The 141,796-nt window shown below is 39.3% G+C and overlaps 10 protein-coding genes and 2 long non-coding RNA genes across 18 annotated transcripts in view; 6 read left to right on the plus strand and 6 right to left on the minus strand.

Annotated features, from left to right (window-relative positions):
* Positions 1-3,432: 3,432 nt before the first annotated feature.
* Positions 3,433-6,622, minus strand: fbxo5 (F-box protein 5). The gene is made up of 6 exons (XM_004570027.6): positions 6,449-6,622; positions 5,345-5,916; positions 5,083-5,253; positions 4,833-4,923; positions 4,274-4,495; positions 3,433-4,109 (listed from the first exon to the last, which is right to left on the minus strand). The coding sequence occupies exons 2-6, from the start codon at positions 5,899-5,901 to the stop codon at positions 3,864-3,866; spliced, it is 1,287 nt and encodes a 428-aa protein (XP_004570084.1). The 5' UTR covers positions 5,902-5,916; positions 6,449-6,622; the 3' UTR covers positions 3,433-3,863.
* A 3,857-nt stretch (positions 6,623-10,479) lies between these two features.
* Positions 10,480-17,183, plus strand: mtrf1l (mitochondrial translational release factor 1-like). Of its 3 annotated transcripts, XM_076891499.1 has the most exons (9): positions 10,480-11,311; positions 11,934-12,164; positions 12,278-12,357; positions 12,531-12,635; positions 12,822-12,900; positions 13,975-14,138; positions 14,324-14,441; positions 14,820-14,956; positions 15,185-17,183. In XM_076891499.1, coding segments are annotated over exons 1-9 (1,128 nt in total). In that variant the 5' UTR covers positions 10,480-11,310; the 3' UTR covers positions 15,398-17,183. The 3 variants fall into 3 exon arrangements, with proteins under 3 accessions (XP_076747614.1, XP_004570085.2, XP_012779811.1); XM_004570028.3 differs by having other exon boundaries at positions 10,480-12,164; XM_012924357.5 differs by lacking the exon at positions 10,480-11,311 and having other exon boundaries at positions 12,127-12,164; positions 12,553-12,635.
* A 2,505-nt stretch (positions 17,184-19,688) lies between these two features.
* On the plus strand, positions 19,689-45,288 carry desi2 (desumoylating isopeptidase 2). Its single transcript, XM_004570029.3, has 5 exons — positions 19,689-20,275; positions 34,534-34,606; positions 34,832-34,925; positions 37,303-37,444; positions 42,224-45,288. The coding sequence occupies exons 1-5, from the start codon at positions 20,237-20,239 to the stop codon at positions 42,497-42,499; spliced, it is 624 nt and encodes a 207-aa protein (XP_004570086.1). The 5' UTR covers positions 19,689-20,236; the 3' UTR covers positions 42,500-45,288.
* Positions 45,289-46,036: 748 nt separating this feature from the next.
* LOC101476506 (cytochrome P450 3A40) lies at positions 46,037-53,996 on the plus strand. Its single transcript, XM_004570030.4, has 13 exons — positions 46,037-46,286; positions 46,400-46,493; positions 46,666-46,718; positions 48,127-48,226; positions 48,652-48,768; positions 49,546-49,631; positions 49,723-49,865; positions 49,946-50,070; positions 50,177-50,261; positions 51,709-51,869; positions 51,968-52,194; positions 52,373-52,535; positions 52,617-53,996. Exons 1-13 carry the CDS (start codon positions 46,237-46,239, stop codon positions 52,689-52,691), a joined length of 1,479 nt encoding a protein of 492 aa, XP_004570087.3. The 5' UTR covers positions 46,037-46,236; the 3' UTR covers positions 52,692-53,996.
* A 1,194-nt stretch (positions 53,997-55,190) lies between these two features.
* LOC101477343 (cytochrome P450 3A27) lies at positions 55,191-63,310 on the minus strand. The gene is made up of 14 exons (XM_014411581.4): positions 61,709-63,310; positions 61,297-61,422; positions 61,050-61,143; positions 60,826-60,878; positions 60,341-60,440; positions 59,440-59,556; positions 59,125-59,210; positions 58,890-59,032; positions 58,683-58,807; positions 57,800-57,884; positions 56,509-56,669; positions 56,180-56,406; positions 55,626-55,788; positions 55,191-55,541 (listed from the first exon to the last, which is right to left on the minus strand). The coding sequence occupies exons 2-14, from the start codon at positions 61,362-61,364 to the stop codon at positions 55,467-55,469; spliced, it is 1,497 nt and encodes a 498-aa protein (XP_014267067.2). The 5' UTR covers positions 61,365-61,422; positions 61,709-63,310; the 3' UTR covers positions 55,191-55,466.
* Positions 63,311-63,593: 283 nt separating this feature from the next.
* On the minus strand, positions 63,594-83,791 carry LOC101477063 (cytochrome P450 3A56). 2 transcript variants are annotated; one of them, XM_024799370.2, is made up of 14 exons: positions 83,554-83,791; positions 82,585-82,744; positions 82,337-82,430; positions 82,086-82,138; positions 81,752-81,851; positions 68,706-68,822; positions 68,191-68,276; positions 67,956-68,098; positions 67,710-67,834; positions 67,328-67,412; positions 64,774-64,934; positions 64,445-64,671; positions 63,954-64,116; positions 63,594-63,864 (listed from the first exon to the last, which is right to left on the minus strand). In XM_024799370.2, exons 2-14 carry the CDS (start codon positions 82,650-82,652, stop codon positions 63,790-63,792), a joined length of 1,497 nt encoding a protein of 498 aa, XP_024655138.1. In that variant the 5' UTR covers positions 82,653-82,744; positions 83,554-83,791; the 3' UTR covers positions 63,594-63,789. The 2 variants fall into 2 exon arrangements, with proteins under 2 accessions (XP_024655138.1, XP_024655139.1); XM_024799371.2 differs by lacking the exons at positions 67,956-68,098; positions 68,191-68,276 and having other exon boundaries at positions 67,710-67,850; positions 83,554-83,789.
* On the plus strand, positions 81,312-86,932 carry LOC143421775 (uncharacterized). Its single transcript, XR_013101345.1, has 2 exons — positions 81,312-81,393; positions 85,153-86,932. It is a non-coding gene; the product is annotated as an uncharacterized LOC143421775 (long non-coding RNA).
* Positions 86,933-89,020: 2,088 nt separating this feature from the next.
* Positions 89,021-91,386, minus strand: LOC143421776 (uncharacterized). The gene is made up of 3 exons (XR_013101346.1): positions 90,908-91,386; positions 90,723-90,755; positions 89,021-90,621 (listed from the first exon to the last, which is right to left on the minus strand). It is a non-coding gene; the product is annotated as an uncharacterized LOC143421776 (long non-coding RNA).
* A 10,041-nt stretch (positions 91,387-101,427) lies between these two features.
* Positions 101,428-107,925, minus strand: LOC101476786 (cytochrome P450 3A40). Its single transcript, XM_004570031.6, has 13 exons — positions 107,769-107,925; positions 107,522-107,615; positions 107,269-107,321; positions 106,915-107,014; positions 105,777-105,893; positions 105,223-105,308; positions 104,988-105,130; positions 104,742-104,866; positions 104,183-104,267; positions 102,858-103,018; positions 102,528-102,754; positions 101,832-101,994; positions 101,428-101,745 (listed from the first exon to the last, which is right to left on the minus strand). The coding sequence occupies exons 1-13, from the start codon at positions 107,834-107,836 to the stop codon at positions 101,671-101,673; spliced, it is 1,497 nt and encodes a 498-aa protein (XP_004570088.3). The 5' UTR covers positions 107,837-107,925; the 3' UTR covers positions 101,428-101,670.
* Positions 107,926-111,687: 3,762 nt separating this feature from the next.
* LOC101478178 (cytochrome P450 3A30) lies at positions 111,688-117,946 on the minus strand. The gene is made up of 14 exons (XM_004570037.4): positions 117,900-117,946; positions 116,833-117,009; positions 116,619-116,712; positions 116,417-116,469; positions 116,080-116,179; positions 115,405-115,521; positions 115,094-115,179; positions 114,862-115,004; positions 114,640-114,764; positions 114,131-114,215; positions 113,744-113,904; positions 113,420-113,646; positions 112,281-112,443; positions 111,688-112,191 (listed from the first exon to the last, which is right to left on the minus strand). Exons 1-14 carry the CDS (start codon positions 117,929-117,931, stop codon positions 112,117-112,119), a joined length of 1,638 nt encoding a protein of 545 aa, XP_004570094.3. The 5' UTR covers positions 117,932-117,946; the 3' UTR covers positions 111,688-112,116.
* mrpl57 (mitochondrial ribosomal protein L57) lies at positions 117,374-119,653 on the plus strand. Its single transcript, XM_004570038.4, has 2 exons — positions 117,374-117,537; positions 119,067-119,653. The coding sequence occupies exon 2, from the start codon at positions 119,082-119,084 to the stop codon at positions 119,391-119,393; it is 312 nt and encodes a 103-aa protein (XP_004570095.1). The 5' UTR covers positions 117,374-117,537; positions 119,067-119,081; the 3' UTR covers positions 119,394-119,653.
* A 2,329-nt stretch (positions 119,654-121,982) lies between these two features.
* The window catches only part of kcnh1a (potassium voltage-gated channel, subfamily H (eag-related), member 1a), a 57,974-nt gene continuing 38,160 nt past the window's right edge, over positions 121,983-141,796 (plus strand). For 2 of the 4 annotated variants that reach the window (XM_076891502.1, XM_076891503.1), the window contains exons 1-6: positions 121,983-122,216; positions 127,121-127,244; positions 133,116-133,222; positions 133,551-133,679; positions 136,460-136,578; positions 136,912-137,304. In XM_076891502.1, the coding sequence (XP_076747617.1) occupies positions 122,144-122,216; positions 127,121-127,244; positions 133,116-133,222; positions 133,551-133,679; positions 136,460-136,578; positions 136,912-137,304 (945 nt within the window). In that variant the 5' untranslated portion in view covers positions 121,983-122,143. Of the gene's footprint in view, positions 122,217-125,529; positions 125,557-127,120; positions 127,245-133,115; positions 133,223-133,550; positions 133,680-136,459; positions 136,579-136,911; positions 137,305-141,796 lie in introns of all 4 variants that reach the window. The other 2 variants (XM_076891501.1, XM_076891504.1) reach the window with 2 other exon arrangements.

Below are 141,796 nucleotides of genomic sequence, written 5' to 3' on the forward strand. Positions count from 1 at the left end.
CAGAAAAATAGTCATAAAATGCAACAATCGCCTTTGCTTTTGATTTAAAAGCGCCAATGTTTTTGTCTCCACTGACAGCGTTCGGGCCTGGTGGCTCATCTTAAATTTGGACACAATAACAGGCTTCAGGCGTAACTAATAAAATCAATAAGGATGATTTTGTTGAGTCCTAAACACTGGAAAGACAGCAAATGCAAAACTTCTAGGTACTCTCGTTGGCCTATCCTCCCGAGAACCGAGGGAAAAAGAATCTTCGCATTGAACGTTTTTTGTGATTTCGTTCCTCTTTGGAGCTAAAAGAGGCTACCCAAACACATGCGATATCAATGGAAAACCCCGGATGTCCTCTATTTAATACATCAGGACTTAGTAGGATAGCTCAAATAAGTCTCCTGGTTCTCAGGAGGCTATTGTTAAGATTACTGTTATGTTGTTTTTTTATTTTCTCTTAGGTTTCTCACATAACATGTCCACCTGGATAGAGGAAACCATTTCTAATAAGATGTTTTTTTACGAGGCCAAAATCAAAGAAACTTAACTGTAAACCTCAAATGTACACCAGCTATTTCACAGTGACCTCTGACAAGTGCACACCTGTGGTGCACCGAGGCTTTTCTGAGAACCACGTCACAGCTCCATCTTGCTAAACAGAAATCATTTCCATGCAAGAGCTAAATGAATGCTGGCTTGTGTTTTTATGCGTCATCCCAACAAACCACACACACACACACACACACACACACAGCAAGTCAGCGAAAAGCGAGCGAGGTATAGATAAAGAGAGGGAGAGAGAGAAAGAGGTGAGAGACAAATGGGCTGTTCTCCAAATGTCAGAGGCAATCATGTAATGTCAGTGATGCTATTTGCGGCTTCATAACTCTTCTAAACAAACGATGACTGATGCAAGCAAAGATTTTTAAGAGGAAACTGAAGACAGATATTTTCATTCCAGGAGGAACTTTTCAAATGCTTGTGAGGGTTTATTTTAAAAGCGGATTTTCCAAGAGCACAAGGTCAGACTCACAGGGATAAAAAATAAAATGCATTTAAATGCTAACGTTAAAAAGGCACTTCAGGTTTTGCAGGCACTTTATCAAAAAGCAGAACTGAGTTTATGATGGGTATTGGAAAATTATTAATATAATAACTTTGATAAATGTAACACACTTCTAAAACTTCTGTCCAGAATCTCCAATCTTTTTGTAAAACATTAAAAACTGGGGTGTTCACGAGATACCCAAGAATGCTACAGCAAGGGCTTCTTCAGGTTCACTGTGGTGTTATTAAGACCTCATTGAACATCATGTAACACTCCTACATGAGCACGCAACCCCAAATTATTATAGTGGAACACCGCTGAGGAAAATGTAGTCAAGGATCTTCCCCAGCGTAACAACATGTAGCAGAAAATGTATGGATGCTTGAAAGCACCACCTCCCTCACTAACTACATGTTAATCCCTTCAGCAAAGAAAGGTGCACATTAATCTTCAGTGGTGATTCACCACTGAAGATTAATGTGCACACGAGAGTCGCATGACAGTCGCATCTTTGCTGAAGCTTGGAGGAAATGCGCCTCCAAGGCAGCTCCTTTATGAGGTGATCAAGGAGCCAGGTGGGGCCTTGAGTTTCACAGGACTGTGGCTACATGATGATTGTACAGCAAGATAAAGAAGATTAAGACTGGCGAACAAAAATAATTTATTTTGAATCTTCACTGTAATAAAAGGATGTTGGACCATGAAATTTTGAGGAAAATTATGTAAATATGTGATTAATGTCAACACTCCCCTCTGGCCTGAATTTGCAAGACTGGGCCCAGTGCTGTACTCATGAGTATAAAGGCAAAAGAGGAAGTGAAAACTATACTTTTTCATGTTTGTCCTAAGCATGAGTCACCATGCTAGCCTGCCACAATGAATTGTGAACTATTTTTTTAGTTTTTTTCCCCAAAACTGACCCCTGTGTAAGAAGATGTACATGGTAGGTATATACACTGCAGGTACACCTCATGAAACATGAGACCGGATTATACATTTTCTGGGCTTAAATGTGTTTTTTTCTTTTAATACTCTGTAAAATGGGCTCTCCATAATTCATCTGTTTTATTTAAAGTGTTAACATAAATCTGTACAAGCATACATGACCAGTTATCCTATAATCCACAGTATCTTGCAGAAAGATACTGCAAGATCACTTCAGTTCATTTAAATGTCCTGTATTTTCCATGTGAAGAGCAAAATAACAGTCAAGTTTCATAAGTTGACAAATGGTCAAAAAAATACAGAAAAGCTGAATTGTCCTTGTGAATTAGTCTGTGTGTCTGTATATGGGATTTTTATCTTTTAGGTAAAATTGCCTGTTTATGTGATTTCCCGGACCTTTCCTCATAGTTTGTTGCTGTTTATACAGCTTGAAATGCTTTTACAATCAGGCTTTAATTCGTCGTATTAAAAGAATTTAAATATTTCACAAGAGAGCTTTGGCACTGAGAGGTTTTTTTCATTTAAGTCATAGTCGCAGTTATAGATTACTTCAGTGGACAGGAGATGGAGAGGCAGCAAGCAACACTGCCCTCTGCTGTAATAAAAGCTGGCAGATAGAATTGAAAAGAAATTGTTCACATCTAATGCCAATGATGCCACTGGGGCTGCATGTTGACTACAGCGGCTCTGTGGGAAATTATTAAAAAGAAATACTTTGGAGCTTTAAATGCAGTAGTTGGTGTTATACTCAAAGTTTTTCTGAGGTTTCTGCAGTCCAGCCTGAAAGTAGTCATCAAGCATTAAAGTTTAATAGTCATATTATTTAGTATTACATATTTAAAAAAAATCTTGTATAGTATTAACCCAATAAGGTGCTTTGTTTACAGGCTGCATGTTTGTCATTTCAGAGTTTGAGAAAGCAGAAAAGGAGAAAGAGCCTTCAGCTATCAAACCACTTGCGTAGAACCAGCTCCCAGTTTTGATCAGGGAACAGACCATCTGCACTTTTAAGTGAATGCTTCACTTTCCTTTTTGATAAAAGCAGGATCAGGAGACCTTAAATCCTTTAGTTATGTTGCCGTAGGATTTCCCATGAAGCAGAGCTTTTCCTTTCATGCTTGCCATTAATTTAAATGCCACTACGGTCTTCTATAGGTAATGAACCAGGCTTAGCTGAATTGGTACCATATAAATAAAACCGACTTAAGCATCATTTAAACTAAACTGCGAAAATTTAAATTGTTTGTGATTTAGCAGTTTAAATATACAGAATTCAAACTTCAAAGCAGTGTTAAACTGATGGCAAAGGCACATCACTTCTTATTGCAAACTAAACTGATGAGCGCAGAAGCTTTACTCAGCTTCCCTGAGATAAATGTTGTGTTTTTAAAAATAAGTAGAATAACACAAGGTAAGGTTTTAAAGAAACAATGTATTTACAGGAAATACCATACCATACAGTACAATACAATAAACTTTAATACTTATTCATATTTCCTGAGTATCAAAAATTTATTTAAAACTACTAAACAATTTACATTATCTAAAAGTTACATTACAATATATTTACATACATTTCATTTAAAATAAAATAAAAGCCTTTATTTTGGGTTTTTTGGCATCGTCTTCTCACAATCAGGATATATTTTTTGTTCGATTGTGTCAGTTTTCTTTGAGTGTTTCACTCAGTGTTGACTTCCGCATACAGGTTTTGGGAAAAGTACGTGCAGTGAAGCCTTGCATTTTCAGGTCGAGCTTATATAAAAACTTCCACTCTTGTCCGAGGTTTGGACAGTGCTAGTGGAAACACTGCTGGCTCAGAGGTTAGCTGCTTTAAAAATAAAAAAAAAAATCTGAATAAAATTCCACAAAGCTTCCATCACAGTCGCCTGATGTTCTTCTTGCTGCGAGCGCTCCCCGGTGACGTCTTAGAGAAGTTGGCTCGGGGAGTCACGGTTCTGCAGGGGGTCGAGCCGTGGAAAGACTCCTGACAGCGAGTGCAGAAGGTGAAGAGACAACTAAGGCGAGTGCACGTAGCTTTCTGAACCTCATTCAGATGTGTCGCTGGTGAGCCGCAGCGTTTGCAGGCACGAAGAGACTCGTGTTGCTTCAGAGTGCTGGCAGCCTGGAGATAGAAAGAATGAAACATGGAGGTTTGTTAAAAACAAGGCTATACGGAACATTTATGCATTTCCTACAGTGAAAACATCATTTGGAAAATTAATCTTGGCCATGAGGTTGTTTTTCAGTTCTGTTGCATCAGAGTGAATTGTTGAAAACGATGCTCACCTGGATGTACTCGTTGAAGCGTGAGCATCGGGAGGTGGGTGTGCTGCCTCTCTGAGAGGAAGCAGCCCGTCTGGTGGTCATGCAGCTGGGGGTGGACGAGGAGGATGATGAAGATGGAGTCTTTGAGGAAGCCGTGGTCTGCATGCAGGACAGCACCATCCTGGAGACGGCCACATCTCTTGTCAAACCAATACCCCTCTGTCTCAGAGAGTTTCTTGACTCCTAAAAATGAATTAATCAAATGATTAGAACATTTGCAGCTTTAGCAGTATACTGTTATTCATATTGTTGCAAGAAAAAACAAAATAAAGACTCAAAACTAAATATTCTTATTCAGGTTGCCTTATAGAAAGAATGACATGAATTGTGAATGCGTCATCCTTTCTTATAGCTCTAACAACCACCCGTTGCATGTTTTCCTTACATGTGCAACTGTTCTTTTAAATAACTTGTAAGAAGACCTGTACGGTAAGTTGTGGTCTTTCTTACTATGTAACTACTTGATAAGAATCACAAAAGCATTGTCTGAATCAGTGTCATGTTGTGCGAGTTTCCTCACCCTGAGTTCCTGCTCAGCTCGCTGACACCGCCTCAGAGCTGCTGCATCTTCACAGATGATTTTCCTCCAAGTCCTGCTCACTTTCTTACAACTGTGAAGTTGAAAAAGGAAATGTAACATGCGATTAATAAGAGCACAAAATTAACAGTTACAAAGATTCAAAAATTAATTCTGATATCACCTAAATTCAAATTTCCTTACTGCCAAATACATTTATCCAGATAGGACAAAGTGAAGGTTTGTAGCTTACCTAATGAGGTCCAAGTCTTCCAGAAAGGCCAGGATCTTTGTCAGGATACATCTCATGTTTCTGGCCAGCAGAGACTGAAAGATATCGCTGTACTCCAAGCCCATCTGACGTCCAATCACCCGATCCAAAAGAAAATTCTCTGCAACTTTTGTGACAATGCTCCAGTCGTACCTAACACACATAGAAAGACAACATTTTATAGCTGCCCAAGCGTAAACCAATCTAGATGAACACCCAGTCAAACAAGATGTCAAAATCTTACCTCTTATTCTTCTCATAGCTCTTAGCAAGTTCTTCACACACAACCCGCTGGAAGTTCAGTATAGGCAGGTGGCTGTCGCTGTGATGGCCGGATGGGGTGGACGACGAGTATGCCGCAGTTCTCCTCTGGGGACGAACCACAGGAGTGCAGACTGCCTCCAGTTGAATAGGGGTGCTCCTTACTTGACATTTGGAAGGAGAATTATGTGGCATTCCTTGATTTGTAGCAGTAGACGACACTACTGTGGACTTTCCCAGGATGTGGACATCCTCTTCGTTCTCATGGTGATATTCAATCTGACTGTTTTGCAGAGAGAGATAACCACTATCCTCAAACTCCAGAGTCCTGTCATGCGCCATGCCAGTGCTGTTTTCCTTGTCGTGGATTGCACTGGTGTTGTTTTTGGAAGAGAACAACACCGTGGTCACCTTTACAGGGGAACACTGAGGTTTGATGGGGATGGGCTCTTTTACTGGGGAAGCTTTGGCCTCCACGGCAGAGGCTCTTGGAGATTCGCACGCGGCAAACTTCATGATGATTCCGTTAGAATGAGACATTCACTTTGCAGATTTCTAAGTACAGGAGAGAAATAACAAGATTGTGTTAGGTTAGGTTTTACGGAGTGTACGGGACTGAACGCAACACAGCTTCCCAAATGCAAGCTAACCAGGCCACATTAAACATCAAATGTAAGCTATGAGTGGCTAGACAGGGAATAAAGCTATAATATAAACACTGTTGTTTAAAAGGGGAAATAAGGTTGGAAACTTTTCAATAGTTAGTTTTCCAAAGTCTTGATTTTGGCGCGATGCAAATTTGGCGGAAATGTAGCGATGACGTGAAGCTACTCGGTTTTCGCCCATTTATGCTGTCTTTGGTCAAACGTATGTCAAATAACATGAACTGGACATTAATGAGAGTGATGGGCGTTAAATAAAATCCTGTTATAATACCGAGCTACATTTGCGTGGTCTTAGATGATAATATGGTAAGTAGTTTGCAACTAAGAAGCGACTTATGACAAACTCCTCATACCGCGAACAGAATAACATTCCGCTAAAGAGAACTCTTAAAAGTTTAGAAAAGGTACGTAACTCCTCTTACCTTACTGTTGTTATATCGTTATCCACAGAAGAGTCCTAGTAGCTGGTCAAGTATCTTCTCGACTGTCGCCCGCTCTTCCCAGATTAAATACTCCTCAACTGAAAATCCGCCAGTTGCAGCCACTCTTTTGAAATCGGTGCGCAAATGGCGCAAACCAATCACAGTACAAGGGGAGGTTGTCTCTTTAAAACGTCAACAAATGAAAGCTGGCTTCAGTTTCGGTGACGTCACCGCGCAGTGAACGTGTTCCCACTGCAAAACTGTCGTGAAAAAAACATGGCCTTTCTGAGCGCCATTCAGCGTTTGAAGCTAATGTAAACAGATATATCTCACGCACTTAAACGTAAGAAGTTTCTAAACGTTAGCCGATTTGAAAATCGTGGCATCCTCCGGAACTTAGCATATTTTGCAGACCGCAAATATGCAAAAAACAAAATAATATTTCCAAATCCTATATTTTGAATATGGCACTTCATAGGCGAAATAAGCCTTTTAACCTCCTAGGACCTGGCGTCCACATATGTGGACATCACATTTTGGGTTATTTAGACCAAAATACTCAATTTTGCTCTACGAGGGCCTGATATCCACTTACGAGGACATTATACTGCTACAGTTTTATCAAAGTTTTAAACGAATATCCTCGTATGTGGCGCTTATTTTTCTTAAAAACAAAAATAAGGTTTAAAAAAAATCTGGTACTTATTTGTTTTTACATTCATCGGGCCCCAATGTGACCAAATATCAAAGAGAAATTAAAAATGCATGCCGTGAAAGAGTTTGGGTCTTAGAGGAGGTTAAAGTCTTTTTTTAAAGTTGGTATGTTCGGAATCTTTAATGCAGCTTGAAATTAGAGTTACTATTGAATAATTCTGTGTTGTTAACACTAGAAAAAATAAAATTATGCATGCACTAATTAGGATATTTTGGGTGAAAATCGATACTACTGTTTAAATGGAATTTATTATTAAAAATCTTTAGCACACAACCTTTAACCAATTAGGCATACGATAAACATCAGCCATTGCTTGGTAAATACTGGTAAATTCAATTACCAATTAATTATTTGCAGGGTTTCTGAAAAGTTTGAAAGGCCCACGGATGTTTAATCAGTGTACCTGATTAATATTTATGACTGTAACTAACACTCCCGTTTCAGGATGCTTCAAACATTTAAACATTTAAACAACAATTTTCATCACTGGGTTTTATTGAGCCTGTTCTTACATGGAAAACATGAATAAGAGACTCTTTCCTGCCATGATTCCCACTGCTTGACAAACAAAAGCTCTACAATGCAGATAATGTACAGGATGGTTAAGTTCACACCCTGCCTGGAATGTGTTAAGTAGCTCTTTCACTGAAACCAGTGGGGGAAGCTGGGGGATGTAATGTAGGTTTATTTCCAGACACTGTCTCAGCTTTTTTCTCTAACACTTTTCTGTTATTTAAGTCATAAAAAACATAATCAGGATCTCTGTATAATTTAATATTTACAGGACAGTGAAATGGGAATTGTTGATCAACTGGGAGAAAACATGAGAGAGGGTCACTGAAGATGTATGTGACGGCTCATTTTGCATACTGGAGTCCACCCTGATAAGTTTAGTCTCTTGATCCTGTTGTCAAACTCTAATTTACAAGTTTAGTCGTTCTGGTTGAAAGCTGTCCCAGATACATTTCAAAGCAGCTTAAAGTCAATAAAATGCTCAGGTGACCAAATCGTTTTTGTAAAAGCCACAAAGGCCATTCTTTGCTATTTAGCTTACAGTTTCTGCAAGCTAAAGGTGTATATGCAATAATGTTATTTAACAGTCTGTTGTATACGACTTTAAACTTTAACAGTTTAAAGTGGGGAAACTGTGTGCTATTTTTCCTGGTGTCTATTTTGAGCGCTGAACAATCTACTGTGGGCCAGAGCAAGCAGTAAAGTATGCAAAGTATGTACCAAGCAAAATTATGTGTTTGTATTGATGTGTTGATGCTGATATTAGAGAGTTTTGTTCATGCATGTGTGCCAATGAATTATTGTTTCCAGATTTAAGACAGAACACAGTGAAATACCTGCACCCCAGACCACATATGGTCCCTGCTCATCCTCTTGATTGCCAATTACTTCCAGTATAATATGGGTTTCAGCGATATATTCAAGTGGCCTGTTAATTAATCCTAATGATTCACACCATGCCCAAGCAGTGGGGGGTCTACAATTCACATGCAATATCATTGACTCCAAATGCCATGAGAGGCCACTCGAAACCCCCCACCCCACAGTTAATTAAAAACAAAGCAGCCTTGTTAATTAGTAGCAGCAAGATTGTGCAAGACTGATTAGTATAATTATATATGGAAGGATATGTTTATCTTGGGGGTCAGGGATTTATTAACATTACACATTTGCACATCCAATAGGCTAAATTCATTCAAATGTATTTCTAAAATATAATTTATGACAGTATATCTGATATTTGTCTTTTCCTTGTCTGTTCAAGTAGCATTTACAGTGTGGATTTTGTTGACAAGTTCATCAAGGATGGGAAGCTTACTGAATTTAGTATTCATTTATATCATTAGCTCAAAGAAGAAGGTGTGCTCATATCTAAGGTTAGTTTCAATAAGTTTGGTCAAAGAATAACATGGGGGTCATTCCATCTTAAATTCTTTTTTTAGAAGTCTAGGGAGATTGGAAAGAAACAAATTGGACTTCTATAAGTTATATGAAGACGGTTCACCTCTCATCTGAGAGGCTTCTTCAGTTGTGACAGTTTCTGAAGGGTAAATAGTTATATCCTTCAGAAATGGGTAATAAACATGTTGAATGACATGAAATTCTTAGTCACAAATATGAAGAAAATGCCATTTTTATTCAACTTTCATGCCGGTTTGAGAATATATGATAAATTATACCATAAAAAACAAAAACATCAGTATGTAGTCTAATTTCAATTAGACTATCTCTTCCAAGTTAACAAATTGGTAGTCAGAAATTAGAAGTAAATATGAAATTACAGTCAAACTGAAGCTGGAAGCCTCCGTTCTTCGTACCTCGCTAAGTAAGTTAGCTGGATTTGATTGTTGACGATTTCGCGTGATCTTGGATCGTTCGGTTCTCCGAAGCTCATCCGGGACTTGCTGTCATAGCAACAGATCCGTAAGCGTAAACCTGCTCGGGAGCAGGCTTACTTTATGTAAACAAGATTAGATCACGGCCACTCAGGTATGTCCGAAAGCAACAGCGATATTTTACCACTGTTTTACCATAAATAAATATTATCAATGTAACTAAAGTTAATGCAGTACTTGATCCTTTTATTGATTCCATACAGATACATACAGGTCATTTCCTAAAAAAAAGGGAAATGTACTATTAATCATTCTATTTCATGTATTTGATTATTTCCGATGTAATTCATATTGTAGAGTAGTAATAGTAAATTACTTCGTGTAATCAAGATGAGAGACCACGGCTATAAAAGCGAAGGTGGATTTGGGAAGTCTGTCGCAGCCATGTCCTGTCCGTATACGCGAGCCACCCATTGCGGAAGGTGCAAGATTGATAAGGAGAGTTTTCAGAACTCAGCGTATATTGCGGGATAGACAGGATCCTTTAGCTCAGCGCGACAGTGTGCTCATAGAGAGATATCGATTTTCCCGTGAGGGTATTATTTACTTAACCAACTTGTTGACGAGGGGGTGCAGGACCACCACCTGTCTTTTTTTGCTCTGCCCTTTTCTTGGTTGCTGTTATAAACAAACAAACAGATTATTTCAGGGTCTCTTTCTTAGAGAATAAAAGCAATATAAGTGATAAATATTACCATTCTGTAGGATATTCTTATATTTCACTTTTACTTGTTCCCATGTTCTAGTGGGTCCTGTTGTGGCTCTAATGTGAAAGAGGATATAATGTAATATAATATAATATGATATAATGTAATATAATATAATAAATTTACCCTACCGCCTACTGGTGTTGGCCAGAGGGGCCGATGGCGCGATATGGCAGCCTGGCTTCTGTCAGACTGCCCAAGGGCAGCTGTGGCTACAACTGTAGCTTGCCTCCACCAGTGTGTGAATGTGAGAGTGAATGAATAGTGGTATTGTAAAGCGCTTTGGGTGCCTTGAAAAGCGCTATATAAATCCAATCCATTATTATTATTATTATTAAATTACTTACGAGTTTAATTTGTCAGCAACTTTCTGCCAGCCCTCTCTCCTTGCTTTTGCAGCCTTTGCAGTGTTCCCTTGCGTTTTAATTAAACTCTGAAACTCCTGAAATCCCTCAATCAAGAGTTCTTGCTCTGCTGCCGAAAAATACCGAGCGCGCTCCTTCGACATTTTCGCCGACCAATCAAAGGGTTGCCGATCAATGTTTCTACTATCGATGCGTAGCCCCTGTTAAGCCACCCAGTGATCTCACATTACTTCATCCAGCTATACTAATCGTCAACAACAGGTGTGTTCGGAGAACCGGAATAGCGATGATTTGATCTTGGATGTAGTAAGCGAGGTACGAAGAACGGACCCATGTGTGGTAACCCATTCTTTAGTTTCTCATTGTGGCCAGGTGCAGTACACAGCACCATCCAGGAGGTGGCAGCAGTGAACTGTAAAGCTGTTTCCCAACCGCAAGAAATGTGAAAAAAAGAAGAAAAGGTTCAATATGTCTGCGCCCTTTAGCAAGGTGGTAACGACGCAAGCTGTTTGTAAATGATGTTAATTGGACGTTTCTAGACAATGTTTAAAGAATTAATGACTGGAGCCTGTTCCGATATAGACACCGCTAACTGGAAAAATCGAGTAAAGCATTCGGCAGCTTGACATTTGATTTCATGATCACGTTGAGCTAGCAGGGAACCTTCAGTGAGTTGTTTACCTCCTCAGATATTCATATCATGTTTTTGTAGATTAGTTCAGGCTTAATAGTAAAAACCCCGCCCATCAGCCATGTTTTGTCAAAGATTTTTTAAATCCAAAAGAATAATCTGTTGTTGGTTGTAGTATTCCGCATTATAGCTGCTCACCACTGACTTGAACCTGTTACAAATTTTAAAAAAAAGTAAAATTATCACTACCGTGTTATATTTACGCCGAGTTGAAGAATTTTTCTTCACTATATAGGCTGTATCGTAACCCTTGTGTTGTCCTCGGGTCAAAAATGGTCCCTAGTATCTGGGAGTAATTTATTTGTGTTAAAACATAAATAAATACCAACTTTTGTATTTTTGAATGAGATTTGGCTAAATGGACTAGAGACCGGCAAAAATCAAGTCTGTTTACTACGCAGTGAATATTTCAGCCACATCTACATGTAAAATGGCTTACAGAAGACTTGTAAACCTTCTGCCCAGAGTAAAAGAGTCTGCCTATAACCTATGGATACCTCACTTTCAAAAACCACCATATGTCTTAAACCAAAGTGTTGAAAATAGAGCTAAAAGAACTCTTTACACCAGCACACCACTGATGGTGAAGTTGCTGTCAGTGGATGAGATTTTTGCCAGGAAGTCTCTGCAGGAGCACCTGAGGAAGACTGAGGCACAGTACAGCGAATGTTTACAAGCCATCAGTGGTAATTTGGGAGAGGAGCAGTGCAGTGAGGATGAACTGAAGGCCAAGAGGACCAAAGTGTCCCTTCTGGCTCCTCTTATCCAGACCATCAGAGAGCTGGACACCAAGCAAAAAGAGATTGCAGAGACTGAGACGCTTCTGAAAGGTTTGTGGAGAAAGATCTCTAATTAATAAGCCACAGTTGGCTCTCACTTTGTGAGAGTAGAATCACTCTCAGATTATGGTAAAAATTGTATTTGTGTCTGTTTTTCCTCAAAGATGAAGACCCATCTTTGCGGGAACTGGCAGAGGTGGAGAGAGCAGGCTGTTTGGAAGATATTCAAACTCTTAGACAAAAGGTAGAAACTTGATTTTTTCACTTTGTGATATCAAGGTCTCAACCGAGCTGTTGGTAAATCTTATTGAGCGCGCTGACAGCGTTTCTCTTTGCATTTTCAGTGTTGTTATACTTGTCGCACAGCTGACACATTATCACATTTCTCTTGTTAATCAACATGCATCATCAAATCAGATTCTGGATCTATTGATTCCAGAGGAGGAGACTGATCTGAGTGACCTCGTCCTGGAGGTCACCGCTGGCGTTGGTGGTCAAGAAGCCATGCTGTTCACTGCTGAGGTCAGGAAGTACATATGTGTATTAGTTATTTTAAATTGAATATTGCTATTGCAGCAGGCCAAAAACGGGATGCTCACAGACACAATTGCCATCTGCAATAAAGAATAAAGAAAGAATAAAAAAAATAAAGAATTAAGCGAAAGGTTTTTTTTCTGTATTTACATGCCAACTTCCTCTCCCCTTAAGGTGTTTGACATGTACCAGGGCTTTGCTCATCACCACAGCTGGTCCTTTGACATCCTGGAGCACACAACCAGTGAGCTAGGTCAGTCGACACATACATTTCTATTACAAAATCTTCCACAAATGTATTTTTGCCATCATATCATTGTTACACCTTTTAAGAAAACTATCATTACAGTTGTTTTTTTTTTAAAAAATAGATTCCCTTAATTTATTTATTGGATTTCCAAATGAAGGAAAGAAATTAAAATAGATCTGTTCAGTTAAAGACACAAGCTCAGCATCATATATATGAAATCATGTAGTTTACAGAAGCCAAATTTCGAATTACTATATTTAGTCATAGCAAAGTAATAATCCTAAAAGACAAAAGAAAGCACAAACAAAAATAATGCCATGCACTAAGAAAACTTCACAGAAAACAGAAATGCTTGTTTAACAAATTTGAGAGAAGAATCAAATTGGTCTCAGTCACGTGGTTACTCTTACGCTTTTACGGATTTTCTCGTTTAGTATCTGTCAGAATCAGAGTGAACTCAATTTTATGTGTCCTTTCCACATGGAAAAGACAGTGTTTGGCAATTTTTCAGCTAGTGACTGAAATTTAGGTTATGAGGTGATGTCTAATTAAAAAAAAGAAGAAAAAGTAGATTCGTAAAATATGTGTTTACAAAAAACAGCAAAGGCCTGAAGCTTTGATTTGGTAAAATTGTAATAACTTATATCAAGCACAAGAGGGAGCCCTTGTGTCACAGAAATGCCGAATGTTTGGCAGCATGGATTCAAATAGTGCCAGTAAACAGTGGGCAAAGGTTCATTTTTAAACTTGTAATCTAAAAACATGCACCAAAACAAATACTTTATTCATGGTCACATTAAAAGACTCAATTCATACCTAATTTTTTCCATCTGTTTTTGTATTAGAGTAGTGACATTTTAGCGGTTGTTATAATAAAACAACATCAGGGAAATCAGCTTTTTTATGCTACAGTGCTTAACAAATTCCTTAGACCACCTATTGTAAAAAAACAAAAACAAAACAAAACCCCAAAAATAAGAATACACAAATATTAAATTTATTTATGTTAATCTATGTTAATTATTTGCCAAATAAAAAACTGAATTCACATTTTTTTCACTGCTCACATATGAACAGGTGGACTACGTCACGCCTCAGCTAGTATCAGCGGCCCTCAGAGCTACAAAAGGATGAAGTTTGAGGCAGGAGTTCATCGCGTTCAGAGGGTTCCCAAGACTGAAAAACAGGGCCGGATGCACACCAGCACCATGACTGTGGCTGTGCTGCCCCAGCCCACTGAGGTACAGCTGCACACGATAGATGGATGTATCCAAATAACAAGGATGCTGTTAAAACAGCTCAGTTTGCTTAAATGAATCCTCAATAAACTTACAAAGTTTCCAGAGTGTTTTGTTCTGTTTAGCTGCTGCTTATCTAAATATATGTAGTATGTGTAATTTGTAGTGTTTGTGTGTGTTCTTGTCAGATCTCTTTCACAATAAACCCAAAGGATCTCAGGATAGACACTAAGAGGGCGAGTGGAGCTGGAGGTCAACATGTCAACACCACAGACAGCGCTGTCAGGATAGTTCATCTTCCTACAGGTAAAAACTGTACAAACTGAATGCAATACATGGCAAACAAGTTTCGGGCATCTTTTATTCTTTCCACTAATGGGGAAAATGGACTGTTTTTCATAGATTATTAATGAAAGGAGATGACAGTGCTGTTTAAAGTGGTTGAAAAGAGCTAGGTTAATTGGTGATTGTAAGCTGACTGTAGGTGTGATAGTGAGCGTGAATGGTTGTTTGTGCATATGTATTAGCACTGCAACAGACTGGCAACCTATCCAGGCTGTACCCTGTATCTTATCCAGTAGATAGCCTCCAGATCCCCCACGACCCTGAATTAGATAAGGGGAAGAAAATGTAAGGATGGATAAATGCAGTAAAGTAGATCTTTATTGTGTGTTTGTTGGGCAGGTGTGGTCGCGGAATGCCAGCAGGAGCGATCCCAACTGAAGAACAGGGAGAAAGCCATGAAGTCCCTGAGAGCAAAACTGTACAGCATGAAGCTGGAAGAGGAGACCAGCAAACGCTACAACCAGCGGAAAATACAGGTGGGACACAGTGAGATACAAAGGACAGTTAAAGGTAAACCACAGGTGGAAACCATAAAATACAACATAAAATACAGATGTGATGCTTTGTCTCTAAAACTCTGACATGATGTTGAATTTGACTGGTGTGAAAATATAATGAAAACACAGGTAAGATATTAGTGGTTTTGTTGCTAGAAGTAACAAACATTGCTAAATTCAGTGCTTCTCCTCTTCCTTGTCCTCCAGATCGGCACTAAAGGACGATCAGAGAAGATTCGGACCTACAACTTTTCCCAAGATCGCATAACAGACCACCGGATCAGCTTGACTCTGCACGATTTAAAAAGCTTCCTGCTGGGAGAGGATCTTCTGGATGAAATGAACTCTTCACTTAAGGAGTTTTCCAACCAGGAGATTCTCATGGAACTGCTGGGAGAAAACAGTCAGGACAGCTCATGACTTTGTCTCTTACAGAATGTGCATTTATTTCAAATAGTAATGTAATGCTGGTCATTCCTAGACTGTAAAAACTGTGTGGGGAAGAAGAAGATGATGCATTGAAAGTGGGCACAAATCTCAGCAGTGCCTGATACGAGATGCGTATCTGAAGGTGATAAGCAGCGTCACAACAAACAAAAAAAAGTGGTAAATAAAATGTATGAGCTGCACAGTGATCACAAAGTTGTATGTTTTGGTAACTCGTGAGTTGAAGAAAGAGAAATTCAAAAATTTGATTCTAACACGTTTCATGCAACAGAAATGAAAATGAACACAGCAGATTCTTCATCTGTTTTCATTATAATAGCAGATGGATTCTCCAGTGATTGTCTCATGCTGGGCAGCCTTCAAAAAATGCTGCCAGATGTGTAACAAGTATTAACTGGACAGGACAAGGCAGGAATCTGCTGCCAGGAAAGTCTGAGCTTTTCTGCAGGGGGTGTGTTGAGATGGAGGGCAAAGTGGCCCTAGCCTCTCCTGATCTATTACCCAACCCCAATAAGCCAAATCACCGAATCACACATGTGAAGCTACCCACTCACTGTGGTGACTCACTGTGACCAAGGGAGGAGCTGAAAAAAACTTTAGGTGATTTTTTTTTATGTTAAATGTTCATACTGCTTAAGCAGGATTATAAATTTTCTCTGCTTCCTTACTACCCAAGAGGTCATCACAGCAGATGGATCTATATATTTGATTTGGCACAGATGTGACACCAGATGCCTTTCTACAACCCTCCTGTTTATTCAGGGTTATAACCTCTGGTCTCAAACTAGGGATGTTTTTAGGCAAACATGTTAACCACTAGACTATGGAAACACTTCAGTAAAAACTTTAAAAACTTGTTCCACCAAAATGGAAAACAGTTATTCAGTACAACATGCTATTTAATCTCTTGCACAGTGCTATTAATCATATACTGTCATCTATATTGGAGCATGGGGGTGGGAAAAAAAAAGTCTGAAAATCAAGCCCAGTGATTTACAGTGCTTAATAAATTTATCAGACCATCTGTCCTAAAACCAAGGAAACACGAATATTTTAGAAATCTTTTAAAAACTTGTTTAAAAGTTATATTTTTATTTATTATTTAAATAGCAAACTGAATTCACGTTTGTATACCTCAATTTGAGGTCACTCACTGGTTACAAATGAATCAAGCATAACTAATTTTTCTGCTCAGGAATGCAAGTGGATTACTTTAATTTGGCATCTTAATAAAAAAATAACATGCTTTACTGTTTTACAAAAAAACAGAAAAAATAGTAGATTCGTGGACCAGAACAATAATTAGATTTTAGCATTAAAAATACAATTTTGATTAAAGAGCTTGCACATACTGGTGAATTAACCATTACAGAAGCACATAAAATAATTTTGGTAACTACCAATACTGGTAATTTAAGGCAGCTGTGGCATAAACTTTAGATTGAATGGTAGTATAATACATTTGTTAAGAACTGTACCGGTATATACCATTCTTGTTGAACTGAATCTGATCAGATATTCTGAATTTAAATTTCCAGTGGACCCCCTTAGCAACCTAATTTTATTTATTTATTTTTAAGTCTTTGAGTCACCCTGTTTCTTGTGGGATCTTGCTCTAATTCAACCAAAATGACCTAATTACTGTTCTCTCTCTGTCTCTCTTTGTTTTTAAGATATGGGGTATTGTGCTTTATTTTTATATGGATGGAAAATACATTAAAAGAACCACCCTAAACCACATTTGCACTTTCTGTATTAAATAGTGTAAACTCTACTTTGTTTATTTAGAAGATACACTGCTCAAAAAGAAAATACAGGGAACACAAAAATAAGACATCCCAGATCTGAATGAATGAAATATTCTTATTAAATACTTTGTTTTTTACATAGATGAATGTACTGAAAATAACATTACACAAAAATTATTAATAGAAATCAAATTTAGCAACCATGAAGATCTGGATTTGGAGTCACACTCAAAATTAAAGTGGAAAAACACACTACAGGCTGATTGAGCGAGACAAGATGTTCCAGATGTGCTCAATTGGATTTCAGGTCTGGGGAATCTTGCAGGAACTGCTGATAAACTCCAGCAATATGAGGTCTAGCATTGTCTTGCATTAGGAGGAATCCAGGGCCAACCGCATCAGCATATGGTCTCACAAGGGGTCTGAGGATCTCATCTCGGTACCTAATGGCAGTCAGGCTACCTCTGGCAAGCACATGTGGCTGTGCAGCCCCGAAAGAAATGCCACCCCACACCATTACTGACCCACTGCCAAACCGGTCATGCTGGAGGATGTTGCAGGCAGCAGTCTCCACGGCATCTCCAGACTCTGTCACGTCTGTCACATGTGCTCAGTGTCAACCTGCTTTCATCTGTGAAGAGCACAGGGCACCAGTGGCGAAGTTGCCAATCTTGGTGTTATCTGGCAAATGCCAAACGTCCTGCACGATGTTGGGCTGTAAGCACAACCCCCACCTGTAGATGTCGGGCTCTCGTGCCACCCTCATGGAGTCTGTTTCTGACCGTTTGAGCAGACACATGCACATTTATGGCCTGCTGGAGGTCATTTTGCAGGGCTCTGGCAGTGCTCCTCCTGTTCCTCCTTGCACAAAGGCGGAGGTAGCGGTCCTGCTGCTTGGTTGTTGCCCTCCTATGGCCTCCTCCACGTCTCCTGATGTACTGACCTGTCTCCCCCATGCTCTGGACACTACGCTGACAGACACAAAAAAAATCTTCTTGCCACAACTTGCATTGATGTGCCATCCTGGATGAGCTGCACTACATGAGCAAATTGTGTGGGTTGTAGACTCCGTCTCATGCTACCACTAGAGTGAAATTTTCTCCATCAACTCCCCACGCTGCCACCTACAGAAGTTCTCTGATGACTCTGCCATAGTCGGCCTCATCACAGGTGAGGACAACTCAGAGTACAGACAGTGGACTCTGGACTTTGTTGACTGGTGTCAGCAGAACCACCTGTTGATCAACGCTGGGAAAACCAAGGAGTTGGTGGTGGACTTCCGGAGACGCAGACCCACCACACTGACACCGGTGAACATCCAGGGAGTGGACATTGAGATAGTGGACTCTTATAGGTACCTGGGTGTTCACCTGAATAATAAACTGGACTGGAGCCACAACACTGATGCTCTTTACAGGAAGGGTCAGAGCAGACTCTACCTGCTGAGGCGGCTGAGGTCATTTGGAGTACAGGGAGCGCTTTTAAAGACCTTCTATGACTCTGTGGTGGCATCTGTCATTTTTTACAGTGTTGTATGTTGGAGCAGCGGTTTATCGGCAGCTGAGAGGAAGAGGTTGGATAAGCTCATCAGGAAGGCCAGCTCTGTTCTGGGATGCACCCTGGACCCAGTGCAGGTGGTGGGAGACAGAAGGACTCTGGCCAAAATAACATCTCTGATGGACAGAGTCTCCCACCCCATGCATGTAAATGTTGCTGAACTGCAGAGCTCCTTCAGTGACAGACTGCTCCATCCTAGATGCATGAAGGAGCGTTTCCGCAGGTCCTTCCTCCCTGCAGCTGTCAGACTGTACAATCAGAACTGCTCCCAACAAACATAGACGTTTACATCTGCGCTGTAACTGCAATAAGTTAATTAACCGATTCGCACTACAAGCTGGTTTGCCTCTTATCTGTAGTTATTTTTATTTAATTTAATAACTGTACAGTACTCTCTGTATATAGTAACCACGGTCCTTAATCTAAATATGTAAGAAAACTTGTGTATGTTTCTGTTCTGTGTCCTGTGTCCTGTTTGTTTGTATATGTGTCTTTTTGGCTGCTGTTACAACCAAATTTCCCCTTGTGTGACAATTAAAGGATTATTCTATTCTATTCTATTCTAAATCACTGCCAGCATTCAAAAGTGACCAAAAAATCATCCAGAAAGCATAGGTATTGAGATCTGTGGTCACCAAATGAAAAACCCTTCCTTTATTGGGGATGTCTTGCTAATTGCCCATAATTTCCACCAGTTGTCTATTTCATTTTCACAACAGCAAGTGAAATTGTCAGTCAGTGTTGCTTCCTAAGTGGATAGTTTGATTTCACAGAAGTGCGCATGACTTGGAGTTACATTGTGTTGTTTAAGTGTTCCCTTTACTTATTTATTTATTTATTTATTTATTTATTTATTAGCAGTGTAGTTTGGTTGGGCGCTCGTTTTCCTTATGAACTACATCACCCATAATGCTCAGTGCGCTAAGGGAGCTTAATAGAGTGATGGGCTCATCGGTCTACTCCTCAACATCGTCCAATTTCTCCCAGCAGTCGCATCCTGCCTGCAGCTCCATTGCTACCGTTAGCCGGGGCTAATAAGGGAGTAGCAAGTCGTTTTTTACACAGGGAATTTCATTTTCATGTACCTACATTATGTTATTTAACTAAGCAGTTTGTTTGGGAAAATGAATTTGACTTTTTTCCGCGGCGCGGCGTCTTCTGGAAGAGAAAATTCTCCCTGTAAAGTCAGTGTTTTTTCGCGGCGACCTCGGTAGCCGACCGGGTTTAGCAAGTCAGTTTTGGTAACCGATAGATTCATCTGTCCGCCTCTGCTGCTGCTCTGTCGGGGGACAAAATCAGTCAGATGTTGGACGGTGAAAACATCATCGGAACTCTAACATTTTTACACCGAGTTGCGAAGTTGAATTACCAAGGTGAACATCTTTCGAGAAAGAGCCAGCAATAATAATAATAAGAGGAGGAGAGCGAGAGTTTGGATCTCGCACCGAAGGAAGAGAACCCGGAGAGAAGAAGGGACGCTAGGGGAAGAAAATCCTGATGCCCAGTGATGGCAAACGAGCCGATTATCCTAAATGTCTATGATATGGTAAGTAGAAGCGGAAACGTGAACGTTTTCTTGCTTATTTGTTATCACTTGATCTAAGAAGTATGTTTGAGAGGAGTATTATTTATCCAGGACACAACGCTGAAGCGCGTTATAAAAATGCGATTTTAATTCCTCGTTGGTTATCAGCACTTGTACAATAATGGAAGAAAAACACTCAAAAGCATTTTCGCGTAATTACGAACCACTCTTCAATTCGGCATACTCACACAACACCAAAGCAATTGCCGTTTAATGCAGTTCCATCTTTAGTAATTAGTTTGCTTATTCCCCCTCAGTTGTTTTCTTGCAAAACACAGTGAGTCAGGGTTGCAAGCGGTTGAACCAATTCATGTACGCTTTATTGTCGTATGATCCTTTTCGAAAGGTTTTTGTCTATTTGTATTAGATCCAACATTGTTTTGGTGTCTGTTCAGTGCAAACAAAATAAGCCGGTTTGCAAATGGCGACAGGAAAAGCAGTGTGAAAAGAATCAAGAACGAAAATTAAGCAACTTGGAACCCACAGCTGATTTGCTAGTCCATATATTAAATCTCCGTTTGTTCTGGCTATCTTTTATGTATCTTCCATGATAGGACTGCCAGAAAACTGGTCCACTGTGGACTACAGACAAAAAACAAAGCAAAAAAAACTAGTAAAAGTTTAGGCTTTACAGGAAGTCACTATTTAACTAAGCCTAGTTTTGCATCTTAAGGATTTCAGTTCACTCTAAACACCAAACCAAAAGCAGATGTGAAAGTCACATGGTAATTTCTACTGCATAGAACGTGCTATCGACTCTTTGTTATAGCATTAGTCTGAGGTTCAGTAATTTGAGTCACTATGTTGTCACCATGCTGGGATGAGTCAGTGGGGATGGGTTCTGGAAATTGATGTATTGATGAATCATTGATTAATATGGCTGAAGATTACATTTAAAGTGGGTCTTGCTTGAGGTTATAAAACAGATCGGGGTAGTGCTCTGGGACAGTGTGCATGAACTCCTGGCTGGAAAACCACAACATCCTTTGTATGTACACTTGGCTTTGTGACCTGTGCATCGTAAATCATGACGGTCTTCCTTACTTGAACATGTTACTCCCTGGTAAAATATAAATGGCCTTTTTTAGGACCCGATTCTTTTCTTCTTGGTCCTGCTTTTGTTCTATTTATTGATGTCCCTCTGCAGCTGCTGGTCAATATATCTGCAGAGGTTTGGGGTCACATGGGTTGAAATGGATTAACACTGAAAGCCAGAGAGTCATTAAACAGACCTTTGAGAGTCAGTAGAAAGAGTAGTGTGTTGCACGATTACAAATTATATACATTGGTATGTATTCATTCCTTTCTTCCTTAGTTTCTTATTCTTTATTCCCCTTTTTCTCTCTTCCTGTTCTCTTCATTACTTTCTTTCACTTTCTCTTGCTTTCCACATGACTTGCATTCTCTGTAAAGTCTGAAGAGCTTTTATTTCTGTCTTGCTTCCATTCATGTGAATAGCTGCAGGGGCCGTTGCTTTAAGAAGCTACTCATACACATCTAAAAGACACATGTGTTAGATCTTTAGAGTATATTTGAGAATCGACAGTAGAGACGGAAGGACATATTTTCCATACAGAAGAAACTGTGTGTTTTTTGCTTCTGCCTAACGATCCGCTCTGAACCATGCATATTTGCGATGTTTGTGTGGAAACTGGTGCCGCGGCAAACATTCACTGTGGCAGGAGTCCAGTCCTTCATTCCAGCACTTTTTAAAGGCTTCCTCTTTCTTTTAATCAGCCAGTTCAGACCTAAGTACTGTAGGAGGGGTGACCTGCTAGTGGCATGATCACTAACTGGTGGGTACATTTTGCTGTGTGCTGGTTGTTAATTGGCTTCCTTTCCTTCACTTTTGACAGTTGACCTAACTAAAAATCAGTTTTGCTTTGTACATGCATTGACCCCCACGATGATAATAACAGTACAGCAGAACTAATGGTTTTGCACCTCGGTTTGAGTGTAAGTATACAGTACTGTGCAAAAGTTTTTGGCAGGTGTGAAAAAATGCTGTAAACAAAGAATGCTTTCAAAAACAGAAGTGCTAATCATTTATTTTCATCAAGCAACAAAATGGAGTGAATAAACAAAAGAGAAATCTGAATCAAATCAATATTTAGTGTGACCACCCTTTGCCTTCAAAACGGCATCAATTCTTCTAGGCACACTTGCACACAGTTTTTGAAGGAACTCGTCTGGTAGGTTGTTCCAAACATCTTGGAGAACTAACCACAGATCTTCTGTGGACATAGGCTTCCTCACATCCTTTTGTCTCTTCATGTAATCTCAGACACACTCGACTTCCAGTACTACTTGTTCTTCTTTACGTGGAAGCTAGTTCTTAATGACTTTGGCTGTATATAATATAATAAATTTGGGCCCAATCGTATGCCTCTCTGATGGTATTGCGTAATGGATGAGTATCTTTCTATATTTCTCAGCATTGAGAACACCATTAATCCTGACTGAATCTCCAACTCCATTTGCAGGAATGCAGCCCCAAACATTCAAGGAACCTCCACCATGCTTCACTGTTGCCTGCACACAACCATTATGGTACCGCTTTCCAGCCCTTTGATGAACAAACTGCCTTGTGCTACTGCCAAATATTTCAAATTTTGACTCATCAGTCCAGAGCACCTGCTGCCATTTTTCTGTACCCCAATTTCTATGTTTTTGTGCATACTTGAGTCGCTTGGCCTCGTTTCCACGTCGGAGGTATCGCTTTTTGGTTGTAGCTCTTCCATGAAGACCACTTCTGGCTAGTCTTCTCCGGACAATAGCTGAGTGTACTTGGGTCCCACTGGTTTCTGCCAGCTCTGAGCTGATGGCACTACTGGACGACATCTAATTTTGAAAGGTAACAAGCTTGATGTTCTTTCATCTGCTGCACTAAGTTTCCTTGGCCAACCACTGCGTCTACGATCCTCAGTGTTGCCAGTTTCTTTGTGCTTCTTCAAAAGAGCTTGAACAGAACATCTTGAAACCCCAGTCTGCTTTGAAATCTTTGTCTGGGAGAGACCTTACTGATGCAGTAAACTACCTTGTGCTTGTTGATGTGCTCACTCTTGCCATGAAATGAAACTCTTTCACCTCACCTTCGTAGCAGAGGCTGTTCCTCACCCAGTTTTAAGCTTCAGACACAGCTGCTTCTGTTTCAGTTAATGACTGTTTCAACCTACGTGCGACATTGATGATCATTAGCACCTGTTTGGTATAATTGGTTGATCATACCTCTGACTATGATCCTACAAAATCCCTGACTTTGTGCAAGTGTACCTATAGGAATCGATGCTGGTAGTAACACCAAATATTGATTTAAAAAAAAATATTATTATATTTCTGGAACCATTCTTTGTCTACCACCATTTTTTTCACACCTGCCTAAAACTGTGCATAATACTTCACTTGTATGGAAGTTCTGTGTAAATGTGTTTTGCATTCAAGGAAAAAACATCAATTTTGCTCTACTGCACCGTAGATCAATTCCAGTGAGTGTTGTTTGACTGATTTGCTTGGAGGCTGGTTGAGTCACTTGGTGGGGGACCATCAGTTTATAGATTGAGTCACTGTTACTGGTGGCCCAGTAACAGGGTTTTCTTTTATTTGTGTTCTATGCATATTTTAGCCATGAATCTTTACCAGTACCAAGTACCAGTCCACATTGGAAAGATACAAGTAGAAGTTATCTGTGGAGCTTTTTCCCCTCCATTATATGCTAGCTTGTCTGCCACTGATGTTGCATTAAGTAAAAAGAGAACAACATGAACTGAAGTGAGTGGATCGAACAGCGGATTGACTCATCACATACCAGTCCATTGTATTTCCACAATAACTCTCTTTGAGCTGGAATAAAATGTTAATATTTTAGTTAAATAAAAAAATAAAAATTTGATTTCTATGAGGCTATTTCTATAAGTTTTAGCTTACAAAATATAATCTTGGATTTAAGGAAACTGGAGAATAACAGAGCACTGATAGATGAGGACATGCTTCTTTTACTAACTTGGACTCATGTTGTACTGTTTTTTTCTGATGTTCCCAAATTCCAGTTGGAATATTTTACCATCCAAAATATTCTTTAAGGACCAAAAAAAAAGTCAAAACACTTTAAGGACAGAAGAGATGGCTCTGTTGTTTTGCTCTTGTGAGTAGGGATGGGTATCGTTTAGGTTTTATTCGATACCAGAAATGGTGCCAGTGCTTAAACGGTGCTCGAACCGGTGCTTAAAGAATGGAAAACACAAACTTTGTCCAAAAACCTCTCATGTTTAGCTGTTTGTTTGTTTTTTCTAAAAAGATAACAATGTTAGCCTTTTCTGCAGCTATAGGGGAATTTATGGTATCACTCTTGGCTGGAAGCAGTGCTTAATCAATGAGGGGGAAAAAAACACCAACTTTGTCCAAAAACCTCTCATGTTTAGCTGTTTCCCACTTTTTCTCTGGTCATTTTAGCCTTTTTGGCCAGGGTGAAGGGAGTATCTGCCATCAAACAAGAAGACAGCTGCATGTAACTACGATGGTGTTTGCTAGTTCACCTTACATGCGTTAATTTAATAATGTGGTTAGCCTATTCAGCGTAAATTACACACGAACAACATTAAGCTACTGACCCAGAGAAGAACGGCTGTTGCTGCCATCATCATCCGTCATCATTTCTGCTACACTGGCAGGGCTAGGGGCTAGGACTCTACTCTTCGGGTTTTGGGGGGGATGTTGCTAACTCCAAGACCGATAACAGGCACCACACCCGCAGTAGATGTGCTCGATGTGAGGTCTTGCAGCAAGCTATCAAATACGGTGAATTTCTCGGCTTTTAAAAAAACGCTAAGCGTCGCCAGGTGTTTCATCAGATTTGAGGTGTTACCTCCTTTGCACAGTATCAGCTTAAAGCACTTGTTGCAGGCTGCTGAGTTTGCATCTTTTGCTGTGAAATACAGCCAGACTTTGACCGCTTCGCCTTGGGCGTTTTTAATCTGTAGCTCTGCTCTAAAAGAACGTACGTACCTGGGCCCGCCTACTACGCTTGCAAAGTTAAAATGATTGGCTGGAATCCAAAGTGTATCACATCTCAGGGAAAAAAAGCACCGAAATAAAGCACTGAAATCTGCGCTGCTTTTCGGTCTGGTTACTACCGTTTATGTCAGACCCGGTGCCATCATGGCACTGGATACCGGTACCCATCCCTACTTGTGAGGCCACTTTACAACTGTAGAAATTCTAAAGGCTTCTCAGAAAATGTTATACGTCACCTCAGGAATAATGTCTGCATTCATTAAACCTTAACAACATTAAAATGTCAGTGGGACAACAAAACAGTTTCATTTTTTTAAAGTTTTTAAACCCCCAAAGTGGTATCAGATTAAAAAAAAAAGTCTGAACAGCAGTTGTAAATCAGGAAATATTTAGATGACTTTGATTAATTTGTCACTTTAAACCAGTTTCCTAATTTATAGGTTTTCTTTTTAGTCATCCACTTGAGCAAACAGCTCTAATTTCCTGCGATTATGTTCTCATAGAAGTGAATAAGGAGGCTGTTTTGTCATGCAGTTTATTTGATGGTCTCAATGGGGCCTGTTTTATTGGGAGGTGTAAGCTTAGGGCTAACATTTAATGTAAAAGAAGGTGAGAAAACAGCAAAGATCAGATGATTGCCGAGGTCAAGACAGTTGGGTAACAACTCAGGATCCTTACCTCAATCTCAAGAGCATCACCATTTATGCAGTGTGTGCGAGTCTGCCTGCTCTGTTGTTGTTCTTGGAGCACAACTGAGCATCTACTCAAAAAGATTGATAACAAGTCCCCATTGAGGATCGATAATGTCACGTGACTGTCAAGAGTGTATGTACAGACATGATTACAGGCGCCCCCTCAGCCCCAAACCACTGCTTTTTCCCAATTCCCATTCTGTCAGGTCCTCCCCACAGTCCTGCTCACATCTCAGCTAAGTGGATTTCCTGGACAGCTCTGAGTGGTTTAGTGCACTGCTCTAATGAGACAGCATTATCTGCACACCACCTGTCTGCCTGCCAGCCAGCACCACGGGTTTCTTTGTCTCAGAGCGTGTAAGAGGACATGTTAGGATATTAGGTTTAACTGTGTAATGGAGCCTGATACTCAGCCGAGCAGGCTATGTGTTGGCTGCAGTGTCTTTGTGTGGATCAATTAGGGACATGCAGCAGTCATGATTCCTCCTTTTCTTTTTTGCCACCTAGTTTACAAGGTAACGTGGCCCAAAACAAAAGAAGTTGGGAGTGTACTGTGTTGCTACAGCCACATAAATCTCTGCTAGTGGAATATAGTGCAGCATTTCTAATGAAAGAAATCTAAACCAATTAAAATAGTACTATAGCTTGGGTGTGTGGTCAAGGTTATCATTCATTAAACATTGCAATGATGGCAGCTTTCACCTCTGTTTTATTATGTAATTGTAGACAGTCCGAGTTTGGAACCAGACCTAATTTACTGTACTTCTCAGTCTTTTTAATTAGAGCTAACAGCTGATATAAAACTGGAGATTTTATTTCCATAATAAACAGTCTCTTAATACAAGTTCCTCACATTTGATTCACTCACTCAGTATTCACTTTATTATATACAAACATAAAAACTAATACAATGCAATCTAAAGCTATCAGTAATGGAAACAATATCTGAACTCTGAAATCCTTTGTGTGTAATGCAAATGTCTTAATGCTGCACCACAGGTTATGGGAATGTAAAAATTGCTCATTTGTGTTAATCAGATCAACAGACAGCAGTACAAAGAGCTCACAGGAATCAGTAACTCGAATCAGCAGTGATCTTATTATTATTATTTTTTTGTTAATCAATTGCCTAGTTCAGTGTAAACTTGCTGAGTGTTTAAAAATAAATAAATAAAAATGTAACACACTTTGCATGGGAGATTTAAGATAACTTTGTGGGTAAAACTAGAGCAAACTATTGTTGCAGATGAAGGTAAAATTCACCAGAACCCATCTTGTGGCTGGTAGTAGCTTCCTTCCATCAATTTCTGTTTTGAGCTTAGTTTCAGTCAGCTTGTTTCCGCTACACTTTCAAATCAGCGGTGTACATCTTAACTTAAAAACAGAAGAAAACTACAGAGCAAACTACAGCAAGCATTCATCCACCTCTCTGTCTCCTGTTCCTTTCATTATCTTTTAATTCATTCATAAACGCTCAGCCTGTTCTCTACAGCACACAGCTTTTAACAAGCTTTGAAGTAATGAGGTCTGAGATAAGAGTCTTATTTCACCACCGACAGGGGCGAGGAGTAGCAGCGTAACAGACTATTTGTCTTTGTTACTCCTGTTAACGGAGTGGGAGACAGTCATTTTGCATTTCGATGCAGATTAGTTTTCTTAACATAACTCCTACACACGTTCTACAAGGACATATTGGCACATACTACGCTGCCATTGGGTGTTAGTTCACCAACCTGCTATTTATGTTTCGCCTTATATAAAGTCAGTTAAGGAAGTTTTTTTGGGGGGGTGTCTGTTTATTTTTACCAGCTCAAATGCTGATGTGTGTTCACGTTTTCTAGACTGGCTTCTGTCACCATTACTGTAACAGAAATGTAGATAATGTTTTAAAAAGGAGCCAGCAGCCAAGGCTTCTTAGTCAGTGAGAACCAGCTGGTGCACACACAGATGGCTGCTGTTCCTGGGCTCAAAGAAACCACTTCAGAACTGATACAGACATGATTTCATATCCGTAGGAGATCAGCTGATGTGAGAAACTCTTTGGTGGGAAAAACCCTACCAGAAGTAATGTTAGGAAATGGAAAAATGAGATGCTTTATTGTGTTAGTTTTTGGACTCAATGTTGGTCCTTTATTACTGACCTTTAACAAAATCAAAAAGGTCTCTATAGTGAGAGATACGTCTACAAGCTCTAAATGCACAAGCTGTAGCTGGACTCTGATAAAATGGGGATATGCAGTGGCATTTTTGCTTCTTCAAACAAAACTACTGACACGCATGCTGTGGCTTTCTTTGTGCAACATTTGCCCCATATATAGTTCAGGAAACAAAAACCCAGCAGCATGACAAGTTTGAAATGTGGGTTTGAAAAAACAAAAGTTGTGCCAAAGCCTCAGTAAATGTTGTATTTGATCAGAATGCAGATTCTGTTTTAAAGTCAGTTCCCTCAATAAAGTTTAAGGGTGTAAAATTGTGTGTGTGTGTGTGTGTGTGTGTGTGTGTGTACAGTGGAACCCAACTTACAAAATTAATTCGTTCCAAAGGGTCTTTCGTAAGTCGAAGCACCCATTGCGTCTTTTGAGTGAATGATAGGCTAATTGCTAACTACAACTACAATACGTCCAAGTGGAACAGCGAAGCGCAAGTACGAAAGCCAAGGGGGTTGTCACAGGATTCGGAAGGCATTATGGGCATTGTAGGCATTCTGGGCTCAGCCAATCAGAGCCAGCGAATTTCGTTATGCGGGCATTTTGCCATAACACGAGCAGAAATATTGCCGTTAAGTGCCTTCGTAACTTGAATTTTTCGTTAAATGGGGTATTCATAAGTCGGGGTTCCACTGTATATTTTTTCCCGCATATACTGTTACAATGGTGGGTGTGCATATTTAACATGGCTGGCTCTGTGCAAGTTATCCTATAAGCCTAAAGCTTAGGTTTCAGCTTGGTTTCATGCATTTGGATGCTCTTGGCTCGGTATGATGTCAGTGAGAGGATATCCTAGTATGGTCATCTCAATCACAGAGCTCTGGCTGTGAACACGCAGCCCCAACCATCTGAATTCAAATAAGGAAAAATTGAAAGAAGCACATCAGATAGTGGATAAAGCGTTTAAGGTGCACTGTAACTGTTTTAGATATTCTAGTAGAGTTGAAGAATACATCCAGTTTACTCCTAGTTCTTTTTTTCCATTCCCAAGACTGGAAAAACAGGGAGCATTGCATTTGGAAGGGCATCCAGCAGGTAGCATCCGCAAAGCCTTTGTGATCAGTTGGTGTTTAAACTCTTACATTCCACAGAGGTTATATTTTGCATTGCAGATGTGGCGGAGACCAGCAGCTCTGCCACAAGTGACTTTAAGCAGCTACATAATGTATTTGCATAATGACAGACGGGAAATGTGATAACTGTTTTAAATAGCAAGCTGTCTTCTGTGATACCTGATAACTGTAGTTTGCATTGGAAGCTGTTTTTATGTCAAGAAGGAAAGCCTCTGTGTGTACACACTAATAAAATATGTCATTTTCAAGTAATTAAGTTGTTTATTGTCACTCTGGTTAAACACATTTAATGCCTCAAATATGTAAGATGGAAAGCTCTAATATAATATACAAATCCAAATAATACTTAAAATCAATTTAAACAGATTCCTTTTTTTTTTTTTTTTTGGCCTGTCCTGTTTGGCTCTTTTGCCATCAGAATTGTTGTCTAAAGGCAAAGAAAGATGCCCAACGGATTTACTTTACCAAACTGACCATCCCAGCCTTGCCGTAATGGTCCATTTGATTCACCTTTTATTGTTTATTTTATTTTCACTTACTGAATACGGGACAGACTTGACTGGGGGAAAGAAGGGGAGAAAGAAAGAGGGAAAGAGAAACAGCTGAGAAGAGGGACGGGGGAGAAGGGCAAAAAACAAAAACCAACAGAACGGGCAGAGAAAAAAAAAATGCATATATCAATCACCTGGATCACCTGCTGAGAAAGAAAAAAGAAAACAAGCAGAAGAGAACAAGAGTAATAGAATAAACAACATCACAATGATATATGGGAATATGACAGTAAATACTAAATGTTAAACATTATTGTGCAGCACATAAGATCAACAGAACACAGTGTGCTTTGAGGTAGGAGCCAAAAAGGGTGTAGTTTGTGGGTGTGATCACCCGTGTGTACACCTGTGAGCATGGACGCGCTTGTTTTTTAAAAGGTTCCTTCATGTAATAATCTGCTAGAGGGTGTGGGGGGGCCACAGCCCCGTCCTCCAGGGCATGAAGCAGGTGTGGAGGAGATCAAAACTCCAGACATCCAGAGGCCCCCAGAACACAAGAGACCAAGGAAGACCACCAGAGGGGCAGCTGCGCCACTGTCCCGGAAAGAGCTGAGGAGAGTCCCAGATGAGGGCTCACTCAGCAGCCGCGGAGCAGAAGCCAGGGGGAGTTGCAGTGACGCGCCCGTGAGCTCCGCCGGCAGCCAGCTGCGCCTGAGTGACCGAGCCCCAGGCCGAGAGGCCGGGGCACCCCACCTCCGAAGTGGCCCGAGCGAGCCCCAGGCTCCAGGCCCCGATAAGCGGCCGCCAAGGAGTGAGCCGGTGTGTACCTGGATGCCCATCCCCGTACACAAAGAACCACCAACGCACCGATGTCTGAGGGGGTCTGCCACTGGCAGGGGAAGTGGTGGTAGGGGGAGATAGGCCTCCAAACCTTGGAGGGCCTGAGATGTCCCCAGAGAGGTGGCGCCTGACACCCAACCTGACATATAGACACAGACATACAGGCACACACAGATACAACATCCATTCCCACCCTCATGCTCTCATATGCACTTACTCCACACTCAACCAACGTGGAGACAGACATAAAGAGACGTTGTACACACGATCACACTCCCCAAGCGTACTCTACAAACCGGGTCTAGGTGCCCCCGCCCCTGGAGGGTGGGAACTGCACCCAGACCCAGGTGGTGTTTCCCTTTTCCCTGTGGTGGGGGGAGGCAGACCGCCCCGACTCCGCAGCAGGAGGAAGGCCCCACACTCCAGACCGCAGTCGGACGGCCAACTCCTCCTCCTAGTCCTAGCCCCCCTGCTCCAGCAGGTCGCAGAGAATGGGGGTGAGAGAAGACTCCAAACCTCCCTCCACCCGCTCATTGTAATGTTGATGCATGTGTGTTCTAAGGTGCATTTAAAACCCAGGAGGGCATGGAGCTACCTGCCAGAGAGCAGCAGGTAAGCGCATAGTCCCTCCTGCTAGCCCTCAATGTCTACGTGTATTTAAAATTGAGAGGTGGGCAACGATGCCAGGGGTGGGGTGTATACCCTGATGGTACTTTGGACTCCGTGTATCGTGCCCACCCCCAAGACCCTATATGTATGTGTAATGAGAGTGTGAGTAATGTGAATGTCTAAGTTGTGGGATAAAATTGAGGCAGAGGCAGCCAGAAGGGGACAGAGGGGGGGGTAGCCTCCTCTGCACCCTGGTGACATACCCCTACTCCAAGGCCCTGCATGTGTGGGTGGTTGTGGTGGAGTGGGAAGAGGGAGGCAGCTGGAGATGGGGAGGGAAGGAAGGGAGGGGCAAGTGACCCCTCCCTGGGGCCAGCTCCCCCGCTGACCCCAGTAGGCACCCCCATACTCCGCGACCTGCCAGGGAAAGGGGGCCCCGCCAGGGAAAGGGCTCATTTTCAAGTAATTAAGTTGTTTATTGTCACTCTGGTTAAACACATTTAATGCCTCAAATATGTAAGATGGAAAGCTCTAATATAATATACAAATCCAAATAATACTTAAAATCAATTTAAACAGATTCCTAATGTCAGAATTAATGTCTTTAAATGGTCAGCATAACACAGAGCTCAAAGAAACTGTAAAAACTCCAAGTGCTACATCTCAGACTCTGCAGGCCTCAGTTAACTGTTAAAGGTAATGGCAGTACAGTTAGAAAAAAGACATGTATGGCTTTTTTGGAAGTGTTACCAGGAGCAAGCTGCCAAGCATGGTGTCACAGGGGTGATTATTTGGGCTTATTTGGCAGCTGTAAGATCTGGGAATCAGCGAGTTGACCACAAATTCCTCTGTATACCAAAGTATTCTAGAATCAAATGTGAGCCCATTTGTCCAGCAGCTAAAGCTCAGCCAAAACTAAGTCATGCAACAGGATAGGGCTGCCACGATTAGTTGACTAGTCACGATTACGTCGACTATCAAAATCGTCGACTACCAATTTAATAGTCGATGCGTCGTTTGAAGCTTTGTAACATCCAAAACACGCAGGAATAAGTAGCAGGATTTAAGCGTGTAATAACGGACTGAAACAGTAGATGACAGCACTGCATGTACAAGGATGCCAGCTGCCCTTAAACCCCGAAGAAGAAGAAGCTGTGTCCCAGAATTCATAGCGCGGCCCAGCTAAGTTTCCAACAATGGCGGCAGCTAGTTAGTTTTAATATTACTCTTATTATTCTTTCTGGGTCACAAAATAAACGTTTAACATATTTTCAGGCGAGAATGTAGCTGTGTAAACCTCAAATATCTGCTCAGTTTATCAGGACACCACATATTTTCAAAAGCGCTCCGACGTTTTCGGATATGTCTGTTACGCACCAGCTCAATATCTAGCCCGGGTTCAAGGCTCACTAGAGCCGGTGAGAACACCGGACTCCCGGCAAACCCACCGCCGTCTTTCGCTACTCAGGTTAAACATGATATATAAGTCACTTAAATAACTTAAAATATTATTGTTTGGCTTTTTTCAGTATTTTATTTGTTCCTGAGTAAATCGGTTTGGCTGAGATTAAAGTTATAGTTTTTACACAGCTGAATAAACGTCAAGCAGACAACTGATCATCAGAAGTGTGAGATCAGAATCAGAATACTTTATTGATCCCTAGGGGAAATTATTTTGCTGGAGAATATACTCCGGTGTGCTGTTATATTTTAGATGGCAAGGAGCAGATGGCTGAGTTTCTTAAACTTCACCGAAACAATCTGCAAATTTCATTAAAATTTAATAAACTATCATCTTGTCTTTTTTTTTTTTTTTTTTTTTAGTTAGCACATACCTTAAACACTTAAGGCTGTAAGCTAATGATAGTTATACAAGAGCAGATGCATGCTGGTGCAATAAGCTGTACGTTGTACGTCCAATTGATGCATGATCTGATTAGTCGACTAGTCGCAAAAATAATCTGTGACTAGTCGACTATCAAAATAATCGTTTGTGGCGGCCCTACAACAGGACAACGATCCCAAACACAACAGCAAATCTGCAACATAATGGCTGAAAAAAAGAATCAGAATTAGTTTTTCACAGGACTATGTAGGTGTATATTTTTTGTAGACTTTGTCTACAAAAAAAATTGTCTCAGATTTGCATGGTAAGAAATCTGTCACCTTTGTTACAGTGCACTGGCAGAAAGGAACTGCTCTTGGTAAATTTGGCATGTTTTAATCATGCTGATCAGCACTTGATTTGGTTTGAAGAAACGTCAACAGCATCAAACTTTAAAATTGATCAGGTCCAAGACAATAATCAATTAACTGATGACGTGGCACAGTGAAGCAGTAGGAAGATGTTTGAGGTATGAACAAATATTAGATTTAGAGATTATTATTCAGCTTCCTGAGATGCTTCACCAACACTCTTCTCTGCTCCATCTTTTGTGATAAAATAATGTTTTTGAGTGAAAATTCTGCCTAGCAACAGTCTGCCCAATCACCTTGTAGACACAATGTTTAGCAGACATACTACAGAAAAGATGGATAGCAGTTTCAAAGATTAGTGCAGCAGTTATTGATTTATTTCTGTGCAGCTTGACTGTCATTGTCTGCATGCAAAGAAATCTTGTGTAAGCATCAGGGATAACATCTGCACTGTGGTCATAAATTCCCACAGAAAAGTCTGTAAATGTGTTCTGTAGCTGAATTTGATTATTCTGATATGAAGACTGGATAAATGCCAAGGTACAATAGGACAATGACAATTCAGTAATAAGGTTTGCATAGCTGCAGGATGTCAAACATATTGCCTTTTCAGCTGCCGTTTGTGGGTTTATTGCAGTGGGGGCTACATTTTGAAGGAATTTCCCGTCTTTCAGAGGTCAAAAAAATTGAACTATCACTTGTAGTTATGCAATGATTCACTGTCTGTCTGTAACAGCAAGGATTTAGAGATGCCCTGGAGCTGTCTGTGCATACTCCTCATTCCTTCTTTCTACCTCAGTGAGGGGGAGGTTTTGTCTTCTTCCTGAAGAATATCCATATAAATTTGATATTACATTGTTTTATCACATATTTTAATTTGATTCTTGTTGCTTTTTCTTTCACTTTACTATGATATGTTTACATTTTGAACAGTTTAACAAGAAAAGCTTTCATGTTGGGAAGTTGTGATGGATTGTTTTTGTTGACATTTTGTAGACTAAAAATTTAAATATATTAAATCAATAGGTGTAGAAAACATGCATTATTATTTTACTGTAATTTAACAAACGTGTTATTCTGTGTTTCTCCTTCTGCCTTCAGTACTGGATCAATGAGTTCACCAGCTCTCTGGGCATCGGAGTCTTTCACTCAGGGATTGAGATCTATGGAAGAGGTAAGGTTGCCCAGAAATAAGACTCCGCCTACATCAAGTCATTTGCCTAAGGATAGTGTTACAGAGAGGATGCTTTTTTTATAGCTCAGGATATATACACACACCACTGTTTTCCATTCCGGGCATGTCTAAACATACTTATATATAGTGTATATATAAAACTGTATGTTATCTGCTAATGGCTTTTGTTACATCAGCAGCTCAAATTTGTTCTTGTGTGTTTAGAGTTTGCCTATGGCGGACACCCGTACCCATTCTCAGGGATCTTTGAGATTACACCAGGTGATGCAACTGAGCTTGGCGAGACCTTTAAGTTCAAGTAAGTGTGGGATAATTGGTGTTTATATGAGACATACAAGTACAGATATGCATGTGTTCTGTTTTGCTAAATATCTTTCGCAACAGCCTAGGCAGCTCGCAACATGCTTGATGGAGTTTTTACGGTGAAAGAGTTGGCCTGTTTAATGTAGAATGTTAATCAAATGGCGAGTCAGTCAGGTTACCGCTCAAAAGTTTGTTAGTCTATTAGCTATTAAACTCAGTAGTGACGAGAGGACAGTCGTTCACGCGCCAAGGGCTGGGTAGTAAAATAATGGCAATGAGGAATGTATCATAAATCTATCTGGGTCCACCCTTATCTGCGCAGTTACCTCAGTAGGTTGAAGCAACACAGGATCTTTGGAAAAATGAGTAACTGCAAGGGTTGCCAGCTGGCACACAAGGGAGGGGAAGTTATTGGGAATCTGTAGAAATGGTTCTAAACATGGAAAAATAGAAAATCTGTGCTGCAAGATGTTCCAGCAACCCACAACAACAAAGACAAACACAGCCATCCTTTGTTCCTATGGGGCTGAACTTCAAGGCACAACTGAGACCACTTTGAAGTTTATGCTAGAACATTTTCTAGTTAAGAGTGCCAGGTTCTGCCCCAAAGGCATGATGCAGGCACCTATCTAAACGGCTATTAGAAGTCACTTAACATTACTTACTTGGTGTAGGTTTTAATAACCGTTAACAGCCTTTTAGGTTGTTTGCTGTGCAAGGACAATATCAGTTCAGTCCATTCTGCTCATTAGATGCCCGATTGTTCAGGTCATTCTTCCCCAATAAGATTATGTGTAGAGCAGAGTGATCAGTTTGGAAAGTCAGACAATGTGTCAAATGTCTTTTGACTACTGATAGTAGTTTGGTTTAGGTGGAGATGCTGGTAGGTTCTGGGTAGCGCATACAGTACGCGTGTATAGTGACTGTTTTGGTCAATCAGCCATCGGCCAAGTTAGAAAGCACTGATTTGTTCCCTAGATAAGTTAGAGCTTCATGTGCATGTTCTTTATACCCATTTGATCAGTTGGTCAGCTGTTAGTTGAGCTGTTTAATGAATTTTGGTATTTCTCCTACAGTAAAGCGAGCTCCTGTACATGTGTCAAACATTTTAATGCCTTTTTGTAACAGTTCATGGCCTATGGTCTTGGTCAAAGACTGAATAAAACAGAAGATTGAGATTTGAAAAAAGCTCAATTTATCTTGAACTGAAACTGCAAGTTTTCTCCTTTACTTTATTTTGAGGAACGAGCTGAAGCTGAAAAAGTAACACTAACAAACTGCAGGCTGCAGTTCCTTTTATGGTCACTCAAGAAAAAAATAAATATTACTGCTGGAAAGTTGGACATTTTTCTTTATGGATCATTTATACTTTAATGACATCTGAGGGGGGGGGCAATAATATTTTATTTAACTCACCAGGCTAAATTGCGTTTAGGCTTGAACACAGTGTTTGGCTGTAATAAAATTAAATAAAATTCATAATTGTTGATGTACTTTTCAAGTATAGTCTAACAATTTGAGTTTTGCAAATACACTGCAAACCAGTGCAGCTTTTTACCATATTACCAGCTGTCTTTTAAAAGCTGTTTTTGTAGTGGACTGCAGCAAAATGTGTAGTGTTTCTGATTTGTTTTTGTTTTTTTCCATCCTGCAAAAGATCAACATGATGCTCTTTAGGAATGTGGAATCCAAATGTACAAAACACGACAACTGATTTCAGCAAATCAGTTCAGTATGTTTGTGTGCTTGTCTACTCAGACCTACTCTGCTGAGTATTACTTCTGCTCTAGTTGATTTGCCCTGTGGCTTTAGACAGACTCCGCCTGTCACACACATGCACACACAGTAACTGTCTCCAAGCAGGCCACTAAACCAAATATGGATCATCTGTGACAAATGCCTGCTTATTATCCACAAAGCTGAGGCCTATCCCAGTGAATAAAGCACTCTCTCATACTAAAATCATAATAATTTCATTTTAATTTCATTTGATGTTAAAGCCAAAAACTCAGATCACCTTTAAAATGTTCTCAAAGTTAACTACTTATTTTTTGGCTGAAGGCAAATCACAAAATATGTCAACGTTTTCTTCAAAAATTGTGCAACATGGTTGTACCGGATAGAATGTTTAAAAAATCAGTGTGTTTTAAATGCACACAGTGTTGAACATTTTTCACTATTTTATCTGCTGTCAGACAGCTTTTTCCAACACGAAGTGAAATAGTCGCCCTCAGCCAGACTCACTGACAGAAACAGTAAAGAATATATCAGTAAATGAAAATGGTAAAAAGTAGAATTGGATTAGAAACATTTCTTTCCCAGAAGATGCTCTTTCAGTAACATCAGTACCTTCTGCCTGTTTGTCTCTGCAGAGAAGCTATTGTCCTAGGAAGCACAGACTTCACAGAAGAGGATGTGGAGCGGATCGTGGAAGAGATGGGGAAGGAGTACAAAGGCAACGCCTACCACCTCATGCACAAGAACTGCAACCACTTCTCCTCAGCACTGTCGGAGGTGGGTTAAAAAACACACATCATTTCATTGCACATTACTCTGAGCTGCGCTGAGTTTAAAGGCCAAGTCTTACGGTGATTTCGCACCTATAGTTTGTTTACTGTGGTTGAAATCAGTTGATGAGTTTGTAAACTTGTAGCTTTCCCCATTATTTGGTTTGTTTTCAGACAGAGAAACATTCAAGTAAACGCCAAGCGAACCAAAATGCATCACTCAAAAAACCATGTGAGACTGTTCGCTCATTGGCCAGGTGTGTGTGTGTGTGTGTGTGTGTGGGGGGGGGGGGCGGGAGCAACAACAGTAAATACAGGAAGAAGGTGCTGTGTAAGAACAGCGTGCGTGCGTGCGTGCGTGCACGTTGTTTCAATCAGCTTATCCTGGTGTGACTAATGAGCAGGGAGTTTTCCAGTTAGCATCTAATGCTGAGTTGGGGATTAGGACACTGATACGAGCCCAGACATGCAGAGCCAGCTGGCAAACACACACACACACACACACACACGCGCGCGTAGAAACACAGACAAATAATAAAAGACACATCCTTACAACATACCATGGTATTTTCTAAACCTTAAATGCAGACAGTACTTCACGTCAGTGCAATACAATAAAATTCAGACATGTACATGGAAATAAAATCAAGCACACATGCAGGTTTACCATTGAGAGTCATCCATCTTCCATCTCAGGATTTGATTTTTTTTTTTATGCTTACTCTAACCGCATTACCTTGAGAGGCTGACTCAAAGCGACAGAGTAAAAAATGGCAGGACACATTGATTGTTGTTGCAGGAATGCAGGATGCTTGAAAGATCAAGCATAAAAATTAAATCTTCAGAAAGAATGTTTGATGTGTACGACTTAGATGTCAGATTTCTTTTTGAAAAATCAATACTGTACTCCCTGCAGACCACTGAACTCTAACAGTAGATCAGTAGAAATTCCTAATAACCTTTCAGTATATTTTAGTCCTAGTAGTCTGACAGAAAACTAGATCTATAAACCTTTACTTGCCTCTGTTTTATAAAATGTTGGCCACAATGTGGGGCTCTAGCCAATTGGAAGACTGTTTGTTTCAAAGAAAGGTTGTTACTCGAAACACGGTGACCTAATGTATGATAAGAATCATTAAACGTGAATTTCAAAGTTACAGTCATGCCTGACTTATTTCTCATTTAAAATCGATTTCTCGTGAACCAGCAGACCACAGGGAGCACTTCTGCTCTTTTTAGGTCATCTGTAGAAATCCCGTCCTTTAGCATGCATGCGATTTCACCACAGATGCTAAACTTGCACAGAGTGTAAAACTGACTGTCTCAGGCTTTTGAAAACTAAGCTGCAACCAACTGGTTCCAATTAAATAATGATGAATGTCCAAGGGCAAAGATGAAGCCAAACCAGAGGCATGTTCATCATTTATTTTTTTATATTTATTTATTTATTTGTTTGTAAGATGTCCCATCCTGTAACTTCATCCTCTACCTGAAAATAAAAAATCACGTTGAAGAATCACCTTTTTGACACATTGGAGGTCTAGCTCTTGTGACAGAGAGATAAGTGCATTGAATACAAAAATATAAAAATAAATATAGGAGTACAGTGGTCCCTTGTTTATCGCGTCCTAAAAATAATCCGTGATAGGTGAAATCCGCAAAGTAGCCAACTTTATTTTTTACAATTATTATAGATGTTTTAAGGCTGTAAAACCCCTCACTACACACTTTATACATTTTTCTCACACAGGCATGAATATGTTCACACTTTTCTCTCTTGTTTAAACACTCTAAAAGTTCAAACCTACATAGAAAAATAAGTTCAGTATTACAGAATGAAACCAAAGGCTCCCGCGGGTGTCTTTGACGGTGCAAAACGTTTTGTCGACATTGTTGTGTTTGTTGGGGAGAAAACTTACAAACATACAGTACAGCGCTTCAGAGTCACGCTGCTAGCGATCGAAGATTTATGTAAATTTGACAAGCTGAAGGCAATCTGTACTGTACAGAAGGCACGGGGCGAGATTGATTGACAGTGATCTACAGCTAATCAGGATGCAGAACACAATGCGCTGTTTAAAAAAAAAAAAAAAAAAAAAAGTGCAATATTGCACAAAAATATCTGCAAAACGGCGAGGACCACTGTATAGGAATTAATTGTAAATGAGGAAACAAGGAATACCTACACAGACTTTCAGTGTACATAAAACTGCTTTATCATCTAAAATCCCAAACAGACTAGTAGCATCAGTCTCTCAGTCAACATCTAAACTGGATAAAATGAAAGAATATTTATTTTCATTGAGGCTTTCTTCGTCAAATAAAATTGTGCTAACAATCTGTACGGATGAGCTGCTCGGCTGGGAAAGAGTAGCAGCAGTGCTTGTGGTGCACATACATACACATAGTGTCAAATACATGGCATAGAAAAATGTTTCTGTTGCTGATGTTTCCAACCCATTTCAACCGTTTTATATTGGATGAATATTGCCTATTGTTGATCTGAAGGCTTACTTTATTATTGCAAAGGAATATTTCATGACAGTAGTGTGAATTGCTACAGTTTATTATATATCAGCCACATGTCAGCCAAACACTAAAGAGATGATATTTAAGGATTTTGGTGAATGTAGGTCACCTCCTCTTCTTCTGCAAGGAGCAGTTCTTGCTGAGTCTCTGAAGAAATGGAAGAACCTCATCGCTGGAGCCTAAACAACCTATGCAATCTAGTATCATCAGCAAAAATCAGCCACTTTGTAACAATTTTTTTGTAGATAAAAGCAAACCCACTGTCTCTGTCTCCTTACACGTCTGTAAAAGCAGCTCGTCAGCAGCTTCAATAAATGTTCTGATCAAAGCATAATTAAGCCCTTTTACTAGGAAAACACTTTGAGTTTCTTGGAAGCCACTTTTCCCATTATGCTGTAACAACCTCTAATAGCACTGAGTAATCATAATTAGCCATAACATAGACTGTGTCTGCCTGTGCAAGCATGTTAGTTGTTAAGGAAGATTGTGAGAGAGAAATGTCAACCACAGACCGAAAAAGGTCCAACTAGACGTACTCGTGAACTAACTGTTACAGTAGGTTGAGAAATCACTAGCACAGAGTCATATTACAGATTTATTTATGGCATAGAAAGTCAGGAAATCTGATTCAGTTTCCTGGAAGTTCAAGACACAGGCAGGATGTAATTTCTGGTTATGCAGTCATTGTTTGAGATTAATTTCCTCCACAGCATTCTCACAACACTGACAAGTTCTCTTATGGAGAACAAACTAACCAGGAAGTGACAAAGTGACTTATTGAATATAATTTAATACTTATTACTGCTCTTTATCTCCCTAAGTGTTGGCATAGTCAGTTATTTTATATAAGCTCTAGCACTTCACTTGCCTAATGACACAACTCACTGGTGATATGGAAATTCAGAAAATACTATAATATAATATGTGGAAGTAAACTTTGCAACTTTTTATTTGTTAGCTCTTTTCTCTCTCCTCGTGTCCCTCACTCTCTTCCCCGTGGAAGCTTATTTCCACCGCTGAAACAAAAGCCCTACATAATCCTGCCAGTCAAAAGTTTGACTTGACTTGCAATTTCAACTTATTCTTTTCAATTTCCAGTTATTTTACCAGACGTTTAAGTTTATAAGTTGACATTTTTAGATACTTAACTCAAATTTTAAGATGATCTAAATGTTCTGGATAACATCCTGAAATTTTGACTTAAGGATGGCAAAAATGTGTTTTTCAGTGGCAGAAGCTCCCATACTTCCCTCTCAAGGTATTTTCCTGTTAAAAGGACTTCGGTTCATTCTTTCTTCTATAATGTAAAGCTATTCGAGTCCGATTTTGTTTTGAACTGGGGCTTCATACATAAGTTGAATTTAAGTAAACCTTTGATTTTTCTGTCAGTCTAGTAACTAATGATTTGTATTGGTATTGTATTGCCCAGCGATCCCCAACCCCCGGGCCATGGACCGGTAGTGGGCTGCAAGAGTTGAGCGGGTGTGAAATGTATGGTTTTCGGGATAATAGGTTAATTTTTTTTATCGGTGTTATCTTTAACTTGATTTCCCTGGGTCTTTTCATGTTGTTATGAATAAATCTTTTTTTGGTACCGGTACTGGTTTTATTTTGTGTTTATCCGCAACACCTTAAAGGCCCGTCCATGAAAATATTGTCAGACATAAACCGGTCCTTTGCGCAAAAAAGGTTAGGGACCAGTGGTATTGACTACTAATTAAAATACACCAGTTATGGTCAGTTATTTGTAGTCTTAGATATAAAAATAGTAGGGTTGCATGACTCGCAGATCAGTTTAACCCTCGTTTGTCATGTACTGGGTCTTTGTGCAGATCCTCAGTTCATCTTCTGTCTGAGAGGAGTCATTGTAGTTCCCTTCCACCTCCCTTTAAGCAAACTTTATTCTGTCCCTAACAATAAAAAGACTTCAATAGTAGGTGGATAGAGCTTTTGTCTCTGAAATGACTTCTTTGATTTAATTTTATTGTACTTTGTATCATTTGCCTTTGTGGCTGTATTGCATGGCTTGATGACGTTGCAGAAAGGGGTCTGCGCTGTTTTTGTGTGAATATAGTTCATTACGTACCACAAACCTGCAAACCATAACAAAACATGTAAATGAGGGGCACTAAACACGAGTGATTACTTTTTCCCTTAATTTTGACGACTAGCATAAAAAGAATATACATTTGCTTTAAGGAGTCACTTCTTGTGTACTGAACTTATTAAAACGTTCCCTTCTTGTCTTTCTTCTCAGATCCTGTGTGGCAGGGAGATCCCTCGCTGGGTCAATCGCCTGGCCTACTTCAGCTCCTGCGTGCCATTCCTCCAGAGCTGCCTGCCCAAAGAGTGGCTGACCCCAGCTGCCTTACAGTCCAGTGTGAGCCAGGAGCTCCACGGAGGCGAACTGGAGGAGGCAGAGGATGCCGCCGCCACAGCCTCCCTGGCCTCCATGTCACCCTGCTCACCTTCTTCGTCCTCCAGCCCATCCTCCTCCTTGCCTCGTCACTCTCGCCACCAGCCCCGCAGGTAGAGGCTGCATGGCATGCTGAGAAACTCTGGGCTGGACTTGTTACATTGGCAGCCAGGTAACAGAAAACCTGCTGCAGTTGATGGATCTATCTACAGCCAAAGGTCCTGTCAGACTTATCCTCGCGCATGGTCGGGTGTCAGCCAAACACTTGAAGAAATCCTGAGCAGTGAAATGTTTTTTTTCCTGCCGAAGAAAGGAGCTCTTATTGCTGACAAAGACGGGAAACCTGTGGTCATCGCTCTCATCAATCTGAGATTTTAACTTTTTCACATCGAATATGTTTTCATTATTTTACCTGCCAAATTCCTTCATGTGTTTACCAGCCACATCCAAACTATACCAGTGCTTTATTTATCAGTGGTGTTGATCCTCACCAAAAGGGTATGATTTAGGTTTGTTAAGGCTTATGGCTGTGTTAAAAATGTCAGAGGACTGCTACAAGAATTAAAAGTGCTGGATGCTCTGCCTTATACTTTTAAGTACAGCAGGTCTGTGAGGGGATTTTATTGTCTTGAGCGACCTCCCAGTTATTGGTGGTTTTAAATGTCCAGGAGCTGAGCGCTGATATCATTTGATCTGTGGCTGGTAAATGTTTCCACTGCCGCCTGCTGTGTTTCAGATCTGGTCTGGGACAGGTGGCTGCTACAATCTTGAAAGTAACAGGTGGATTTTGGGAATTCTTACCCTTTGCCTCAAATTGCTGGATCCTCTGCCTTTTATTTTTTATTACAGCAGGCTGTAGGTTTGTAAACAGCCTAAACCAGAACTACAATCAGCTGCATAGACAAGAACAAACAGATCCAGAACCACTGTCAATCCATAAGACTTTCTTAGCTTCACAGAGACCCCCGCCTTTCTTCTATGATGTCAGATCCTCCCTCCCATCCTTAATAACCTCACATGCTTTGATTAAAGCAAACTAATGAAGTGGATTTACTTAATAATTATGAAGTAGCAACAAGTATTTCACCACCAATAATGTAAAATGTTTCTAAATCATTTCGTAGTTAGGTTCTAGTGAAGGGGGGATTGATTTAAGATGGGAAACATTTCTTTCTCAGTAGCAGCTGCCAAGGTGCCTTAGAGCACCCACAAGTGTTCTGTTGGTCAACTGTAGAAGACTCCCAGTAGTTTAAAAGCATAAAGCAAAACGTTTTATCCGAAAAAATCGAGGTCCACGCTCACACTTAGGACACAATGTCAGTCTGCAATGTATACAAATGTGTTTGAAGAAGAAGCGAAGGCAGACGAGCTCTTCTTTAACTGACCTCTCTTCAGCCTGCACTTCTCACAGTCTTTTTCTTCACACTGTGTCCAGTTAGGAGCGACACAACGTGGTGCCGTTTTGAAACATCGCTGCACAGTTTAGTTAAGTTTGATTATCGGAAGGTTATTGGTGGGGAAAACTTCATGATTTACTCAGACAAATATATATCCTGTTAACAAGGAGACATATGCTGCATATTGTGTATTGTCCCAAACAAGAGCCATGGATGTTCTGAAAACATGTTATGAAGACTAACTGATCTTGGATACCCTTTTTTTTTTTTCTTTCTTTAAATCCTTATAGTATTTCTACAAAATAAAGACTCTGGCCTTTTTGTCTGTTTTGCCATTAAACTCAGGACTCTAAAAGGCTTTGTAACATATGATCTTTTAAACTTTTTTATCCCACATGCTCATTTGCGTTGTCGCTGTTGCTTTTCTAATGCAGTTGTCACTCCATAGAGCTTTTCGGCAGCACGCTGTGGCAGTGCAGTTTTCTACTCTTCGCTCAGATTTAAAGAAAAAGCTATTGTTTACATCCTGTATGCTTGTTTGCGAGCCTGCACACTTTTCCTTTTTCTTTTCTTCTCCTGTCTGTGCATGAATGTAGGAGCGTGTGCCCCCACTTATAGTATAAGCGGTTTCAACGAGCTACCAACTGGGCCAAATTTACCACACATCTCTCACACACGGCAAAGAAATATCAATCTTAACAAATGTAGCACTGTTTTCAGGGTGTATTTACAAATGCGTCTGCATCTTTAAGAGATTAGTTGTATTCTTTTTGTGCTCACGCTAATTTTTAGCAACATTTTGTGGCAGTGTCAACCATCGGGTAAAAATGTTGTTTTTGGGACTTTCTAACAAAACTGAAGCAGTTTTACAGGAATCATGTAAAAGACACAAAAACCAGCATATTTTATCTGATTTGAAGTGAAAGGATTTAATTTTTAAAAGTTATTTTCATGTTTCACTAAATAAACTTTATAATGCACACTCACACGTACTGTTGTTGACGACGCCCTCTGCTGGCTGTTATTTGTACTGTTACTGAGGTTTCCTGTAACCTTCATAGCTTCAGGTGGTTTTCAGCTGTGATACAATCATCTGTCTGTCGACAAATACACAATAAATCGTTAAACACTAATCATCAACAAACTTAGTTATTACTTTACTTGTGATTGCCAAATTTAAGGTATAGTAAATTAAAATGACCAAAGATGGCTGTAACGTCACTTTCTTCTTCTTCTTTTGTTTCTTTTTACGTTGGCAGCCTATGAATTGTAATCACCCTCATTTCTTGTGTGCATTTATTTTCTCAGAGGAGTAAATATCCTTTAAAGAGATAGCTTGTGAGATTTTGCGCCACCTTTGTGAGCTATGAATGCAGATCGGGAAACCTCAATCATTCAAAACACAGAAAAACTGACTTCAGCCGTTTCACAGTGAACTTGCAGAGACTTTAGATGGAGCCGAACACATTTGTATCTGTTGGAAAGTTATTAAAGAAAATATACAATCTGTGACTGTGTTTGTGTCATGGCGAATTAGTTTTATGGCTATAGATTTTGTTCTAGTAATGTGATTAAAGATTCCCCTTGTTTTAGGTTTAAATGTGTTATTTGTTAGTAGATTGTTTTCTTTAGGGTTTAAACATTTATTTCATGGGTCAATATTTGTTTTAGGAGGGCTTTGCATACTTTCAGAACTAAGCTGCAGTACAGAGTGACTTGGAGGGTTGACACTACTTTCTACAGAGAATTAAACCCACCTATGAGTAATCTTTCTCACTGGCAGATCGGCAGCAGAAGTTGGTTATATGCAACTAAATGCAACTCGGCAAACTCCCAAATCTCTGCTTTCATAGAGGTGCTCACATGTGTTGACAGTCATTTAATCAACTCTCGTAAGGGCTTTTGTTAAATAATAAGATGGGATAAAAACTCATGTTTGAGTTATTTGAGGTTTTATTTACTCATTTTTATTTACCTCATTTTAAGGCCTGCTAAAGAACGGATTACTTTTATTTTATCCTGCTGTGTAAAATCTTATGAGTATATACTGTAAGTGAAGTTACCTGAAAAGAAAGTTAAAATCTGAAATGACACTCAAAGAATATATCTCAAAACATGTCTTTTTATTAATTGTATTTTAAATTCATCAAATCATTTGGGATCACACTTTTTTTTTAACATGAATAAAGTAATAAAAAAACTATCTGGTGCATATTTGTTACTAATAAGCCAAAAATAAGTGCATATAATTAAAAAGTGTGAGTAGTAGCAGAGTGCCTTTTGATGCCGTAAAAGTTTATTACACACTGATGATCATGTGATAACCTGTGTCACTGATGTTTGATCAGTAGCTTTATCTCTTTGGGCCTCCTGGGTTATTGTGTAAAATGAAAATAGGTCGCTTGTTTTCCAGCTCGCAGCCACATTTCCTCTCCTGTTTGTTGGAACAAAGTTAAAATGTTTTTCACCTGGACTTTGCTGGCCCTGCTTTTTACGTTGATTTTACTGTGAGTATTCCTCCAAAGCAATAGCTGGGTGTCATCCTGGCAGAGTTTTTTATTTTTTTATTTTTTACTGTCCAACTGATGATCCCATTTTTTTTCCTTTTTTTGTAATACAGATATGGAATATGGCCATATCGGTTCTTCAAAAAGCTGGGGATACCTGGACCTCGGCCCCTGCCTTTTATTGGAACGATGCTGGGCATGAGGAAGGTACGCACAGAAACCAAACTCACCTTAGAGACTGGGATATGAAGAGCTGACTGATTTGATCCTTGAGAATTCGAGATGAATGAGCTCTCTGTATACTTTAGATGTCCTATTCAGTGGTTGGTTTTGTTTTTTTTTTTGACACTAAAACAGATTTTCTTGTAACTTCTTGTAGGGATTTCTTGCTTTTGACAGAGAGTGCCATGCCAAGTATGGGGACATCTGGGGGTGAGTTCTTGCTTCATCAGTATACATACAAGAAATCACCAGGAGGTCTGTTGATATCAAATTCTGTCTGTGAGCCATGATCACTGCCATGATCACTGGGACAGGGTGGAAAAATATTCACTGGCTCACATTTTTCATGAAGCCATTTCTCTTTTTGGCCTGAAGCAGATCTCTTTTGGTGGAAGCATAGCATCCAATTTTCTTTATTTTAGGGATAAAAGGGGAAAAAGTTTGGGGACAGTTCTTTACAACACAAGGCGAAGTTTCTGAAATGCATATATCCTACTATATCTACACTAGGTTCACAAACAGGTTCACAGTATAAGTATGTCAAAATTCCTTTATCAATATTTAGATTAAAATTTATATAAAATGATTAATAGAAGATTTGAAAAGCAGTTATTTCACTTCAGCTTTAAATTTGTTCATCCTTTTTCTAGAGGTGGGAATCACCATACATCCCACGATACGATATTATCACAATACTTAACGCACGATACGATATTATTGCAATTTTTTAAAATATTTTGCGATATTCAGATTCTGAACATAAAGGTAAACTTTATCAATATTAATTTTATCTAATATCAAAGTCTCGCACTCAGTCTTTCTCTCATTTCAGTCAGTTTTATTGTTGACAAACTGAACGGTTTGTATTACAGTCTAGTCCAACTTAACTGAATGCAACCATCTGGTACAATTATAGCTATTCTGAACTATGCAATTTATGAAAACTATGCAGCCCATTCAGCAACTGAAGAATTTGAAAGTAAATTAAAAGAAAATATAATTTTGCATTAAATAAAAAAGTTTTACACTTAATTAAAATAAAACATGTCTTAAATTAAAAGAAGTAAACTGTCATGTTTATTGCTGCCAAAAAAAAGTTAAACACATTTGGATAGTGAAGGAATGTCAGGATTCTTGCTCAGAAAAAGGATCAACATGCTCTGAAGTCAGAGTTCCAGTCCACAAAAACTTTTTTTGTAACAAAATATCGATTTCTGCTGTCCCTGTATCGATACATTATTAGCAAACAAAATATCACGATACTACACAGTATCGATTTTTTCCCCCACCCCTACCTTTTCCCCTCTTTTTTGCCAAATGAATTCCAGTCAAAGTATGAGTTCAGGGAATGTGAAGTGAGAAACATATGAAAACCTACAAAAATAAACTCTATAAAATTTCTTATTCCATTGTCATGTATTTATTTAATAATAATAGGACCGTGATATCCCATTTGTAGCATCACGTGTAATCGATGTGTAATTTTACTACCTGCACAGATGAAAAAACCTCTTTGATCTGAAGGTGCTTTACATATCCAGATGCTTAATAATGCCTTAAATGATTTGCTGTGATTTAAGATTTAAGATACTGTGAAAGGCTCTTTCCTTTTCTGCAGGTTGTACGATGGACATACGCCGGTGTTAATGGTGACCGACCCTGAGATTGTTAAAACTGTGATGGTAAAAGAGTGCTACTCTTTATTTACCAACCGCAGGGTAAGAGGCTCCGCTTTCTATCGTACAGTAGAGTGGAAATTCAGCAAATCATGAAACCTTTGGATGTCCTGTCAGCGCAACACTCCCCAAAAGAGTTTTATCTTTTGCTTTTTTTTGAAAGCTAAACTGAAATATGTTCCCCCCTAGATATATCATTAACATGGGGTAAAAGGGCAGGTTAATAATTACGTTTTACTCAGGCCTGTCCAAACTGTTCTAATTCCATATACATTGATCTGTCCAAACAAAGTACTACATGAAAATGCATAATATAGAGCTATCACAGAAATGATGCTACAAGATATTACAAATGATATTACATTATCTGAGCAAACTACACGTGTCGTTAGGGGACTGGAAGATGTTGGTGGAAGCAAACTGTAAACACTAAGAGTAGTTTTTCCTTGTCGTTTTCCTTTTCAAAGGATTCTGGTTTCTTCAGCGAACCTCTGGATGATGCAGTGGCAGCAGTGAAAGACAAACGGTGGAAACGGATTCGCAACACTCTGTCTCCATGCTTCACCAGTGGAAGACTGAAACAGGTCGATATCATATGTGGGTTTATTAACCACGTCTGTGTTTAATGTGCGCTTACAACAAAAGTAATAGATTTATTTCTTGTTCAAATGTCATCACTTTGTATTGGGTTTTTTTCCTCAAACTACTTAAACAGGCATCATTAAAAAGTTTTGGCACCTTTACACATAATATATAAAATCACTAACATTTAGCTGTTTCTTTGGATAATACTGACATAAAGGTACACAGTAATTTGAGGTATTTCAGGAAATCACTAACATAAGGCACTATTTGTAGCTCCTAATAGCCTTATTCCACTATTTCCACTTTAATTTAAAGTGAATTGTGTTCTGGTACTTGCCGTTCCTTTTTTAAGTTCCCAAAGTGTGCAAATAATTATAGCTACATGTTGTCCACGGCTCAAAATATAACCACATAACAGACACTTTTGGCTGCCCCCTTATTCAAAAGGTGTCATTACACCTATTACATTTAGCAGATTGTTATACTAAATTTCTGTCTTCTCCTGGTACCAAACCAGTGAGTTTTTGCTTGTTTGGCAATTGTGAAAACCACCTTATTATGGAGCTACCAAACATACCACTAGTTATTATTATTATTATTGGATATCACTAATTATTTCTAAATCCTCAGAGAAATCAGTAATTTTCAGAATTAAACAAGAATTTGACTCTTTTATTGCTCTTTTATTGTTTTATTTTGTGGCAAACATGGGTATATCTCTCCAAAATAAAATAAATATAATATAATTCTCTTATTTTGTCTTTTATTCCTTTAAGATTTTTCCCCTCGTTGCTCGCTATGCAGAACGACTTGTTGCAAAACTTGAGGAAACGAATTTGGATGAACCCATCAATGTCAAACAGTATGTTGTTAATCTGTAAAATGCCAGCACATTACACTGTTCATCCTAAAATAACTGAAGCATTCACCACATGTATTTTCAAATCTTATAGGTTTGTAGCTCCTTACAGTTTGGACACTGTGACCAGTGCTTCTTTCAGTGTGGAGACAGACTCCATAAACAATCCAAACAACCCTATTAATGTTCAAATTATGAAGGTCCTTAAAGTCAACACTGGGCTTTTCTTTTTGCTAAGTATGACCTTACTTTTACTCTTTTACACAAACTCCATTTGATCATATCCTTTTGTTAACCACTCTTTACTCTTCTTTCAGTGGCATTTCCCCTCAGTCGTCGTCTGTTAAAGCAGCTCAAAATTGAGATCATGCCCAAAGAAAACATAAACTTTTTCCTCAACATTATCAAGCGATTTAAAGATGAGCATCATGAAGCCAAATCTGTAAGCATTATATCTGTAAAGGAAGACCAACATTATCTAGTCTGTATGCACTTACCTCTGGGTCATTTTCAAGTCCTGCTCTGAATGCTTGTCTGCTTTAAACCAGACACGACCAGACTTCCTGCATGTGTTGATTCAAAGTGAGATCCCAGAAAAGAACTATAAGAACAATGAAGAACAGCCACGTAAAGGTATGTTTTTATCGGAGAAGTAACCAAGCCCAAGTTAGCCTCCAGTCTCAAATATGAGGTCTCCGATATATGATGGAGTCTTAAGAGCTTTGTATTTGAGAATGAGGATTTTAAATTCAATTCTGTATAGCTGTATACTGATCATTTATTTTAACAGTTAATGTCAAAATACATATTTTAAGAGGGAAGAATACAGGGCAGAGCTCACGAATGTAGTTGAGACAAGCTCTGGGTGATAGTGAAGAGTTTTGAGTGTTTTTAAGTGTTGAGGGGAAACTGCCAAGAATGTGTTTGGTGTATCCTCTGGATAGAGGAAAGAGGAAATGGAGAAGTACAAGAAAGTATTCAAACGTAGAGGTTAGCGAAGAAAATGTGAACTAGGGAGATGAAGACAGTACACAGGAGAACTGCTCTTGCTTTCACAATGTTAATGGACACGTTGACAGATGACCTCAGGCAGTGCTGTTCACTGATGATTTGTAGTGAGCGAAGGGAGCAGGTGGAAGAAAGCCTGAAGAGATGGAGGTATACTTTGGAAAGAAGAGGGAGGAAAGTCAGTAGATGCAAGATAGAATACATGTGTCTGGATGAGAGGGAGACAGATGCTACAGAGATACTGAAGCTATAGGAGTTTAATAGACTTGTAGTCAAGACCGCATAAACCGTGACCAAGACAAGACCAAGACCAAAGGGTATCGAGACCAAGACCGAGACAAAAAAAGTCTTTAAACTGAAAAATTGGCTTTTGAAAAAATGACCCGGGCTTAAGCCCAGTAAGCCACCCACCCCCGGCTCCGCCAGTGGTTGACTCCAAATCTCCCGAACACTATTTCAATCTGAGAAGTAAGACAGAGACAAGACCAAGACCAAAAGTCCGTTGAGACCAAGTCAAGACCAAGACCACATAAAAGTGGTCTCGAGACATCCAACTCTAGAGTTACTTGGGGTCAACCATCCAAAGCAACAGATAGTCCAGAAGAGAGTGGACTGGACATAGAGTGAAGTGGGTGTATATGAGTGTGAGGGGGGAAAGCTAACAAGAATGTAGTTGTGCCTACATGTAAGGTTTAGAGATGGTGACCCTAGAAAAGGCTGAGCTGGAGGTGGAAAGCTCAGGTTGAGCACTTTAACGATAAGGTTAGAGAACGAAGGCTGAGATAGTTTGTACATGTCCAGAGGACGGATAGTAGATATGTTAGGTAAAGGGTGTTGAAAATGGAGCTGCCAGGAGGGAGGAAAAGGGAAAGACTCAGAGGAAGCTCATCTATGTAGTAAAGAAGGACACGCAGAGCGTTAGTGTGACAGAGGAAGATGCTAGCGACAGTGTGAGATGGAGAAAGATGATCTGCTGTGGCGACCCCTACAGGGGGCAGCTGAAAGAAGATCAACAGTATTTGGTCCCTGCTCCACTTTTTATTACCATAAAATCTTTTGTTTTTTGTTTTAGGTTTGACTGAACATGAGATACTTTCCCAGGCCTTCGTCTTCACCCTTGGAGGCTACGACACCACTAGTAACACTGTTACTCACATCCTTTATAATCTGGCTACAAACCCTGATGTGTTGCAGACCTTACACAAAGAAATCGATGATAACCTGAAGGAAGATGTACAGTAATTCTTTACATAATTTTCTGTCATCTTTGTTTGAATAATGGACAACAATTAATTTTCTTTTTGTGCTTGCCACCTCCATTATTTGTCTAGGCGCCCATTTTATACGAGGAGCTGACCAGTCTAAAATACCTGGACCAAGTTATACTTGAATCAATGCGACTGTTTCCCGTTGCCCCTCGCCTCGACAGGGTGTGCAAAAAAACTGTCAAAGTGAATGGCCTCACCATCCCTGAGGGAACTGTGGTTGGAATTCCTGTGTGGGTGTTGCACAAAGACCCACACTACTGGAACTCACCTGAGCTTTTCAGACCAGAGAGGTAAATGTGTGCCATTACAAACTTATTGAAAACTCATCCACTGGGACATAATTCTTAAAGAAAATGTTGTATTTGTGCAGAGTAACCCAGCCATATCTCTCTTTTTACACACCTGTTATGTTATTTTTTAATGTTTCAAATAGCAGAATAAACGTAAAAGTCTCATCTGTATCTGCAGGTTCAGTAAAGACAGCGGGGAGGAGGTGAACCCATACACGTACATGCCATTTGGACTCGGCCCTCGTAACTGCGTTGGGAGGCGCTACGGCCTACTCACCACGAAGATGGTTATTGTCCGTCTCTTGCAGAAGTACACTTTGGAAACATGCAAAGAGACAATGGTAAGAACAGCACTCTGCCACATTCAGACTGTCATACAACTATGCTGTCATGTTCCTGATTTTCTTTTCTTTTTCTTTTAGATTCCACTTCAGTTTGACTGGAAGTTTCAGCCAGTTCAGCCTGTAAAACTCAAGTTTGTTCTCAGAAAAGAGTAATCTAAGAGGGAACGTCTCTAAATCCCATCAAACATGTTTTTATATCTGCTGCCAAGATAAATTCACTGAGTTGATATTTTCAACTATTTTAAAATGTTATTGACAGTGGCGCGGCTGCCCCTCTGTTGGTCTTCCTTGGTCTCTTGTGTTCTGGGGGCCTCTGGATGTCTGGAGTTTTGATCTCCTCCACACCTGCTTCATGCCCTGGAGGACGGGGCTGTGGCCCCCCCACACCCTCTAGCAGATCATTACATGAAGGAACCTTTTAAAAAACAAAAAAACAAACGCGTCCATGCTCACAGGTGTACACACGGGTGATCACACCCACAAACTACACCCTTTTTGGCTCCTACCTCAAAGCACACTGTGTTCTGTTGATCTTATGTGCTGCACAATAATGTTTAATATTTAGTATTTACTGTCATATTCCCATATATCATTGTGATGTTGTTTATTCTATTACTCTTGTTCTCTTCTGCTTGTTTTCTTTTTTCTTTCTCAGCAGGTGATCCAGGTGATTGATATATGCATTTTTTTTTTCTTTTCTTTTTTTCTTTTTCTGCTCATTCTGTTGGTTTTTGGTTTTTGCCCTTCTCCCCCGTCACTCTTCTCAGCTGTTTCTCTTTCCCTCTTTCTTTCTCCCCTTCTTTCCCCCAGTCAAGTCTGTCCCATATTCAGTAAGTGAAAATAAAATAAACAATAAAAGGTGAATCAAATGGACCATTATGGCAAGGCTGGGATGGTCAATTTGGTAAAGTAAATCCGTTGGGCATCTTTCTTTGCCTTTAGACAACAATTCTGATGGCAAAAGAGCCAAACGGGACAGGCAAAAAAAAAAAAAAAAAAAATGTTATTGAATGAGAGCAGGTTAAACATCTGATTTTGCTGTGTTGATCTCTTTTAATTACTTTTATTTAAATTGTGTTGAAAAGTTGATCTATTTTGTGTCCAAAAGTTACACCAGTCGGTGTCTTAAATGGACCTTACACTCAAGAGATTTTGACTTTAGCGTTTATACATTTTTAAATTGTAATTGCATTTATTAAATCATAAGGCTACTGCTTGTGCGATACACCTCTCACTGATGACTGTAGTTTTGTTATTGGTGGTATCTGTCTCCATCTAGCTTCAACAGCTGGCAACAAGAGTTTGATTTGTTCTAAACTTTGACGACTGTCCATTGCTGGTTATATAGAAAGAAATTTCAGATTGTGTCATCAAATGCAAATACTTGCATTGCCTGTTTACTGTCAGTGTCTTTCATGTTTTCACAATAAAATATGTCCAAAATCCAAAGTTCCAGCATATGTTTCCAGAACTGAGCCTCTGTGCTTCTTCTTCTATGCTGACAATTTGGACAAATTTCATTTTCCAGAAGGAATAGTTCCACATGCTCCTTCTTTTATTATTTTTAACAGTGGTATGTTGAACAAATGCAGTACTGAGTAAAAATCTGTAAAAAACTGTAAAGTTTGCCTGTTTTTACAGTGACAGGAATGCTTTCATGTCAACAGCATCAGCCAAAAGATCAGATTATGATCCTTCATTTTCAGGACCCTCATCACATGCACTGAACATTAACTTTTTACTCCTAAGTGGATTTCACTGGAAAGGATTTCAAAGGTGATACAAAGTTTCCTAGTAAATTTTATACCATTTCATCAATTTTAAAACAACAAATAGGTTTAAAATAAGCTAAATGGAACTATTATGCTTTTAATAATTTTAACTTATATAAGTTGCAATGCTGATGGTTAACAAGTTTCAAATAATAAAGTCCGAACGTGTAAAATCCCTAGAAGGCTCACTGAGCTCCACCCACTTTGTTTAAATCATCCCTTTAGAGGGTTAAAATGGCTTGTTTCATAGACAGGATAAACTGGGGAGCTGAATAAAGCAGCGGTCCTAAACCTTTTTTGCACCACAGACCGGTTTATGCCCAACAATATTTTCACGGACCAGACTTTAAGGTGTTGCGGATAAATACAACAAAATAAAACCGGTACCAAAAAAAAAAAAGATTTATTCATAACACATGCAAAAAGGCCCAGGGAAACAGAGTTAACGATAAAAACTATTAAAAAAAAAAGTCATAAAAAAATTACAAAAACCCTGAAAACCATAAATTTCCCACCCAAACCTCAACTCTCACGGCCCGATACTGGTCCATGGCTCGGGGGTTGGCAACCACTGGAATAAAGCATATGATAAGTAGGACAGCTTGAGCTACTCTGGAGTCCAAGTATACAAATGTAGAACAGGAATTCAGCATAACTGGTCCGTTTTAATTAGTGAGCAATACAAAACATTGATTTTTGGACTGTCAGAAAACCACGATCAAACCTGTGAGTCCAGAATGAGCCCCACTAGCTGTTGAAAAAATGGGTGGAGACAGAAACCACCAACAATAGGGCTACAGCCATCACTGAGACATGCATCACTGCCAGCAGCATATTTAATGCACATGAAAGATTTTAAAAAGACTGTCTCTAGACTGTGTAGACTGTATTTATTTTATATTTATTTACTTTGTACTTATTAACCCATGAAACGCATACACAAAGAGAAATCAAAAGTAATCAAACAATGATGAAAAGCAAATTTAAAGCAGAAGTGTCACAAAATAATGTTTGCACAAATCCAAAGTCATTAAAATTTATTAATGCTGCAAGAAAATTCAAGTGTTTACACTGCACTGACTTGATAACCTTTTAAATTTAGCAGTAGAAAAAAAATGCACAATGAACGTCATCATGCTAGCAGCTCCCTCTTAGACTACTGATTTCTGGGAACAAACTTGAGTTTTACAGGCTGAACTGGCTGAAACTTCCAGTCAAACTGAAGTGGAATCTAGAAAAAAGAAATGGATGTAAAATCAGTGACAGGACAGCAGAGTACCATGACAGTTTGAATGTGGAGGAGTGTTGCTATTACCATGGTCTCTTTGCATGTTTCCAAAGTGTACTTCTGCAAGAGACGGACAATAACCATTTTCATAACAAGGATGGCGTAGCGCATCCCAACGCAGTTACGAGGGCCGAGTCCAAATGGCATGAACGCATATGGGTTCACCTCTTCCATGTTGTCTTTACTGAACCTGCAGATACAGATCAAACAAACCTTTAAAAATGTAGATATGTAGAGTCCTATAATTCACTGTATTTAACCACGATGTTCAGGCAACCTTCAACATAAAGAGTAGGAGGGCGTAGTTCAGGGCAAAAATACACTGTTACTTCTAAAGCTTTGAGGAGCTCTCGGGCCTGATTGAGGACAAGTCAGATCAAAACCAGCTCCACACTGCAGCACCCTCAGTCTAGGGGAACAGTTCAGCTTCCAGAACAACAATGACTCAAAGCAGACAGCTGCAGAGGTTTTGGGATGAAAAAGATAAAGCAAACGTCCCAGATTTCACTAATTATTCTCTCTTGTGGAGAGCGACAGGGTTCTTCATAACCTTGTGATGACACACCTACATGCACATTTACCTCTCTGGTCTAAAAAGCTCAGGTGAGTTCCAGTAGCGTGGGTCTTTGTGCAACACCCACGCAGGAACCCCAACTATGGTTCCCTCGGGGATGGTGAGGCCATGCACCTGCACAGTTTTTTTGCATGTCCTGTCAATTCGAGGGGCAGTGGGAATCAAACGCATTGATTCAAGTATAACTTGGTCCAGGTACTGTAGACCAGTCAGCTCCTCGTATGAAATGGGTGCCTAGACAAATAAAGGCAGCAAACACAAAAAAAAAGACAATATGTAAATGATGTCCACTACTAAATCAGTGATGGAAACACATCATGGGACGAATTACTGTACATCTTCCTTCAGGTTAGCATCAATTTCTTTGTGTAAGGTCTGCAACGCATCAGGGTTGGTGGCCAGATTATAAAGGATGTTAGTTAGAGTGGTACTGGTGGTCTCGTAGCCTCCAAAGATGAAGATCAAGGCCTGGGAAAGCATCTCATGTTCAGTCAAACCTACAGAAAAAACAAAATCAAAGTCCGTTTATAATTAATATAATAACCCTAAAGTAATCAGTAACTAGTACTGAGCCAATCTCACACTGAAACTGACAACTGATCAAAAAGAAAAATGCCAGAGACAGTTTCCTAAATCTGAAGGTGATGTGAAGAACCACATAATGTTTGACACTCCTGAGGAATTACTTTAATAGCTAACAGATAGTTAACTGAAGGTAAGACAAACTAATTATTGCAAGTGTTTTGTGACATGGATGCAGTGTTTTGAGCTTGTGTGTTCTCTATTTTGTGTCTCTAGGTTAATTATAGCTGACTTTTGTCCGTTCCCTTTTGTGCCTGTATTGTGAAGACAGTCATGTCTCTGTATTTGTTACCTGTGTCAAGTCCTCTCGTCTCCCTCTCAGTGTAATTTCCTGTTTTATTGTGATAGTCTCTTGTCTCAGGTGCTTTGTGTTCAGTTCAACTTCCCTTGTCTTGTTATTCCTGATTTGCTCCCAGTGTATTTCCCAACTGTTTCCCATCTCCCCTCATTACCTGCTGTTTATTTATTGTCTGTCTCTCCTTGTTCTTTGTGATGTAGTCTTCTCATGCTGTGTGTCTTCTCCTGTGTGTTAAATTTCTCCAGTAGTTTCCAAGTTCCAATAGCTCTAAAATGCTGTATATAGAAGTGGTAACACCAACGAGAAATAGATATCCCATTTCTCCTGGCTACTCTTCCATGGCTCCCTCATCTTGAAATACAAAGCCCTTAATGCTCCACAATATCTCATACACCTCACAGTGCCTCATAGGGCCTGTTACAGTCCAGGCTCACTTTGACATCTCTCACATACAATTTAAAACACTTAGCCAGGCTGGCTATATAAATACGTACAGGGATATTACAGAGGTATGTACAGCCCTTCATTTAATTATCACCCAGGTCCTGATTTATAACATGTAACACTGGCAGGTCTCTTGTACATGAGACATATGAGCAGATTGATGTCATGAGAAAAAATTGTGTGTAAAACCCCTGATCCTGAGTGGTCTGCAGTACATGTGACATGAGTGACTTGAAAGTGGACAACAAGCTGAGCCCTACACTTTGCCCTACTCGCCCTGATACTTCTGTGGTAAAAACATACCTTTACTTGGCTGTTCTTCATAATCCTTATACGTCTTTTCTGGGATCTCACTCTGAATCAACACCTGCAGAAAGTCTGCTCGGTCCTAGATAAGAAAAGAAAACATTCATCGTTAACAACAATTCCAGAAACCATGTATGAAATTGAATATTCCAAAGTTAAAACAATACTAGAGTAGCACACACAAGTTAATACAGGTAAAATTTATATAGCGCCAAATCAGAACAACAGTCGCCTCAAGGCACATGTTGTACGGCTTTTTGCCGCACACACCTCATGGATGAAAACAGGCGTCACTGGTGTTCTTGTCCAAAACTACATCCAAGAACAAACAAACAAACAAAAAAAAACCAAAAAAAACCGCAGAAGTTTCTCTAAAGTTTTTCCCTGAAGTAATTTTTCCTAATGGTCACCAGGGGGTGACTACTCTTGTTTCAAAGCTACATAAAACAACACTTTAGCTACATTGTGTCAGTAAACACTTTCCTGATGAGGTGATTGGCTCTGCAACTAGTTTCATTTCCTTTTAAATTCAACAATACATTTGCTTTGTAAATTATGGTGCCATTAGAATGACACAGCAAGAAAAGGCATGGGATGTTTTACTATGTGATTGAGAAGTTGCAGGTGAGGATAGAGCTGCTCATTGTTTGGCATGTTGAGTTTAAAACATCAGGATGGGGACACTGAAAAGACTCAGCACAACTATAGTACTGCTATACTATTTTTGTACAGTATTATAGCCAAGAATATGTACAGTCCCTCGCAGCATCTTCCTTTTCGACCCCACATAACATGAAGCTACAGCTACATGACAATGACCCAAAGGTTAGTGCATACAGACAAGACAATGTTGATCTTCCATTTTAAATTGAATGCTTACAGATTTCTCTTCATGATGCTGATCTTTAAATCTCTTGATGATGTTGTAGAAAAAGTCAATGCTGTCCTTGGGCACAATATCAATTTTCAGGAGCTCTGCCAGACGTCCACCAAAGGGAAATGCCACTGAAAAGAGAGCAAAGAGTTGTTAACCTAAAGCTAAAGATAGCATATTACCAAATGGTGTTTGCATAAAAGGAGGGCATACTTAGTAAGAATAAAAGCCAAATTTTCATCTTAAGTAGTTTCTGGACTTGAACATTAACTGGATCATTTGGATTGTTTATGGAGTCTGTCTCCACACTGAAAGAAGCACTGGTCACAGTGTCTAAACTGTAAGGAGCCACAAACCTATGAGAGTTGGAAAAGACAAATGGTCAGTGCATTATTTATTTTAGGCCGAACAGTATAATATGTTTGCATTTTACAGATGAACAACATACTGTTTGACAGTGATGGGTTCATCCAAATTTGCTTCCTCAAGTTTTGCAACAAGTCGTTCTGCATAGCGAGCAACGAGGGGAAAAACCTTTTTTTTTTTTAGTAATGGAAACAAAATAAGAGAATTATGTTTATAATTTTTTTTAATCTAGTCTAGGTCAATATTTTTTGTCCATGATTTTTTTTAAGTGTAAAGGTACCAACAGTTTTAGCCATGCCTGGGAGTTGTTCTCCCAACATATTTTAGCAAGTAAAAAAATGCACTTCATATACATGTTAACACACAAGTGGTTAATGAACTCAGATGTGATATCAACCTGTTTCAGTCTTCCACTTGTGAAGCATGGAGACAGGCTGTTGCGAATTCGTTTCCACCTTTCATCTTTGACTACTGTAATGGCGTCATCCATAGGTCCACTGACAAAACTGGTATCCTGTGAAAAGGAAATAACTTTACTGTTGCTTCCACCCTGTCACACAGAAACTCAAAGTTTCCTCAGATAGTGTAATGTCTTCTAACACCATTTTCGCCAAAGCGCAAGCGCTTATGTTTTCATTACAACATGACGTCAACCTGCGTTTATAGCAGATTGCTGATGTCTGACCTTTGACCCCTGGCCTTGAAGCATTACATACTAAAATTTTATGACCAATATGATTTTATTACCCTTACGATAGGAACCAACGATTGTTGGCTGAAATCTTTGGCTTCTAATATCTGAGATCTTAAGACATTCACGCAGTGAGATACAGCTCTCTCCAAGTCCTTCTATATAATATATTATAATGCAGACCTTCCCAAAGTGTGGGGCCCGCCCCCTTTGTAAAAGTATCTCTGATTCTGCTATACAGAGCAAGAAAGATAACATCTATCGTTCATCTCTAGGTGGCTACAAAACAGTGAAGTGTGTTGCTTGGTTTACTTCATGTGTCTCAGCTCCTGTGTACGTGTGGGCTGATGTAACCCTTGAGTATAAATGTGTAACTCTTGGTGAAAGTCCAATCTGCCAGATTTGAACATTACTTCATTTATATATAATACCAGTTTGTCCCTGTAGTTATTGTGTTATTACACACGTCAGCCTCAGACTGTAGCGCCACTGAAAGCAAACTTGGAAAAATAATAAAGTAAAAAACAATGTTTAGTTAGCAGACTCTATGTTACATGGAGAGTGTTGCACTGACATACACTGATATACAACAAGATGAACCTCTTACCCTGCGGTTGGTAAATGCAGAGTAGCACTCCTTCACCATCACAGTTTTAACAATCTCAGGGTCAGCAATCATCAACACTGGCGTTCGTCCATCGTACAACCTAAAAAAAGAAAAGAGTCTTTCACAATTCTTTTTTTTTTTGTACTATTACACATCTAGATATGTAAGCTGATTCTTGCACTTATCCCTAAAGAGAAAATGGTTTGTTATGTTTCCACCGAAAGATATTTGTTTACCATCTCATATTTAAACTATTTTATCAGATCAAGCTCCAAAGTAAGAACAACTTCATAAAAAGAGGAAGCCAGTAGAAAACTTTTTTCATTATTCCATCCTGTCACAGAGTTGACCTCACAACCACAGTCACAATATGTTACATTTTTAACATACTGTGAGTTTGGCTCCCAGAGATATTTTGGTATGAGTGGATATCAGTGGTGGTTTTGAATGCGTCTTCTATCAGTCATGATGAATTAACAACTCACCCCCAGACGTCCCCATACTTGGCATGGCACTCTAGGTCAAAAGCAAGAAATCCCTGCAAAAAGGTAGACAGGAAAAAAAAAGTGTATTAGTGTCAAAAAGCCACTGAATTGGACGTGAGCACAGACAGGTTCATCAAGCAAATCCCGATCTCTAAATCTCAATGATTAAATCAGTCTGCTCCTCGTATCCCAGTCGCTAAGGTGAGTTTAGTGTATGTACGTACCTTCTTCATGCCCAGCATCGTTCCAATAAAAGGCAGGGGTCTCGGTCCAGGTATCCCCAGCTTTTTGAATAACCGATATGGCCATAATCCGTACCTGTGTTGCAAAAAGAGAGCGAGGATAGGAGCCAGTTGGACAATAAAACAAACAGCAAGCCTGACACCCAACTGTTGCTTTCGAGGTAATTAAGAAGAAACAAGATTCCAGGTGCGGTGGCTTGACCGCAGTGAACAGTCGAGGAATACTCACAGTAATATCAACGTGAAAAGGAGGGCAAGCAAAGTCCAGGTGGTTGCTGAAAACAGCGTGAAAAACATTTTTGACCTCGTTCCGACAAAAGCGCAGGTGTAGCTGAAGGCTGGAAAACCAGCGAACCTAAGAAGACGTCATGTGGTGGGAGGAGAGCGTATGAGACAAAAATGTGTTTACGTAATAAGGTGTAAAAAGGGTCAGACGCTTTTAAAACGTTTTTGGTTTTGCGTAAGTCTGAATAAAATACTTTAACCATCAACGATTTCTAATGTGTCTGCTATTTCTGCTGCATGAAATGATCCGCTTTAGGGTGTCCTTGGTTTGTAAATCAACTTTCGTTTTGATCTGTTTTAATACTTCCCTGTAATAACGAAGTTCTCCATTATCCCCCCAATAATTATTTTCTCACTTTCCACGGTTGCCGTCCGGTCTAGTTTGTCTCTAATCGACTTTTAACATATGAGTCTTGTGAATATTTCTACGGGGCTATTACTCCTGCGCATGCTCAGCAGTTGTTTGAGACCCACCTTTTTTCTACAAAAACCAAGGAGGCCCTGCAGAAGCTGATAATGTCCCTGACACAGGCTGCTGTAATTCTTCTCTCACAGCTTTGTGGAAGTGTGCAAGCATTACTCTCTTCAGTACTTTTCTTGTGTTTTACTTAACATGTTTATCGCTCTGATGACGTGATCCATACTAATTGCAGTGAGATTTATCTAATTCTACTATGCATTAGAGTTTTGCTGGCGTGTTATTGTCCAAACTAAAGAACGATATCTCCTAGAGAGATTAGCAAAGGAGTAGGCACAGGGTTTGCGACTTTAATTACATTGAAATGTGTAAACATTTCCAATTCTGGGTAACATGTCTGTTTTTCTTGTTTGGCCAGCGAGTTGAGAATCCAGCATGACATACAATGACCCCAGCTTGAATCTGGTCTTAGTTTCTCAGTTAATTTCTATGCTTTCATCATCAAATAAATATTATTTTCCCAGCTTCTCAGTTGGTTTCTTAGCCAAGTCTCTCCCTGCACTACAACCTAATTCTGAAGTTATCCAGAAACATTTCACAGTATTCATCATTAAGTAATTGTTCCTGCTTTGAGATTATTAATTAAATCATTTCTTTTATTTTAAAATTTACACCAATTTAATTCAATTTCATTTATAAAGCGTCAAATCACAACAACAGCTGCCTCAAGGTGCTTTATATTGTAAGGTAATGACCCTAAAAAATACAAAGAAAAGCGAGAAAACCTCAATAATCATACGACCAAGCCCTGAGGAAGTACTTTGGAGACGGTGGGAACGAAAAACTCCCTCTTAACAGGGCGGATCCTACTATATTTTGTTTCGGATGTTTGTTGCACTTAAATGTTTCAGATCATCAAACAAATGTAAATATTAGACAAAGATAATAAAATTAAACACAACATGTATACAAAACGTCTAAATTAAGGTGTTTATTATTAAGGGTGGAAAAAATCCAAACCTAAAAGGTCCTACATATTCCATATGTTTGTAGAATGATCCCCGTCTTACCTGGCCACACCCAACAACTTATGCATAAAACATCTGTGCTCGTGGAAATCACTGATAGTTTAATTATAACGTTCTCCAAGTGGCCCTAGAGCTGGAGAGAGTCTCTCACTGAGACAACCAAGATTACAACATAACCAAACATTCTCTATTGTATCTTGACTGTCTCTCCACTCTGTTAACTCTTTAAGACACCCCAAGAGGAGGTGGAGCAGACCAATATTCTGACCACAACACTGTAAAAACTGTAAAAACCATTAATGAATGTGTATATTTACATGCTAACTAGGTCCGGGCTTTGTAAAATGTGAGCATTCATGCCTGAAAGCCAGAGAGGCTATCGGTCTACAAGACTCAAGACTGGATGCAGGAGGGAAAATGGAGTGTCCGCTCTGACTAGCCCACAAGACCCTATGCCTTTGGAAACCTGGCTAGCTGTGATGGTAAAACCAATAATAAGACTACAGCCATCAATGAGACGTGTATAGCTGCCAGCAGCTTATTTCATGGACTTAACTGTCCCAAGAGATATTCTGATAAGTCTCTAGATTTCAAACTGTAATTTTATTTATTCATTTGTATAAAGCTCATGCATGAAAGAAAACAAGACAAAATTAACAAAGGCAAACCTAAAGATCAAGTGTCACAGAATAATATGTTTGCACAAATCAAAGATGTTATCAGGAAATTCATACAGTAAACCATTAGTAAAGTTAGCTTTTTGAAAAAAGTTCAACACAATTTAAAGAAAAGTAATTAAAATACATTTGATTTATTAATATTGCAAGAAAATTCAAATATTTACACTGCACTGATTTAACATTTTACAGTTAAGCAGCAGAAAAAGGATGAATACCCTTATGGCAGCACTTGCCTCACATTAAAAGAAAATTATACAATAAAATGTTTGATAGGATTTTTTTTTGATAGGATGGAGATGTTCCCTCTTAGACTACTGATTTCTGGGAACAAACTTGAGTTTTACAGGCTGAACTGGCTGAACCTTCCAGTCAAACTGAAGTGGAATCTAAAAAAAAGAAAAGAAATGGATGTAACATCAGTGACAGGACAGCAGAGTACCATGACAGTCTAAATGTGGAGGATTGCTGCTCTTACCATTGTCTCTTTGCATGTTTCCAAAGTGTACTTCTGCAAGAGACGGACAATAACCATCTTCATGACGAGGAGGGCGTAGCGCATCCCAACGCAGTTACGAGGGCCGAGTCCAAATGGCATGAACGCGTATGGGTTCACCTCCTCCATGTTGTCTTTACTGAACCTGCAGATACAGATCAAACAAACTTTAAAAATGTAGATATGTATAATCAAATAATTCTCATTGTATTGAGCCATGATTTTTAGGCAGTCTGTAGACCTACAACGTAAAGATGCCAAACCATCTAAGCAGGGATTAGGGACCCATTGGCCAGTTAGATCTTACAGCAGGGAAAAACCTATGATCAAAGCAGTACTTAGGTGGAAGCTATAATGGATAAAACATTCGAAAGATCTAGCAAAGATAAAGCAAAGCATAATGTCCCAGGTTTCACTAATTACAGGATGACCAGGTTCTTTATGACCTTGTGATGACACACCTACACAGTTACCTCTCTGGTCTGAAAAGCTCAGGTGAGTCCCAGTAGCGTGGGTCTTTGTGCAACACCCACGCAGGAATCCTAATTGTGGTTCCTTCGGGGATGGTGAGTCCATTCACTTGCACAGTTCTTTTGCACACCCTGTTGAGGCGAGGGGCAGTGGGAAACAGTCGCATTGATTCAAGTATAACTTGGTCCAGGTACTGTAGACCGGTCAGCTCCTCGTATGAAATGGGTGCCTAGGCAAAATATAAAGAAGAAGGCAAACATAAAAACAAAATATGCAAATGGCAAACCACCGAATCAAGGATGGCAACAAATTATGTGATGAATTACTGTACATCTTCCTTCAGCTTAGCATCAATTTCTTTGTGTAAGGTCTGCAACGCATCAGGGTTGGTGGCCAGATTATAAAGGATGTTAGTTAGAGTGGTACTGGTGGTCTCGTAGCCTCCAAAGATGAAGACCAAGGCCTGGGAAAGGATCTCATGTTCAGTCAAACCTATGGAAAGAACATAATTAATTATCTTATTTAAGCGTAATCAGTAGCTAGTACTTTCTCGCCCCTGCGGGCAGTTAGAGTTAGGGTTAGGGTTAAAGCTGGTGCTACTAATTCCTACAGGCATTCTGAATTTTCTGGAGTCTTGGAACACACTGTGGTACCATACCCTCATGAGCATCAGTTTAACAGTGTTGTACTGCAGAAAGTAGTGTGTTACTACAAAAATGGCAAGAAAAAGGCAATTAAGATGGAAGAGAGACAGACTATCATAACACTTAAAAATGTAGGTGCTTTTTTACAGAGAAATTGTAAACAAAGTCAGACCCAAAGAAACGACTGAATTCGAGGACAAGTTTCTGAGAGTTAACAGCTTGCATGATAGGCAGCTCACAGGAACACAGCTTAATAGTGGTTGTAGTTATTAGGAGTTGGGATGGTGTGTGTTGTTGCTGTCCTGTCATTTCCCTTTTTCAGTGCAGACGGGCAGGACTGTGATCTATTGGATTCCCTGGCATACCTGCAGGGCATCAGGCATCATCAGCTGGGGCTATTTGAGGAGCAGCGCAGCTGCTGTCTGGTGTCAGAGTATTGCCTCATCCAGAAGTGGTAACGTGTTGGTCTCTTTCTGAATATTGGTCACCCTCATCAGCCTGCACCATCACCAGCCCGCACTCTATTTGCCTAATCCACCAGCTCCTCACACCCCCTGGCCCAGCCTGTCACCAAACTTGTGGCAAGTAAGCTCTCCAACTCTCTCACCTCACATAGTCCTCGTCTTCCTCTCACCGTGTCTATTCTCTAATCACTGCTCCCTTGCCTTCCCATAGACTGTTTGAGTCCTCCACCAGTTATGACGGCAATCCCAGAACTGTGTTATTGTAAAGAAATCATTTACGCTCTAGCTTAAAGTGTCTGTGTGATCTGCTACCTGGGTCCACGCGGGTTGACCCTAACAGCAGTAAGCAAGTCTCAGTTTCAAATGTACAGAGAAGACTTCAAGCTGCAGGCATGACAGGGCGAGTTGAAGCAAGACGCTAAGTCGCTAAGACGTTGGAACAAGACAAAGAGGCTTGCCTGGGTCATGAAACACCACCATTGGACTATTTGAAGACTGGAAGAAGGTATGGACTGATGAATCCAAATTTGAAATCTTCAGTTCATCATGCAGGACATTTGTACACCATCAAGAAGGCAAATTTTTGGTTCCACAGTGTGTGGCATCAACTGTCAAACATGGAGGAGGAAGAGTGATGGTCTGGGGCTGTTTTGCTGGATCCAGGTTCGGTGACTTGTACAGAGGGAGAGGCACCCTGAACCAAAACAACTACCACAACATTCTGCAGCGGCATGCAACACCCTCTGGTATGAACCTAGTTGGTCAGGGGTTCATCCTACAGCAAGGTAATGACTCAAAACATAAGTCCAAGCATTGCCAGACTGCCTCAGGAAAAAAAGAACAAGATGTAACCTTGAAATCAGGAAGTGGGCAACACAGTCTTCCGACTCAAACCTTTGGTTTGGGTTGGACTGGGCAGAAGAATTTTTTGTTTTATTGTAGAAAGAATGCCATGGGTGTGTCCAGCTGTTATATCTGTCAAAGGTGGCTGCTTTGATGATTCAAAAGTTTAGAATACATTTTGGTTCATAAATTGATTCCATGATTTCTTTTTTTTAAACTCCAACTGTATATTTGTAATATTCATTCGTTTCATTTCAGAGTGCAATGACACATTAAACTGCATCATTTTTAATAAAAAGATACAAGAACAGACTATGCTTTTAAGATTAATACTAAAACTTTCTGTGATGGAGTGTGGTTTGTGGCTCAGCTGCAGGGGAAGGGTGTAGCAGCAGGTTAAGGGTGTGGTGTCAGAGGCTGCACACACCTGAGCTCCATCATCCAGTCATGGCTCCCTGATAAAGGATGTGCTGGGACCTGAGGTAGGAGGTGTGTGTGCTACAGGGCAGCTGAAAAGTTGCTCAGTGAAACTGTACATTTAGTTAAGGGTATGCATTGGCACCAATGCACACCCTTAACCTTGATTCTTGTCTTCTGTAGTTTACATTCTGGCTGAAGGGGTACATGTTGACCTGAGATCCAACTTGGTTAATGTAATTTTTTATAGCCAGATTATCAAAAATGTTACAATAGCTAGGATGGCTCTATAAATATTTACAGGGATGTCGTCGTGATGTGTAGAGCCCTTCAGCTATTTATCATCAAGCTCCTGGTTTATAATATATGATACTGACTGACTGGTCTTTTGAGACATATGAGCAGATTGATGTCATGAGAAAAATGTGTGTGTTAAACCCTTGATCCTGAGTTGTCTAAAGTAAATGTGACATAGGTGACTGGGTTATTCTGGATTACTTCTGTGGTAAACACATACCTTTACTTGGCTGTTCTTCATCGTTCTTATACGTCTTTTCTGGGATCTCACTCTGGATCAACACCTGCAGGAAGTCTGCTCGAGCCTACATCAGAAAAGACAATATTCAAATGTGCTCACATGTGGATGATTGAGAGTCAACAGCAGAAGAAAAATATCAATAATGTTTGCGGTGTGCATAGACTGTATATAAAAAAATGGCAAATGATTCCAGGTATTGCCCTAAATTATTTTCCTGTAGCTTACAGGGAGCAAGTCCTGTGGTTTCAAAGCTAGATGTATATGGAAAACAACCTTCTCTTGTCTCTCATGTCTATAAAGATTTCTGATGAGCTGATGGCCTCTGCGACTAGTTTCATGTCCTTGTCAATTTAATGCTTACAGATTTGTCTTCATGATGCTGGTTTTTAAATTTCTTGAGGATGTTGTAGAAAAAGTCAACACTGTCCTTGGGTGTGATTTCCATGTTCAGGAACTTTGCCAGACGTCCACCAAACGGAACTGCCACTGAAATGAGACCAGACTGAATACCGGTAAGCAAAATTTGACATCCTGCAGATACTATTGAGTTTGCTTTCTGAAAACAAATCAATTAAATGAGTTTTTAAAAGTCAAAAGAAGGACATACTTATGAATAAGAAAAGCCACATTTTGAATTTAAGGAACTTTTGGACTTGAACATTAACTGGATCATTCTGATTGTTTATGGAGTCTGTCTCCACACTGAAAGAAGCACTGGTCACAGTGTCTAAACTGTAAGGAGCCACAAACCTATTAGAGTTTGAAAAGACAAGTGATCAGTGCATTATTTATTTTAGGACGAACAATTTAATATGTTTGCATATTTCAGATTAACAACATACTGTTTGACAGTGATGGGTTCATCCAAATTCATTTCCTCAAGTTTTGCAACAAGTCGTTCTGCATAGCGAGCAACGAGGGGAAAAACCTTTTTTATATAATGGAGACAAAATAAGAAAATTATGTTATTAATATTCTGTAGATGTTAAATGTCTGTCAGATATGTAGAAAGAAAACAGATCAAAACACACTGATGATGTTTTTACATTTTATTTGTAAACTCGTTTTCTCTATTTTAAAAAGTTTAACAATGTCTTTACAGTGTCTGTGAAATAAATAAGAACATATAATGGGAATTGCTGGCTTTTATTTTTGTACTTCATTTTGTATATAGTTTAATCACATTAGTGGTTATGTCTTGATGCATGCTCAATCATCCAGGTATTGAAATCCAGAAACGTTGATTCTTTTTTTCTGGACGTAGCGTTTTCAGTGGGGGAAATGTTTCATCACCTTTCACCCATTGAAAAAGAAACTTTTTGGGATATAAGTGGTTAATGAACTTAGATATATCAACCTGTTTCAGTCTTCCACTGGTGAAGCATGGAGACACGCTGTTGCGAATTCGTTTCCACCTTTCATCTTTGACTACTACAAGAGCGTCATCCATAGGTCCAGTGAAAAAACCAGTATCCTGTGAAAAGGAAATAACAACTCTCAATTAGGGCTGGGCCATATTATACCGTTCACGGTAATACCGGTATAATGTTAGGCAACGATAGGAAAATGAAATATCGCGATAGAATGGGAGTAAAACGCGCATGCGCGGTGCCTTTGTTTTCATACGCACATGGCCGATTGTTGAGTGAAACAGATGAACCAGAATTGGTTTGTAAAAATGGTGCAACTTCCGTGATGTGGAACTGGTTTGGTGTTTGTCCGTCAGATACACAACAAAGCACATTTTTTTGCAGAACATGCAAGCAGCCGTTGTTATTGTCATATTTGTCGGACTAAGATGCTCTTAAATCTGGGAGTAATCTGGGTCCTAAACTCCGTATGCTTCAGGTCAAACAACACTGCAGCATCACTTAGAGTTAAAAACTGTCTAAATTCTTTCATCTTTAATAAAACGATCAGCATTGCTGCTTTACCAGGTATAACTATAAAGTTTAACTTCCAGGCATCCATGAAAACAAAAGTTATTACATTTAACGGAGTTAGAAGTTAGCAGGAAGCTAGCGGAAGTTAGCTCGCTAGTTTCGCTAGTTACCTAAGCGTGATATTGCATGTTCTGACTGAGAGATTTCTGAAAAAAATCAAACGTACAGCTCTGCTATCACTTCCAACATAAATGAAGACAGGAAACTAAACAGCAGTGTTGCGACTTTCATCCGTAAATAAAGCCGCGGCCGGCTGAGTTGGTTGTGTCCCTGTGACGCGCCTCCAATAATCCATAATGAGTCGAACTTGTACTTTGCGCATTTATTTTAAGAACAAAACAAGAACAAACATTTGCGCTTTCAATCAATTTCCAACTAGCGCATGGATTAACTGGTGTGCCAAAAAATGACGGTCAACAGAAAAGTTTGCCCACAAACCACTCACCCAACACACCTGCTGCGAACACCGACATCAGGTAAATAGACTGTGACCACACCCACATACCATCACCTGAGACGCAGGTAAAGCTATACACCTGTGCCACCAAAACAAAAAAGGAAAAACATAAACATTGACTTTGGCTCTTACAATACCGGCCCCTAATTATTATCTTTTAAATAATAATTACAAAATAATCAAGTCTTACATTATTTGCTTGTTCATAAAACATTTCAATCGCCCTTTAGTGCAACATGCATCAGTACTACTACTTGTGGTTCACCATCTGTGAGGTTAGTAACCCATAAATAAAAGGAGTAGGTCACTTAAAGTTTATCCAGTCAGTCCAATATGTTAAATATTCTCTGTTTCCTGCAACAGACAGACTTTATTTATAGGTCTGTTTAGGAATCCAGTTTTTGTCTTGATCCGAAGATGACGAACAAATCCCCTTTTGTCCTGGATTGTCTCTTCTATTTTTCCAGTTATCCAGGAATTCCGTGGTGCGGAATCATCAACAATGATTACAATGTCTCCTGGCATGAAGTTTCGTTTTGGGTTGCACCATTTCTGTCTTTGTTGCAGTTGTGGAAGATATATTTCAGTACAGAGGTGCTGTCAGTCCAAAATACTGAGTCCTTCAGTTCCATCTGCAGCTCCTTCTTCCACATTACATCCATTCTGCTTGCTAAGGTGGCAGCAGTTAACTCCATTCGAGGGATTGTAACTGGTTTTAAAGGAGCAACACGTGCCTTTCCCATAATGAATGCACAGCGTGCCTGGTCTCGTTCGTTCTTTAGTAACAAATAAGTCAATGTTCCATAGCTGTCCTCAGATGCATCTGCGAAATGATGCAACTGAGCAGTTTTTACAGTTCCAAAACTGTTGGTTTTAAAACAACGATCAACCTTGAACTCCTCCAGCTTGTAGAGCTCTTGCATCCAAATAGTCCATTCCTGTATAACCGCATCAGGTAATGCATCATCCCATCCAATCTTTTTTCGACACAGATTTTGCAGAATCTTTTTAGCAGTTAAGATTACTGGTGCCAACATTCCTAAAGGGTCATAAACAGAGCTGACTACAGAAAGGATGCCACGTCTTGTCAAAGGTCGATCTCTTAGAGTGATTCTGAACTTGAAAACGTCAGACTCCACACACCATTGAACGCCCAAAACTCTTTCCACCGGAAGTTCATCACTGATCAAGTCTAGATCCTTTATTTTGCTTGCTCTGTTACTTTCAGGTATTACAGCCAACACATTACGACTGTTACTTATCCATTTGTTCAGTGGAAAGCCTCCTTTCAAGCATATGGCACAGAGTTCATGATAGAGATCGATCGCATCCTCTTCTGTGGCTGCTGAGACGAGACAATCGTCGACGTAAAAGTTGTTCAACATTGCATCCACGGCTTGAAGGCTAAACTGTTGTTTATGATCTTCAGCACATTTCCTTAGTGCAAAATTTGCACAACTTGGAGATGAAGTTGCTCCAAACACATGTACTGTCATCCTGTATTCAACCATGGCTTGAGTGTAATCTCCGTTGGGCCACCAAAGGAATCTCAACATATCTCGATCCTCCTCTGGTATTTTAACCTGGTGAAACATGGCCTTAATGTCTGCAGCAATGACAACAGGTTCTTTACGAAATCTTGTCAGAACTCCAATTAACGTGCTGGTCAAGTCTGGACCTTGTAAGAGCTTGCTATTTAGCGACACTCCTTGATACTTGACTCCACAGTCAAACACCACTCTAAGGGTTTTCTTTTGCGGATGCAGAACACCATGGTGCGGCAAATACCATTTCCTGCCATCTGTCCGTTCTAAGTTGTCTTCTGGTACCTTTTCTGCATAACCTTCAGAGATCATATCTGACATAAAGCTGTTATAGTCCTGCAGAAAAGTAGCGTTCTTCATAAGTCTTTTCTTCAGATTCTGAAGGCGTTGTTCAGCGACACTTTTATTATCTGGCATGCAGACCTTTAAGTCTTTCAATGGGAGTCCAATATAATAATGACCATTATGTAGCTTAGCAGTATTGGAAACTTTATCCAAAAACTGTTGGTCTTCCTTAGAAGGTTCTTTCTCATCTCTGGCACACTCTGGAAAATCAGTTTTAAACTGCTGATTCCACAGCTCATCAAGTTTCACCACTGAAACTCTATTGACACTTATCTGTGGCTGATTGTGAACTTCAGTTTGAGTCTCACCCAAAGGTCCGTTCACTGTCCAGCCAAGGACAGTTTTAACAGCATACGGTCCGTCTCCAACACTTCTAATGACATCCAGTGGTTCCAGAGCCTTTGGCACATTCGAGCCAATTAGCAAATCAATTTCAGAGTCAATTTCTGGCAGATGTACAGACTTCAAATATGGCCACCGGAGTATATCGTTCTGGTGAGGAATGTTTCCTTTATGGACAGGCATAATGAACTGAGTATAAAGAATGGGAAGATCACAAAACTCATTTCCGTCTAGTCCAGCAACTTCTAAATCTGCAATAATATCCGTTTCAACAACTTTATTTTGTCCCATAGTTCTCAACAGAATGTTGGATCTTCTTCCATGAATTTTCAGCTTATTCATCAGCTTTACTGTACAAAATGATGCAGTGCTGCCTGGGTCAAGAAATGCATAGGTGTACAATGTTACATTTCCTTTCTTGGCCTTAACTTTCACAGGCACGATTGAAAGTTTGAATTCATCTTTACCGGCCCCAGTAAGAGCACTGGTCTGAATAGAGACTATGGCACGATTTTGAGTTTGTTCCTTTGATTCTTGTTCTTTACTCATTGTCTTTTGATAGATGTGTAACATTTGAGGATGCTTTAAACCACACGTCTTGCACCTGAGGCGCTTTTTGCAGTCTCTACTAATGTGACCTTTAGAAAGACATCCGAAACAGACTCCATTCTCTTTTAGAAAAGTGATTTTGTCTTTTTGCGTTTTTCTTTCCAGCTCTTGACAATTTTCTAAGGTATGTTTACCTTTGCAAAACAAGCAACTCCTCATTTGTGTTATTCTTTCCTTTTCCTTAACTTTGTTATTTTCTTTTTCAGATGCCATCACAGAGGTAGCAAAAGAACTTTCTTTGAATCTTGTGTGAGTTTGGGACTTAAGTTTTCTTGTGTCTCTGTTTGTCGTGCAGATATCCTTGATGTCCCCAAACACTGGGTCAGATGCGATCTTCACTTGTTTTTCTAAAAACTCCACAAGATCCTTAAATGTAGCTTGTCGATTACACTTCTCATGGAAATCACAGACTGCAGTTCTCCACTTATCTCTCTGCCTGTAGGGAAGTTTCTTTGTTATAGCTAACATGTTGGCAGGCATGTCAAGCTCCTGCATATAACTGAGATCTTCCATAGCATTGCAACAGCCTCTTAGGAATATTGTGTAAGCTTGAAGAGCTTTCGTGTCCTCTGCTTTTATTGAAGACCAAGCAAGTGATTTGCTCATGTAAGCCGTGGCAAGTTTATGTTCATTCCCAAAATGCTGCCGTAATAAACACTTCGCCTTTCTGAATCCTGCTTCTGAAGTCATGTGTAGGCAACTTCTTACAAGTTCTCTTGGTTGACCCTTTGTGTGTTGTTCCAAATAATAAAGACAATCTCCAGGGTTTTTATTTCTGCTTTCAATGTTGTGTTCAAACGATTTAATAAAAGTCTGGTACTGAAGTGGATCTCCATCAAAAACTGGGATCTCCTTTTTAGGTAATGAAGAAAGACTATGTTGTTGGATTAATAAAGCAGTGAGTTCGTTTTGCTTACTCATGACAGATACGATGTTACAGTCTTCTTCATGACTAGAAAGTTGAGAAGATACATGTTTATTTTCACGTGAATTTCTAATGTCTGAGTGATATGTCAAGGGATCTTCAGAAAGAGTCTGAGGTTGTATTGGAACTCTGCCTATGGTTAAGAGAGATTGTGAGTCTGCAACATTATGCTCCCTAAAGATATGCACATGTTGCCTTTCATGTACAGGAGTATCCGGACTAGTATTCAACACTTGAGTTACCTTCTGTCCCTTTTCAAAATATGACTCCATACCATCTGATATTTTTGATAGTTTACTTTTAATACTGGATCCTTTTGAGCCTTTCAGTACTTTCATTTTTGCAACCGTGGCAGCTATATTTGTTTCCAGCTCCAGTTGCTCCCGCTGTCTCCTTAACTGTGCTTCATGTTCCTCCAAGGCATGTTTATCCTTAAGCACTTTTTGCCTTACCATCAGAGCAGCTGCTTCAGCTTCAGCCATTATTCGTGCTGATGTTGTACTTGATGCTCTGGAGTTTGAGCTTGAAGAACTGATTTTACTCTTTTTGCTTCCTACGTTTGAAACACTGTCACCTGGCTGTATTTCATCTTGTATGTCAGAATTTGTTTTAACCTGCTTTGGGGATGTTAAGATGTTATTTTTATCATTTGTGGAAGAAACCGTCTCCTTTGATAAAACAGGCTCAGCAGAAACGGGCACATCCAAAGTAACAGCAGTAGGCACTTTCTCAGCTTCATTGTCTTTTTCCATAAAAGGTCTTCCAGCTTCAAGAAGCCACTGTTTCACATCTTCAACAAAATCATCATTACATTTTGTTATGCGTCCAAACCAGTCAATATGAGCATCTTGTTCATCTTTAGGAATCAATAAAATGAATGCATCATGAACTGCTTTGGCATTTTTATACAAATCATTCAGTTTTTCCAAGTTAAGCAGCACAGCTTTTGCATTGTCATCCTTGTTCATCAATTCTTTAATATCACGAGTTAACCCTTTAATCTTGTTAACATGAGCTTTTCGCTCTTTCTGCAAAGTTTCCATTTTAAAAGCAAGCGCTTTAGCCGTCAGTTTTGCAGATCTTTTTTCTTCCAGTTCATGTTCGGCTTCTTTTATTTCACTCATCGTCACTTTTTCACATGCATCAAAACAACATTATATTCCACAGCTTCAAAGATAGACCACAGCCAATACTTTTCTTCCGTGTAAACCATTGCGCAGCAGCGTCACAGGCTGTCAAAACCAGAGCAGAGTCCTCCAGCTTGCCAAATCAAGCACACGCACGCACACAACGCAGATCAAACCAATGTCCCCAATGGACAAGCGATGACACTTACAAACTGTGTTCAAAACATCCAATAATACACAGAGTGAATCCGCGTGTCCTACCGCTTCTGAAGTGTCTGTTGCGCTGCGTTCCACCATGCCAGTGTGACGGTGCCGTTTCCAATTACTCATTTGAGAACTGCGTCCACTCATCTGACAGCTCCGTGACTCCAAAACGTATATCCAAAAATCCTCTTCATTGTTTTGATGCGTGCAATAAAAGAAGAGTTTTTCTGTTGACTAAATGTTGCGACTTTCATCCGTAAATAAAGCCGCGGCCGGCTGAGTTGGTTGTGTCCCTGTGACGCGCCTCCAATAATCCATAATGAGTCGAACTTGTACTTTGCGCATTTATTTTAAGAACAAAACAAGAACAAACATTTGCGCTTTCAATCAATTTCCAACTAGCGCATGGATTAACTGGTGTGCCAAAAAATGACGGTCAACAGAAAAGTTTGCCCACAAACCACTCACCCAACACACCTGCTGCGAACACCGACATCAGGTAAATAGACTGTGACCACACCCACATACCATCACCTGAGACGCAGGTAAAGCTATACACCTGTGCCACCAAAACAAAAAAGGAAAAACATAAACATTGACTTTGGCTCTTACAAGCAGTGATGTTTGTAGGGTTACTGAAGTTGGGCTAGCTGGTATATAATGATGTGCTACGTGATCGCTAGCGACACAGCTATGTTAGCATAACATAAACAGTGAAGCTGGAGGACGAACACTAACACTTTTCCACTTATAAAAGTTAACGTGAAGGTTCTTCATGGTTAGAGACAAATGCAATCGCATGGCAGGATGCTGTAAACGGACCAAACTTCAGTCAGGAGAACAACTGAGATAATCCATCCACAATGCGAGGTTAGTCATTAATATACTGCAACAACATGGGAATAGAGCAGCTGCCAGAGAATTCAACATTAATGAATCAATGGTACAGAAGTGGAGGAAGCAAGAAGAATGAGTTTAATAAAGTTTGATTTATCTGACTGCTTTGTTTCGCTTAATGTGCCTTATAATCCCGTGCACCTTATGGTCCGAAAAATGCATACTGCACACTGCAGTTTAATGTTGCAAAGCACCTCTTTTTAACTTCAGTGGATATTATACATGGTTATGCTCAGGATATGTCAGCCCATTTCTACTGGAAATGCCTTTTGGTTAAACTTTCAGCAAGGAATTTGCATTTGCACTGTTAAATTTTTATAAAGCTTTAATGTACATAAAAACCAGCTTCTTGTTTATGTGAAAATAAATGGAAGGTTGTCTTTTTGCACTAGTAATGTTGTGGAGTTGTATTTTGTCTCGCATCAATTATATCGTCGGTTATATTGTTATCGCAAATTTTCAAATATATATCGTGATAAATATTTTTGGCCATATCGCCCTGCTCTACTCTCAATGTTTGCTTACATTTCCAACATTGGTTTGCACATATAATGTAATGCAATTGGAATCTTCTCTGCGTTGGCTCTATGTTGATTATTCATATAGAACTTCCTTTGGCTAGATCGACGCACATGGGTACATGCAAAAGTGGAAAGTAAACAAACGACAAATACCAACATCACCATAAATAAGTACTACAGTGTAAAGAGGTTCGAGTAAAATGTAATCAGTAACCCGTCATATTTATCCAGGTTCGTTTGATAATATAGATGTGGGGAAACATGTGATATTTGTTAAAAATATCTCAACTACTACCAGTGCTTATTGATGATTGATTAAATAAGCACATGTCAGAAAACTGTTTCAAAGTACACCACTCACTAGTACAATGCTGATAATTTATATTATTTATATATTATATAACATATTTATATATTGTTTCTGTCCTAGAAACAATAATGTGATGATTTCAATTGGTTTAAATTAGGGCTGTCAAAATTAACGTGTTAACGCAAATTAATCTGCCATCGCGGTCAACGAGATTAAAATTTTTAATGCAATTAACGCATCTGGAGTGCAGAATGACCCAAAATCCCTGAAATGTTTCTGTTAGGCATTTCGAGCAGTTTGTCCAAGTAGAGTTACCTTCACACATGCACAAATGGGCAGTTGATCTGGTAGTGACGGGCACTGAACCAATCAACTCAATATGGAAGATGATAAACGCACATTGGCCTTCTAGATAGGAAATTTGAGTAGTAAAAGAATAATAAGCAGGGGCGGATCTAGAAGGGTGGCATGGGGTGGCAAGTGCCACCATAAAATGATCCCGTGCCACCCCAGTTTTGCATATGACATTGTTGTTTATTAAAATAAGATAGCATTAACAGTTTGAGCATAGTTACAGTCAACAGTGAATATAAATGCTAAAACTGAATATATTGCATAGTGCCCCCCCCCCCCATTAACAAATGGTTCAGCCCATAGCAGGATGGCTTTTTTCTTGTTTTCAGTAGCAAGCGACGTTTATGATTGTGCCAGACCACATTTTGAACAACACCATGGGAATTTCGGATTTTACACAGGTGGTTGGATGTTACACTCTGTAAATGGAAGGAAAGTGAGTGTTATTAACCCTCTGTGGTCCACGGACATGCTGCGCCTCCAAATCACATTACTGATTTAAGTTAGCAAAAAGCTGCAGCCACGCGGAGTCTCTCTTTCAGCCCACATTGAAAGTTCGGACTTCAAAGTTTATAAATTTTAATTACAGGCCAGTAAATCCAGAGTTATGATAATATATATAAGCCATGCTTTTTTCTAAATACTGTCATCACGTTTGTGTGTGTGTTTTAAGCGTTTTCTAAGGACATCGCGAAAACAGTAAAGAAAGGGAAAAAAAAAGCCACATGTTTCCTATCGGTGGAAAAATGTACCATGTCGACCAATTAAAAAAAAAAAAAAAAATCAACACTGAGATTTGGTTGTTTAGGAAGAGGGGAGAGTTTTGGGAGTGACAGTAACGACAGCGAGACAGAGCGAGCGAGTGTGTGTGTGTGAGAGAGAGAGCGTTTTTAGATGTGGGAGATTTGTGATGGTTAGTGTGGAGTGTATACTTAGTGTAACAGGGCGGCCCTTAGCGGCTGGAAACACAGTGAGATGGACCAAGGCAAGTGTAGTGGAACAAAGTATTTATTTGCTATACAGCTGTCCTTACAACAATTAACTTGTCGAGCTTCTTCACAGCACAAAAATCCACCCTCTGATGACAACTGGCAGCCTTAAATATGTTCAGCTGTCACAGACTAAACCATTATTCCACTCTCGGGTAAATTCTTAAATCCCAACCTTCCACCACAGTATACAATATATCAATAAGAATAAATAAATACATAAATACATTTTCACATTTACATATTAATAAATATTTCACACTTAATGTTACACCAAACCCAATATTATAAAAACCCAGAAACTCAAGCACAACAAGATTCACCACACTCTCTTTACCAATGGTCTCTCCCAGAACCTTTAAATGGTGTCTGGACCCCCAGGGAAACATTTGCCCAAACACCTTGAAGAGGACACAGGCAAGAAAGGTGAGTAATCATTATCTTACAAACACCTATTTGCACCACTTTTATCCCTAGATTTCACACACACATTTGCATTAGTTTTCCTTACTGGTAAACCTTAATCACAATCTCAATCACCATTCTTCTCTCCTGACAGACAACCACCACATTCCTTGACGAGGAGCAGCTGTGCAGGATCTGAAACAAGGCTACCAACTGATTTTAAAATCCCCAATAAATAGTCAATAAATATTTAAACTTCTTGTGTGCAAATCCATGCTCAAAGTGCAACGCTAAATAAAGTGCTTGATAAGGTGCTTTTAATAAAGTGAAAGGTGTGCTCTAAAGTGCTATACAGATAATATAAATAAATTTAGTAAGGGAGTCCTCTTCCTTACACTTAGTGTGTTGTGTTGCCTTGTGTAGTTCTGTTGTCGTTTTGCCTTGTGTGTCAGTGAGGTCACTAATGAACACAAAGGCACATTTGCAATGTAAAAACTGTCACTAAGTGATACCCCTCCTGTTGTCAGGCCTGCAGGTTTATCCGTGTGCTGTTCTGTCTTTTGGTGGACAAACTTTTTTTTTTTTACTGTCACACATCATTTGTGGGGCATCTTATTGCGAAACCTGATTGTTCTCTCATTTTAGTTTTAGTAATATTTTTAAATGGTTGTGCAAAATTTAAAAACTCAGCAGATGTATTGGCTGCATTTTTAGATAAATAGTTGCATATGTTTACAAAATGTACAATTATATTATATTTGCATTTCAAGTTATAAAAATTTACTCAACATGTCTGTGTTTTTTGTTTGTTTTTTTTTACAGTAAAAAAAATACTACTAGGATTTTAAGTTCTTTGTGTGATTTCAGATCAGTAATACTAATGCAGTATGTCAGTGAAAAAACAACTAAATTCAGTTGAGCTAAAAAAAAAAGAAGGAATGATACCAAGCAAGGCAAGGGGAAAAAATAAAATAAAACAATTTGAGGGTGAAATACAAACGTAAACTCAAAAGGAGTTTGTTGTATTTCAGTGGGTTAATCCAACAAATGATGAAAAATTAGGTTTAAATTTTTGTTCATGACAGTGCATATTTCTGACATTTTGTGCAATTTAAGCATGTAACAATGTGATAGTTTTCTAACAAAAAAAGTGTGAAACTTAATTTAGACTTGTGTTTGTAAATGAACTGCCCCATGCTGTGTAGCTTTGTGGATTTTATACTTATTGGGCTACATATTTATTTATCACACAGGCTATACAGTACATAAAATAAAAACTCAAATGTAAATGCAAATGTAAGTGCGTAATTATGTGGGCTACAGACAATAATTAAGTTATAGACTATATTTATATGAAAAACATACTTACTGCATTTGAATCATTTTAACCATATGTAACCACCTGCATATGTGTTTGGAAAAAAAAATGCTTTGATTTTGCCACCCCATTTGATTTCTTTGCCACCCTCATGCCACCCTAAGAAAATTTCTCTAGATCCGCCCCTGATAACAAGACGGAACAGTCGACCGACATAAAGTATTATTGCACGCTGTGCAAGAATGAATTTTCTTTTCATCAAAGCACTTCCAGCTTAAATTATCACATTGACACGAACCATACGTTAGCCAGGGGTGCTGCAAGCACTTTGACTAACGCGTTACCCAACTTGCAGCAAACCACTCACGGCGCATCGGGGGCTCAGTAAGTCGGCCTAGGAAATATTGACTGACACAGTTTCCAAGAGGATTGCAACAAACTGCAGACCTGTTACTATCGTTTAGAAGATACGCTTTACATAGCTTTGGTTCCTCGTTTCAAGGACTTGAAGTGACTCTCAAGAGTTACAGAGAGAGTTGATAAATGTTTACTGAGTTTTTGTTAACATGAATGTTCAAGATGTTCAATAAACATGTTAGATGCGTATATTTTCCCTTTTTTCGCGAGTCTGTTTGCTCATGCAAAATGAAATGCGATTAATATAGAAAAAAAAAAAAGAATGATATTTAGTCGTGATTAATCAAAATTAATCCACAGTAACCCTGTGATAAATCAAATTAAACATTTTAACTGTTGACAGAACTAATATATATTGTTATGTTATATATTAGTGTATACTTAACTATTAGTATATAGTTTTTTTAAGTTGTATTTCACAGGAGAGAACCTGTGTTCAGAGATTGAAGAAAACTATTCAAATTCTCTTTGAATTTAAGCACACATTCTTTGTGTTTATTCTGCATTTACTTTATTATATTGCATAAATGTCAGTTACAAGCTTAACTAAAAGTTTAAATAAAGTTTTAAAAAAGTAATATCAACCAGGCTATTGACCAAGTAATTGTGATTAATTATGATTAATTACAGAAAGTTGTGAGATTAATTAGATAATTTTTAATATATTGATAGCACTAGTTTAAATACATAAACCCTTCGTGCAATTAGCTTTGATTCTGTTATACACAGTAAGATAGATAACATCTGTTTTTGTTCTCTAGTTTTTATGTGAAACAGTGAAGTGTGTTTCATGTTCTTCAGCTGCTGTGTTGGCTGATGTAACCCTTGAGTAATAAAAGTGTAACTCTTTGTGTAAAGCACAGAGAACTGCTGCAAGTTCAGCCTGTTGGATTTTAATATTACTTCATTTACATTTCATGTGGTAACAGTCTTTCCCAGTAGTGCTGCTGTTGTTTTCCTAAACACATCAGCCTGACACTATAAACTACAGCATTTCCCAAGTTGCTTTTGAAATCACTGCTAGCAATTTTGTTAATGTAAAAAAGTGAAAAAGCATTTGTACCTATGTTTTGCTACCATTTTACGTTCTATGGAGAGTGGCAGGACGTCCAAAGGTTTTGTAAAGATCCAGTTTTGTTTATTGATCTAAGCCTGAACAGCTACGCGTAGTGTCCAGTAGAGGGCTCTGTTGCTTAGTTAGTGGCAAGCTGCACTTCCAGCTCAGACCGGTTTTGTGGCGCACATGTCCCATTAGGCAGCTCTCAATGAAGCGTGAAACAGCGTGATACCGGACTCTAGCGAAATTAACAATTTGCAGCCCTTGGAATGCGGAGCGAGGTACATGTTTTAAGTTGTATTTGATTGCTTATTTGATATTTTGTTGTATTTTCTGCTTTATTTGAGTTCATATTTGTAATAAGCGTCTAAGAAAATGTATTTTGTGTTTCTGTTTAGTTTTCACGGTGCATTGGCGCACCTCAGCACTGTTAGACTCTGAATGAATCTCAAAGTAAAAATTACTGCACCCGTCGAGGCTCTCTCTATTTCTTCCTTGGTCCGTGGGACTGCTACAGGTTTCATGAAATCTAATAAATTATGCAACTTGACAGAAATCTGAGAGCAGATGTCAGCATTGTACTACATCTGATTTGCTGAACTTTCACTTTGGTATATGATAGAAAGAGGAGCTTCTTACCCTGCGGTTGGTGAACACAGAGTAGCACTCCTTCACCATCACGGTTTTAACAATCTCAGGGTCGGCCACCATTAACAACGGCGTTCGTCCATCGTACAACCTGCAAAAAAGACAACAGCCTTTTATTTTACAATGACACAATGACTAATTGTTTAACACATTTTTTGTTTTTTGTTTTGCTTTAGATCGCAGCATTATTGACAATGAATTCAGAATTGTTGTATTTTATTTCTTTTTAAAATTTTATTTCTTCTTCTTTTTTGGAGGGTATTGCATGGCTGACAAACATATTTTAACATGAGTGAACTTCCTGGTTGATGAAGTAAATACTCACCCCCAGATGTCACCATACTTGGCATGACACTCTAGGTCAAAACCAAGAATTCCCTGCAAAAAGTTATAGGAAAATGTGTTTTAGTGTCAATATGCCACTGAGTAGGACATGTGCATTCAAAATACAGAGAAGTCAGGCAGGTCAGTGACGATTGATAAGGACATTAAATATGTCCTTCTCACTTCTTCAAGATCAAATCAGTCAGCTCCTCGTATCCCAGTCTCTAAGGTGAGTTTGGTTTCTGTGCGTACCTTTCTTATGCCCAGCATCGTTCCAATATAAGGCAGGGGCCTCGGTCCAGGTATTCCCAGCTTTTTGAAGAACCGATATGGCCATAATCCGTACCTGTGTCACAAAACAGAGAAAATCTGAAATCGTCAGTTGGACATTAAAATAAAGGGAATACAGGAGAAACAAAACTCCACGTACGGGTGGGTTTGACCGCGACATAAGATAAGGGCTCGATTGTCTTGCAAAACAGTAGTCGAGGAATACTCACAGTAATATCAGCGTGAAAAGCAGGACCAGCAAAGTCCAGGTGGTTGCTGAAAACAGCGTGAAAAACATTGCGACTTCTTTCCGACAAAAAGCTACAGGTGAGGAAGAAGGCTGGAAAATCTGTGTTTTTAAAACATCTGCTTCTGTGTGGTGGGAGGAGTCTATGAGACAGAAATGTGATTATGTAATAAGCTCCATAAAGGGTCAGAGGCGGGTCAGAAGCTTTTAAACCTTTTTTCTTCGCATTCATATTCAGTTGTTGCACAAACACAGTGAGAAGAAAAGACACTTTAGCCTTCACACTGAACACCACTGCCTGCAAAATATGGCTTCTCCAAGAAAATCAAGAAAAATAAAGTTTTATTTAAGCTAAAACATTAAATTTCTTTTTTCTTCTTTTTTGGCTGTTCTTATTAAACGCATTTCTGATCTGTTTTCATCTTGTCGGATATTCAGTTGCATTCAGGGTAGAAGGTCAACTAAAAGACAAAAATATTTCTGCCGTGAGTGTGAAATTGCTCTGTAAATTAGCTTTCGTATTGAAGCATTTTAGTATTTCTTCACGGTTATAATAAAGCGGTTAGAATCTGAAGTTCTTCATTATCCCCATAATAGTTATTTTTCCACCTTCCACGGCTGCTACGTGATGTAGTTGGTCTGTGATTTACTTTTGACATAAAAGTCTTGTTATCTGATTCTCTTTTTTTATGATGTTTGTGTGAAACTATTACAGCTGCGCATGCTCTGCAGTTTTGTGTAACCTTTCCCACAATAACACAGTAAACGCAAAGAGATCTGTGGCCAACTACTTTCTCCCATTGCATGAAGATGGCGCCGGATGTCATGGCACGCCGTCTCTCGGTTCTGCAATGTTTATGTTTTATGTTCTTAGTGGTGTCCCTGCTAGTTTTAAAAACCCACTCCCTGTTGGTATATGAGCGACAGACGCTGCTTAATATCCGTGACTCACTGTTGAAGCTCCCCAGCGTTAGCAAGCGATGTGGAGGACGCCTCGGTACCGGGGGAACTGCATCGCCGTGATCCCCCCTGAAATCCTTCGAAACGGAAGCGCTGGAGAAGTGGACGAATGCGCGGCACGCGCTCTGGGAAGCGTGTTCGGGTCAGAAATTGGATGCGGCGGGTCCTTACCATCGGTGACCCTGGCTGCTTAGGACTTTATTTTGGCCTCAGCGCTGCCTTCTTCCTGTTTACCCGACGTCATCGGAGCACGCTCACCCGAGGCTGCTTTATTGGTCGCCATGGAACTTTGCCCCACCGATGCCAGCTTCTTCAGCGCCCCCAGGTTGTGTGGGAGGGGAGGCAGGGTAGCCTCTATCATCAAAGACTGTTTTAAATGCAAACAGAAAGTCCTGGTGTTTTTACCTCATTTGAGTCCCAACTTCTGACTTTAGGCTGTCCCGTGGTTCTAATTATAGTCATCTATCGTTCACCTAAATATGACTTGTTTATTTCGGAATTTTCAGACTTCTTGACATGTTTTATCACTCACTATGAAAGGATTCTTATAGTGGGGGACTTTAATATTCATCTGTGTTGTGAGGATAAACCCCTGCTCAAAGATTTCTTAAATGTAATTGATTCCTTAAACTTCACACAATTTGTGTCTGGGCCACACCCTAGACCTTGTCTTAGGCTACGGGCTGAATGTATCAATTACTGAAAATTGCGTTTTACCTATTCTAGACCACTCCGCAATTTTATTTGATATTTTAATCCCTAAATCTCCAGCTTCTGTGAGGGGAAAGTTCCCCTCAGATCATCTCGTTATATTAGCCCTGAAGCATTGCTTGGAGTTAAATTACATCTACCTGATGTGTTGGACCCTATTTTTACCCAGGAGTTATGTGTGGACACCTTGACTGCGAATCTTAATAATACACTTCTTGAACTACCGGACTCTGTTGCTCCCGTAAGGAAGTTGAAATGTCAAAAAAGGAACCCTATGCCTTGGTTAAATGAGGAGCTCTTGAACCTGAGAAGAAATTGTAGAAAAGCAGAGCATCACTAGAGATCTTCCAGACTAGAAGTATTTCTCCAGGCTTGAAGGACTCATTGTCTTGTCTTCAATCAGCGATGTCGACAGCGAAAGCAAATTATTTCTCAAATCTCATCATGAGCCATAAACATAACTCAAAACTCCTTTTCAACACAGTGTTGCAACTTACAGAGAGTAAGTCAACTCTGCTGTTCTAATTTGATAGCTCATGACTTTCTTACATTTTTCAGAGACAGGGCTGAAACACTTAGAAATCATATTACTCCCTCCTAAAGCAGTTCACTAGACTATTCGGCTGCTTTTCCTGTTGGTGCTGATAAACTGTTCCGTGACTTCAAGGTTATTTCTCTGTCTGGATTAACTAAGGTTGTAAAAGCAGCTCGATGTACAACCTGTTCTTTGGATCCTCTACCAGCCTGGGTGTGGCGTGGGTGTGGTCTCTGGCCAGCTGCAGAGGAGGGGTGACGCAGTGAGCTCCCGGGGCGGCGCAGGGGCGGGGTGCACAGGTGTACTGGGATCTGACAGTGATTGTGTCTCTTTATATGTTGGCAGTGACAGGCGGAGGAGGAGAGCGGACGTGACAGCAGAGAGAGCGGGAGTGTCTGTGTCCCAGTAAACAAACCACAGTGTCGAATAAAAGTTCTGCTGTCATCATATTCGCTCCAGCGTATGTTTCTCGGGTCCAACATTACACTGGGTTATAAAGGAACTGTGGTCAGTATTAGGACCCTACATTCTGTTTCTTTTAGATACTTCATTGATGACTGGAGTCTTTCCTGAATGTTTTAAATCAGCTGTGGTAGTGCCGATCTTGAAAAAGCCTGGACTGGATGTTGACATGGTCGCAAACTATAGACCCATCTCACATCTGTCTTTTTTATCTAAAATCTTTGAAAAAGTGGTTTTTAAGCAGCTCACTGAGCACTTGTCAACAAGCAATCTGTATGAACCATTTCAGTCTGCTTTTAGACCAAATCACTCCACAGAAACAGCTTTAGTCAAAGTGGTAAATGATCTGCTGGTAAATGCAGACAATGATCGCACTTCAGTTTTATTACTGCTGGATCTAAGTGCTGCGTTTGACACTGTGGATCACTGCATTTTATTGGATAGGCTTGAACATTTTATTGGAATTACAGGAAAAGTTTTATCATGGCTGAGATCTTACCTGCTTGGGAGGTCTCAGACTGTTAGTTTTAAAAATGATCTCTCTGAGACTTGTGCAGTGAGGCATGGAGTCCCTCAGGGCTCCGTACTTGGACCATTGCTGTTTTCTATGTACCTGCTGCCTCTTGGTGTTCTTTTACGTTCTTTTAATGTAACCTTTCATTGTTACGCTGATGACCTGCAGCTTTATGTTCCTTTAACCATTGGAAATTGTGCTGAAGTATCCAAAGTAGAATGTTGTTTATCTGCAATTAAGGGCTGGTTATCAGATAATTTCTTGCTCTTAAATACTGATAAGACAGAGTTGATGGTCATTGGGCCATACAAATTTCAGCACTTGTCCCAAAATTTCATCTTGAAAATTGATGACAGAGCCATAAATTTCAGGAACAAAGTAAAAAACTTGGGTGTGTGGTTCGATATGGTGCTCTCCTTTGAATCTCATGTAAAAGAGATAACAAAGACCGCCTTTTATCATTTGAGGAACATAGCCAGAATCAGACAAGTTTTGTCAAGCGACACTGCAGAGGTTCTTGTCCATGCATTTGTGTCTTCCCGTATTGATTATTGCAATGCTCTTCTTTCTGGCCTACCAAAGAAAAGTTTTAGAGGTCTACAGATGGTGCAAAATGCAGCTGCTCGCATTTTAACAAGAACTGCTAAATTTGAGCACATTACCCCTGTTCTGAGATCTCTGCATTGGCTACCTTGTCAGGTTCGAGCAGATTTTAAGGTCCTGCTGCTCACCTGGCTTTAAACGGATTGGCACCTACATACCTCTCCGACCTTTTACACCTTTATGTTCCATCTCGTGCTCTATGATCTCAGGACTCTGGCCTTCTAAAAGTTCCTAGAGCCAGAAAAAAGACAATTGGAGAGTGTGCTTTTTCTTTTCGTGCCCCGTTTCTGTGGAACAACCTCCCTCAAGATATTCGGCAGGCATGCTCTGTGGAGGTTTTCAAAACTAAGTTGAAGACACATTTGTTCACCTTATCCTTAATTCTATGGCTTTTAGTTTTTAAATTTTTATTGTTTTTTTAACTTGTATTGTGTCTCTTACCTGTATTGCTATGTATCGCTTTTATTTTATTTATAAAATAAATATATTCTTTAGTTGTACAGCACTTTGTTTGAAAGCGCTTTATAAATAAAGTTGTTGTTGTTATTACTATTATTATTATTATTATTATTATTATTATTATTATTATTATTATTATTATAAAAATGCTGGTGTAAAGTTAGTGATATTGGTCACATGTATCAGATTTTTTAGTGCAAGTTTGCATGCTTTTTTTTTACGTCACATTGTGTCCTGCGTCCTGATCGCTGCAAACGATCTCCTCCGTGACGTCTCTCCTGTACAGTACAGAATCGCTGCATCGATCGCTAGCAGTGTGACTCTGAAGTGCAGTACTGTATGTCCACGATGTCCACGAAACGTTTTGCACCGTCAAAAAATAAAATTGGCTACTTGATTTCACCTATCGCTGGTTATTTTTAGAACATAACACCCGCGATAAACGAGGGACAGCTGAGAAATATAACATTTGAATCCCTTTTCTCTTTTGCTCTGGGGCGCGGGGGAAAAATATCGACAAGTCGATGAACATCATTTACAGATATATTGGGTAAATACCCAAGACATCTATAGAAATGTAAATCACCGCTTGATTCATTCATTTGCTTAACTTGTTTTGGACCGTAAACCAGGCGCTAATAGGACACCAGAAACAAAGCTCCCCACAGGAGTTTCCGCACCGGAAGTAGCATATGCTAATGTGCACATAGTCAATATATGTGAATCCCTGCAACGCCTAATATTGTTATTTCAGAAACAGCAGCTCCACCCACCTGCTGTTCAACTCTCAGCTTTGAGGGACAGCCAAGTAGAAGAAAGTTTGATAGGTGGAAGGTTTAGTATTATTGTTAGGAATTTCTTGCATTTAAGAATTCAATCAAAAGATCTCAAAGACAGGATTCAAATTTATCTTGTGACTCTTTGGTGTGTCTCTATTTGGACGATCTGATATCCTCGTGTTGCCGTTGTTCCCACATCATCATAATTAATGTTGTTCCAGGGTCCACATTACAAGTAACCAATCACCTTCTTGTGACGTCATACTTTTGCGACTTCGAAAAATACCCGCCTTAAAAAAACAAATTCGAGAAACCGCCTTTTGTCCGCCGATCCAGCAATTTCAACCTTTTGTCTGCCGATCCAGCAATTTCAATTCCTCTCAGGATACTTTTCTTTAATAAACGGTAAGCATAATACATATGTTTTCCTTGAAATGGATAGCTGTTTGTTTGCTAGTGATAGGCTACTTGCGAACCAGTGTTCTCCAGACAGAGAATTGCGTGTCAATGTATTATGATTTATTATGAAAGTACAGGTGAATATAGCTCTCCCGTCAATATATTATGATATATAATAAATGTACAGGTGAATATAGCTGTCATAACAATGTCGGGCAAAATTGCAGTAGCTTTCCTGATCATTTTACAAACATAAGTGAAGAGAATCTGGACTAAAAGGCCTAGACTTATGGTTGTGTGCTGAATCTATGAATCAAACTATCACCTGGAAACATAATTAACTGGTCCATAGCTGTGAAACAGGACATGAGTTCTTGATTCTATGGAGATTAACAGTAATCCAGAAATTTACAAATTTGTCCTGGGACATCGTGTAAATGTTGTCCCAGGGACATTGTGTAAATGTTGTCCCAGGGACATTGTGTAAATGTTGTCCCAGGGACATTGTGTAAATGTTGTCCCTGGGACATCGTGTAAATGTTGTCCCAGGGACATTGTGTAAAAGTCCTCTATCAACTTTGAATGACACTCCTGTAGTTGAAAGCACAGACAAAAAATGCACAGAAGATGCAGTTGGAAAACTAAATGCTGTTTTAGACACAGTTAAACAGTGGGCATTCATTCCAGAGGGTATTACTGCAATGATAGATGAACTGCATACAAATGTCTTAAAAACAAAACAAGAAGTAGGCAAAAGTATATGCCAGTACGAAATAAAGACGACAGATAATGCACGCAAAATTAGGCCATTGCATTCTAGCAAGAAACGTTCGGCCAGCATCGACATTCCAACAGTCTGTGAAAATGAATGTGAACAGTCGATAACCACTGAAAGAGAGACATCCTGTGGAGAAAATGAAAACCTTTTGGAATACAAAACAAAAAAGAGAAGAGTTAAAGCTAAGTATATGCACAAGTAGAATTTTTTGTAGACATTTCAAAGGGACTGCATCCATTACTTCTGTTTATTGAAACCTAAAGCTGAATAGCTGTCTTAACTTTCTGCCAAGGAACAGATGAAAAGAAATTGTTTGCTCTCTCAAGCAGTTGTTATTTATGTGTGTTATTCATTACTTTGGCTTGGTTGCTGTTTTTGATACAAATTCATCTGTGCCCATTGTAATATTTTCATATGTTGCTACTTTTATATTGCTATGTATTATAAATAAAGGATTACTTATTACTATTAAAGGTCTGCATTTGTAATTGTTGGTATTATTTATAAAATATGCGCTCTTAAGTTTTTTGCTACATAAAACAGTACCTGTCACTTTTTGGACATAGAGTATCAGCTGTTGAGAACCCCTGGCTCATACAAAATAGAAGTAAAACGTTTCAACATCCAGCCTTTTTATGATTAAATACAAAGTGTAATAATAGAGTTATCGGGGTGTAATTTTGTTAATAGTTAGTCTTAAGTGTAAGTTTAATAGTAACGATGAGTAAGAAAATATAGCCAGAATAATGGAATGAGACTAATACCTGACCTCACACTGAGATTTGGTATGAAGTGGCATGTTTGTGCTAATGCTGACATTGGGGCTCAGAGTTCCTCTGTGTGTGTATATTTGTGAATGTTAACTTGGCTAATGTCCAAGGGTTTGACTGCTTTCCTGTTGGATTGTATCACACAGAACGGGGATAAGAGCACCAGTGGCCGTGCACACCCTCATCTCTCTCCTTCACCCGATCATTAGTGTTGTAAACCGGCATTAGCTCAGAGTAGATTAGACTTCAGTATAGTGCAAGTGATTTGATTTTATGATTATTTGATTCAGTTTTTTCTGTGTTCAAACTCAATTACTTAAATAAAATATGTTGAATTCAACCAAATAAATAAATAAACAAATAAACTGTGGACATTACCCAGTGTATAAAAGTTTACATAGGTATAAATAGCTCTAACACTTTACTCCAGCCTGGCGTCCACATATGTGGACATCACATTTTGGGTTATTTAGACCAAAATACCTAATCTTGATCAACAAGTGCCTGATATACAGTTACGAGGACATTATACTGCAACTGTTCTATTCAAATTTCAAATGAATGTCCTCATATGCGGCTCTCATTTTTCTCAGAAACAAAAATTAGGTAAAAAGGTGAGAGTCTCAGGTGAGACTTGTAATTAATTCTGCAGATACACAAACATATAGAAAGTGTCATTTTTTGTTTACTTTAAGTTCTATAGTGTGTACGAAACAAATCAAGACCACAGACTCAACACGTACCACTCAATTTTTGGTGTTCTTTATCAGTTGGCCAAGACAGAAATGTTTTAATCTGTGTGCATTGCTTTTGAGCAAGTCTTTACACAGAAAAGGTTTCAGAAAGGTATTTTTCAGGTTCTTCTGACAAGGCTTCAATTTTGGAAAATGCTGTTTGTTTATAGTGGCAACTTATAAACCCTTTGTGATAAGAACATAGTTACCACAGTCCAAGTCATACCTTCAAAAAGTATGCCCTTTGTGCTCTTGTGGACCCATCCAAAATTTTTCCAGTGATTTGGCTTGGTATTGGATAAATGTGAGGGAAATTCTATAAAAATAACATAAATACACCTATGTTTTCAAATACATTACAAAAAACATAAACGTCAATGTAAATGTCATTATGATCAAACCAGCTTTTCAACATACCTCACACTGCAAATAGATTAGGCCATCGATTATCTTATAAAACAAATAAATAAATAAATACATATAAATAAAAACAGAACTAAGGAATACGATTCATTAAGTAAATTGTACAATAAAGTGTATTTAAAGCAGAATTTAACATTAGTTTTATGACAACATAAAAGGATTTTTATGTCAAGAGGTACCTCATCTGAAATGTTTGTCTGGTCAAACAGGGATTTCAAACTTGAAATACCAATAGAGTTTGGTCCAGCTACTCCCACAAAGTAATCTGTGAGAAAGCATATGCTGTAGTCAACAGATATCATTTTCTTTTTGCATGCTGCAACCATCATCCATTTCAGTCTTCTAGGAGCTTTGTCTGGTTGTAGTTCTTTTTTCTCCTCCTCTCCCCTCATCTATTAATTAAATTGTTTTCTGACCTTCCTAACTGTTTCCGACCTGTCTTTCCAATGTGATGTTTAAGCAATATATGTATGGTCAGAAGGGGGTGAAATTTTCATTGCAGTTGTACGTGTAACATTGCATGTGATAATAAAAGGCTTGATTGGTTGATTATTCAACATGAGTTGACATTTACCTGACATTGTGAAGGAGTCACAGTTTCTGTAAGGGTGTAAGAACATAACATGTGGATTTGTTACACTTCTTTTTCACAAGTTAATAACAATCAAAAATTTTCATTCCATTATTAACAAGCTATCACACGATGTCCCAGGGACAACATTTACACGATGTCCCAGGACAAATTTGTAAAATTCTGGATTACTGTTAATCTCCATAGAATCAAGAACTCATGTCCAGTTTCACAGCTATGGACCAGTTAATTATGTTTCCAGGTGATAGTTTGATTCATAGATTCAGCACACAACCATAAGTCTAGGCCTTTTAGTCCAGATTCTCTTCATTTATGTTTGTAAAATGATCAGGGACGCTACTGCAATTTTGCCTGACCCAACCCCCGGTGTTCCAGATCTACTGGCGTTTAGATCTACTGGCGTTTAGATCAACTGGCGTTGGTCGAACAGATGTGTGGCAGTCTTGCGTTTCAGGAGCTGCTACCGACAAACCAGCAAAAAAACGCCAAATGTGTCATCTGTGACACTTGTGAGGTTATCTCAAACACACTCCGTCAGTCTTGATGCTGTTGAACAACAAAATGTTTAAAATGTGGCGAGTTTACCTGGTGATATCCTCATTCGCGACGCGATGGCGAAAACAGCAAACAATTAACACCACGCCGATGTTGTTCACAGGACAGCAAGAGTAAACGATCGGGAGACTCTTGTCGTCGTTATCATTCCCCTCGCACGTTTTATTTCTCCGGTTTCAGCATTTTTGCTTCACAACTAAAGCGAGCAGTTTACTTTGTGTGCACTAACATGGACTCGAGTCAACCAGCGCCACCTCTGGCCAAGTGCCACAGCCTACAGCCAGATCAACCTGTGACACATATCTGCACCACGTTTGATTTCGTTTCTTGCACAACACATTTGTACCTTTCAATTGTGTCTGTTTGTGAATCATGCAAATAAACCTTTGAAATGAATGAAATGATATCATATATTCCTTATTGGCCTACATTTGTACAAAATTCCAAATTATATACACAAAGTCATAGAAATCACCACTCCAATTGGTCATCATGATTTTAATTATCTCTTTTCCCATAACAATGAAATACACCTTGGACAAATATGACAAATCAATATTTAATTAGTGTTGTCACATCACATCCTGTAAGCATCATCTGCCTGTGTCCTTTCCCTGGAAATTAATATTTCCAGCCAATATAGGCAATTCATCAACATGGCTGGAGAGTTGGTAGTTATATATAAAGTCAGTGACTCAGGTGTGTCGCTTGGTTTGTCATCTGTTTGTGAGACTGGAGGAGACGCAATCTTTTGTTTTAAATCTTAGTTAGGAAGATTCCTGTTTTAAAACAAGCACGTATTGTGAGAAATGCAAGAAGCACATCTGCAGAAAGCACACAGTTACATTCTGTCCATCATGTGGACAAAATTGAAAATGTTGAGCATTGGAAAAACTGAGAACGTTGGGCAAGTTCAAAAGAAATGTGTTTGTAAGAACGAAAAACCAAATTGTTCCTAAAATAGTTATGGAAAGTCTAACTGTTGTATGTCTGTGTTCTACATGTTTATCTGATGGGAAATAAAGTTGCTATTGTTTCATTGCATTTTTTGAACAATTCTGAGTGGATTTACACAGTACGGATCTAAATGACCCGCAACAAAATCAATGTCATTTTTTTGTTCTTCAACATAATACAAGGGTTCATTTCCAAAACTTGCCTATGATCTTCAATTTGTAGCAGATCCACTATCACACAGCAGCTAGAGCAGTTTCAAATGGAGGTCAGTCCACTGCTGCCACCTGTGGCCAAATACCATAGCCCACTACTAGATTAACCTGTGACACATCTTCACCTGCTGCTATGATGACATTGAGTAGAGGCTGAGTGGCTGCACTTACCCCTGGTACATCCAAATCTACCCACAAACATGTTGAAAGATGCAATGGCAGCAATGTGGATTGTCAACACTAAAAACAATCAGTAAGCAAAGACAACAGGGATCACTTTTTACTGTTTATTTAGCACCCACAACATGTGTAGTCGCCTTCTGCACAGGGAAGTCCACACACACTGTGTGGTACCACTTTCCACAGAAGGTGCATTCAGTCTGCAAGATTGAATGAGATTGTCAGAGTCATTGTCTGACTGTTTATTACTATTCACCTGCGGTACATTCACAGTAACTGCCATCTCCTTACAAATGTTTATTAGATTAACCACACTTATACAGACTGTATATAACAACCAACTCTAAAATGTTTTTTCTCAGAAAAGACACAGACAGACTATGCTAACTGTAATGTTCTACCTCAAACTTATGAATAAGTGTTCATAATCTGCTTCGTGAGCCACCATTCTCTTTATTGCCGCTCGTTCAGTTCAACATAAAACACACCCACTTTCGTGAAAACAAACACTCCCCGTTGCCACTACGGTGGACCACAAGGGACAGGAAGCACGGAGTGCAAACATTATAAGCAATACAACATCTCCCTTTTTTTTTTTTAAATGTCCGCCAGTGACACAGCTGGTATACATTTCAAAATAGAACATCCTGAACATGAGGATAAGGAACAATTTTTCAACACTGCCATGTGTAAAATTACTGGGCATAAAACTAACACCAACAATGCAATGCGGGATATGCACTCATTAGTACATGGACATTTGACATGTTTCCATTTTTTTTTTTTTTTTTTTTATTTTAGGGCAGCGATCCGCCTACACCCTTTACAATCACAGGTCAAGAATAACCCTCGGTTTGACCACTCGTCCTGATCTGGTGGTCAGTGCAGGGCTAGTGTCCATGGTTGGTGTTTTAGTGTCTCTAGATGGCGACAGGGGCTCTGCTTGTTGCTGAGCTGTACTATCTGGCTGGGTGACCAGATCGGATGTTGGTGTTGAAGGTGCCGGTGACGCCTTGGCGCCTCTCAGATGCCGTCGGTTACGCCGTATAGTCTGTCCCTCACCAGTGCGGATCACGAAAGAGCGGGCAGTTTCTGCAGGTCGGATGATGACAGCCGGTTTCCAGGCTCCGGACTCGTGCTGAAAGCGAATGTGGTCCCCCTGCTGCAGCCTCGGTAGTGGTGTGGCGCTGCGATTATAGTAACGCCTCTGATGCTCTTGTCTTTCCATCCGTGTTTTTTGCACAACCGTCGGGCCTATGATGCGAGGTACCAGGTGGCATCTGGTAATGGGAAGCACTGAGCGTAGACGTCGACTCATGAGGAGCTGCGCGGGTGACCTGAAGCCATCGACTGGCGTGTTCCTTTGCTCCAATAGGGACAGGTAGGGATCTACTCCCTGAGCATGAGCTTTATCCAGAACTGATTTGGCCGTTTTGACTGTTCTTTCGGCAAGGCCGTTGCTTTGCGGGTACAAAAGACTTGAGGTCGTGTGGACAAAGTCCCATGTGACTGCAAAATCCTTAAACTCTCGAGAGCTGTACTGTGGGCCGTTATCTGAGATAAGCTTCTCTGGTATACCATGTCTGGCGAATATGGCCTTGAGCTTTTTGATGACGGACCCTGCAGTGGTACAGAATAGCCTTTCGACCTCAAAGTAGCGGCTGTAATAGTCCACAACTACCAAGTAGTCCCGTCCACGCCATGTGAAGAGATCTGAGGCCACTGCCTGCCATGGTCTCTCAGGGATCTGGTGTGGGATGAGAGTAGGGCTGGGCGATATATCGAGTTTTTTAAAAATATCTATATATTTTCATACGAGATATAAGATGTGACAATATCGTTTATATCGATATAGTCTATGTTACGTTATAATTATACTTGTGGAGCCGCAGGTTTGCCTCTCTTTCGTCCACTTTTGTCTCTACGCAACGTTACTCGGCCTCGCCTCTCCTGCACTGAACACAATTCCCCCTCCCCCATAGCTTCACCTGCAGGCAATGACAAGATGAAAGCGGAAAATCTCCGTTAGCGAGTTACCGTGCGTGGGGCTGGATGGCGTCAACGTGTTAGCGAGCTAACCGCGCTAAAGACATGCAGCCCAGAGGGGCTGCACGGCCTAAAATCCTTTCCTTTTCTCAAAAATCGACAGTGCACCTTATGTATGAATTCTGGTTGTGCTTACTGACCGCGAACCGATTTTATGTGGTACACAGCGCTCAGCAATCTGTCAAAAAATGTTTTAATATGACTTTGCTAAGCTACGGAGGTGCACCGCTTGATGGATTGTCGGAGAATTACGGCTACAGAGGAGCCGCCTCGCGGAGTGATACGTACTGTGTGTGTATAAGGACCACAAATGGCACCTGTTCAGAGAGGTGGTGCAGCTGTGAAATCTGTCTCTTTGTTATTATGCTCAGCGTCTATTAGTTTACATTTTGACTGCACAATTGTGAGCTTTTTGTTATGCACAAAAACAACATTGTTTTCTTTTATTTATGGACCATGATTATTTAATATATCGTTAGCTTCATAGCATAAGTGCCTAAGTCATTGACTTAGTCCAATGACTTAGGCACTTATGCTATGAAGCTAACGATATGCTGATAATTTATTTTTGAGTAATATCTACGCTGTATGTAAATAAAAGTGCCTGTGTGACATCTGGGACACAGTGTGACTAAGAACTCTCTTTTTGTTCTTAACTTATGGCTTTAAAAAAAAAAAAAAATCGAGATATATATCTTATATCGCCATCCAGCTAAAAAATATCGAGATATGAATTTTGGGTCATATCGCCCAGCCCTAGATGAGAGGTTCTTTGGGATTCGCCGCGCGCCTCTCCTGACATATGGAACAGTTTTCCACCGTGGCAGCTATGTCCTTGCCCATGCCTGGCCAGAAGAGGGCGTCCCTTGCTCTCTGCTTACTCCTCTCAATCCCCATGTGCCCAGTGTGGATTCTCTCCAGCATGTTGTTTCTTAGGGCTATTGGCACTATAATTTTGTCACCTTTGAAGATGATGCCATGGAAGTGTGAAATTTCATCTCTGAAATTCCAGAAGTCCAAAGGGGTTTTGGGGCATTTTTTTCTGTCCTCAGGCCAGCCATCCTGCACAATTTGCTTCAGCAGGGTGAGCTGCGGGTCACATCCTGTTGCAGCCTGTATCTCTGAGAGTTTTTTGTCACTTACTGGGAGGCTGTTTATCACTGAGTGGATCTGGTCCTCCATGCCTTCACTCAGTGTGCTGTCTTGGTCGGGCAATGGTTTCCTGGACAGTGTGTCGGCCACAGGTATGTCTTTTCCGGGCCGGTGCACAATCTCTATGTCGTATCTCTGCAGCTGTAACAGCATGCGCTGCAGACGAGCAGGGGCTACAGAGATTGGTTTCTTCAGTATGTGCTCCAACGGCTTGTGGTCCGACTCGACGATGACTCTCCTGCCGTATATGTAGGTGTGGAAACGCTTGCATCCAAACAGCACTGCAAAGAGCTCTTTTTCGATCTGTGCATAGTTGACTTCTGTTGGGGTCAGTGTCTTTGAAGCATATGCTATTGGGTGTCCGTCCTGCATCAACACAGCTCCCAAACCATACTTCGATGCATCTACCTGTAGCCGTAGCTCCTTGGTCGTGTCGTAGTATGCCAGTATGGGGCCTGGTTCTCTGGTTATGAGATCTTTCATTTGCTGGAAGACTCTGTCGTGGGTCTGATCCCAGATGAACTCCGAATCTTGTTTGAGCAGCTGACGCAGCGGTGCGTTCACCTCTGATAGTCGTGGTGCGAATCTGGACAGGTAGTTCGCCATTCCAAGGATTGTCTCAAGCTCATTCTTATTCTCAGGAGGTGGCATGTCCTTTATGGCCTGCAGTTTCTTTGGGTCTGGCTGGATGCCCTCCCGGGTGAGTTTGTGTCCAAAGTAACTCACTTCTGTGGCGCCTATGACACATTTCTCTGGATTGAGACGTACTCCTCGCTCCCGTGTGCGCTCAAGCATGGCACGGAGGTTCTCGTCGTGTTCCTCCTTTGTCCTGCCAAACACGAGGATGTCATCCATGATGGCTGCCACTCCATTGAGCCCTTCATACGTCTCATCGATTTTCCTTTGGAAAATGTCCTGTGCTGATATTATCCCAAAAGGAAGGCGCAGAAAACGGTACCTGCCAAAGGTCGTGTTGAAGGTGGTGAGGTGCGATGACTTGGTGGTTAGTTGGATGGCCCAATAGCCTGAGCGAGCATCCATGACACTGAAGTACTGTGCTCCTGCCAGCTTTGGTGTGATGTCATCCAATGTTGGAAGCGGGTAATGAGGTCTTTTGATGGCTTTGTTTAATTCGCGAGGATCGAGGCATACTCTGAGCTTCCCAGTACGCTTCTCTGCGACCACCAGTCCATTTACCCATTCTGTGGGTTCTTTTACTTTGACGATTATGCGGTTTTTCTCCATGTCATCCAGCTCCCGTTTCAGTCGTTCCCGCAGTGTGAAAGGGATCCTCCGGGGGGGGGGCACACAACGGGCATGGCGTCTGGGTCAATGTGTAAGTCGCATTCTCCTGGGAATTTCCCTATGCCCTCGAACACATCGGCAAACTCCTCCATGACGTTTGTGATCTGTACTGACATGACCAGCTTGACTAGGTTTAGATCCAGGCATGCTCTCAACCCTAAGATGGGGGGTGCTGCAGTGTCTACTATGTCAAAAGTCAGCATCTTGTGAATGTCTTTCCACCTGCACTTCAACTGGCATGTGCCTTTGATGTTGAGTTTTTCTCCTCCATAGCCAGATAGTGTGCGTGTGGGCGGTGCCAAGCTAACCTGCTTAAAACACTTCTTAAACAATCGGGCAGGGATGACGTTAGCAGTGGCTCCTGTGTCAAGCTTAAAACTCACGGTGTGATGCAGTGAGCCTACTTCTACGTCAGCATAAGCCTGTTCATCGGCCTCCCCTTCGTTGCACTTTGTTATGGAATCTGTGAATAGCTCCGCTTCATCGCTTGGAGTGTCAGGGTTAATAGAGTACACTGGGTTGGGTTGGTGTGGTGCTTGTGAACGGCATGCTTTGGCAAAGTGGTTCATTTTATTGCACTTTTTGCACCTCTTCCCTTTTGCAGGACACTCCTCCTTCTGGCTGTGTGCTCGTGCACATCTTCCACACACTTTTCCCATCTTATTATAATGAGATGCCCTCCTATCTTTTTGCTGCATACTCTGGCGCTTAGCGGATACTGCATGCGCGGGCGCTGCTCCCTGCAGGCTAGTGTGTGGGTCAACCATGGCTTTCAATTGCTCTCGTGCGATCTCATAGGAGCGTGCAATGTCTATGGCTTTTTCTAGAGTCAAATCTGACCCTTGGCTCAGCAGCTTTTCTCTGACTTGTGGGAAACTGGTTGCGAAGACAATCCTGTCTCGGACCATTTCGTCACTGTTAACGTAGCCACACTGCTTGACGAGTAACTTTAACTCGGTCACAAAGTGTTCAAATGACTCCCCTTCACCTTGGAGTCTTTCATTAAACTTGTATCTGGCGAAAATGGTGTTCGTTTTCGGCATGAGGTACTGTTCAAACCTGTCGAGATATGTGGTCAGCTTTTTAGCTTCTTCATCAGATAGCTACCATGTGTTATAAATGTACCTGCCTCTTTCTCCTACCCACAGAAGAAGATAGCCGCACTGGGTCTCCTCGGGCTTGCCGCTTAGCGGGCCGCTAAACATTAGCTTCACAAAAAAAAACAAAAAAAACAAAAAAAACCAAAACATTAGCTTCACATGTTGTACGAACCTCCGCCAGGCATCGGGAAGATTGGCTGAATCCCAGTCCATCCGTGGTGCAGGAACTCCCGACGAATCCATTTCGCTCTGTCAGTGGGCGTTTAGGTCGATTTACTCTGACACCATGTAATGTTCTACCTCAAACTTATGAATAAGTGTTCATAATCTGCTTCGTGAGCCACCATTCTCTTTATTGCCGCTCATTCAGTTCAACATAAACCACACCCACTTTCGTGAAAACAAACACTCCCCGTTGCCACTACGGTGGACCACAAGGGACAGGAAGCACGGAATGCAAACATTATAAGCAATACAACACTAACGACATGTGATGTTACAACACTAGTGAAATATTGGTGTCATTTCATTCTTTTCAAAGGTTTATTTGCATGACGCACAAACAGACACAATTGAAAGGTACAAATGTGTTGTGCAAGAAACGAAATCAAACGTGGTGCAGATGTGTGTCACAGGTTGATCTGGCTGTAGGCTGTGGCACTTGGCCAGAGGTGGCGCTGGTTGACTCGAGTCCATGTTAGTGCACACAAAGTAAACTGCTCGCTTTAGTTGTGAAGCAAAAACGCTGAAACCGGAGAAATAAACCGTGCGAGGGGAACGATAACGACGACAAGAGTCTCCCGATCGTTTACTCTTGCTGTCCTGTGAACAACATCGGCGTGGTGTTAATTGTTTGCTGTTTTCGCCATCGCGTCGCGAATGAGGATATCACCAGGTAAACTCGCCACATTTTAAACATTTTGTTGTTCAACAGCATCAAGACTGACGGAGTGTGTTTGAGATAACCTCACAAGTGTCACAGATGACACATTTGCCGTTTTTTTTTTGCTGGTTTGTCGGTAGCAGCTCCTGAAACGCAAGACTGCCACACATCTGTTCGACCAACGCCAGTAGATCTGGAACACCGGGCCACGAAACACCCAAAAAGTTGGGGAACGCTGGTCTAGAGAACACTGGTTAGCTAATGCTGTCGTCAAGTAGCCTATCACTAGCAAACAAACAGCAAGCCAAGTGAGGAACATATGTATAATGCTTACCGTTTATTAAAGAAAAGTATCCTAAATTGACTTCAAATTCGGCGGACAGGCTGCGGTTTCTCGCTTCTTCACTTGTATTTCTAAATACTCGAAGGCGGGTATTTCGAAATCGCAAAGGAATGACGTCACAATGTTGAACCTGGAACAACATTAATTATGATGATGTGGGAACAACGCCTACACCAGGATATCAGATCGTCCGTCTCTATTTGGAGACTAAAGAATTAACTAGAAACCACCCGTACCGGTATAAATATTAGGCTATGTTAGACACTCCACACTGAGGGCATTTTAATTTAATAGCATCAGTAAACTTTATGAGTACTGTTTCTTTATTTTTCTGTGATGACTGATGAAAGGCTTGAGCTGGGTCTGACAGAGAAGAAGTTTCCTCCAGTCTTCCAGTTGGTATTCTGCTTACTTAGATTTTTGTGGATAAATTCAGTTTTGTGGAGGAGTATTGGTGAACTTTATGGTTTCCTTTTTGTCTATAACTGTGAAATTGATGTTTTCTAGAACATTTTCCCACCACTTCATAAATCCTGCTCAATTACTTTAGGTGGACACATTAAGACAGACTTAAAAATGCTTCTGGTGACAACGTGCAAAGAATGATGTCATGAAAGGTTACCTCACACCTGAAGGTGAGGGCTTGAGCTTTTCAGACTGGATGCCTAGAATGAAAACTAGCAGGGTTCCCTGTGCTGCAGAGACACTGTGGTTAGGGGGGTTTTGTGCTACTGTGGCGGACCACCAGGTGGCTCCACTCACACCCAAGTTGAAGGGAACTGCTGGGGTGGAGATTTTGGCGCTTACTGTATGTGAAGTTCTGAGAGTGAGTTAATAAAGTTGCAGTGAGACACTGAGACCTCTCCTGTCGTTATTACATACCTCCACACTACACCAATTGAAAAGGTGGAAAACACAGGAGCAACGACTCCAGATTATCTTCTTATATTACTGTCAGTTACACTTTAACCCATCATGTAGCATCTGCAGGCTCTATGCCATGTATGCACACAAGATGAAAGTGTTTATGCTCACTGTCTCACCTTTACTGCTGATAAATTCTCATTGGGGTGGGTAAATCAACCTGGTGTCAGTGGCTCCATTTAAAAGTAGATGCTTTCAAGGTCACTGTTTATTTAGTTACAACCTACTGCAATATTTCCTTAAAAGGTTGTGATAATCAGGTCACCTGCTGGCTCTTCCCCTAGATACTATTGGCACCGATGACTGAGCACAATGTTGAGCTCACCTGTATACTTCATAGCTTCAGGTGGTTTTCAGACAACAACATCAGTCAACTCAATTATTGTGCTGTATTCACGCTGCCAAGTTTAAGGTATAAAAAATAAATTACAAAAGATAACTCTAACTTCATTTTGTTTTTATGCCACTTTATTTCTTCAAATGATCACCGTCATTATTATTTGTGTACATTTAAGAAAACTCAGATTAAACATTCAACACAATAAAAAATGAATTAAAATACATTTGATTTATCACAAAGCAGCTGAAAAAAGAAATTACATGGTCAATGTCATCCTGGCAGCAGTTCCCTCACATTAAAGAAAAATCATAAAATAACATGTTTGATCAGATTTGGAGACGTTCCCTCTTAGACTACTTATTTCTGGGAACAAATTTGAGTTTTACAGGCTGAACTGGCTGAAACGTCCAGTCAAACCGAAGTGGAATCTAAAAAAAAGAAAAGAAATGGATGTAACATCAGTGACAGGACAGCAGAGTACCATGACAGTCTAAATGTGGTTTGCTGCTCTTACCATTGTCTCTTTGCATGTTTCCAAAGTGTACTTCTGCAAGAGACGGACAATAACCATCTTCATGACGAGGAGGGCGTAGCGCATCCCAACGCAGTTACGAGGGCCGAGTCCAAATGGTATGTACGCGTATGGGTTCACCTCCTCCATGTTGTCTTTACTGAACCTGCAGATACAGATCAAACAAACTTGTAGATATGTAAAGTGAAATAATTATTTTTGTATTGAGCCATGATTTTTAGGCAGTCTGTAGACCTACAACGTAAAGAGTACGGGGGCATAGATCAGGGCAAAAGTATTCTATTACTTCTAAAGCTTTGTTCGGGGATTAGGGACCCATTGGCCAGTCCCCTTACAGCAGGGAAAAACCTATGATCAAAGCAGTACTTAGGTGGAAGCTACACTAGATAAAAAGCATTGAAGAAAACCAGTCCCACAGTGCAGCACTCTCAGTCTCAGGGAACCAGCCAGCTTCCAGAATAATAATGACTCAAAACAGCTGCAGACAACACTGCAGAGGTTTTGGGATGCGTAACTGGCTGTCTCTCAATTGAACCACTGAGAACATCAGTGAAGGGACCTACATATGGCACCTCATTGATCTACCAAAGATAAAGCAAAGCATAATGTCCCAGGTTTCACTAATTACAGGATGACCAGGTTCTTCATAACCTTGTGATGACACACCTACACATTTACCTCTCTGGTCTGAAAAGCTCAGGTGAGTCCCAGTAGCGTGGGTCTTTGTGCAACACCCACGCAGGAATCCCAATTGTGGTTCCTTCAGGGATGGTGAGTCCATTCACTTGCACAGTTTTTTTGCACACCCTGTCAATTCGAGGGGCAGTGGGAATCAGTCGCATTGATTCAAGTATAACTTGGTCCAGGTACTGTAGACCGGTCAGCTCTTCATATGAAATGGGTGCCTAGGCAAAATATAAAGAAGAAGGCAAACATAAAAACAAATATGCAAATGGTGTCCACCATTGAATCGAGAATGGCAACAAATTATGTGATGAATTACTGTACATCTTTCTTCAGCTTAGCATCAATTTCTTTGTGTAAGGTCTGCAACGCATCAGGGTTGGTGGCCAGATTATAAAGGATGTTAGTTAGAGTGGTACTGGTGGTGTCGTAGCCTCCCAAGATGAAGACCAAGGCCTGGGAAAGGATCTCATGTTCAGTCAAACCTATGGAAAGAACATTTCATGATCTTAAGAGTAGTCAGTATCAAGTACTTATAACTTTCTTGCCCCTGTGGGTGGTCAAGCTCCATCAACCTTGGGTCCTCGTGTGTGTGTGTGGGTGGGGTGGGGGGTCCTACAGGGCTCAGTTCTAGGCCCCCTCCTCTTCTCTTTATATCTGCTTCCTCTTGGTTGTATACTGAGAAAGCACGGCATTGCATTCCACTTTTATGCTGATGACTGTCAGATCTATGTCCCTCTAAAGAAAGAAGGCACATACTCCACACAGCCATAACTTCAGTGTCTTGATGACATTAAGGCTTGGATGTCTCTTAACTTTTTAAAATTCAATGATAAAAAGACAGAGGTGATGGTTTTTGGTACCCCCACTGAGACCCCCAATGTGTATTTAGATACCTTGGCCAAGTGTGTTAAACCAGCTGTCACAAACCTGGAGGTCAAAGTGGACTGTGATCTGAAGTTTGACAATTAGATTAAGGCAGTGGTAAAATCTAGCTTCTTTCAGCTCAGGCAGCTGGCTGAAATAAAGCCAATTCTTTCACAGCAGCACTTTGAGACAGTGATTACTGTAATGCACATTATATTGGGGTCAGTTCATCATACATTACTCATCTACAGAGGGTGCAAAATGCCGCAGCTCGTCTTTTAACTGGCAGTCGAAGGTTAGAGCACATTTCCCCTATTTTAGCTTCACTTCACTGGCTGCCCATTTCTTTTAGGATTCTTTTAAGACTCCTGAAAACCTACCTCTTGATGAGATGTTGTTTTTTGTTTTTTATTTTAGTTGTTTTTAGTTGATTCTATGCCGTTTTATCTTGTTTTCTTTTTTAATATAGGGCTGTGTGACAGGCTGTTTTAATTTTTATGTATTATGTGCTTTATTTTTGCTGTTTTCTGTTATTCTAACTTATTTTCTGTACAGCACTTTAGTCCTGTGCTGGGTATTTTAAAGTGGTTTATAAATAAAATTGGATTGAATTGGATTGGATCATCCAGCTCCTGGCTTATAATATATGATACTGACTTTTCTTTTGCGTATGAGACATATGAGCAGATTGATATCATGACAAAAATTTGTGCGTAAAACCCCTGAAGTAATGTGACATGAGTGACTGGATATTGTGGATTACTTCTGTGGTAAACACATACCTTTACTTGGCTGTTCTTCATCGTTCTTATACGTCTTTTCTGGGATCTCACTCTGGATCAACACCTGCAGGAAGTCTGCTCGAGCCTGCATCAGAAAAGACAATATTCAAATATGCTCACATGTGGATGATTGAAAGTCAACAGCAGAAGAAAATTATCAATAATGTCTGCAGTGTGCATAGACTGTATATAAAAGATGGCAAATGCTTTCAGGGTTTGCCCTAAATTATTTTCCCGTAGCTAGATGCATATGGAAAACCTATACATTTAGCTTTGTCTCTCGTATCTGCAAAAATTTCTAATGAGCTGATGGCCTCTGTGACTAGTTTCATGTCCTTTTCAATCAACGATAGGTTTACTTTTTAAATTATGGTCCCCAATATAGTTGTAAAGGAGGATAAAGCATGCTCTACTATGTGAATGACAGGTTGCCAGTGAACATGCAGTATCCCAAAAGTTGCTTCTGGCTTTAAAATACTCAAGATAGAGACATCAAAAAGACAACATGACGTGTATGGACACAACAATGTTGATGTTCCTTTATAAATTTAATACTTACAGATTTGTCTTCATGATGCTGGTTTTTAAATTTCTTGAGGAGGTTGTAGAAAAAGTCAATGCTGTCCTTGGGTATGATTTCCATGTTCAGGAACTTTGCCAGACGTCTACCAAACGGAACTGCCACTGAAAGGAGACCAGACCGAATACCGGTAAGCAAAATTTGACATCCTGCAGATACTATTGAGTTTGCTTTCTGAAAACAAATCAATTAAATGAGTTTTTAAAAGTCAAAAGAAGGACATACTTATGAATAACAAGAGCCACATTTTTAATTTAAAGAGCTTCTGCGCTTGAACATTAACTGGATCATTCTGATTGTTTATGGAGTCTGTCTCCACACTGAAAGAAGCACTGGTCACAGTGTCTAAACTGTAAGGAGCCACAAACCTATTAGAGTTGGAAAAGACAAGTGATCAGTGCATTATTTATTTTAGGATGAACAATTTAATATGTTTGCATATTTCTGATTAACAACATACTGTTTGACAGTGATGGGTTCGTCCAAATTTGCTTCCTCAAGTTTTGCAACAAGTCGTTCTGCATAGCGAGCAACGAGGGGAAAAACCTTTTTTATATAATGGAGACAGAATAAGAAAATTATGTTATTAATATTCTGTAGATGTTAAATGTCTGTCAGATATGTAGAAAGAAAACAGATCAAAACACACTGATGATGTTGGTACATTTTTTGTAAACTCGTTTTCTCTATTTTACAAACTTTAACAATGTCTGTGAAAAAAATAAGAACATCTCTGGGAACTGCTGGCTTTTTTTATACTTTGTATATAGTTTAATCACATTAGTGGTTATGTCATGACTCATACTCATAAATAATTTCCCCCAGGGATCAATAAAGTATTCTGATTCTGATTCTGATTCTGATACTCAATCATCCAGGTAATGAAATCCAGAAAAGTTGATTCTGTTTGTCTGGACGTAGCGTTTTCAGTGGGGGAAATGTTTCATCACCTTTCACCCATTGAAAAAGAAACTTTTTGGGATATAAGTGGTTAATGAACTTAGATATATCAACCTGTTTCAGTCTTCCACTGGTGAAGCATGGAGACACGCTGTTGCGAATTCGTTTCCACCTTTCATCTTTGACTACTATGACAGAGTCTTCCATAGGTCCAGTGAAAACACCAGTATCCTGTGAAAAGGAAATAATAACTCTCAATGTTTGCTTACATCTACCTCATCAGTTTGCACATATAATGTAATGTAATTGGTATTTTCTCTGTGTTGGCTCTATGTTGAGTGTTCATATAGAACAATCTTTGGATAGATCGACACACATGGGTACATGCAACAGTACAAAGTAAACAAACAACAAATACCAACATCACCATAAATAAGTACTACAGTGCAAAGAGGTTCGAGTAAAATGTAATCAGTAACCCGTCATATTTATCCAGGTTTGTTTGATAATATAGATGCGGGGAAATATGTTTTGTTTTTTGTTAAAAATATCTTAACTACTACCACTTCTTAATGATTATTGATTAAATAACATGTCAGAAAACTGCTTCAAAGTACACCACTCACTAGTACAATGCTGATAATTTATATATTCACCAACTCTTTTTAAACTCAGCTGTACAGGAAGCAGTCCCAGAAACAATAATGTGATAATTTCCATCCATCCATCCATCCATTCGCTTCCGCTTATCCTTTTTTTCAGGGTCGCGGGGGGCGCTGGAGCCTATCCCAGCTGTCATAGGGCGAGAGGCGGGGTACACCCTGGACAGGTCGCCAGTCTGTCGCAGGGCCAACACACAGGGACAGACAACCATTCGCACTCACATTCATTCGCACATTCACACCTAGTGACAATTTGGCTGATGTAACCCTTGAGTAATAAAAGTGTAACTCTTTGTGTAAAGCACAGAGAACTGCTGCAAGTTCAGCCTCTTGGATTTTAATATTACTTCATTTACATTTCATGTGGTAACAGTCTTTCCCTGTAGTGCTGCTGTTGTTTTCCTAAACACATCAGCCTGACACTATAAACTACAGCATTTCCCAAGTTGCTTTGAAAATCACTGCTAGCAATTTAGTTAATGTAAAAAAGTGAAAAAGTATTTGTACCTATGTTTTGCTAACATTTTACGTTCTATGGAGAGTGGCAGGACGTCCAAAGGTTTCATGAAATAGAAAGAGGAGCTTCTTACCCTGCGGTTGGTGAACACAGAGTAGCACTCCTTCACCATCACGGTTTTAACAATCTCAGGGTCGGCCACCATTAACAACGGCGTTCGTCCATCGTACAACCTGCAAAAAAGACAACAGCCGTTTACAATAACACAATTCATGGCTAATTGTTTAAGGCATTTTTTTGTTTTGTTTTCTAGTTGCTTTAGGCCACAGCATTATTGGCATGAATGAATTCAGAATTTTTGTATATTTATTTATTTTGTGTGTGTGTGTGTGTGTGGGGGGGGGGGGGGGGGGGGGGGGGGGATTGCATGGCTCACAAACATATTTTAACATGAGTGAACTTCCTGGTTGATGAAGTGAATACTCACCCCCAGACGTCCCCATACTTGGCATGACACTCTAGGTCAAAACCAGGAAATCCCTGCAAGAAGGAAAATGTTTGTTTAGAGTCAATAAGCCACTGAGTAGGACACGTGTTCAAAAACACACAGAAAGCTCAGGCAGGTCAGTGATAGTGACGATTGATAAGGACATTAAATATGTCCTTCTCACTTCTTCAAGATCAAATCAGTCAGCTCCTCGTATCCCAGTCTCTAAGGTGAGTTTGGTTTCTGTGCGTACCTTTCTTATGCCCAGCATCGTTCCAATATAAGGCAGGGGCCTCGGTCCAGGTATCCCCAGCTTTTTGAAGAACCGATATGGCCATAATCCGTACCTGTGTCACAAAACAGAGAAAATCTGAAATCGTCAGTTGGACATTAAAACAAAGGGAACACAAGAGAAACAAAACTCCACGTACGGGTGGTTTGAACGCGACATAAGATAAGGGCTCGATTGTCTTGCAAAACAGTAGTCGAGGAATACTCACAGTAATATCAGCGTGAAAAGCAGGACCAGCAAAGTCCAGGTGGTTGCTGAAAACAGCGTGAAAAACATTGCGACTTCTTTCCGACAAAAAGCTACAGGTGAGGAAGAAGGCTGGAAAATCTGTGTTTTTAAAACATCTGCCTCTGTGTGGTGGGAGGAGTCTATGAGACAGAAATGTGATTATGTAATAAGCTCCATAAAGGGTCAGAGGCGGGTCAGAAGCTTTTAAACTTTTTTTCTTTGCATTCTTACTGTGTTTGCGCAACAACTGAATGAGAAGAAAAGACACTTTAGCCTTCACACTGAACACCACTGCCTGCAACATATGGCAAAATAAAACTAAGCTAAAATGTTTAATTTCTTTATTTCGTTTTTTCTTCTTTCTTTGTTTTGCTATTGTTCTTATTAAACGCATTTCTGATCGTTTTTCATCTTGTTGGGTTATAGAAGGTAAACTTGAACACAAAGGTGTGGTTATCGGTGTTATTTGTGCCGTGAGTGTGAAACGAGCCGCTCTCCTTGCTCTGTAAATTAGCTTTCGTTTTGAATCATTTTAATATTTCTTCACGGTTATAAAGCTGTTAGAATCTGAAGTTCTTCGTTATCCCCATAATAGTTATTTTTCCACCTTCCACGGCTGCTACGTGATTTAGTTGGTCCGTGACTGACTTTTGACATAAAAGTCTTGTTATCCGATCCTCTTTTTTTTATGACGTTTGTGTGAAACTGTTACATCTGCGCATGCTCTGCAGTTTTGTGTAACCTTTCCCACAATAACAGAGGAAGAGCAAGGAGATAAAAACGCTGATGTAATGTTAGTGATATTGGTCACATGTATCAGTGTGCCAAGGGTAACTGCTTAGTAAATGCACGACCTATGTAACACTGGGTTTATTAGTACTTTTTGTCTTATTTGATTAGATTTAAACTGTGTAAATGTAATTAGAATTTAAAATACAATTACACACACACACATCATTTGAGTATAAAGGTTTCAGTTTCTTTTCAGTTGTATGAAAATCAGATTTCAGGCAAATTCTTCTCTGTAATATTATTTGTGAGGTTTATTTTCACAAATCAAAAAAGATCATTAACTTTATGTGCGAGAAAAGCTTGGGAATGTTAGGCAGCTGAATAGTGTAGTGGTAAAACTATGCACTTTTGCACCGATAGTCACAAGTTTGATTCCCACCAGGTATCCAGCAAGGGTCCTGGCTTGCATTTAAGAATTCAATCAAAAGATCTCAAAGACAGGATTCAAATTTATCTTGTGACTCTTTGGTGTGTCTCTGTTCAGAGACTAAAGAATTGACTAGAAAACACCTGAACCTGTATAAATATTAGGCTATGTTAGACACTCCACACTGAGGGCATCTTTTCGTTTAATAGCATCAGTAAACTTTATGAGTACTGTTTCTTTATTTTTCTGTGATGACTGATGAAAGGCTTGAGCTGGGTCTGACACAGAAAACGTTTCCTCCAGTCTTCCAAGTAGCATTCTGCTTACTTAGATTTTTGAGGATAAATTCAGTTTCGTGGAGCAGTATTGGTGAACTTTATGGTTTCCTTTTTGTCTACAACTGTGAAATTGATTTTCCCACCACTTTATAAATCATGCTCAATTACTTTGGACCCTTAGGTGGACACATTAAAACAGACTAAAAAATGCTTCTGGTGACAACGTGCAAAGAATAATGTCATTAAAGGTTTGCTCACACCTGAAGGTGTGTTTATGCTCACTGTCTCACCTTTGCTGCTGATAATTTCTCATTGGGGCGGGTAAATCAACCTGGTGTTAGTAGCTCCATTTAAGGGCAAATGCTTTCTAGGTCACAGTTTATTTAGTTACAACCTACTGCAATATTTCCTTAAAAGGTTGTGATAATCAGGTCACCTGCTGGCTCTTCCCCTAGATACTATTGGCACCGATGACTGATTGTGTAATACAAAAGTGTGTTACCAATGGGTCTTAAAAAGCAAACTTTATAATGCAAACACACGCACCCATATATAAACTATTCTTGGATGTGAGCTCAAGAACTGTATACAGTTCTTGAGCTCACCTTTATACTTCATAGCTTCAGGTGGTTTTCAGACAACTACATCAGCCAACTCAATTATTGTGCTGTATTCACGTTGCCAAGTTTAAGGTATAAAAATTAAATTACCAAAGATAACTCTAAGTTCATTTTGTTTTTTTATCCTTTTATGCCTTCAAATTATCACCATCATCATTATTTTTGTACATTTAATTTGTCAGAGTAGAAAATAGATCACATACAATTTTCACTTGAGTGACATTTTCACTTCATTTGCAAGTTATAATTTTAGATTAGGGAACTTCATTAATTGAAAATCTCAAAAAAAGTGACTTCCGCTATTACTGTTAGTTATATATGTGACTCTGTTTATGTTGCATGACTGTTTGATTGTTTGGATAAATTAATTAAATGTTTATGATTGATTTTACTCCATTAATATAACTAATGACTCCTCCTGTCTGGAAGCAGAGGACTTATTCAAGATCTAAAACAATAGTACTACATTACGGGAAACGTGCTTATTCGTAGTCTTGCAAGTTACAAGAGAAGATACAACTCTTGTACTCATGGACTTATAAATTTATAAAGTCCTGTTAAAAACAGAAGCACTGAAGTTCAGGTTTAGGATTTTGTTCTGGAATTTGGTAAAAATAAATAAATAAATAAAATAAAAAGATTCAGTACATCAAGTACAAATTTATAATTCAAGTGTTTGGATTTGACGACATATTGTAAGATTTCCTTTTGATATAATCAGCAGTGGACAGCTGTCAACGTTTAAAACAAATTATCAGTAGAAGCTGGTTGGCAGCTGTTGACGCTAGGTGGAGACAGATACCATCAATCAGTAGCGGTTCTTGATACGGGTGACACGGGCGGTTGCCCGGGGCGGCATCACGGGCATCGGCAAAAAAATAAAATAAAATTGCTCGAACTCATGCTGCCCCAACATCATGCCAGCGCATATTGGGAATGGCATAGGCACCGATCGGTTTTCTATCGCCCATTACACCTGTGCACTACTCATGATGTCAGATCAGCATCCTGATGTGGCACACCTGTGAGGTGGGATGGATTATCTCAATATAGCAGATGTGCCCACTACCACACATTTGGACTGATTTGTGACCACTGTTTGGGAGGGATGGTTATATTGTGTATCTGGAATGAATTTTAGGTCTCTACGTCCATCCCATGGGGAATGGGAGCAGTAACAAAGGTGTTGCGTTTATATTTTTGTTGAGTGTATATAGGAAGAGTAAGAAAATAAATATACACTTTAGGACCAGGGGTAAAGGGATCAATAACAATTTAAAATTTATAATTTACAGTTTGATAATTTAAAGTCTCACACACAACCCGTCGAAAGGGGAGGGGGCCGGCTGCTTCCAAATAGAGCATATTTCAATCGTAATGCTGTAAATCCAAGCCCATTATGTAATCATGATTTGAATCCTGGGTTGTGTGAAATCCCAGAAATAAACCCTAGACAAATCGAATCTGTGAACTAAGGTGTAGGTCTGTTAGGTTATGTTGTGGTGATCCTTGTGTTGGGGGATGGGTGTTCATACTGGAGTGCAAAATTAAAACCAATGGAAGATGGACAAGAAAAGTTCAAAGCCATCAGGTGCTCAGTTTATAAAAATGAGAAAAGAGGAGGAGAAACGAGCAAAAGATACAGGTAAGCAGATGTGTCATTGGATAATGGCAGGCCATCCTGAAACAATCAGAGGGAGTGTTCGCCCAGGGCGCTAAATAGGCTAGGACCGCCACTGCCACCAATAATAAGCTACATGCATCAGGGAGATGTGTGTTCACTGCCAGGAGCTTATTTCATGGCCCTGACAGTCTCAAGACAGACTTTCACAAGACTCTGAATTTCTAGTTGTAACTGTATTTATTGCATCACGAAGCTCATACATGAACAGACACCAATTTCTACCAAACTGACACAAAAAAAGAAACCAAACAAGGAAGAAATGTGACCCATAAAGCAGAAGTGTCAAAAGATAATATGCATGTTTGCACTTTTCAGAAGTCACAAGTCCAAGAATGTCATCAAGAAATTCATGCAATTAACCATAAAAGGAGAAATAGCAAAGGTAGATGTGTTTTTTGAACACAGAAAAGTCAGATTAAACATTCAACACAGTAAAAAAAGGGAATTAAAATACATTTGATTCATCAAAATAGCAGCTGAAAAAAGAAATTACATGAACAATGTCATTCCTGGCAGCAGTTCCCTCACGTTAAAGCAAAAGCATAAAATAACATGTTTGATGGGATTTGAAGATGTTCCCTCTTAGATTACTGATTTCTGGGAACAATCTTGAGTTTTACAGGCTGAACTGGCTGAAACTTCCAGTCAAACTGAAGTGGAATCTAAAGAAGAGAAAAGAAATGGATGTAACATCAGGGACAGGACAAAAAAGTAGCATCATAGTCTGAATGTGGAGGAGTGTTGCTCTTACCATGGTCTCTTTGCACGTTTCCAAAGTGTACTTCTGCAAGAGACGGACAATAATCATTTTCATGACGAGGAGGGCGTAGCGCATCCCAACGCAGTTACGAGGGCCGAGTCCAAACGGCATGTACGCATATGGGTTCACCTCCTCTCCGCTGTCTTTACTGAACCTGCAGATACAGATCAAATAAGCCTTTAAAATCATGGAGTTACTACGTAAAAGGAAAAGGCTCTGCATGCTGTTACAGAGGATGCAGTTAATCTAGCTACTCGAAACAGTAGCAAAAAATCCTCTGTTGAATTCTTTTTTTTTTTTTTACATTAATTTCAGGTGTAGTATTCAGTAAGAATATTTGTAGTTTTAACTTCAGTGCTCTAACACAAAAACAAATACTGTTAACCCTCTACAGCACAGCGTGGCCCCTGGACTACAGAAAGTTTTTGGGTGTCTATAATGAGATAAGATTCGGCGTCTCCTAAATCACATCCTGATGAAGCTTTAACACAGTCTTAAGACACCACTGGATAAGTCTCTGGCTATCCTTGACTAAAAGTAAAGGGACCTAAAACTTCTCATGAAGTCTGCTCGAGAGGATCTGTCAGGATAAATGGGATGAATGGCCCAAAATCCATGTGTGGAACCTGCTGCCAAAGGGACTGTTGCAAACTATCCAATTAAGAGAACCTGAGTGTTACAAATGAGAGATTCAAGTTTTTGATTTTCATTAAATTTTCAAAAATGTCAAAATGTCATCACTTCATTACTTGAAATATTAAGAATAAACTGATGGGAACTATAATTTGTATATATTTAAATAGAAGGAATTATGCAAATACACAGAAATCTAAAAAAGATGAAAAGAAATTGAATCTTTTTATAAATGTATTTAAAATAAATCTATAACTAATTTCGATACAGCCTTGCTTTGTCTTGTTGTGATGATTGTGTAGATGTCTTTGAGTCACTTCTTGTCAGAAAACCCAACGGTATTTCAGCATTTATGTCAGATTTGTTTGTAAGGTTTACAAAGACAAAGTGATATGAGTGGCTTAGTCTATAGAAATAAACCTTGTAAAGCACCCTTTCTTTAGTAATAGTTTCCAAGATTTAACCAAGATTGATTCTTGATAAGATTGCAGATTTACCTCTCTGGTCTGAAAAGCTCAGGTGAGTTCCAGTAGCGTGGGTCTTTGTGCAACAGCCACACAGGAATCCCAATTACGGTTCCTTCAGGGATGGTGAGGCCATGCACTTGCACAGTTTTTTTGCATGTCCTGTCGAGCCGAGGGCCAGTGGGAATCAAACGCAATGACTCGAGTATAACATGGTCCAGGTATTGCAGGTCGGTCAGCTCCTCATAAGAAATGGGTGCCTAGGCAAAATATGAAAACACACAATCACAAAAAAGGAAAATGTGATAAGACTGTCTGCTACGGTAACAAGACAAATTATGTGAGAAATTACTGTACATCTTTCTTCAGGTTAGCATCGATTTCTTTGTGTAAGGTCTGCAACGCATCAGGGTTGGTGGCCAGATTATAAAGCATGTATGTAAGAGTGGTAGTGGTGGTCTCATAGCCTCCCAAGATGAAGATCAAGGCCTGGGAAAGGATCTCATGTTCAGTCAAACCTATCAAAAAGAGAAAAATCCTTGTCAGTTTCAGAATCATATTCAAAGCTAGTGTATTCCTAATGTAATAACTGACTGGTATTGGTTAAACACTGATTTAAAGTCCAACCTTCCTGGTGTACATTTTTGATACTCATAGCCAGCCTGGCTGTCTCTAAATATTTGCAGGGATGTTATAGGGATATAATATCCCTGTTTATGGATTACCTCTCTGGTAAAAACATACCTTTATTTGGCTGTTCTTCATCATTCTTATACTCCTTTTTTGGGATCTCACTCTGAATTAACACCTGCAGGAAGTCTGCTCGGGCCTAGACCAAAAAGACAACATTCAGTGTCAGCAACAAATGCAAACTTGCTCAAAGTCTATTGACTCAAATATGGGTGACTGAAAGACAACAGCAGAAGAAAATTGCAAATATCTGCAATATGGGTAGACTGTATGTAAAAGATGAACACAGTTTTCAATTGTTGACCAGCTAATAGTCAGGTTATTAAACCTGTGGAAAAAAAACACATTTCTCATCTTTAGTTTTGTTTTTTTAATACAAATTAAAATAAACCAGAACAAAAATTTGTAGATAAAGGGTAGGCAGCTCATTTCCTGTTTTCAAGCTAATATAATGATCTTGATTGCTGCACTTCACAGACATTAATCTTTAAATATAATGTAACAAAATAGAAAGCCTTTGATTTTGTGAAATGTTGAACTTCTTTTATAAATGTTATTCTTACAGATTCATCTTCACGATGCTGGGTTTTAAATCTCTTAATGATGTTGTAGAAAAAGTCAATGCTGTCTTTGGGCATGATTTCAATCTTCAGGAGCTCCAGCAGATGTTTACCAAAGGGAAAAATCACTGAAAGGAGACAAAAGAGCAGTTGAACAAAAATTAAAAACCTAGCAATACTATATGAGCAAATGGAGTTTGAATAAGGGTCAAAAGGAGGTCATACTTAGGAAAAGAATAGGCCAAAATTTGAAGTTAAGGACCTTCTGGACCTGCACATTCACAGGATCATTTGGATTGTTTATGGAGTCCGTCTCCACGCTGAAAGAAGCACTGGTCACAGTGTCTAAACTGTAAGGAGCCACAAACCTATGAGAATTGGAAAAGACAAGTCAGAGCATTATTTACTATAGGATGAACAATGCAATATGCTGGCATATTAAAGATTAACAACATACTGTTTGACATTGATGGGTTCATCCAAATTCGTTTCCTCAAGTTTAGCAACAAGTCGGTCTGCATAGCGAGCAACAAGGGGATAAACCTTAACAAGGAGATAAAGTAGGAGAATTATATTATTTATGTTTTGTTTGGAATGCATGTCAGTGGGTTTACAGAGACAAAAAAAAAAATGTAGATACTATATACATCAATGTAACTAACAATGTTGGACCAGAAAGACAGAACTTTTCATAAGACATGAGAGAGAATTTCCTTAAGACAGATTAACAAAATTGGAGTTACAACATAACTGATACATTATATCAACCTGTTTCAGTCTTCCACTGGTGAAGCATGGGGACACGGTGCTCCGAATTCTTTTCCACCTCTCGTCTTTGACTACTGAAACTGCATCATCCAGAGGTCCATTCATAAAACCAGAATCCTGTGAAAATTAAATTACACTTAAAGCTTAAATTTAGCTTCCTCCAGCATCTCCATGTCCAACATCAACTTATGAACTTTGCTGAGATAATGTAATGCAACTGTAATGTCTTTACACCTTTATCTCTAGGTTGACTCTATGGTGTGCATATTATTATTATACATAGAAGAAAGTAAAAAAAAATATTTTAAAATGTACATATAGAATACATATGGAAATGTATATTGTAATTTTTTTGTCAAATATATAATTATACAACAAGCTGCAACTTATCTTAATTTAGCACAAAGATTAATAACAAACTAGAATAACAAGCACGTCTGTTATGTCTGTAATGCTGTTTTTTAATATGTGCATAAGTGAGTACAAATGACAAATTTGAAGAAAAAAAAATACATTTCCCATGTTTCATTAGTACCCAAAACCAGGCAGGTTGTCAGGCAGTCAAACTATTCCTGCTACTGAATGACGGCTAAATTAACACATTCATGCAAATAAACCCACAAAGGTCCCTTTGCGTAGGTTTCACTTTGCTATGTGATACAAAGGGTCTCTTACCCTGCGGTTGGTAAACACAGTGTAGCACTCCTTCACAGTGACAGTTTTAATAATCTCAGGGTCAGCCACCATTAAAACCGGTGTTCTTGCATCGTACAACCTGCAAAAAGGAGGCATCTAGTCATTTGAGTTAACATTTTGGATCTTCATGCTTCAACCAAAAGAGATTTGCACTTTTTTTAAAACTATTTCAGGTCCAAAGGAGGAACACCTTCATAAAAACAGGAAATATTCCCAATCTTAGTCACGCACAGCTTATTTAAAAGACACGTAAGTGCAGCTAAGTGTACTTGGATACATGAGTTGAAAACATCTTTCACATGAAGCAACAACTCACCCCCAGATGTCCCCATACTTCGCATGGCACTCTTGGTCAAAAGCAAGAATTCCCTACAAGAAGATGCAGGAAACTGTGTTTTAGAATAGAATGTATGCATTCAAATTAAATAGAGAAGACAGGTACTCATTGTCAGTCATCAGTCAGCTCCTTTTTACTGTAAGGTGAGGTGTATTACTATGTTGGTGTTTGGTTTCCTTACCTTTTTGAAGCCAAGTCCTGTTCCAACAAAAGGGAGAGGCGATGGTCCAGGTATCCCCAGCTTTTTGAAAAAACGATATGGCCAAATTCCATACCTGTGTTACAAAAAAAGAAGAAAAGCTGAGATCGATATGACATCAGTTATTATAAACAAATAACTATCACAACTAATAACAAAGCTTGACACCCATTTGTTTCCTTCGCAGAATACTCACAGCAAAAGCAGGGTAAACACGATCGCCAGCAACGTCCAAGTGGTTGGTGAAAATAATGTGAAAAACATTTTAGACTTTCTTCCTGAAAGCGCTGGAAAAGGAACTGAGGAAACGCGCTGGGAGCCTGATCTTAAAGCCACTCCGTGATGGGAGGAGACTGACAAATTATCAGCGAGGCTGTAAAAAAAAAAAAAAAGAAAAGAAAAAAAGAGGTCATTGGTGGGTCAGTTAGCTTTAGTCACCACCTCTGACTCAGCGGGTTTTCCAGGATATCAAACAAAAACTTTGATCAGAAAAAAAGGTTTATATGAATTGCAGTATTTAAATTCACAATAAACAAACAACTTAAATAAAGTAGCAGTTTTTTTTTTAACGCTCAGATGCGTAAATTTGCAATGACACGACCTGATAAACAATTTAAATTTCAGAGTATGATACTTTTTTCTAATAATTTCCTAATTACACATTTATAAATAGTTTTAAGCCTTTCTTTAAAAACAAAGAAACAAACGCGTATTTCGGAAGACTTTTGGGCCTTTTTAGGCCCCATAGTTTGCCCGGAAATACAACGATTGACCCGGGAAGTTAGCTGCGGATGCTAGTTATGCGGCTTGTTTTCTGCCTTTTTTGTTCTTTGTATTATAATCAAATTGAGTGAACCTGTCTTCTGGTCAGAGATTCGGCTGCTTTTAACGCAGTTAGAAGGTAAGTTAAAGATTAGATGCGTGGTTTCCCATTGTGTGCTTGCTGTGACTCTGAAATGATCCGTTTTTAAACTGTCCTTGTTCTGCAACGTGAAGCACGGTTGACATTAGCTTTCGTTTAGAGCTTCCATTTACAGCTTTGCATTTAAACCACGCTGAGGTATTTGCTTGTTCCATATTTTTAAATATTTTCCCACCTTTATAACAAAAAGGTTAGACTCTTAATACATTTTATGAATTTTTTCTTTTTATAACGGTTTCTGTGTTAAGGGCATTTACTTGTGGGGCGTCAAGGTTGTTTTTAGTTGATGAATCACATACAGCTTAATCTGACCTCAGTAAAACCGTTGGATAAAAACTTACCTTTTATAAATGTTTGATAGTATAATTAACATTTGATATTGGTTCACGAAGCAGATAATTTAGGGGGCAAATGTAGGTTTTGCTAGAAATTTGTCCCATGCCACTCTATTCATGCACATCACCAGGCTCCTCATTTTGCATTATAACCCTAGTTGTTTCCTGTTATATCATATATAATATATTTTATATCAGAGTATCACTGCACAATTAACATGACCCCCAAAATGTACTTTAAGGATGTCATTGCAATATTTATAGTGAATGTTGGAATAAATGAATAATTCAGATGTAAGTCAGATTTATTTTAATTAGCAAGAGGATTAGTATAGGATATTCATAGTGTGCATATTTTATTTATTTATTTATTTTTAATAACTCGCCATTAGTTATAATATTTTGGAGTGCAGTGTAAACATTCCTAAGTCTAGGTAGCTACTCTGTTCTTTCCGTTTGGCCTTTTTAAAAGGAAAATCTGAATGCAGCATGAAGCATGATGGCTTGAATCTGGTCTTTTTATGTTTCATCATTTGCAGCATTTTTTTTTTCTTTTTTTACGGGCTGTGGCTCAGGAGGTAGAGTGGGTTGTCTACCAATCGGAAGGCTGGTGGCTTAATCTCTGGCTCTAGTCTGCATGCCGAAGTATCCTTGGGCAAGATACTGAACGCTGAATTGCTCCTGACGCATACTGAGTGTGGCTGTTAGATTAAAGTAAAAAAATAAAGTTTCCCCTAAAATGAAGTTTTATTGGTGAAATAGTGAAGTTTCTCAGTGTACAGTTGGATTCATAGCAGTATGTAGTTAGCATTATGGGAATTGTTTATTGTATGCTTTTTTTCTTTTCTTTTTTTTTAAACAAAACTTGAAAATCCAAACGTCTTAGTAAACTGGTTTGTCAAGCAATTGCCAGTCTGTCCCAACCTTCATTGGATTTAATGGCAGTATAACCTGACAGCTTTCCCTCAATGTACTTTTTATTTTTAGCCCTTTCTCAAAAGAAATCATTTTTCATTTAAAATGTTCAAGTTTGTAATCACTTTGTCTTTTGGTTATTTTCTGCCAGTTTTGAATGTGTCTCTGAAGCCCCGCTATATTTTCACCAAAGCCCTTTTGCTGTCATAAATTGTCACCACAGCAGTCCCTAATTTCAGCTGTTTTTGTCTTTCACAGAAATAATTTGCCATCATGTTCCTCACCCTCACCCTTCTGCGAAAAGGTATTCCTGGAAAGCAGTGGATCGGAAAGTATCGACGGCCTCGACAGATTACTTGGCAAATGAAACGCAACACACTGAAGCAGCTGGAGCGCGAAGCTGAGAACGAGTACTGGATCAGCCGGCCGTACATGACCCAGGAACAGGAGCACGGGCATGCAGCAGAACGCAGAGCCCAGAACTGGCTCAAGCTCAAGGAGGCCAGCTTTGCGAATTTTCCTGAACACAAACGCATCACAGATCACCTGAGTCATCTGAGAATCACTAAGAACTGGTCAAGTTAACGTGTGAAGTGACATGCAAAGACTGTGTTTATAGTATAACAATCTAAAACAGTTAATTTGTCCAAAGAAGCCCTGTTTTTGTTTATTATGGCTTATTATTACTGATTTGCTTATTGTCAACTGAGAAGCCACCTTGAAGTGTTCCCAAAAGACCGTTCTCACTCTCTCTGTTCGCAGATGTTTTGGGTTCGGCTGAAAATGTGACTGGCATTCTTCCTTTCGATGTAGCTTTCTTTGGATAAAATTCTCTTCAAAAGCCACGTTTTATCTGTGCGTCCTTAATTAAGAGCTTAACAACAAAATACACTTTTAAGTTCAGCCTCCCCACTGGTTACAAAAGCTCTTTAACTGAATGAGCTGCACAAGTATATTCCATGAGGAAAACTGAGAAATTATATCGATTATCTGGGGCATTTAGGGCGCAATTATGTAACTTTAACAAACAATTGAACACATTTTAATTTGTTGTGACTGTAAAGCCTTTTTGACCCTTTGAAGTTTTATAAGAGTGGGAGGAATATTTTTTTTTTAATCTAAAGGAAATGCTTTGGTTCTATTCACTGATCCTTTTAAGGAATTGTGTTTGTAGGTAATGAGCCTTGTTATTTTATCTACTGCTCTGTAGTCTTGTGATAAGATATGCTTTATGATTCCTGCTATTGCCACAAATCTAAGGCTCTCCAGAGACTCTGGATTATTGGCCCTCATGAAAACTCAGATGCAGCACAACACTGTTGTCTAACAGTGGTTATTGCCATCACATATCAGTAATATTGACAGAACCAATACGTATCTGGAGGAAGAACCTTTTAAGGACATGGAGGAAGGTGTGACCCAAACACAAACTCAAATTACATGCCCTTAAATGGAAACACAGACCTGAGGCAAATTTATCTGTAGTTTACTTTAAGACATCATTCAGTATTTCCAAGCAATAAAGCAGACAATGCATAACACATGCTGTATTGGCCGTGGATATAAGAAATAATTCACTGTATAGTATAAACACTTTTGTTAAAATTCTTTTTTTACAATGAGGGTTTAAAGAAGTGTCACAAACAATAGTATGAGATGCTGATATAGTTTGTGTTCTACATAAATCTGTGTTTTAGTTAATTGATAGCACTAAAGAAGATACTGACTGTCAGTGAGAGCACAACCAATCTGCACACACGCAGCATTACACTGTTGTCTGATAACAGTTATTGCTTTTATGTAATAATTCATAATTATATCACCAGACAGGTGGAAAAGCCAGCAGGTGACCTGATTATTATCCTTTTAAGGAAAGACTGGAGTAAGTTGTGACCAAATAAAAAAAAGAAAAGAAAGAAAAGCAAACACTGACTCGGAAATCACCTGCCCTTAAATGGAGCCATCAGGCTCATGTACCCACCCCAATGAGGGTTTATCGTCAATGACGTCCACATGGTGAGCATAAACACTTTGATTTTGTGTGCATAATGCCTGCAGATGCTACATGAGGGGTTAAAGTGTAACTGCCAATAATATAAGAAGATAATGTGCTCTGGTTGCTCCTGTCTTTCTATCAGTGTGTGCAGGACAGTGAAATAGTAAAACAGCAGGAAGATTCTGCCATTTTCCACCTTTTTAATTGGTGTAGCACAAAACAGCGGTAACCAGAGCTTCTCTGCAGCGCAGGCTGGTTGCTGGTTTCCATAGTAGCCATCCAGTCTGATTTAGACTTGCAACAACAGGCGAGCCCAAACTGTGAGGACAGAAAACCTGAAGCCCTCACCTGCAAACCATTCATGACGTCATTCTTTCCACCTAAACTGTTTTAATTTCGATGGAAATGTCACTGCAGGATTTGTTTTCTTAGCCTGTCTTAGTGTGGCCAACTACGAGTCCGAAATAATTGAGCAAGATTTATGAGGCGATGAAAAAAATGTTCTAGAAAGAGCTCACGGCAGTAAACAAAGAGGAAACCACAAAGTTCAGCATTACTGTTCCTACAAATTAACTGACCAGAATTCTCCTGGGGAGATTTTAGGAAGGTTTTTTCTTAATTTAATAACACCTGCAAACTTATAAGAGAGATTAAACCTCACTGTTTGAGATTTGACTTTTACATCTAAAACCAAAAAAACTGAGGGTCTTTTAAGAAGATTTGCCCTAATTCCCATGGTCTATTGTTGTAGTCTTTGTAAGATTTTGTGTCTATTAATGTATATTTTATGTTAGTTGGGGGGTGGTGTCTGTTTGGAGGTCATTTTCAGTTCTTTGAGGTTATTTTTGAGTCCCTTTGCAGTTGCCTTGGCCTCTGTGTGGATATTTAATTTATTTTCCAAAGAGAAATATGACTTCAAAACGTCTGTCCTAGGGGTTCCATTTCGCCTTTGGCCATCAGAGTTGTGCTTGTTGGGTTCTTTCATTTGCTAATCCCCGCGTGACTTAAACGCTCTTAGTTCCACTACTGCAGTTTGTTGAGAGCAGGAGCCACTGCGAACTTTCAGTGTACGCATAATTATGTCCAGCAGATGGAGCTCCAGGTCCTGTTAGTAACACCAGTCAATAACAGCCAACCCAGAGTCTCTCCTCTCCTCTCCTGGATGATGAGGTGCGTAAGAGGCGCCAACGCACCACACCGGGCTTGGGAGGTAGCTAATGAGCACACCAGACAGCCAGCCTCTGTCCAAGAAATCCGCTCAGAGCCTGAGACACCATGAAAACCAACTGCAGATTGCGGAGTAACGATTCACCTGCAGACGACTGAGTGAAGCGGTAGGATGGCGGGGGGTCGGAGGGGACTTGTGGCCCCTCAGAATACTTTTTTGGAGAATATTGTCAGACGGTCGAACGGTAAGGATGATGCGATTTAAACATTAAAAATGAACTCTACTCTGTTTTGGAAAGCTAGACATAATAAATGCCTCGACACAGTCAACTAGTCTAATTAACTAAATAACGAGGAGGGCTAATTAATTAAGAATCCTTTATTGAGATTTTTTTAAAGTAACATTTTTGTGATCTTTTTACCAGGAGGGGAAAAACTACTGGGTGTTAAACATTCTGATTAATGTTTCTAGTAGGACTGTCAATATCTCACTCATGTATTTAGAGTAAGCATATTCATCTTTAAAATTATTTCATTTTTTCACTTTCACTTTTTCACTGTGTGCATTACAAGCATTAAATGTACTACTGATTACATAGGACCATTGGAAATGTCCAAGGAAAGACTGTATGGCTCAGAAATGTCTGGCATGATACTTATTTCTACAGTTTTCACATAAATAGATTATCAGTATAATATAGAGAGTGAAAAGTCCTGCTTTTGATAGCATTCACTTTAATTTCCCTTTAAGTTACAGGTCAGTTTGAAATTTAGCTGTTGGGATTTTATTATCAACATCTGAGGCATTATTATTTATTAAACTAAATCTAAAAATGTATCCAAAAGTAGTTGACATTTGTCCAAACATAATCCTAATAGTTATTTTTATCATGTTCACTTTTCTTCATGGAGTCTGGAAAGCCTTGCACCATGTTGTAACTGGTGCTATGAATCAGTTAATAAAGAGGATTTAGGCTTTCTGTTATACCATTTTGAGTTACATTTCACTGAAAGAAAACACACAGACCAGACTTCTCAGGAAAAACATGAACTAAAATTAAGATTCTTTCTTTTTTAAACTTATAGAGACAAGTGGGATTTGTTAAGCCAACTGTTCTGGCTTCAGTAAAAACACAGAAAGTAGCTTTTCTGTGTTTTTTAGATCCAACAGGACGTGACAGCACGGACTGGAGAGTTGACAGCTAGCTGTGACAGAGAACCACCTGCGTTTGTTGCCTCTGTCATGAGACACATTTTGGGAAAATTACTGGATACGTACTATCTTTATGTTTTTGTTTTTGTTTTTTTTTTAAATAGGGGTTCACACATGTGAAACCACCATGTTTCTGTGCATGAACTCTCCGCCTCACTGTCAGTCTGCTCCTGCTGCACATATCTACATTTAAATGTGTTATGACAAACAGGGAGCAGCCTGCTCAGAGACAGTGACAGCATCTCTTCACAGTGAGGCTGGCTTTACAGCGTGATGTCTGGATTCCTAAGCTGTATAATATATTTAAGAAAATCCACCCGTTAAAAACAAAAGCAGATACATATGTTTTTCTTATGACCTTAGGCAGCCCATGATGGATTAGTGAGCGGTAAATCTCTCCCAAGCTTGAAACAAAGGAGCCGAGACTATAATTTGCTGGATGCCACTGAGACAGTGGTGGGTGGGCATTCGCAAACAATGAAATATTCCTTTTATGTACCAGTCATTCATTTTTAAATAGCTAGCTTTGTGCTATATTTTGACGACAGTGTTCAAGACAACTTTTTGATTTTCGTGCCCAGCAGTTCACCACCTACTTTGACTTTTAAATTATGCAGATATCTTCTCTTCTCTCACTATACTTACACTCCCCATTTAATAAACCTGTCAAACATTTTTCTCAGCACTTGTCTTAAAAGGAAACGAACAGTCACAAAGAACAGCACTGATGGCTCAATTACACATGTCAGTAACTTAAAAAGGTACATATTATGCTCATTTCCACCTCTGTATTTTTATTCTGGGATTCCACTAGATTAGCTTTGCATGTCTCAAAGTTTAAAAAACGTCTTCGATATACCTGTTTTATATGTTGCCCCTGAGTTCGTCCTCTTGTCCAAAACAATCCCTAGATTTCTTTACTAAAGTCTATTTTCCTCTGATTGGCTGACATCTCGAAGCCTGCCGAGGGGCAGCACTGAGAGTTCTACGTGCTGCCCCTGTAGAAGACGACTGTATAGAAACATCACATGGAAAAAAACAGACTGAAGCCTGAGATTCTGGCTCATAGAGATTAGAGATCATTGTTTGAAACTTTTTCTCCCAAAATTTGGTTCATAGTAACAACCTGCATACGTCTGTTTACTTGTCTTTTCAAATGACAGTATACTAACAAAAAAATATAAGATAGGCATGGTTGAAGAAACAGCTGAAACAACGTCAGATTACATTGATATTAGTGTTATATTTGATACTGTAATATAAACTTACCTTGTCTTTTGTAGAACATAGTCATGTTAGCTATACAATTTATTTTGTATTTATGTTTTTCTGTAGCAGTGTTGTAGAAGAGTGTATGTAGTCCAGGCATTTTAAGAGCACTGAGCAACACTGATAATGTTACACTATATTTGCAACTCATCTAGTTATGTGCAAATGCAATGCTGGCATTACTTTAGGTGCTTTTACGGTTGGTCCCACATAAAATAGGGTAAAGCACAACAGGTCGCTTTTATTTGTTTCGAGTAAAGGTGCCACAAAAGTGTCCTGGAAACCTCGAAAACTGTTACAATGCATCTCAGAAATTAGTATAATTATAACCAATCAACAAAAACAGAATGCTACCAGTTCAGGCCCAGCTGATGATCAGCTGTTAGAATGATTATTCAGCTGCTGAAACAGCTGCTGTTGTTTATGGTAGTGCACTGTCAGGTTATGCAGTTGCCATTCTGTTACACATTTTCCACATTTTATCGAATTAAACCAAAATGCTTATTTTTAGGACCTCCATCAAGACCTGCAGCACATTTGACTCTAACGACCTTACCACATTTAAAGTCACTTAAATTACCTTTCTTTCCCATTTCGATGTTCAGATTGAGCTTTGTCAGGTCATCTTGACCATGGCTGCATTCCTACATATGTCAAGTTGCTGCCGATTGGCTGATTGGATATTTTTGTTAATGAGCAGTTGAACAAGTGTAGCTACTGAGCGGGGCAATGGGTGTATAAGTGAAGCTGATGTTAGCTGAAGAAAGTTGAATCCATTAGCAGCTAAAGTGGCAAATATTTCTCTCAGAAGTTATTAAAGATGAAATCAAAGCTTAAAAAAATTGATCACAGGGTTATAAATGTGATTAAGTTTGCATGCTTGTTTCTGTTTTTATCTGCACTCATGTGGCCACTAATGTGTTAACTTAATCAGAATAGTTTTTTTTCAGATAGTTGCTTTAAATGTCTATCAGCAGCTACTCAAGTTAAACACAAGCGTGTCTCTGTTTGTTTGACATTCAGTGCATGTTTCTCTCTGTAATCTGTTAACCCTCTTTTCTTTTCAAACATTTCAGTTTGGACACTGTCACATAGGCAGACAGGTACTATGAAGTTTAATTTGGCGTGCTGCTCATATTCCCCCCGTCAGTGTCTCTCTTTTTGTAATGTAACACTTAATGTTCTAGACCAAATGCTGTTAATTTACAAAGCTCAGATCTGAAATGTTTGCTGCAACCCATTAGTGAGTTAACAGATGCCTCCTTTTATGCCTCCTTCCTCCCAGGATCCCAACATTAACATGTGTTCACTGCAAAATAACATGTTGGCATGAAATGTTCTGTGCATCGTCCCCATGCTTTTAGTGATTATTCATGTGTTTTTGTGTTTAGATGTGATATATAAACTGTGTTTTGTGACCCAGTGTTTTGAATTCCTTCCCTCCTGCTCCTTTACCTCAGTGTTGTGACATTGTTATAGTCTATGCCTGTATGTGTAGTTTTTCATCTTAGCTAAAATCACTATGTCCACTACTACATAGTATGTTTTATTTTATTATGTTATCCATAAAAATCACCAAAATCTTCCTTTGTTTTTGATCCCTGTAGAACATTGTGTCATTGTGTGAGCTAGCTTGCAGGCATTATATGCGTAATGTTTTTCCTCATTTTAAATATCAAAATGTGCATATGCACAAGTTATTTCATTTGTCATTTAAATGCAAATGTTATTTGTAAAAGTGACACATATTCATGTTAAAATTTGTCTGAGTTTTTCAAAGTTTCCCAGAAAAACCCACTGCAGTCATTTGCACAATGTAGTACTTTATCTCGGTTTTTTAAAATGTCCCCTAAAATAAAAAAAATAGCAAATCTATCTGTTTATTTAATGTATTACGACATGAGTAACAGCTTGAGTAGGCTAATTATATAACTGCTGACAGGTTGAAAAAAGGATGGAAGCAAGTACGCATGCGAGTCTGGTTATTTAAGCTTATTAACATTTAGCCACAAATACGTTTTGCTCTGAATAATTCAAAATATGCCACATGATAACAAATGTGTTCTATTCTCCATAAAGGGTAGATACAGATATTTACAGTTTTCTATATCTATAAATTAATGGCAAACATAACTACTTTTTCACACACACACACACACACACACACACACACACACACACACACACACACACACACACACACACACACACATTAAGCAGCCAATTAGGCCTGTTACAAACTCTACATAGGTAAATATAAAAAAGCAATAAAAACCTGTTTTTGCACTGCCAAGAAGCAAGTTAATGAAGCAGATAGTTGGATGCTTTCTGCATAAGCAAAGAGTTTATGTTTGGTTACATTTGTTTACACTTGCCCTGAGTGTTTAATGAGCCGTAGGCGACCGTGGACTCTAATAAAAATCTTTAAACTGCTTTAAGTCACCAATCTTTTTAATGATAGATATTACTAAGATAAACATATGCTTATAAAATAGAAAGAGAGATACAGATATAGATGGATAGTGGTCAATAACTTTTTTACTTTTTCAGTTTAAGATACAGGTCTTTTCCCTTACCCTGTAGTTGAAGTATGTTACACTACAATGCTATTTTTAGGAAATGCTGCGAGTTATTTGCCCTTTTTATTTCCTGTTCACTCTAAAACAGATACCAACTTTGTCCTGGGAAATGCTCAGATAGTGGACTGGCCCATCGTCTACAGCAATGATGGTTTCTGCAAGCTGTCGGGGTATCACAGAGCAGAGGTGATGCAGAAAAGCAGCACCTGCAGGTAGGCAAAAGGGAACTCTATCTATTAATATATTGTACGTTAAAAGCTAAAAACAAGAAACTGTCATACGTATTTAAATTTATTAAGAGAATTTCAAGAACACATCCCAACATAAACATTAGCTTTGTTCATTTTAACAATTATTTGTTAATTACAGAGAAGTAATGAACTAAAAACTAAAAGTTTAACATAGCCTGGCTCTGGGTTGGCAAAACCTAAAACTACATCATGTAAAAGGAGGGCTTAACATGTAATTTGGCTATTTTTCAGCACATAATTGGTAGATTAATTAAGAGCTGTCTTCATTCAAAGACATCATTAGAATGAGTGCCAGGGATGTATAAAGAATATAAAAAACAAAACATAAAACCAGTCGTACAAATACGCCAAGAGAGCAGCTCTACACATTAGATTTACTTCAGACTTGATCTATTTGAATGTTATGGGCTGCTATAAGTGCAGTTAGGTCCAGCAGTCAAACAACTAAACGTGTGCAAATTCCAGGGATACTTGATACTGTTTGCACTGCTGTGATTTCTTTCTTCTAACGTACAGCTCAAAAAGTTGCACGTAAAAATGTATTCCTTCAGCAGAATGTCTTTTTTTTTTTTACACTTACAGTACTGAAAATTCAAAGAATCAGTAAAAAAAAATTGGAGCTTACAGACGATTTTAACCCAACACTGAACACGAACCTGGCCTAGAACAAGGTAATGTACTGTATTGTACTGTACTACTGAAAACTTTAAATTTAGACTCAAAATACTTCATTAAGCCCTCAAGCATTTAGTTGTTATGGCACTAACTTTTTTTTACAGCTGTTTCTCGTCAATAAATAAATAAGATTGTTCAGTGACACTTTGAGAACATGTTATGGCCGCTGCTGTCTCGATGAGCTCCTGGCAATGCTAAAATATTCACACTTTATGTTTAATCAAGTTAGTTTAAATTTCTCCATTAAAAAGAAATGTGTGGAGCCCTCACTTAGATCCTTTGATCACATAGGTATGGTATTACTTTGGGTCCTGTGATTAAAAGATCTATATGGGGTTGGCACTGTTTGATCCGACATCAGACAGTTTAATATGTAGTTCTGTCACAATAGGAGCCATTTTTAGTTATGGATGCAGTTACTGTGAATTCCTTTGTTTTTATGCATTTACACCTTCTACCACCAAGCAGAGCGCGCTGATGTTGTGAGGTGGGAAAGCCTTATTTAAGGAGGATAATGTAATCAGTAGTTGCTTGTGATCCGAGAGATCTGCCTTTAATGAATATTTGGAGTTATTTTAATTGAAATGGAAAATATAGCCTATACTGCAAATAGTCCCTACATGCCACAACTGACTATATGTAGTGTTTTCAGATTGAACTTCTTCGCAAATTTGCTTGTTAATTACCAGAATAAGAGGAACATTCACCCATCAGCAGTACATGCAAATGTTTTTTCTGTTATTTTTTTAATGAAATAGCAAGAGGTGCTTCTGGTCAGGTGCAGCGTCTGCAGTAATGGGATTTGTTGTTCAGTACAGTGAAGTTGTACTTGAGGTACATTTACATATTCCAGATCATCTTATCACTTTAATTAAACCTTGATAACCTGAGTAAACACAAAGTGCACACTCTAAATGATATTTTCATTTATTAGGGGGTTAAAAAGCTATCCAAACCTGCCTGTGTGAAAATTTAACTGCTCTTTTAACAACTGGTTGTGCCATTTTTGACAACAAGAACTGCAATCAAGTGTTTGTGACTGGCCGTTTTTCACATTGCTTTGGAGAAATTTTTGCACATTGTTCTTTAGACAATTGTTTTAATTCAGCCACACTGCAGGATTGTCAAGGTGGACTTTCTGGTGTTTTATGGATTATTGTCCTGCTGCATAACTCGAGTGTGCTTGAGCTTCAGAGCATGAACTGATGGCTGGACATTTTTGGCAAATGTGAGGCTCTTTGTTCTTTTTGGTCAGCTTTGGAGCTCTTCCATAGATGCTATTTTTGCCCAGTCTCTTTCTTATTGTTTAATCATGGACACTGATCCTAACTGAGGGTGAGGCCTGCAGTTATTTAGATATTCTGAGTTCTTTTGTGACCTCATGGATGAGTCGTCAGTGTGCTCTTGGAGTAATTTTGGTAGGCTGGTCTCTATGAAGTGTTCACCAGTTGTGGATAATGGCTCCCACCGTGTTTGCTTCCAGTCCCAAATCCTTAGAGATGGCTTTGTAACCCTTTCCAGACCAAGAGATTACAATGACTTTTATATTGAATTCTTTAAATTCTGGCATGATGTGTTGTGTTTTGAGATCTCTTAGTGTACTTCACTTTTAAGTTTTCTTGATTCAACAGGTCTGCCAGTAATCAGTGCTGGGTGTTGCTAGTGAAACTGAACTTGTAATAATTTGTAAACAAAAAGTGTGACAAACATGCAAAAACCACTACTGCTGTTCCTCCTGCATTATAACCTAAAGGATCACCAGAGTTTATTTATGTTTAATCCGGTAGGAGACATGACCTAACACTCCCAATCATAAATGCCAACTTCAATGACACATTTGTAGGAAAAGTCAGGGGATCAGAACAGATTTCATGGCAATATTGGTGGGATATTTCAGTCTGGGCCAAATTGCTGGGCTTGACATGGGATTGATAATGCTGTCTATAAAGCCGCGTCTCTAGCAGGGCTGAAGAGCCGAGTGATCAGTTTTTGATTTATTTGTCACAAATTCAAACCTAAAAATACAACTATCAGCTTAAACCTAACAATTAAGATGTGGATACACAGTTATTAGTGACACTGTGGGGCTAACTTTGCTATGTCAAAGGCCTGGCTTTATACGAGACCCAACTGACAGGAGAATCAATTCTTTTTGCCAGAGCATCTCACCAGAGGAAGTTCAAATTACACAGACCACTCAATTAGATCTGATATGATATTCCCATAGTTAAACACAGTCTAGCAGATTGTTTTGGGGTTTTTTGCACCGCCACAGAGCCGGAAACCAGACACAAATCTGTGATGTAATCAGCTTGTAACAGCTGAAACTGCCTTTGCATCACCGACTATAATGGTAAACCTGTAGATATACATAAACATAAAGGAATAAAAGGTTATTGGAGTGAGTAAATCATTTCAGGACTTGTGTTTGTTGTGCCTACAATAAGGATGCCACTAACCACCATATTAATAGGATCCCAGTGAAACAGTTGGTGCTGCCAAATCTGAAAAACGTGGGAGATTTCATCTGTTGCGGGAGATGGTGTTTGTTACAGCCAGCACTGCGGCTATTACTGATTTAGACCCTCGGGTGCCCAAACATAAGCTGCAAAGCACTCGCCAATACAAATATTGAAGCCAATGTGTAATGGTTTGTTGTGGTTTAATATCAGGTCGGTAAATCAAGTGCAGGCTTCTGTTTGAAAGAGGGAGACAAACAAACTTAAAATCTCCCAAATGTCTTTGATGGAAAGCAGAAAACGAGTGAGGGAGGAAACCTGATAATTAATAAATCACTAATGCGTTATTTCTGCAATAGGTAGTAATGAATTGTAGGAGAACACACTGAGAGATATATTCATCACTAATTACTTAATTATTGTGGTGAAAAGATCATACTGAGCACTTACTATCAAACGGCTCACAAGAGTGAGGATGAGCGTAAAAAGAGGAATCGGTGATTAGTAGTTATCAGTGAACGAATTAATGAAACAAAACATTTCCGTATATAAACTTGCATTTCTCTATTTCTGCATTTTATTGGTTATTCCTGTTTCTTTGTAGCTACACTTCTTCACACGTTTATTCCTGTATTTCTTTGTGGGGATTTCTTAAGTCTAAAGCAGGATCTTGGTGAACTAAACAGAGGCAAATAATTGCTATTAAATATGTATGACAAAAGCCAACTGCTGATCTATTAGCAACACCCAATAGGGGCTGTTTATAGGCCTTATAAAATCACAGGGTAAGCATTTTGTGAGGTAGTCTTGCTGTAGGGAGATGTTAGGAAAGCGGCACACACTAGCATCGCCTCCTTTCTTTGAGATTATTTTTTCGGTTATTATTATTTTATAGTTATCAATATTTAATTTATCCCGAGAGAAGGGATTTGAAACCTTGAGTAGTGGTGGAAATTTTGAAAAATATCATCAACGTTAATACTTTTTTACAGTTTTTTGTGGCACAAACACTATTAGCGTGGGAAAAAGAAGAAGAAGAAGAATAGATTTCCTGGTGCTTTACTGCTTTGTCAGAAGAATCTCTAAAAACGTCTAATTTTATCATGTTAAATGGGGCATTATTCTTACACAAAGAAATACTTTAAAAAGTTACATTAAACACAAATAATTAAGGGGAAAAAAAAGGTATTATTAAAAAACAAAAGACTTTCAGGTTGAAACTACAGTTTCTTGTGCCAACCTCTCTTAAATATATATATTTTAACTGGCATTGAAATACATAATTACAATACTCCAGCTGTATAAAAGGCTATTATGACCACAGTAATAAAGTGATTTTCCCATGGCAGTGACTGTGAAAGCAGAAAATTTGATATATCTCAGCCCTCAACATGGTCATAAAGGCTGAATCTGAGCCAAGCAAGAAGCAAAACAAAAACCAGCTATTTCATTAAAACCTGGCAGCGCTGGTGTTACTGCCAGTGTTTAACTGCTTATGGAAGATAACTATACAACACTGTCTTTTTATGCATTGCTGTATGTTAGGAATAGAGTCACTGGCTATATACTCAGCAGCTTACACAGTTCTCATGTTAATAATTCATATATGCTGCATTTCTTTACATGAGTCGATACTCTGGGGGGTTTTTTTGCAGTTTTTTTTTAGCTGTGTCCATTGGTTCTCTACTGGAAGATCACTTTCCAGATCAATTTTATTTTTTAATCTGAACCATTTAAAAAAAACAGTCATTTAGGTAGTAGCCACTTTCTCTTCAGACATATTCCGGCACCTTTAATCATCCTGGTGTTTAAGTTATTTTTATTTGATGTAAAAAAATCAAAAAAAATCCTGTGCCTTATTATGAGCTCATAAAACATTCACATTATGGATTTTTAATGTTTTTGAAGATGACTCAAACATAAGATGTATGCTCATTTCTCCAGAGTCTAATAACGAGCTCTTTTTGCACATCAGTTACATCCTTCTATAAACACACATGATGATGATGATGAAGTGATTTGAGGAATTGCTTTTACATATTCTTCTTTGAAGAATGTCATTCTCCTCCCCGCACAGGGGAAAGACGGGAGGTGTGAGATGAGGACATTCGTCACTGATGTTACATCAAGCGCTGGTCTGAAAAGTCTCTGCAGCATCAGAATTTAGTCTCATTAAATTTAGCCTTCCTTTTGTATTTCATAACAGACTATATTTAGATCACACTGGAGCAGGCTGCTACTGAGGCTGGCACTAATAAGTAAAGTGAGATGAATGTCTCTGTAGTGTGCTTAAAAGTGTTCGTGGTTGCTTAACCCATCTTCAGGTTTAATTTGCATTTGGCCAATGAGCATCCAGGGCTGCATTTGTCTTTTTATGTTTTCAGGATACATTTATATGAATTTTAACCCACTTGATATTTTACACAGCTTGGTCTGCTTAGTTTAGATATCATTTTTTATAACTGAGGTGAAACTGAGAGGAAATCCTGACCGAGGCATGATTTAAAGGTAAATGCAGTGACACAAAAAGTTGTCAAAGCAGTGCTTGATTTTAAGCCAAAAGAACAAAATATCACAAGGTAATCTAACACTGAAGATATTTTCCCATTCAAACCTTTCTCACCACCCTTTTAGTAAAAGAGAGAAAGCTGCTTCTCTTTTAAGATTTCAAATTGTTATTTCCCTTTGTGTTTTCCAGCTTCATGTATGGGGAGCTCACAGACAAGGACACGACGGAAAAAATGCGACTAACATTTGAGAATTATGAGATGAACTCGTTTGAAATACTGATGTACAAGAAAAACAGTGAGTAGCGACTCTACATGCGAGAAAAGAGAAAACTTCCACAGTCTCCTCATTATGCAAATGTATTCAGAGCCTCTGTAACATACAGCAGAGTTCAAAGGCAGCCAAGAACATTTCTACCTCTAGAAATGTACTAATTGGTTGAGAGCCAGACCAGAGGAGCCTTCCTCAGCAAAATGTGGGGTTGTTTGTTTCCTGTTGCTGGTGTAACATGCAAAGTTTTGAAAGGCCATCAAGATTCCTACTATGCTATATGCACACACTGATTCTTTCCCTTTATAAGAAGCAGGTGATGAAGCTAAATGTGTGCTGTTCTTTGTACTTTCAGGGACGCCTGTTTGGTTTTTTGTGAAGATTGCTCCCATTCGTAATGAACAAGAAAAAGTGGTCCTGTTTCTCTGCACATTCAGCGACATCACAGCCTTTAAACAGCCTATTGAAGACGATTCTTCCAAAGGTTAGACTCTGGGCAAATTTAATTTGTTTAACTTCACATTTTTATCAGACAGGGTGAGAGGAGGTAAAATGGGGAAAAAAAGAATGTACATCCATACTTGGGCGCCACATGAGTCTGTAAAATCCTGTTAGATCTATTTTTCCACTACACACGATAGACCCGTATGATCTACTTCAGAGGTAGAAGTCAAATCAGTCTGCCTGCTTTCACCATTCACCAGTCAAATGTGCCTCATCTTCATAGTTATCAGTACACAGCACAAAAAGTTATTCACTGGACTGTATGAGTGTTAGACAGATAAAATAGAACATGAATTAGTGCAAGAGTGCATCCAGTAATAGGGGCAAAAACGGGGTTTGTCGTTAACATGAAACTGAAATTATAGTTCAGGCTTGAGCATCAACAGGTAGGATGAAAAGACATGTATGTTTGTGTTCCCTGCACTGATACTGGAGACTGTAGTAACATACTGCCAAAACAGCGTTTTGAGGGTTGATGGACAAATGCATTTCATCACTATAAAAAATAAATTTATGTGCACTATAGGGCACTAAACTAACTAGCAGTTGCCGGTTTCCACATGTAGCAGAGAGGGAGTGGTATTTTTAATAATTAGGATTCATCCTTTAATTCACAATTTAATTAATTGGACATAGGTCCAATATTTCCACTCATCTGTGCTCTATTTTTAGTTTTCACCAACTCTTTAGTGAAATTTATGATTCTGAATCCTCAACAGTGTACACCAGCCAGTGGCTAACTTTGTCTGTCTGCTGCTTGGTGCCCAGTAGGCTGCTTTTGCTGAAAACAGCAGCCTGCTGTGACCATAAACAACATTAATGAGAGTGAACCAAAGCCACCCACGCAATTTTGTTGACCAAAAGATGCAGAAATCTAAACATTGTGTGATATGATCCATTTTTCGACCTGATAGATTTGTGGAAATAAAAACAAAACACACAATAAGTTGCACTGTATATGTTTGTGCACAAATATCCCTTCTTAAAAATGTCTATCATGACTCTGATTTTTGTATGAGTACAGTAAGTATACCCTTACTGTTTTCACAGAAATTAAGACGGTAAGTAGCAGCCAGGTGCTGCTAATCAAATTCACTTGATTAATTGATCATCAGTAAGTGTGACCACCTCTATAACAGGAAACGTTTTTTTCTGGCCCGGAGCATTCAGCTTTGTGTGTGTACACAATGCCACAATCTTCCCATTAGCAGACGTACCTGCAAATTTACACAAGGTCAGACCGTGTAACGTTAAGAGAAACTGCAAAAATCCAAGGGCTTCATCTTAGACCAGGGGTGCCCAATCCCGGTCCTCGAGAGCTACCGTCCTGCAGCTTTTAGATGCATCCTTGTTCCCACACACCCATATCAAATGAATGGCTTGTTATCAGGCCTTTGCCAAACACGATGGCATGCTGAAGAGGTAATCAAACCATTTGATTCAGCTGTGTTGGAGTAGGGATGCATCTAAAAGCTGCAGGGTAGTAGCTCTCGAGGACTGGGATTGGGCAGCCCTGTCTTAGACTCTACAGGCCTCGGTTAGCATGTTAAATGTTAAACTTCGCAACTGCATAATTAGAAAAAGCCTGAAGAAGTACAGGTTGTTTGGAAGTGTTGCCAGGAAAAAGCTTATTCTCTCTAAAAAGGCACATGGCAGCACTGCTTAGGTTTTACAAACCTACATCTGAGCAAACTGCAGAAGTTCTCTAACAATGTCCGTTGACCATAATGCACTGTGCTACATTTGGTGAAAGCAAACACAGCATATCAGCACAGATACCTCATACCAAGCACGGTGATGGAGGGGTGATGATTTGGGCTTGTTTTGCAGCTTGCTCAACCATGAACTCCTCATTATGCCAAAGTATTCTACTGTCAAATGTGAGAGCGTCTGTCAGACAGTAAAAGCGTAGTCAAAACTGGGTCATGCAACAGCACAGTGATCCCACTCATAGCAGCAAATCTATGACAAACTGCCATAGTCCAGTCGAAGGCCAGATTCAACCTGCCTAAAAAGCTGTGATGGGAACGTAACAGATCTGTGCAAATGCCCACAAACCTCAATGAACTGAAGCAACATTGTAAAGAGAAGTAGGTCAAAATTCCTCCACAAAGATGCGACTGACTGATCACACATTTCAAGTTATTGCTGCTAAAAGTGGTTCTCCAAGCTACTATATGATAATGTATGTTTCTAAGCATATGACAGAAGATATAAACAGACCTATACTCATGATCTCATGAGATCGTATATGATCAGGTGGTCTGACAATGTCCATGAAGGTAACTTAAAAAATTAAACACAGGACTATAGAAAACCACATCCTGTCAGTGGTTGACTAACATTTTATGATGAACTTTTCTTTAATTCACCTGGACCAAGAACTTAACAGTTTTTTAAAACCCAGAGGCTGTTATCATGTTCTGTCCTATTTGGCTTATAAGACTTTTGCTGGGCAGTTTGTATCAGGAGCCTTGAAACCGTGTTTCTTGGCTTGGCCTTTTGTAAAAGTGAGGAATCATGAATTTATTCAAACTGAAATCTGAAGCTTGTTGAAGTTGTTGATGCCCTGCATACCCAGATAATAATCAAGCTTTAATATGCATACGTAGCAGATGCTGAGCAAATGTTCAATACTGAAAAAAGTGATTTCAGAGCCACAACTCTACAAGCAGCGAAAGCGTGTTGTAGCCCCTGGAAAAATCTGAAGTATCAAGACTCATATTGAAAATTTGCTTTCTATCCGTGTTTAATGATCAGGCTGGGGAAAGTTCGCCCGGCTGACTCGTGCTCTAACAAGCAGCAGAGGAGTCTTACAACAGCTGCAGCCCACGGTTCACAAAGGAGAGAACGTCCACAAGCACTCCCGCCTCGCTGAGGTAAGGTTCGCTCATTGGATTTAATTTCAGATTTTTTTTCCACTGTTGAAGTTAAATAGTGTTACATTCTGTAGGAAATAAAATGTCCACAGATGTGAGATGGTGCTTAAATGTCATTAGTAGGTGAAAATCTAATAAAAATATGAATATTGTGTATGAAAGGGAAAACGGAGTAAATGAACAAGAGCTAACTTTGGACACATTTTTCATGAGCAGGTGAACTTCAGTCACTAAAAGGATTAGCAAACCTTAGCTGCAGCATTTTTGGCTCCCCATTGTGGCAATTTACCTGTCTGCGCTGAGCTTCACATATTAACTGGGTTTTTTGTGCAGGTTCTGCAGCTCGGCTCAGATATCCTACCTCAGTACAAGCAGGAGACTCCCAAAACTCCACCTCACATCATCCTGCACTACTGCCTCTTCAAGACCACATGGGACTGGGTTATCCTCATCCTCACCTTCTACACCGCCATCATGGTGCCCTACAATGTCTCCTTCAAGATGAAGCAGAACAACGTCACGTGGCTGGTGGTAGACAGCATTGTGGATGTCATTTTTTTGGTGGACATAGTTTTAAACTTCCACACCACATTTGTTGGACCTGCCGGTGAGGTCATCTCAGACCCCAAGCTGATTCGAATGAATTACCTTAAGACTTGGTTTGTTATTGACCTGCTGTCATGCCTGCCATATGATGTCATCAACGCCTTCGAGAATGTAGATGAGGTGAGTGCAGCACTGTGCGTATGGCTCAAATGATTTGTTGATTTGAAACCTGACTCCCAAATAATAGCAGATGTTGTTTTTCTTTGCTTTGGCTCATAGTAAACAAAACAGTTGGACTGTCTTGACCTGGCAGAAACTGAATGTATTATTTTTAGGTATTTTTAAGTGGTTACTGGCTGTTTCCCCATTTTCTACTAATCAAGGAATATGAATGCATATCATTTTAGATTTAATCCTTTTAGACTGTTGGTCAGTCTAAATAACGTCTTGAAACACCTTGAAGTAACAAGCAAATTATTCTAAACTGGTGATAAAATAAAAAGCCATCAGCCATATGGACCTTTGGTGGTGTCCGTCATGTCTGGTACCTCAGAGGATGGTGCTTTAAGGGGTTTTTAAGTGATTAGCTTGTCACGCGTCACTTTGTAGGTGACATTTTGTCACTGGTGATCATTCCAGCCTCCGGTTGCCTAGGTAGTAGGCCCCTGATGTGTTTACCATCTGTCATCAGTAAATCAACAGTATCCTTCGCTGTTGTATCCTTGTCTTAGAGCTGGTCTTTTTGCCCGTTGTTACACTTGAAGTCACTAATTGTCAATGAATTTCTGGCTGCCATGTCGATTCCTCTCTGGATGCCACCTTAGACTCTTTGTAGTGTTCTCCCAAGCTATTCCCGAAAGGTGTTTGCTGCTAGAGGAGGACACAGCTGTCAGGGAGTGCCTTTATGCTAGACCTGCAAGAATGTTTTAAGATGGAAACAATCACATGAATGCCAGGATTTAAGGATTTTCAGCAGAATATTGAGTAGTAATGAGATGATGAATGCATCTTACTTCAGCTTTCAGTGGTTTTAATGTTGTAGTTAATTCTGATTCTCTTCAGTCAAACTGAATTCATCATTTAACAGTGATGTTTGAAATACATGTTATCCACCGTTATTTTATTTTTTTAAATTTCACTTTAAACAACATGGAAATACACAAATATATTAACATATTAAAGCATGAAATTAATTTTCCACTGTGTAATAACTGATCTCTAAGAAAGTTTTTAAGCTTCCATGTCTTCTTATTAGTAGTTTGACATATGCATCTCTGCAGTAACAATGGGGGAAAGATAACATTGCATGAACCAGGCCTTTGTTTCTTTCCTATAGGGCAGCAAACACAATATAAAACATCTGGATAGGTGTTACTCTGAAATGTGTACACTAAATGGTTTATCGGAGTAGATTAAGCACTGATGCTGGCATGCGCTTCACAGTGACTGCAGCCGCTTATCATGTTCTCTTGCTGCAAACTTCTCACAAGAAGGGACTTAGATTACATACATGGCTGTTAAAGATGAAGACTTTGCTGGTGATAAGTGCATCACTTTGCATCAGATTACTGCTGCATTCTCTGCTGCTTATTCTCTCATCAGTCACCCTAAGAACAGTGTATGTTGTTGTGCGGATAAACAAATGCTCGAGACTCTTAGTTGGATCTTAGTTATTGGATCTAAATATCTCTAAATAAGTTTGTTGCTAAGCGATCATCACTACTCTTCAGCCAATGTAAAGATTTAACAGTTAAAATGAACTTTAATCCAAAGTTTGTGAGATGATTGTGATATATTCTTTACAGCATATGGTGCCAGCTCTATGACCCTCTCTAAAATGTGAAAATGTACTGTAAGCCCTCTAAACCAATCAGGACTTTTCTTACTTTGGTTTCTCAGAGCCATCAACAGCAACTTCACATTAAGATTAAACAACGGAAAAATAATTTTACTGTTAAAATCAAATTAAAATCCTGTAAATAATGATTTGATGGACAGGTTATTAGGTTACCATGCAGCCATTTAACCACATTATCAACTACTCTGTATCAGAACCTGTTCACTGGTTGTTATTTCGGGTAGGAACATTAAAAAACAAGTTTTAATGAACGGCTTAATAATATGCTTGTTTGTGAATAAATGTTCCACTATAGTGATGAGTGTTTGCTGGAGAGCCATCACAGGATCTCGAGATAATTGGCACATTTTAATTTGAGGAAGGAGCGTTAACACTGTTGAACTCGGCCACTCGCCAGTGCTCCACTGTGTCACTGATGCCCTAAAGCCATTAACACCTAATGACAGTTGAATAATCATGGGAAATAGTGCCATTCTACCAGACAAGCACTTTGAGTTAGTCCATTTTTAATGGATAAATTTCAGTTTCATAATGTGATGAAGGAAGGTTTGTTAAAAGCCTAACTTTGGTTGGTTCTCTGAAGAAAAAAAGGTTATTTGGTCTATTACGTGATACCATTTCTCATCTGCATTTAGAATAAAGAGAAAAAATAACTTGAAGGAAGGTTTACATGTAAAATATTTTACATGTTTAGCTCTCTGTGATTAAAGATGTCCGAGGAGAAAACGCAGCTTCAGAATCTGGCGTAAATGTATCTGGAGATCTTTTTACCCCCCCTCAAACAAACGTGGCACTTTAAAGTCCTGCATTTGCCAGTATTCATTATATTAGTGTATCATTTTGTGTCTCGGTGTGTGTATATGTGCCACATCTCTTGGTGTGTATGTGTGTAAAACACTGTAATAGCAGTTTACGGCGCAGTTTCTCACTGCGCACTGTTGGGTGTCCCACACAGTATAAGATATGCAGTAGTAAAGCTGATTGGTGGACAGAGAGCATTTAGTTGTGCTTGCAGATCAGGCATTTCAGCCTTTCTAGTATTTCATCGATTCAGCATTCTAAATGCTGACGAGTTCAGTTGACCGGAGCAGTCAGGGGTCAGTAGAAAGGAAAAGCAGCAACCTTTTTGTAGCTTGAATGCTGATGTTATTTGATCGTGTGATGCTCATTAAAGAAAAACTAAACCAACCATGGACTGTCTGAATAGATTTTGTCATTGACAAAATCTTTTGAAAGTATATGAAAGAGCTACAGAGTTCTTCTTAGTTTATTTTTAAAAAAGACAGTTGATTATATAAATTGCTGCCAGTGTAAGTAAATGCATCATTAATTGTAGATTTAAATTGTGAATATTGGCTGGTTTGACAGTAGATTGAAATGTCATTGGGATCAAACATGGATTGTGTTCTTTCACTGAGCATTGAGGTCAAACATTAGCTGGAGTGTTTGATTGTTTAGGTTTTCTTCGTATTATTATAGCGTCTCTACTGTCCAATATAAAATGCCTTAATGTGACTGCTGTTGTAATTTGGCACTATATAAATAAAATGGAATTGAATTTAATGTGTGTTGTATCCAAAATAAATTGGAGACTCATTTTGGCTGACTATACTCTCCTGAATACAAATGCAGCAGATAGCTCTGGAACTCAGAAGCGACTGTTTTTGGTGCATCAGTCAGAACTTGTGGTCACAGGAAATTGAGAGAGCAAGCGGATTTTTGCAAGAGGCCTCTGATGATCAAATTTGCATAACGGAGACCCAAGAGGACCCGACATACTCAGGGAAGTGGAAGCATTGGGGTTATTTTATAACCGATGCACAGCGCTACTAGGGATCAGAACTCCCTAGGCTACTAATTCAGCAACTGAACAAACACTGAAGAAATGGTTTTATAGATCCCTTAAAATTCACCTGAAATAATCAGTTATTTTATAGTGTGCATTTCATGCAGGTTAATGCAATTTTAAATTCTTTACTGATTACTGAACATAGAGGAAATGATAAAATCATAAATAATACTAAAAACATGTAAAAGCTAATTTTATAGCTAGAAATAAATGTATGAGCCAGGCTACAAAGATGTGCTTTTAGTTTGGTTACATTTTGTCAGTCCTCAGTAACTTTAACAGTCGTCTTTCATGCAAAAACTGAAAAACTTGCATGCATACATGTGTTTCGATTTCACCATATGGCATCCAGCAGTATCCAGTTGTCTAAGAAACAGAATCATTGCACAGTATAGTCAGTGCAGTATACTGTAAACTGAGCATGCTCGGTATGCACTTGAAAAGACGTCACTTGCTATTCCATTGACGTAGCTGGAATATTATATGATATGTAGCTCTGACAACTAAACACTGCTTGTCAGGTGTTGCTGGCCTTATTCTGTAACATATGTTACTTTTATTTTTCACTCTTTCCATTTTAAAGTGATTATTTGCTTATTATGCTGCCATGGATACAGTGTCGCCTTCTGAAATAATTATCCATTTAGGTGATTGTCATCCATTTATAAGCTGTTTATCAAAACAATATGTCGGATATTCAAAGGTCAGTGGTTTTCTCAGTTGGATATAATTATAATTTTTTTATATAGATTTCAAAGCTAGTAAAAAAAAGAGCTATTTACTTGAACTTTCTTTTGAGATACTATTTTACGGACTTGACATTTACCACCTAATTCATAAAAACATCTGCAGCAGCGAAGATAATTATTTGATGCAGCCTTACATGAAACAGTGCAGCCTAACACTTATGTATGCATCTGCTGTGAGTAAGAAATGTGATACGGCAATGGAGGTAATGGATGCAT

Source organism: Maylandia zebra, linkage group LG13, assembly GCF_041146795.1.
Source record: "Maylandia zebra isolate NMK-2024a linkage group LG13, Mzebra_GT3a, whole genome shotgun sequence".
NCBI lineage: Eukaryota > Metazoa > Chordata > Actinopteri > Cichliformes > Cichlidae > Maylandia > Maylandia zebra.

Coding starts and splice junctions, on each gene's coding strand:
- LOC101476786 (XM_004570031.6), bottom strand. CDS start 107,836: ATGTTTTTCACGCTGTTTTCAGCAACCACCTGGACTTTGCTGGTCCTG. Junction 105,131..105,222: donor GAACCCATCACTGTCAAACA/GTATGTTGTTAA, acceptor CAACTCTAATAG/GTTTGTGGCTCCTTACAGTT. Junction 104,867..104,987: donor GTGGCTCTTGTTATTCATAA/GTATGTCCTTCT, acceptor GTCTCCTTTCAG/TGGCAGTTCCGTTTGGTAGA.
- LOC101477063 (XM_024799370.2), bottom strand. CDS start 82,652: ATGTTTTTCACGCTGTTTTCAGCAACCACCTGGACTTTGCTGGTCCTG. Junction 82,139..82,336: donor CGATGCTGGGCATAAGAAAG/GTACGCACAGAA, acceptor AACTTTTTGCAG/GGAATTCTTGGTTTTGACCT. Junction 67,413..67,709: donor AGCATCATGAAGACAAATCT/GTAAGCATTAAA, acceptor TTTCTGATGTAG/GCTCGAGCAGACTTCCTGCA.
- mtrf1l (XM_004570028.3), top strand. CDS start 11,765: ATGGCTTACAGAAGACTTGTAAACCTTCTGCCCAGAGTAAAAGAGTCT. Junction 12,358..12,530: donor TTCAAACTCTTAGACAAAAG/GTAGAAACTTGA, acceptor TCATCAAATCAG/ATTCTGGATCTATTGATTCC. Junction 14,957..15,184: donor ACAACCAGCGGAAAATACAG/GTGGGACACAGT, acceptor CTTGTCCTCCAG/ATCGGCACTAAAGGACGATC.
- mrpl57 (XM_004570038.4), top strand. CDS start 119,082: ATGTTCCTCACCCTCACCCTTCTGCGAAAAGGTATTCCTGGAAAGCAG.
- fbxo5 (XM_004570027.6), bottom strand. CDS start 5,901: ATGTCTCATTCTAACGGAATCATCATGAAGTTTGCCGCGTGCGAATCT. Junction 4,924..5,082: donor GAAGACTTGGACCTCATTAG/GTAAGCTACAAA, acceptor TCAACTTCACAG/TTGTAAGAAAGTGAGCAGGA. Junction 4,110..4,273: donor GCTTCAACGAGTACATCCAG/GTGAGCATCGTT, acceptor TTCTATCTCCAG/GCTGCCAGCACTCTGAAGCA.
- LOC101476506 (XM_004570030.4), top strand. CDS start 46,237: ATGTTTTTCACCTGGACTTTGCTGGCCCTGCTTTTTACGTTGATTTTA. Junction 51,870..51,967: donor ATGATAACCTGAAGGAAGAT/GTACAGTAATTC, acceptor TTATTTGTCTAG/GCGCCCATTTTATACGAGGA. Junction 52,536..52,616: donor AAACATGCAAAGAGACAATG/GTAAGAACAGCA, acceptor TTTTTCTTTTAG/ATTCCACTTCAGTTTGACTG.
- LOC101478178 (XM_004570037.4), bottom strand. CDS start 117,931: ATGTTAATTATACTATCAAACATTTATAAAAG. Junction 115,522..116,079: donor CTGTGTTTACCAACCGCAGG/GTAAGAGACCCT, acceptor TAATTTTCACAG/GATTCTGGTTTTATGAATGG. Junction 113,647..113,743: donor ATGCTAACCTGAAGAAAGAT/GTACAGTAATTT, acceptor TATTTTGCCTAG/GCACCCATTTCTTATGAGGA.
- desi2 (XM_004570029.3), top strand. CDS start 20,237: ATGGCAAACGAGCCGATTATCCTAAATGTCTATGATATG. Junction 34,926..37,302: donor GGCGAGACCTTTAAGTTCAA/GTAAGTGTGGGA, acceptor TTGTCTCTGCAG/AGAAGCTATTGTCCTAGGAA. Junction 37,445..42,223: donor TCTCCTCAGCACTGTCGGAG/GTGGGTTAAAAA, acceptor CTTTCTTCTCAG/ATCCTGTGTGGCAGGGAGAT.
- LOC101477343 (XM_014411581.4), bottom strand. CDS start 61,364: ATGTTTTTCACGCTGTTTTCAGCAACCACCTGGACTTTGCTTGCCCTC. Junction 59,557..60,340: donor CTGCATTTACCAACCGCAGG/GTAAGAGGTTCA, acceptor TCCTTTTCACAG/GATACCAGTTTTGTCAGTGG. Junction 59,033..59,124: donor GAACCCATCACTGTCAAACA/GTATGTTGTTCA, acceptor CAACTCTCATAG/GTTTGTGGCTCCTTACAGTT.